Below are 144,179 nucleotides of genomic sequence, written 5' to 3' on the forward strand. Positions count from 1 at the left end.
AGCAACAGATCAGGACATCCGGACCCTCCTCCAGGCACTACCGACATGAGCGGACATCAAGGCTTTGATTCTATGGCTCGAGGAGACTAACCGCCATGATCTACTAGAGGTACGGGGGGAGGTTGGTAACCTGGTGGAACAGGTAGCTACAGGAGAAGTTGCGGTCACCTCACTAGAAAACAGGGTGCTGGCGTTGGAGCAGGAGAGAACCCAGCAACGAGAGGTGACTGCCGCTATGCAACTACAAGTGGAGGAGGTTGAGGACCGCAGTCGCCGCTCTAACGTGCGACTCCGGGGCATTCCTGAATCCGTAGGGACGGGAGATCTTGGTGAGGTGGTACTGGGGGTGCTTCGTACAGTGTTGGCTGACTTGAACCTGACTTTTGAACTGGACCGTGTCCATAGAATCCCGGGACCTGTCTCAACTGACCCATTGAGACCAAGGGATGTGATCTGTCGGTTCCATAGCTATACTCAGAAGGAACTAGTATTACGTCGTGCATGGGAACATGGAACAGTAGACTTAGAAGGAGCCCAGGTGATCTTGTTGCCAGATCTCTCCAGGGCCACGTTGAAACGCAGAGCCCTGCTGCGTCCCTTACTGGATCTTGCTAAACAACGTGGTTATTCTTATCGCTGGGGATATCCTCTGGTGGTGACTTTCAGGAAGGAGTCGTCTACATTTACACTGCGGGCTCCAACTGACCACCCAGCCTTGTTTAATTTCTTAGGTGAGGAACCGATCCCGATCCCGGATTGGTCCCTTGTACAACGGGTCATCATCTAGTCGCCACCAGCAATTAGGAGGACGACGACGTTCTGCACCAGGTGAACCACCGCATGAATAACCCAGGGGTAGGTCGTGGTCCCCCCCCCACGACGGTCCCCCTCCACGACGGCTACTTGTATAGGACACTAGAGAGATATTCCCGACGGAAGATGGATAGGTACTCTGTTATTGGGGTAATGGTATTCTTCATCACTTTGGGGGGGGATAATTTTGGGGAGGTTGTGGGGTTGTGGGGTAAGATGTATAGGATAGGTTATGTGAGAGACTGTGAGAGATTCGCCTCCCTAGTCCCTAGTCCCATTTACTTACCCCGCTTAGACTTAGACTGCTACCCTATGGGTCCCATTGATCCTATGACTTTGCCCGCTGGGATGGGGGCTTATGAGAAGGAACAGGATGAACCCACGAACGTATTAAGCCTTCTACAGGACTTTATGGAGGAGCCTAATTTCCAATTAGTTTAAATGTTTAAACGTTTCTTTTTTGGTTCCTGAACATTCTTGAGGACTTATGGTGATGTTGTGATGATGGGTATGGGATAGTGGATTTGGTAATAAGGATATAGACGTTTTTTTTTTTTTTTTTTTTGTGAGAATATATGAAGGGACTTGGGTACTTGATTGAAGGGTTGAAGGGTAGGGGTGGTGTGGTATTTAGAGGAGACCGGGAGTTGAGTGGAAGAAAGGTAGAGGTATTTCTGGTATGCCTTATGTATATGTTTTCCCCTTTTTTTTTTTTTGTTCTTACGGCCCCTACCCTGAACCCTCTCCCCTGCCCTATGCTCCCTCTTTTATCCCCGCTCATGCACAAACTTTTTTTTTTTTACACCCCGTTCTCTCCTTCCCTTCCCCGTTCTACCGTTCCTTCCTCCCTTTTTTTTTCTTTTTTTTAAATTTTTTTTTTTCTTTTTTTGTTATTTTTTTTTTTCTCTCTTCCTCCCGCTCTCTCTCTCTGGTTGTCCCTCATTATTATTGGCCTCCGGGAGCGAGTACAAGATTTAATGGTTAAAATTGGGGTAGAGAATATATAAGTAACCCAGGATACCGATGATTCGCTCGGGAGTTATATGCATGTTATATGCATGTATGTGGTATTAGGAGGAGGGGAGTTTTTTTTTTTTTTTCCCTGTTATGATCTCTGCGGACCTGACGGGTTCCCCTGTGCGTTCCCGGTTCCTGGGTGCGTCGGGGGACCCCCCCTGGGTTCTGCTGCGTAAAGAGGTGGATATTGCTGTGTTCTAAAGTTTTCTGATTGTTGGTACAAATACGTTGCCTAACGGTTATTTACTTTCATATCGATACTGGATATATTATCTTTTTTTTTTTTTTCTTTCTTTTTGCCGAGCTTAGGGGGCTTGAGATCCGGGGACTCCCTCTCCGGATTGCTTACCCACTTACCCATTTAGGACGGCGCTTTAAATCCAGCATAACGCTGGTAAGTGCTTTAGCATAATTGTGCTATATTAGTATAATATTTCTGGATTAGTAAATCCAGGATAATTTTTTCTTTTTTCCCCCTTTTTTCTCTCTCTCTTTTTTTTTTTTCTCTTATGTGTTGCTCTTTTGGGTTCTTCCGGGGACGCGATGGCAGGCTCTTTCAAAGTTATCTCTTTAAATGTCAAGGGATTGAATTCCCCTGAAAAAAGGCGAGTGCTCCAGCTCCAGCGGGAGCTGAGGACATCTCATATGGACGTAGCATTCCTTCAAGAAACTCATTTTAAAACTACTAGCCTCCCGATACTACGTTCGCGAGCTTTCACCCATGTTTATCACTCTACCAATTTATCGTCTAAAACTAAGGGGGTCTCCATCATGATTTCTAGTGGCCTCCCTTGGGTCATGCAGGATGTACTGGATGACCCTGAGGGGCGCTACTTGTTTATTAAGGGTAAAATAGGAGAACTTCTCTTCACCTTTGCCACAGTGTATGCCCCCAATGAACGTCAGGATGTGTTTCTTGGTACGATTCTACATAAACTACGTGATTTCCGTGAAGGTCAGATGATATTGGGAGGGGACTTTAATGTCCCCCTCTCTCCGTCAGTTGATACCTCTACTTCTTGTTCCTCGGTCTCCGTTGCGTTAAGAAAACGGATATCTAAATGTCTATTGGCTGATGAGTTAATGGACGTTTGGCGCTTACAGCATTCAGGGGAACGGGATTATTCCTTTTACTCTCCCCCTCATAGATCATATTCAAGGATAGACTTTTTCTTGATACCACATGATCAGCTGCACCTAGTGAGTGCCTCTTCCATTAGCCATATTACATGGTCCGACCATGATCCTACGAGCTTCCTGGGCAGTTTTCGCCCAGATCTACTTTTTGGCGCCTAAATGAGAGCCTCCTTCAGACGCCAGAAGTCCTGACGGATGCAACAAAGGAATTGGGCCTCTACTTTCAAGAAAATGATACACAGGATTGCGATCAAGGGATAATTTGGGAGGCTCACAAATCGGTGCTCCATGGAATACTTATTAAGCATGGGGCACGCATTAAGAGATTACGTAACGAGCAACTGACCAAACTTTATCAAGACTTGGCCCACGTGGAGGCGCAACATAAACATGCCCCTTCACGGGGTTTGGAGATTGAATTGGGGATGCTTCGCACCCAGATTACAGACTTACTTCATTACAAAGCAAAGGCAGCACTTCAATTTTGTCGTAAACTGACCTATGAGTCAGGAGACAAGTGTGGGAAATTATTGGCAAAATCGGTCAAGGAACTGAAATTAGCTTCCTTTATACCACAGATGATGACTGACAAGGGTCAAAGGGTCTCGACCCTGACACAAATAGCGGAAGTTTTCGGAAAATTTTATGCTAATCTTTATAATATACCAGACTCAGAAGTAAATCAAGCCGATACAGATAGCTATGTAGCTAGCGCTGGCTTAACGACTCTTTCATCAGAGTCAAGGGAATCTTTGGAAAACCAGATCACGTTAGAAGAAGTCCAAGCTGCAGTGGGTTCATTGAAGTTGGGTAAAGCTCCGGGCCCAGATGGATATACGGCGCAATACTATAAGATCTTTCTTCCTATTCTTGGCCTGCAGTTAGTGAACTTATTTAATGCTTTGAGCTCGAATGTGGATTTTCCATTAGATACTCCATTAGATTAGAGCCCATATTTCGTTGATCCCTAAGGAAGAAAAAGACCCAGGACTCTGCGGGAGCTATAGGCCTATCTCCCTACTCAATTTAGATTTGAAATTATTTTCTAAAATTTTGGCAACGCGAATGGCCCAACACATGCAGTCCCTTATCCATGCTGATCAGGTGGGTTTTATTCCCGCCAGAGAAGCCAGGGACAATACTATTAAAGTGCTTGCTTTGGTACATAAAGCAAAATTTACAAAGACTCCGTGTCTCCTTGTAAATACGGACGCTGAGAAAGCCTTTGATAGGGTTAATTGGAATTTTATGTTTTCGGTCCTTCATTATATAGGACTGGGAGACCGGATGCTGACATGGATTAGGAAGATATACTCACAACCTTCAGCTCAAGTTAAGGTGAATGGGGTGCTTACATCTCCGATATGCATAAGGAATGGGACTAGACAAGGTTGCCCGCTATCCCCTCTTTTGTTTGTACTGTCCCTGGAGCCTTTATTAGCTTCTATCCGTCGGAATTCAGACATTATGGGCCTCCATATGGGTACCACTGAATGTAAAATATCTGCTTATGCAGAGGATATGATGTTTTTACTCACAAACCCCAGAATTTCTTTGCCAAACTTACTATAAATTTTTTAAAGTCCGAAGCTATGGGGGTAGCTATCTCTCCGAATGTGTTGCAGGACTTGCAATCGGGTTTTCGGCTTAAATGGACAGACTCAGCTCTTAAATATCTAGGTACCTATATTCTGGCAGATATTGCGCATACGTTTAAGTTGAATTTTCCCATTCTTATAGTTAAGACTCGTAACCTGCTGCATAAATGGCACTCGGGCCTTCATTCTTGGTTCGGGAGATGTAACTTAATTAAAATGAGTATACTTCCTAAGTTTATATATCTTTTCCAAGCTTTTGCGATCCGGATCCCGGCTCCATTTTTCAAACAAATTCAAACTTTGATCACTCAATTTATATGGGCATACAAAAAACCCAGACTTAAGCGTTCCCAATTAACCCTATCTAAACAACAGGGGGGGTTGGCCTTACCGGACTTACGACGTTATTATCTGGCCTCCCATCTGGGGCGCATTTTAGACTGGAATCGTAACAACCTCACCAAGCTTTGGGTTCGACTAGAGCAATCCCAATCTGGTTTTCCCCTGAGAAGTGGCATTTGGTGCTATCAAGCACTACCGGCAGAGGTAAAATCACATCCTACTATCGGGGCGACACTGAAAATTGGTTACCTAATTGCTTCCCAGAATAAGCTTACATCTCTGACATCTCCTTTGTACCCTATATTAGGCCATCCACATTTTGAGCCGGGGAATTATTCCCAAGATTACAAAGGTCTCAGGGATTCAGCACTAGACCATGCATCGAAATTTGTCATCAATGGGCAGTGGCCATCTATGCCCTCCTTAACTGATCCGATGGGGCTATACCGTTTAACATTTTGGAGGGCGGCGCAACTACACCATTTTTTGCACTCTATTCCTAGCCCCCTAGCTTTCACTAGTCCTTTAACAGGATTTGAGGTATTATGTAGGAGTGAAGGACCCTTGGCTCATAGTCTCTCTCAGATTTATGCTCTCTTGAATAAGCCAGAGGACCACCTCCACTTGTCTTGTTTATTAAGATGGGAGAGAGACCTTGGCTGGGTTTTCTCCCCAACACAGAAACAACGTATTATCACCTTGACTTTTAAAACCTCGTTGTGTACTAGGATACAAGAGATGAACTTTAAAATTCTCACCAGGTGGTATTTGACCCCGTCGAAACTGCGTAAATGTTTTCCGTCTGCCTCCGACAGGTGTTGGAGATGCGGCGAAAATGAGGGTACGTTGCTCCACATTTTTTGGTCATGCCCTAGTTTGCTGGATTTTTGGAAGGAAGTTCGCCGTATAACACAAATGTTTACGGATTTTTCCATTCCGGAAGAGGCTGTTTTTTTCCTTCGGCACCACTCTCAGATTCCCATTAAGCAGTATAAAAAATCTATTTTGCGACATTTATTGAATGCGGCGAAATCCTGCATTCCCCTTTATTGGAAACAGAGCTCTCCTCCCTCTATTGCACATTGGATCAGGAAAATAGAGGATATAAAGAAAATGGAAGATTTGATCCTGACGGCTCAAAATAAACAAGAAACTTTTAAACAGACATGGGATCCCTGGAATGTCTTTTTACTCTCGCTGGAAGGACGTAGCCTACAGGTGTCTTAAGCTTAGCAGTTTCCCCTGTCTGATCCAGGTGTTATGTTTCGCCATCGCGCCCTGTTCGGCTCTGCCTAGTTCCATTCTGTCCCCTGGACTCTAAGGGTGCGGCAGGAAGAATACAATTAAAGAGCAGTCATTTGCCCTTAGTACACGATCATACCTATTATGCCCATTTTTTTTTTTTTTCTTTTCTTTTTCTTTTTTCTTTCCTCTTCTCTTTTATTATCCCTGTGAAAAGAGTGAAAATGGGAAAGACGGTCCCCCCCCCCCTGGAGAGGGGCAGTGCCAGGGGGGTTTGGTACTAGGGAGACCCCGGATCTTGGCATTATTCTTCCTTTTTTTTTTTTCTTTTTTTTTTCTCTTTTGATACCTCTTAAAGGTGGAAAGCCTGATTATTATTGTCTGTATATTCTTAATAAGGCTTACTTATCTGCCTTATGTTTTGTACTTACTTGCTTGTATCGTACCTTGGGGACTGTCTTCCCTTGTTTGGAGCTTAATAAAATTATATTTGAAAAAAAAAGTAACAGGGCCCCTTGCGGGCTCGCTTCGCTTGCCATGCTTGCTCGCCATGCTTCGGGCACAGCCTTGCTTCGCTCTGCAATTTTTTATTATAACTCTATGTCCACTTGGATGGTGGGGCTTGAACCTGGACTCATCTTCGGAGACTTTCGACGTCTCATTGTCTTCCGTACTGCGCAAGCGCAGTACAGGGCAGACACTATCCGACTGGGGACAGTATTCGACACAACACCGGCTCTAAGACTATTTTTTTTTCTATCTCAAATAAAAACTTTGTGTGCAATATATTTGACATTACAGAGTCCAGAACATATGCATTCCATTTGGATAAAACATTGCATCAAACTGACATACAACATGGTGTTAAATAACAGATTAGAACTGACTTCACTCAGAGGCCAGTTATAGATACAAATATTAAGTCAGAACTTTATACCTCTACTGTCCGGAGGTTCTAAGACTGTTTCAGCTTGGTGACTGGCAGTCGCAAGCCCGCGGCGCCCGTCTCACTGCCCTCTGTGACATCATCCACCACCACTTTGAAACTGAAGACAAAGCCAGGAGAGCGGCATGCTGCCTATACAAGACAGGAAAACCTCAATGGTGACATTGTGGAGCTTACTAATACCACGCCTGTAAAATATTTGTGCTATCTAAGCAACTTTGCCCACAACCCGGCACAATGGATACCCAGTTTCAGGATGCAACGCTGTCCAACATTCTGGGTCTTCCAACTCCATGGGAGACTGAACGTGGAGGGGCGGCACGGTAGGGGGGATATCCTTGCAGCAAACAAAGTACTTACCACTGCAATCCACAAGTGGCCTGGTGCAGACCAAAAAAAAAGAACACATCAGTGGAGGAGGGGCTGTCTTTTATTCAGCTAGGAAAAGGTGGTCATGTGGTGCCAGATGAGGTGTTAACTCATTGTGTGCTGACAAGAGGTATGGCCAGGAAAGATGTGCTACGCGTTTCGTGGATCAACATCTGCTTCTTCTGACACAGTGACCAGAAGGTCTCCTTAAAGACTTTCACCTTTTTTAAGATGTTACATGTTACACCCGTATTCAGGGTGTAACACTTAACATGTTATTGCTGCCTCTGCGCCCCCGGAGTCCCTGCTTTGACAGCAGGCTGGAGATCTTCCCATTCAAAAGAAGCAGCCATGCGGGGCTCTGCCCACCTGGCTGTGTCATTCATTCACAGAGTTCTGTGAATGGTAGAACAACAATTACCAACAGCCTTTGCGCTGTTGGCTTGTAGTTCTCAATGAACTGCCAGGGCGCTGTTGAGCGCTTTGGGTAGTTCATTGATGCTTCTTGTCAGTGTGTATCTGCCTGCTCGTATGAGATACGAGCAGACAGCTAACACTGACAGTCTGCAAGAGCCCTGCATTGCTCCCATGATTTGCTGATCGGGGGTGCAATGCTTTACAGGCATTCAATAAAATGAATAAATAAATGCACATTTTTTTACCTGCAAAAAGACATGCATTTATTATTTATTTAAAAGGTGAAACTATACACAAAAAGATCAAATAAAATAAGTGTACTCCCGTGCTACCAATAGCATATTGCTAAATATGATGTGTGGGTTACAAATCATAAACCAAATAAAATGGTGGAATCTGCTACTACCACCGAATAGTGTTCCCACAACTATAAATGCAACATTTGGTGCTGCGCTGCTAATATATTTACAATAAAGCTATTGTGAACAACATTTCTGTGTGTCATTCCCAACACAATAATATATATGACATATCTATATATACAGTATATATAGACATAAATAAGTTAATTGTCAATACAGTGCACATTGTGATTGTGTATATATTTTCATCTGTATCAAAAACTGAAGTCTGTGATATTAATTAGTTATCAAAAATACAGAAAGTGAAAATTTGGACTTTAACGGTAGCCACCTAGTTCAATCCCAAGTGTGAAAATGAAAGATTACTTGTATGTTTTTATAAAAATAGCAACATTTATTGAGACACCATGTTAAAATCGCATCTAAAATATACCAAACAAATATGCACAATACACCATTTGTAAATATACCCCCATCATAAAAGACCAGATACACATTAAAAAATATGAACAGATCTATGAGGGTGGCCCACCACCACTCTGTTTGATGTTGTATTAATAGGTAGATAACATAATCCACCATTTGTGGGGCCAGGCGTTGCAGTCAGTGTATTGTTTCCAATAGAAATCACTAGATGTTTCGCTAGAGGCTTCTTCAGGCGTACCTATTGATACTGGGAGATATATTATCATTAATACACACATTGGTGGAGTTTTATAATATGCATGTGCATAAACATAAACAATATAAATGTTGTAGTTTTAATAGTCTGACAATCTATGTCTTTACATCTCCAAGAACACAAAAATATTCCTCTTATAAATCAATACTCACTTCTATGTCACTTAAATATGGGAGCCATAGATTGTCTGGTCCACACCAGACAAGGCAGGGGGGCCATATGCATCCAACTCAAAATGGGAAGGAGGAGGGAACCAGGTTTCAGTTCAAAATGGCTGTGTCACTAAGGCTTGGTCTATATCTGATAAATAAATGAAATAGTTCTATATAGATACATATAGATATACAAGATATAGGTGATACGGGTGATAGGTTAATAAAATAGGATCCCATGTAGTGGAAAAATGAATTAGTTATCCCCAGTCTCTCATAAAATTACATTACAGCATATGTCTTTCTCAATGATGTGACCCCCACACCAATAAATCTTATCCCTCTGTGCTTCAACAAAACTTCTCTGTGTTCCACTGGGCTCTCAGAACTCTCTCATAAATCATAGGTAAGCATATAGATATACTGTATATCTGCCACAGGTTTCTCCAATTGCTGGTCCTCCGACTCTTACAGTTCACTAGGGACTCACTAAGTACAGTATATTTTCCTGTGCTCCAGCGGTCCGGAGGGTAGGGTACATTTTAAGGCTCTCTCTTATATTCTTGCTTCGAGATTCACACTCTCTCTCAGTAGACTCAGGCTGAGTGTCTAAAGAGTCACATGACTAACACCTTTCTGCTACGGAGACATTGCAGTACCAAGTATTTCTCCGGTGTGCCAGGGACACATACAGTCATGTAGGTGACCTTCTTCCTGGTATCTTTTAGGAATGAGTAAACCAGCGCCACCTTCTGTCTTCACTGAGCATGCGCCCCTCTCCCACTGCTGTGTGAGCGAATGAGGAGAGAGAGACACTGGAGAGCGGCAGCTCTCATGTACATTGCTGGATCGAGATGGGGCTCAGGTAAGTATAAGGGGGCCTGGGGCTGCACCCAGGTTTTTTTACATTATTGCATAGAATGCATTGAGGTCTCTTGTTCATTCATTTTCAGTGCAGGCTGAAAAAAAAAAATAATTTATAAATATTTCAAAGTTAAATTGTAAAAAAAAAAAAAAAAAAACTGACAGCCCTCCCCCCCCCAAAAAAAGACATTAACCTCCCTGGCGGTATGATTATGTCAAATTTTAGGTGCTGAAAGCGGTACAATTATTTTGCATATTCTTAGAAATAATTAACTTAAATCCATCCAAACAAGAGTCTAATAGGCATCCCGGGTGTGATAAAATTTTAAATATGTAATCATAAATCATATATATCATATATATAATAATAATAATATAATAATAAAAATTATTCAATAATGTAATCAAATCAAAAACACTGAAATGTGCAGAGTTGCAGAATTGTCGCTGTCATTACTTTTAGTGTTTGATGACGAATTTCCCCACAAATTACTATCGCTCAATTCTGCGAGTGATTCTAATTTATTATCGCTGTTTTCTAGCTGGTATAGTATAATCACTTTTGATGTAAACAAACATTTTTTGGTTGCTATGGGCAATCTCCAGTTTCCTGGCATAAAGGACAGTATTTATAATATAAAACTGCATGCAGGACACTAGACAAACCACTAGGGACAAAGGTGATGTGTAATTATTTGATACAGTACTGTAATCTGTAAGATTACAGTATACTGTATGTATACTGTGTTTTTTACTTTTTCAATTTGGTGCCGAACTCCGTCCTCATGCGTCGCAACGCTTGCAGGTAATGGAGCTCGGCACTGTCACAGACTGAGCGAGACACGGTAGCTCGCTGATCACAGCGGGGAGACATCGCTGGATCCAGGGGACAAGGTAAGTAACCCCCTCCATGGATCCAGCGATGCAATCCAGAGTCTGGCTCGGGAATACCATTTATGGTAATGAAATCTTACCCCGAGCCAGACTTGGGAATACTGCCAGGGAGGCTACAAAAAGTATCAGTATCGGTGAATACTTGAAAAAAGTATTGGTACTTGTAGTCGGTCTTCAAAAAGTGGGAGCGGTACAACCCTAATTAGAACCAGTCCAGGATTTATATGGAGAAAAGGGACAGTTGCCTCGGGCCCCCCTGCCAGATGGGGCTCCAGACTTACTTTATAAAAAAATGAAATATATGTTCCTTCATGTCTTCAGCAGCATGTCCATTGAGGAAATTGTTGAGTTTGCAGCCTTTGCCAAGCTTTGGTCTTGTTTCACTCCATCTCCATCTGGTAGTTTTATTACATGATGAAGGGCTTGCTGATACCTTTGCAGATGTTAATGTATTTAAGCATGAATGATGTCACTAGTTTATTCAGGTAAAAGGTCATTCAGCAAATTGGTACTGATAAAACAATTATTTGAGAACCAGAATGATCCATAAAGTACTAAGTGCTCTGTGGCTACTGGCTGTCAAGAGCAGTGTCCTCAGGATGATACCCTTTTGATGAATTTTGCAGATGCTAAGTGCAGGAAAAATAATTTTTTTCTTAATATTGTAGTGTGATGCATGACTTGGCAGTTCCAATTATCTATGTAATATATTCTTACAGTTAATTAACTTGAGGGGTAAAAAATAAATCAGTGTCTTCTTCGGAACCTAACATTTTTTTTTGTCCTATTTGTCATATAATGAAATTTCTATGTTGAGGTCATCTGAACATGAAGTGCCCCGGGCTCCCCAAGGTGTAAATCTGGCACAGGTTAGAACTACTCGTTGTAAAAGGTTATTACCGTAGCAGTTCCTGGACACTAGCTTTGCACTGCTATGTTAGATCATGTTCAAATGTCAGTTTATGTGCTAACAAATGGGTGAAATACAAATGATGTCGTCAATCCCAGTCATGCTTACAGACAAAGACAGAGAAAAATATATTTAGATGTTGATCATAATCATTAGCTATGGAAACAATTCAGCAAATTGCAAGTTTATAAAAAAAATCTCATGTCTTTATCACACACGTTTTGTTTGGTAATGAGTGTGTCATCTTTTGCAGGTTTTGTCACATTCCTTGTAATTATAAACATACACGTCTGATATGAATAGAGTAGGTGGTTATTTTTAATTTGTGACGTACTTACGTGCTACGTTATCTTGGGAAGTTAAAGTAATTTATTAATTTTCTTTTGTTTTATAGTTATGTAATTCTTGCATCATTACTAAATCAGTATTAAGCAGTAGTAAAGCTAAAAAACACAAAAAAAAGCCCCCCTGCAAGTTAAGGGCATAATGCGTTTGTATGCATCACATACTAGTACATTATATCAGATTTACCTGTAAAAGGAATCCCTCCAGCAGCTGACAGGGCCATATTCACTTGGTCTTCTTCCTGTGCATGTGTGTGGGAGCAACAATTCTGGCACATCGCTCTGAATGGACGGCATGCAGCAGCGACGTCATAGGTGGCTACAAACGTTTAGGAGACATTCCTTTTACCTACAGGTATAGCGTAGCTACAGGTAAAAGTGACCAAGCGATGTTTAACTCCGCTTTAACCACTTGACCGCTGGGCACTTAAACCCCCTTCCTAACCAGACCAATTTTCAGCTTTTGGTGCTCTCACACTTTGAATGACAATTACTCAGTTATGTAACACTGTACCAAATGAAATGTTTGCCCTTTTTTTCACACAAATAGAGCTTCCTTTTTGTGGTATTTAATCACCGCTGTTTTTTTTATTTTTTGCGCTATAAATTATTGGCGAGTATTGGAGTATTGGCGAGTATTGTCAGAGTATTGGCAAGTTTCGGCAAGTATTGGCAAGTACTGGCAAGTATTGGCAAGTATTGCAGTGTTGCAAAGTATTGGCAGAGTATTACACAGTGTTGCAGAGTATTGGCAGAGTATTACACAGTGTTGCAGAGCATTGCACAATGTTGCACAGTATTGGCAGAATATTGCACAGTATTGTCACTGAGCAGTGCTGTAGGCACTAAACATCCAGCCCACAGTGCTGCTGCCATCTCTCCCCCTCTCACTGTACCGATCGGTACAGAGAGGGTAGGGAGGAACCGGCGTCCTGACGTGACACCGGTTTGTTTACATGTGATCGCTCCGTCATTTGAGGGAGCGATCACGTGGTAAACAGCCGTGATCAGCTGCCATTTACCGTGATCCATGATGCGCCAGGTCAGGTCACGGATGTTCCCGGGTGCGTGCCCCAGGGGGCGCGTGGGAGCAAGATTCTGGGAGGACGTCCACCCAGAATAAGCTGACCACGCTGTAGCCGTCTTTTGGCTATGGCCCAGTCGGCATGTGGTTAAACCCAAGAGCAAAGATTTATTATATTGCAGCTGACCAATACTTAGATGCAATGGGTGTATTAGTTTCCTACTTTTATCTGGTAATCCAGCCAGAAAGTCTGTTTTTCACAGCGCAAACTCTCCAGCAGAATGTATCAGTTTACATGGATGAGACAAACCACTTGCAGTAACACCAGCAGGAGTGATTAAAATTATCTGCTTTTTTTTATTCATGCAAAATCTTTATCCCAGGAAAAAAAACTGTTTGCTGTAACTGCTTATAAAGTGTGAGCTGGAGTTTGGCTTTAATTTGTTGTTGTTTCTTGTTGTGGTTATTAATCTGCTAAGGCCTCATGACTGCTGAGGCGCAATGGGCTTAGGTCCCAATTAATGTAACACCAAGGGATCAAATCCCCCACCACCCTTGCATTTTTCCCCATTAAATAAAACACTTACAACCATTAGGTTGGAAAGGGCAAGGCCACAGCTTTATTAAATTCCAATACATAACATGTGAACATATTTAACCAGTGCCAGTCACAGTCATACTGTGAGCACTTAACCAAAAAGAGGGAAGTGGGGCCTGTCCTTACCATAAGTGCTGGACAGACAGTCTACTTCCAATTTTCCATGAAGGGTATAGCTCATTACAGCAACTTTAACTGATGGCAAGGTCAAGAAAACCGCCAACCACCCGTCGGTTAATAACTGACAAGCGCCCCATCGCAGCCAGCACCTATTCCACACCTCGCTGGAGGCCAAGGTTGAATATGTCCAACCCAATGTCATTAAGGTGAACGCCATCCGGTTTTAACGGGCAAAGAAACAGGGTAGAAGGGGCCCCTGCAAGGGTACAAAACGACCCTTCTGCCCATGCCATAGCTGTTGGTTTTTGATTTGCGCAACAGAACCGTCATGCAGCGCTGAGAGAAGATAACGTCCTCCACCCGGACGAAGGGTCTCGAATGGGGGAAAAAACTAACGGACAGCAACAGGGAAAGGATACTGAAGGAAATAGGGAGGGAAACCAGACACCGGAAATAAATCGCACGCCTACAACCCGCAGGACCCAACGGATCGGGAATGCTGTTGTGATGTCCTTCCACCCCAGGAGCTGAAACCCGAAGGACACAGCAGACATGGCCAACAAAATTGTGGAACCAGCAGAACAATTTTGTAGTAAATAAACAAGGTAAGAAAATGAAGCCACGCATCTTTCCTGTGAAGACAAGATGGAAAAGACACTGTCCGACACCTGGACCCATTTGTCCCACACGTGACAGTATGACACCCACAACCGAGGGGACACGACACCCGAAGTGGTCTATAAACATCGGAAACAAGGTTCCACAAGTAGGGCAGCCAGCGGAGACCATCAAGGGAAGCCGGCGGGGCGAGGGCATGGAAATGATCAAACTGGGAACGAGGGAGAGCATCGTAAATATCATTAGCAGTTCCAGGGACATGCCTAGCTCTAAACAAAATGTTAAACTGAAGGCACTTTAAAACCAAAAATGCAGCAACGACATGACCGGAGGGGAACTGGCAGACTGTTGATGGACCACCTGCACCACAATCATGTTTTCGCATCAGAAAAAAAACAGCTGCTGATTGTGATCGCTCGGCCCACAGCTCAATGGTAACAATAATCAGAAAGAGCTCCAGCAGTGTGAGGTTGCGCAAAAGATCCATGCGGGCGGCCAACATTAAGCAGACCACTCCCCTTGGAAAAAGGGCACTGAAACCACAGGAGCCTGTCCCATCAGTGCATAGCTCCAGCTGTAAATTCAGTACCTCCTCCAGCAACCAACATGACTGGCCATTGTAGGACTGGAGAAAGGATAGCCACATCCCCAAGTCATCCTGCATGGTCTTGGTGATACAGATATAAGGGTGGGGGGCAGCCACCCCCTTTGTGGCCCACACCAGACATCTACAGAAAGCCACGGTGTCGATTGCATTAACCAAGAAGGTCAGAACTGTCACAGGGCCCTTGGTCTTGTCGGCTGACAGCGGGATGGCAAACTGCTTGCAGATGTCCTGAAAAAACAGACAGGAGCTGCTGGCACTCACCTCTGTCAGCTGGGTCCATGAAGGGGAATTCAAATAGTGTAACACGGACAGCAAACCAGCCGCCGGTCAACTAGCCATTCAAGGAGACTACTGAAGAGTTCAGAGAAATAACAAGAAATGGCACAGCCCATGGGAAGGCACAAGTCAAAAAGTAGCTACCCTGAAAGTAGCATCCCGGCAGATGGAAGCATTCCGGGTGGACCAGGAGAATGTCCTCCTTTGCCAGCAAGGCCGAAGGACCAGTTGTCCTGATCAAGTGGAGCGCCTTGTCAAATGAGGCATAGTGGCCCCTGGATTCCTCCTTGTACATGTCATCATTGACCGAGGAGCCAGAAGGATAGGACAAGTGGTGGATAAGGTGGAATTTTTCCTCAGCCCTTTTGGGGACCACACCAAGGGGAAGATCAAAACGAGCCCGCCATGCGCCCCAAGTCCAATTCCTTCTGGAGATTTTTTATTTTTTTGGCCCTCACAGACTCCAATTGAACAGCCATTTTTAAATTAGGTGCCATGGTCGGCACATCTGAAGGAGCAAAGGGGATCCAAAAGCCACGGTGTAAACCGTCCCTCAAGATCAAGGCTTCATTATGAAGGGGGTACCGGTCTAGCCAGGGAAGCATCTCTGAGACGATCACTGGGGTCCTCCAGTTTAGAAATGTGAGGTTTGGCCCCCGGCCAGGAAAGAGGTTGTTTTCCCTTTTGGAAGCACTGGCTGGCTGGGTGAGCGCCCCCCACAAAGTGAGCGCTCATGCTTAAAACGACACACGGTGTAGCACTTGCAGTGGCACTCATTGAACAGCCAGCATAGGCCTTTTTTGGAGGCAGCCGACGCTCTGGAGGGAGCGCCGGCTGGAGGCTGAACGGACGAAGGCCTGTGGGGGCACATAAGCAATAACCACAGACCGTCCTGGCAATTAAAGCAGAACTCCTTCCTTGATGCAATTTTTTGGCAAAACTGTGTGTCGTAGTGGAACCAACACTGGCCCCTGTATACTTTGTGGGCACCCCAAATGAGATCAAGATAGCAAAAAAGTGATGCAGCTAACTCCAGAAAACACTCGTAAAGCACTCCGGTGTAAACACAGAACCCATGCAGCCAGTTCCCAAATGTCCGTGGAAGTTACTTGGATTTTATTGCACTGTGCCGCCACATCAACCCGATGGGATTTGTCCATCGTCTCACGGTCGGGAGGGACTGGCGAGAAAATCCATACAATTGTGACACCAGATTTTATCCTTGAGGTCTTCCGACAGGGGCATGCCGGTAGGCGTAACTGCCCACAAAGCACCACCCGAGGAAGAGGTTGAACTACATGCCAGGCCTGACAAACCCATGCGAGACAGGATCGATTTTACGACCGTGACAATGTGTTCGTCTAGCGGACCCGATACGGCAGCGTCATCGGACCTACCCCAAATGAGTTGCGGGTATGCAGCTGAAGAAGAGGAACCAACAGCAGGTCCAGGAGGAACACCCGGTACACGGTGGTCCGTGGGAGGAGTCAGCAGGAGGCCGCAACGTCCATCGCCTTGAATTATGTTGATGGCTGGCAAGGTCGAAGGATGCTGGTGGAAGGATAGGTCCAGAGGGGGTGGTCCGGCCCCTGACCCTGAGGAGCCTGAGGGGCTGAGGATGGCTGCAGAGCAGCATCTGGAGAAGCCTTAGACCCCAGATGGAGGGATCGCAGCAGGCACAGCCCACATCCCCGCCATGGTGTGCGCATCTCCCGCCCTGCCAGGCGCAGGGAGATGGTGCTGCGCAGCAGGCAGGTGCAAGGTCGCATTGGCAGGCCCCTAATGGGAATCTCCCACCCGGCCGGGCACAGGGAGATGTGAGGAGGCAGGGGGCAGAGGCAGGAGATGAGAGGCATGTCCAGCAGTGCCACCCCCCACCCAGATGGGTGCAGGGGGATGTGGGAAGGCGGGGTCAGGGGCAGGGGGTGTGCGGCATGTGCAGCTCTAACATCCTCCACCCGGCCGGGTGCAAGGGGGTGCGGTTAGGTGGGGGTCAGCTGTGGTGGGTGAGTGGCATGCATATCTCTAACGTCCCCCATCCAGCCAGGTGGAGGGGGACACGTTAAGGCGGGGGTTAACTGCAGGGGGTGGGGGGTATGTGCATCCCTACCATCCCCCACCCAGCTGGGTGTAGGGGGATGTGGATGTACAGTGGACCTGGCAGAGGAAGAGTGGAGTATATCCACATTTGAATCTCCCGCCCTTCTGGGCGCAGGGAGAGATGCTGGCTGTGACACGCCAAAAGATCCAAGTAGCGTGGAGAAAGGGTGAGGATGTGCAACCCGTGCAGCAGCTCCGGGGCTGGCGTGCCCACCAGCTGGTGCCACGGGATGATCTCTGCTCACACCCCCGATCCGCCAAGCGCCGGCTGAGCGGGGGGGGAGACCAGGGACAGTGGTAACAGGCACCCGCCAGCGGTGTTCAGCGCCACAGTTACCACCTGCGTGGACGAGCGGGCACCAGCGGTCGGTGGACAGTCCGAGGAGCCCAACGGACTGCTGGGGGACTCTAGGGCTCCGGGAGCGGGCCGGGGCGAGAGGAGTCCCGGCTCGAGCTGAGTACAGATGGCAGGGGGACCCACCGGGGAGGGCTCCGGCGGCGGGTGGGAACAGAGGGGGACGGAGGGAGGGAGAGCCGGCATCAGTTGCCACAGCAGTTCCCAGGAGGCAAAGGGGGGGTGGAAGGGGAATAGGAAGGCCTTGAAAGACTGGGGCTCAGATGAGAAGGAGGGTGCCCTCACAGGTGGCAGTGGAGGGTGGCTGAGGAGGGGACATCTCAGGGTTAAGGGGGGAGAAAAGCCATTCCGCCTGACCTTGGAGAGCCAGCTCATGGACTCTGGCCAACAGAATGTCAGTGTCCATGGCATAGGTGCAAGGGTTCACATCAGCTCTTCCAAAGACTCTTCCGAAAGACCCAGAATTCCCTGGGGCACACGATTTCCTGAGCTCAGGCCCTTCCCATCCCATGTCCCAACCAATTGTTCCCGTTTTCATGTACCTAGTCAGCCCCCCATCAGTCAAGGCTCTCTTTCCCTAGGTAAGAGCTCAAGAGGACATTTATAAATTAATTTAGACTCATGTGACATGGCATGTAATTGCCATCATCCCTTCATTTATGTATTAATTCAGTACCTCAAAAAAGGTGGGAATTTAAAGGCAATATCAACAAAGAAATAAATAGTTTATATATAAAAAAGAGAAATATTTATTGATAGAAAAAAAATATATAAAATCAATAACCAAATATGATTGTGTAATTGTACAAGCAGTTTGAACAATGAGATGTACAAGATATACAGCAACAAAGAGCGGCCTTTCCAACGCGTTTCAAATAGTGCATACAATTTCTTCTTCAGGGAAGCCACCCTCTGAACAATTGTTTATGTTTATATTACACAGTATACAATAGACCATAACAACACTGGATTACTCACATATCAACCCTCTGGTTCAGGGCTAAGGTATTCTCCACCAAACAACCTAATTAGGGTCACCCATTAACAATCACTGCACAAAGAGCCCAAGAGTCAAAAAGACTCAACGATCGATTTGTACCAAAGCTTCATTAAATCCGTTTCCAGACCCATATGTTAATACAAAACTGGGCCAACAACAACCAGGAAAAGGGGACCTATAGCAAAAAAAAAATCAACAGAACAATCAAAAAAATAAATCTATAAAAAAAAAAAAAAAATGTAATTAAATTACTTACAAAGATATTAAAGTATTAAGAAAAATTTGTAAGCCACCGAGTCCTCCACAACATCCATGATATTGATATCCTATATCGACCAGGTCCTTCTCAATTACCAATATATCACCCTAATCCCAGAGACAGGTAGGAAGCTAACACCTTCTTGGCTCCTAGCGTTTGCCTTAAATAGCCCAACTCAGGATAACTGGCGCCAAAATATGCCCAATCAGTGGTACCCCACAGGGAAAGGTGGGAGGAGCATAGGGCAGAGCATCCACATAAGGAAAAAGAGGATAAATGGTCAATGGCCAAATCGATCCTTTCGAGCCAACTACAGCTGGTGACAGACTCACCATATACCACCAACGGAGCCTGGGTGCCAGACGCTTACGCGGCTGGACCAGCGTCATCCAAACAAGACGGGATGAGCTGCGGCGTGATCACCTAGGTGATGGCGTCACCGCCCCCCCCCCCACGCGAAACCCCAGCAACGACATTCAGACCCGGAACCGGAAATGACGACCTGGTGAAAACATCATGCCGGTGTTCTGCCTAATAGAGTCCGCCTATCAAATGCTGTCCGCTCCGTACTGCGCATGCGCAGTACGGAGCAGACGAAGCTTCGGAAAAACTCCGAAGCTGAACGGCGCCTGCGCCGTGAGTGGAGGAGGTAGCCCCACTATCCAAGCGGACATAGGGTTGAGAATTTTAGAGGGCCCCTCGCGGGCGAGCTTCGCTCGCCACGCTTCGGGCTCGGCCTCTCTGCGCTCGGCTCTTTTTTATTCTAACTCTATGTCCACTTGGATAGTGGGGATAGAACCTGGACTCACGGCGCAGGCGCCGTTTATCCTCGGCAATTTTCGGAATCTGTGTCCCTGTGTACTGCGCATGCGCAGTACGCAGCGGACACCATCTGATGGAGGACACTATTTTACAAGACACCGGACGAGGGTAAAAGATAGCGGCATCATCACCAAGGAGACGCCGCCGCTCTCCTCACCGCCCAAGCTCGAAGGGGCCAATGGGATCCGGATAGGGGGAGTAACCAAGGTAATGATATAACCACAAAGGTCAGGCCATGACCACACACAATAACAACAAAAAACAAAAACACAAGGTGGATAGCACCCCCAATTAGGGACAGTGCCACCACCCATATGCAGACCAAACCTGCACCCCGGGAGCCAATAGCCACCCACAGTGCAGAAGAGGCCACCACTTAAAGCTTGGACACCACCAGGTACAATAACCTTGTAAAAGGGGCCCAATACTCCCTAACCCCCTCTTCCCCTGTGAACCAATGGGGGTGGAAGGACAACAGGCCAAACTGGGGATATAAACAAGCATCCCACGGAGGGCCGGCCCATTAAAGCCGCCGAAGGGGAGAGATAGACTAAGCGAGCCCAAGAGGGGACCGCACCCCTAAAAACTCAAATGGAGTGCAGTTCCAGATGTTCATCAGCAACGCATCCGGGGTCAAATATATCTTTTGAACCCCAGAATATAAGGTAAATCCTGGTTGGGAATTCCAGATAGCATATCTGCAGGATAAGGGTAACAGTATCATCACAAACAACTCCAGAGCATGCCCCTCTGGTGTGATGTGTATACTCCAAGGCAGGAAACTCAAACCAAACCACCCAACACAGGAAAAAACCTAGGATGAACCAAGAGTGACAACATCAAATGTTGTCCCTCAGGCGCAGCCCACACAACAAGGGAGAAAGAACATCCCCCTCCCCCCAAAACATACATGTGAGCTTACCTTTGCCGGGAGTGCAGTGATAACAGACCCAAATTATAGGCCAAGGCTCGGGGAACCAGTACCCTGATAATTACCAAAAAGAGGGAAAACATGTCAGCATAACATCCAATGTTGTTTACAAATGAATTGTGACTACCTAGCTGCTCCATCCCCATGCAGCTAGATATGTCACATCTTTGTTGCTGTATATCCTGTACCTCTCATTGTTCAAACTGCTTGTACAATTACACAATCATATTGGGTTATTGATTTTATATATTTTTTTTTGTATCAATAAATATTTCTCTTTTTTTATATATAAACTATTTTTTTCTTTGTTGATATTGCCTTTAAAATCCCACCTTTTTTTTGAGGTACTGAATTAATACAGAGCTCAAGAGGACTTCATGTACACTGCTGCTGGTAAACGGACGTTCAGAGGCAGTTGGATGCTTTTTTCAAATAAAATATAAAGAGTTATGTGAGCCTCCACTAATCCAAATGCCTTAATTATCAAAAATCAGCTGCATGCCTTATATATCATGCAAATGTGGATAAATATATATGCTGCGCTTTCCAAAGTCATACACTATACCAGTGTAAAAAGAAACATATAAAAAACCTCCAATACTGAAAAAAAAAAACATCTTTCCTAACATTGGAAAGTGACAATAGTGCAATAAATTAATACATATATTAAAAATAAATATAAATATTACACATATATTAAAAATAAAACATGTGTATATAAAAGCATAAACAATGATGATAATAGATATAAAGTGCTACTGTGCAAAGAGGTGCAATTCCCACTTTTATGATCCTGTATAGATTCCAAGATTTTAAAGGTGCCCTATTTTTTTTACAGTACAAAACTTAAAAATTATAGCAAATGATGAAAAAAACACTAAAACAATATTTAAAAACTTGTAATTATCATTATACAGGATTTATATAGTGCCAACAGTTGACGTAGTGCTTTACATTGTAATTGCTTGCAATACTTCATAGACCATTTATATACCCCTAATGAGCCCATGATTCAATCCAATACACCACTAGCATTGCTGTTAGCCAAAGTAGAATTGGAATTTGACCTATATGTTGTTAGATTTGAACCAGATGAACTCTGGTCCTCGCATGCAATTTCCTCACATATGCTTATTATGGGATCCATAGTAAAAGCACAGAAATTGAGGTAGATACAAGCACACTGCTGCTCTCTCAGATGCTGCTACTCACTCTGATCTCATAGAATGGCTGAAATAGTGAAATAATACAGTTTTTTTTGTGCTTTGGCAGGGTCTTATGATGTTACCTGAAATAAATGCTCCTAGACGTGAACGCGGCAAAAAGCCACTAAGCGAGGCATGCAGGCGCAGCTAAATGGACGTTTTTAGACGCCAGTTTCAAGTAAAAAAAAATCATCAGAAGAGGTTGCCTCAGCATCCTGTGTACATTAGGCCTACTGTTTAGATCACGAGGTGAAAACAGAGGGGAAAAAGCCAAAGAAAACTGATGTAGCCACCACATCTAATGATTGGTAAGCTGCAATATATAAAATTTTTGGTTTTGGGTTTAATGCCGATTTAAGATAAAATAGAATATATGCAAAGTAATGTATATTTTCCCCAAAATATGGAGTGTATTTCCATGTATGTATTTACCTAAGTTTGGAGTCACATGTCAGCCATAGGATTAGTTACATAGTTTATAAAGTAAAAAAAAAAAAAAAAAAAAAAAAAGTCCATCCAGTTCAACCTTAGAGTCCTTTCACACGGGTGTTCTGTATGTCCATTTTTCCTCCATCTGTTGGCAGATGATCATCCGCTGATATACACCTCCGTTAAGTTCAGTTTTTTTGAGACGGAAGAACCCAGGAATTCAGTTTTTTTGTTCAATTCAGTCACTTTGTTTTTTTTTTTTGTCAGCGGACATGAAAACCGATGTAAAAATTGACATTCGTATCCATTTTTGATTTTTTGTTGTAAAAAAATCCCAAAGTGACTGAACTGAATTGAAAAACTGAATGCCCGTGTGAAGGGACCCTAACGCTATGTAAGTGTATATGATTTGTTTTCTCTAACAAATAACCAAAGGCCTTTCTCTTTTTCTGCTCTAACAGTAAAGAAACCCTTCACACAGACTGTACGCAAATTTGAAGGGGTTACACCAGGATGATGCCTACAGCTGCAGGCATCACCCTGGTACTGTTTTTTTGAGCAGGCAGCTGGTTCTTTAGTGATAACTGTGTTTTTTTGTTTTTTGCTAAATAAACAAAAAAAGATTGTCAATTTTGAAAAAAAAATGTGTTTTTCTTAATTTCTGTTAAAAGATTTTGAAAATAAATAACCTTTATTCATGAATTTAGGTCTAAATGTATTCTGCTACATTACCTTGGTCCGCAGTGCATTCTGAGAGGACTTCATATGACATGTGTAGAGACAATATTGGGTATATTTTGTGATCTGAGCATCGCAGTACAGAAGTATCATTAAAGTGGGGTACCCCCTAAAAAAAAAAAAAAAAATTAAAAGTCAGCAGCTACAAATACTGCAGCTGCTGACTTTTAATAATCAGACACTTACCTGTCCCAGGGTCCAGCGATGCGGGGGCCCCCTCGTTCCCCGCTCCGCCTGCGGTGCCGTCATTCGTACTGTGGGCATCCGGCTGTGGCCGATACGCCGCGCAGTCATCTGGGACACGTGACAGGTCCCAGGTGGCTGTGCGGCGAGAGGGGAAGTGATGTCACCAGCCCGAGCAAGGAAGAAGGCAGACTACGAGGGACCCCATAGCAACAGGTATTTAGAGGTGAGTAAAAAAAATTTTTTTCAAATTATTTTTTTATTTTTTTTTAAAGAATTTTAAACATTTTTTTATTTTTTGGTGGCAACATCACTTTAACCACTTGACCTTTGGGCACTTACACCCCCTTAAGAAACAGACCAATTTTCAGCTTTTGGTGCTCTCACATTTTGAATGTCAATTACTTAATTTTTATCCTTTTTTTCACACAAATAGAGCTTTCTTTTGGTGGTATTTAATCACCGCTGGGTTTTAATTTTTTTGTGCTATAAAAGAAAAAAGACTGAAAATTCTGTAAAAAATGAATTTTTCTTTGTTTCTGTTATAAAATTTTGCAAATTAGTAATTTTTCTTCATAAATTTTGGCCAAAATTTATACTACTACATATCTTTGGTAAAAATAAGTACAAATCAGTGTATATTATTTGGTCTTTGTGAAAGTTATAGTCCACAAACTATTGTGCCAATATCTGAAAATTGATCACACCTGAAGTACTGACCGATCTCATTTCTTTAGACCCTAACATGCCCTAACATGCCAGAAAAGTACAAATAACCCCCAAATGACCCCTTTTTGGAAAGAAGACATTCCAAGGTATTTAGTAAGAGGCATGGTGAGTTTTTTGAAGTTGTAATTTTTTTCCCACAATTCTTTCGAAGATCAAGATTTTTTTTAATTTTTTTTTTTCAGGTTATTTCTCACACACAGCATATGCATACCACAAATTACACCCCAAAACACATTCTTCTATTACTCCCGAGTATGCTGACATTTCTCTCCTACATGTAAAAATCATCATTTATTTGCTAGAAAATTACATAGAACCCCAAAACATTATATATGTTTTTTTTTTTTTAGCAAAGACCCTAGAGGGAAGGAATTCGGTGTCGGACCCATCACTTCCGGTTTACGGCCGAAACCGGAAGTCCGCGTCTGCTGCATACTCTGCTGTTATTTTAAATGTAAGTGTGGATTTTACTGTTGTTTTCAATAAAATAGCGAAGTTACTACACATGAGAGCCCTCTGTGTTTTTCCACTCTTTATGGCCTGGATATCCTGGAGCTATTGGGAGGGCATGTAATATATATCCTCACAGTGAAAATTTAATCAGCGGTGAAGCAGTGTGAACGAAAGAGAAGCCAGCAGTTACCCCTTTACACAGTGCCTGTATACCAGATATTGGAGGTGAGAGGCTGGGGGAAATAGGTGGTGCACCCATTAAGCACTGAAGTTTGCAGTGATTTGTCACTTGTGGGAATCGCCTTTTCACATTTTTTGCATGAACTTTATTTATTAATTTTGCAATGGCATCAGTCATTAATGCACTTTAATTATGGACTACCACGTGTGTATATCGAATGTTTAAATATTTATTTTTTCACGATATTTCACTATTGTTTTTTTATATTTTTATATTTTTCATATGGATATTCTATTATGTTTGTTTGCATTTGGATTGTCTATGTGGATTGTCTAGGTGTCTGAATATTTCTCCACGGACTTTTATTCACTATTTTTGCACATTTATTGCATACACGTATATTTTTTGGAATTTTTGAAATTGATTCATTTCCTATTGTATTTATATTTAGTGGACAATATTTGATTCACATTTATTTTGAGATCATTATACACTGATTTAATTTAGCATTTTTTTGGTAGCGCCGCATTTTTATTAATTTATATAAATAAAACCCCACATCTCACCTCTAGGCTGGGAAGCCTGAAATAAAAAGAATAAAAAAAAGATCCTGGCTTTGATCGTAGCGGTGAGTCATTAGAAGCATCGGAGGGCGGCGGGAGGGGGGATGTCCCCTCTCGCCTCCCGTAAGAATGATCAAGCAGCGGAACAGCTGCTATAATCATTCTTATGGTGTAGGGAATCACTGGTTGAAAAAGCTGATATCTGAATGATGCCTGTATTTGCAGGCATCTTTCAGATATCCCCACACAAACTCAAGGATGTCATATGACGGCCAGCGGGGGCGGGAAGTGGTTAAAATGCTTTTTTTTTTAAACACAAAGTTGTCCATTTATACAATATTTCTAACACATAGCATGTACATACCAAAAATGACCCTCCGAAACAGGGCTTGATCAAGCCCCTGTGTAAGACCTTTAGAGTCGAAACGTGCGTCGGGCAGATTTCTTGTACCCCACATTGCTTTTACTATTGTTTTACCATTGTTCGTGATCAATTTTTATGGATATTTTTTGGTGTGTCATTTTATTTATGACATATTGCAATAAACCTATGAGTGTTTTTTGACCTGCACCATTTGGAGCCCCTCAGTTCCTTTTTTATATCTCAATCTGAGCATTGAAGGACAACAAGTGAACTGGTCCCAGATACGGCCATCTTGGAGTATTTACTCCTTGGAGCCTGCGGATACAGTCGAGGACCTTTCCCTAAGGATCCATCTAACCACTGCTCCCACACGGCATTAGATCGTGGTTACAACCCTTTATGACCCACTGTCATATGACATGTGTGTCCAACTATACAGGTAAGAGTATCCACCTTTTTTCTTGACTGGTCGATGTTGATGTGACTTCAGACAACTAGTCCTAGCCTCCGTTGTTGGCATCTCTTTGTGTTTGGCATTATCCTACAGGAACATTCACCTGCACATTTGGGCTTATGCGGACTATTTCCAATATAGGACACACTGGAGTTAATTTTTTCAATGTGAACCAAGTCCTTCACTTTGTCCACTTTTTTCATATATTGTTTTGCACTTTTATGTAAATTTTATCACATTGTGCATTGCTGTTTTATGTGCTGTATAACACTTGTATTTACACTTGTGTACATAATGTTTAGCTCTACACTAATCCTTTATCATTTTGTCTAGCTTTGTTTGCTTGAGTGTTAGCTACTCTGCTTTGTTAAATAGTAGCGCAGTGTTTTCTCTCTTTTCATCTCAGAGTGTGGCCTACCTGCCCCATTTTTAGCAGCTCTGTTGGGGGCTTTGAAATATCAGGGATCTATACAGACTCCTGAGCTCTCACTTTTGAGGCAGAAAAAGGATATAGAGGACACCGTGCTCAATCGTTATCTATGCACCCTCAAATGCCCAGAATCCCTTTTCCTCCTGAAGCATTTGAATGACAACGGGAAGGAGAGGAGGAGTAGCTGGCATTCAGCTGCTCAAAAGGGGATCGGTTCCAGTACATGCCACCCTTGCTCCAATAACCTGCCTGTGATAACACAAAGACATCCCCATTTACCATGTTTCTTTATTGACTACCCTAAATTATTTCTTTATTGACTACTCTAATGCAACCATGCGTAAGTTTTAGGTTTTTATAGTTAATATAGAGTCCCTCCATCACATCAAAGTCTACCCATCACCACAGAGTCCCCTCATCACTGAGTGCTCTAATTACATCAGAGTCCCCCAATCACAGGGTCTCCCATCTCAAAGGCCCCAATCACACAGCCCCACAATTATTAATTATCCCCAATCACACAGTCCCCCCATCACAGTCCCTCCAAATCACAAGGCCTCTTCATCAGAGCCCAGCCTTTGGGTTCCAGCAGTGAGGCAGAGGGTGGGAAGTGGAGCAGGCATAGAAGAGGTGGGCTTCCATCCTCTCCTGAATGCTGGAGGTCACCCTGCATGCCATCTGTCCTGGATCAAAGTCATACGTTGCCATGATGCGGGCAGGTCAGCGGCTTATACCATAGCAACCAATGGCACTGTGCATCCTAACTATCCATGCTTGTTATTGTGCTGGTGGCCAGCCCGTCTGCACTGCATAGTTATTTATGATGCTCCTCCAGGGCAGACTGGGTCCTGTGCTTACTATACCCTAAGGCAGGGGTAGGGAACCTATGGCTCGCGAGCCAGATGTGGCTCTTTTGATGGCTGCATCTGTCTCTCACCTCTCAATCCGCGGATTGCGTGGTGTGCCGATCCGTGGATTGAGCCCATAGGAAAGGGCGCAGCTTCGGCCTAGCTCTGGAGCTGCAGCCATCTTGGTACACCCGGCGGTGTCCTAGGTGAGCGGCACGCTGATGTCATCATCACCCGCCTCAACTGCTCATGGATCTGCCTGCCTGTGTAGTGGTAAGTAATCAGACAATCATAGGGGAGATGTGGATATTACATTGGGGGAGATGACGTGGATATTACAGTTATAATTGAAATTAGCCGATTAATCAATTTAAAAAAATAGTTTTAAACATATTGTATGGCTCTCGTGGAATTACATTTTAAAATATGTGGCATTCATGGCTCTCTCAGCCAAAAAGGTTCCCTACCCCTGACCTAAGGGAACCCAAACATAATCTTTGTGTTATAAGTAGGTATACAGATACCAAATTTTCCCATAGAGTCTGTATTTTCTGATTACTGAAAAGATTATTTGTACCTCAACTGGATTAGAGATTGTTGTTAATGGCAAAAAGTACTGTGTAATGTGCTTTGTAATATTTTCATTTAGAAAAAAACATGTGGAAGAACCACACCTTTATATGAATAGGCAATTACATACATGTCATACTTAGGACTTGAAGGGTTATGTACTACCATTGTTATAAGACTGTGTGTACTGACTTAAATTCTAAATATGCATTATAACCAATTACCTATCAATCCTGCCTTGACAAGGTGATCTCCAGTCTAATCATTGTTGGCATGGCGGTGTTTAATGAAATGCTAATGGCATGGCATGGAGCTACTAATTTTGGTCAGTTTCTACTTTAACGTTGTTTTTTCTCGAGCAGTTCAGGACATTAACGCATATAGACTGAAGGGAAAATTGTATTGTCCATAATTTATAGGCATCTGTAATCACACACATTCAGTGGTCCCAACATATGAATCCTCGTTGTTAGACGTGGATACTAAGTTAGTACCAACCATATATAGCCCACTCTTTCATTGGTCAAGCTCTATAGAAGTGATGCAAGAATTGTACATAAAGTCCAGCAACTAGGGATGCTAAATAAGAGAACAGAGAAAGAGCAGCTCAGCAATAATACTTGGCTGGGAGGATTATCATATGTTTATTTAAATAATGAGGTATTTCTAAAATGCTTTTGATAAACATCAGCGTAACCTGTTCAATCACATTTGCAAATGACCCATTTAAAACAAAGATGATAAATGTATTAATTAATGATACACTATGCTATGGGTTCTTCACAAATTAACTATGCAGTTTCCGTTGCTACATCAAACGTGACTATGATTGCCAGGAATCATGCACCGTCACAGGATATGTATGGAAAGAATTAATAATATTAGAAGAAATGAGAGATAGATTTGTGAGAACAAGTTGACATAAGTTGATAAATTTAGAAAAAGCATTAAGAATTTCTTATTGCTGCCATTATACCAGACTAGTGAACCATTTTGTATAACATAACAGCCTGTGCATAAGCACTACACTAGAAGGCTATAAAAGGCCCAGGGGGTAATATAGGTGAAATTCATGTGAAAACGAAAAATAAGGGAATGCCATACAATCATCTCAAGAGTTTAAACTTTTTGTTGATAATTGTGACAACGGGAAAAGGTAAATAGTACAGCAGTTTAGGCAAACCAGTAATGTAAAATGAGCCACCATTGATGACCTTCTTCTGACTGTCATCCCTTATTGTTAAATTGCATATGACAACAGGATGACAAAAGACAGCCAATGCTTTTTAGGGGTCAAAAATCTCTCTCATCAGGACTTGGGCATCCAAGGAAAACAGAGTCTATTGGACCCAAATCAAAGACTCCTGGATACAACTCTCTGACAAGAGAAAGAAAGAATTGATGTACACCTGCCTCTATGTTTAACCACTTCAATACCGGGCACTTAAACACCTTCCTGCCCAGACCAATTTTGAGCTTTCAGCGCTGTCGCACTTTGAATGACAATTGCGCGGTCATGCTACACTGTACCCAAATAAAATTTTTATCATTTTTTTCCCACAAACAGAGCTTTCTTTTGGTGGTATTTGATCACCTCTACGGTTTTTATTTTTTGCGCTACAAATAAAAAAATACCGAAAATTTTGAAAAAATAAATGTTTTTTTTTGTTTCAGTTTCAAAACTTTGTAAATAAGTACGTTTTCTCCTTCACTGATGGGCACTGATGGGGCTACACTGATGGGCACTGATAAGGCGGCACTGATGGGCACCAATGATGTGGCACCAATGAAGTGGCACTGATGAGGTGGCATTGATGGACACTGGTATGTGGCACTGATGGGCGACACGGATGGGTGACACGGATGGGCGACACGGATGGGCGACACGGATGGGCGACACGGATGGACACTGATAGGTGGCACAAATTGGCACTGATAGCTGGCACGGATTGGCATGGATGGGCGGCACAGATGGGCATGGATAGGCGGCACAGATGGGCATGGATAGGCGGCACAGATGGGCATAGGTGGGCACTGATAGGCGGCACAGGTGGGCACTCATAGGCGGCACAGGTGGGCACTCATAGGCGGCATTGGTGTTATACTGTACTAATGGATGCCAAACAGTGCCAAACAATAATGCATGCCAATCAGTGATGCCCATTGTGGGCACTGATTGGCATCCATTATGGGCACTGATTGGCATCCATTGTGCTGACTGGCATCCCTGGTGGTCTAGGGAGGATTACCTTTTCCCTGGTGGTCTGGTGGCGTCCCTGGTGGTCCAGTGTGGGCATCCTCGGGGGGGCTGTGCTGATAATCGATCAGCACAGACCCCCCTGTCAGAGGAGCAGCCGATCGGCTCTCCTCTACTCGCGTCTGACAGACGCGAGTGAGGAAAAGCCGATCACCGGCTCTTCCCATTTACACTGTGATCAGCCGTGATTGGACACGGCTGATCACGTGGTAAAGAGTCGCCGTCGGAGACTCTTTACCGAGATCGTAGTTGCCGGGTGTCAGACTGACACCCCACAACAACGATCGCCGCGATGCGCGCCCCCATGGGCGCGCAGCGGCTCATAATCCTGATCACGTCATATGACGTCCGATCAGGATTATGAAACCACTTTGCCACCGTCAATTTGTAATAGGGCGGGCGGCAAGTGGTTAACCACTTGCTTACTGGGCACTTAAACCCCCCTCATGCCCAGACCAATTTTCAGCTTTCAGCGCTGATGCACTTTGAATGACAATTGCGTGGCCATACAACACTGTACCCAAATGAAATTTTTATCATTTTTTCCCCACAAATAGAGCTTTCTTTTGGTGGTATTTAATTACAGCTGGGAGTTTTATTTTTTGCTAAACATACAAAAAAAAAAATCATGTTTAATAGTTTGTTATAAAATTTTGCAAACAGGTAATTTTTCTCCTTCATTGAAGTGCGCAGATGAGGCGGCACTGATAGGCTGCACTGGTGGGCACTGATAGGCTGCATTGGTGGGCACTGATAGGCATAGTTAAGGCGGCACTAATAGGCACAGATAAGGCGGCACCGATGGGCACAGATAAGGCGGCACTGATGGGCAAAGATGGGCACAGATAAGATGGCACGGATGGGTGGCACAGATGGGTGGCACGGATGGGTGGCACTAAGGGGCACTGATAGGTACCACTGATAGATGGGACTGATGGGCACTGATAGGTGGCACTGATAGATGGCTCTGATAGGTGGCACTGCTGGGCACTGATGGGCGGCACTGCTGGGCACTGATGGGCACTGGTAGATGACACTGATGGGCACAGATATGTGGCACTTTGTTGAGGCAGATTGTGGGCACTGCTGGGTGGCACTGTGGGCACTGCTGGGTGGCACTGCTGGGTGGCACTGTGGGCACTGCTGGGTGGCACTATGGGCACTGCTGGGTGGCACTGGCAGGGGGCAGGTGGGCACTGGCAGGGGGCAGGTGGGCACTGGCAGGGCTGGCCGTGATCGGGACTGATGTCCCGATCACGGCCGCCAGTGATCGGCTCTTTTTTTTTCTCCTCGCGCTGTCAGCGCAAGGAGGAATAATAGCCGATTACCGGCTCCGTTGTATCACATGATCAGCTGTCATTGGCTGACAGCTGATCACGTGATAAGGGGTCGGGATCGACCCCTTCCTCGGATCGGTGATCAGGCGAGTCTCATAGACTCGCCAATCACAGAGCGCGCCGCGCGTGCCCCTCAGGGGGAGCGCAGGCCGCTCGTGCACGGGACGACGTCAATAGACGTAGTCCCGGCAAAGGAGATCCGCGCTGTAGCCGTCATTCGGCTATAGCGCGGGTCTCAAGTGGTTAAGGATGCTTTCACACTGTGGTATCAGAGGTAAAGCGCTGCTATTTTTAGTGGTGATTTACCATAGATTTTGCTGAGGTTTTCAGCTGCTAGCGGGGCACTTTTAACCCCCGCTAGAGGCCAAAAAAGGGTTAAAACCACCCACAAAGCACCACTGCTGTGGCACTTTGCCGGTGGTTCCGCAGCACTCCCCATTCATTTCAACAGGCAGGAGTGGTGGAGGAACCGTGTATACACCGCTCCAAAAATGCTGCTTGCACAAGTTTTTTTTAATGTCCTGCCAGGGCATCGGAATCAGTGTGAAAGCACTCAGGCTTTCACACTGAGACTGCAGGGGAGACATTTTTCAGGTGCTATTTTTAAACCAAAAGCGCCTGAAAAATGTCTGAATATGTCAGTATTTTTGAATGTCAAAGCAGTACATTGTATTGCATTGTATTGCATGGAAATTTGTTGTTTTATATTGTAGACCTGTAACTCTTATGCCCCATACACACGATTGGAATATCCGGCGGACTTGGTCCGGAGGAGCAGAGTCCGGCGGGCAATCCGCCCGTGTGTGGGCTCCGGCTGACTTTTTCTTCCCAAAAGTCCAGCGGACTTAGAAAGAAGTCTTGACTCAAAATTGTCTGCTGGACTCGGCAGTCCGGCGGACAATCCGCCCATCTGTGTGCTAGTCCACCGGACTTTTGAAATGAATGGACTTGCCCACACACCGAGTAAAGTCAGTTCATTTTGAACGTAGCTCCAGGTAGACGTTTTTTTGGCATAGGGGTTCCCCTTTAAATCCATACCAGGTGACGGGGCTAGCGAGCTGTCAATCTCGCCGATGGAGGTGGCAACATTGACTTCCTTAGCTAGTTCTGTCTACCTGGAGCCACGTTCAAAATGAACGGACTTTACTCCGTGTGTGGGCAAGTCTGTTCATTTCAAAAGTCCGGCGGATTGTCCGCCAGACCTAGTCCGCCGGAAAAGTCCAGTCGTGTGTGGGCGTTCGTGGGCAATTCCGCTTGTTTGGAAAGTCCGGCGGACCTCTACTGCAAAGTCCTGTGGGTTGTACGCCGGACAGTCTGATCGTGTGTACGTGGCATTAGGGATAACTCACTTAAATCTATCCAAATAAGAGTCTAGTAGACATCCCGGGTAATATAATAATACATTTTATTCAATAATGTAATCAAACCAAAACACTGAAATTTGTCCAAACAAGGGTGCAATATTACTAGTCACTGTAATACTAGACACTGCACATTGGTTTAGTAAACATCTCGTGTATGAAACATTTTGAAACATGGGACTGCACAAAGTCCGACGTCACAATCAGGACAATGGAACCTGGTTTCTTTTCTGATTTTCCTTCCACTGTCATCTCGCTTCGAGCAACAAAACACGCACCTCCTTGTAAGTGCTGACTTTTTCTTGGTTGGTGGGATGTAGTGTATAAAGTGATGACCAGTCAGGCGTTCCGGGTTGACAACGCCAAAGATACATTCTGCAACTTTCCAAATTAAGTCAGAATAAATCACAGGTTTATCACTCTTTTCTATGAGCAGAATGTAGGCATTCCACAACTATTGCTCAAGAAGATACCTGAAGATCTTCTTGCAGTACTTCTTTTGCTGTTTCCGCTTTGCTGGGTAGAATGTCATTGCTTGGTCAGCTCTGTTCACACCTCCCATGGTGTTATTGTAGTCTATCACTACTTGTGGCTTCATGATTTCTTTCCCACCTTTCGTGCATACCATAACAGTGGAGGTATTATGAACTGTACTCAATAGGCACACATCTTTCTTGTCACGTCATTGCAGTGCCATCATTTTGCCTTTCTGCCAGGAAACCATTTCTCCAGTCTTCAGCTTCTTATTGCCAAAGATTGGCGGCATGTCGTGGCGGTTAGCCCTAATGGTTACGTAGCCATCTGTTTTGTTTTGCACAAGAAACTCATAAAGTTCAGGAGACGTATAAAAGTTACGCGATAGTCCTGATTTAGCAATGGCTCAATGAGTGAAAAAACAGCAGATGCTGCCATTCCATAGTTGCTGTATTTTGGATTGAATTTTGTTTCTTTTCCAGTGTATTTGACTGAATTCCAAATGTAGCCAGTTGACGATTTGCACAGCATGTAGGATTTTACGCCAAATCATGCTCTCTTTGATGCAATGTATTGTACCCAACTGAGCCTTTCCTTGTAGGCCATTAGACTTTCATCTATGCTGATATCTCTTTGTGGCACATATGTCCATTGGAAATTCTTTGGAATCATTTGAGATACTTCTCAATTTTTCTTTAGTTTTGGTGCAGGATGAGTAGTTCCAAATTCTTCATTGTTTTCGAAGTGTAAATATGTCATGATCAGGAAAAATCTGTACTCTGACATGACCATGTTAAAGAATGGAGTGGCAAGTAATTTTATTAGTTGTCCCATACCACTTCTGCAGGGGTTTCCCCACCATTCCCTGAAGTATTATTAAGCCCAGAAATTTCCAAATGTCATCTTTGGTCACTGGTTCCCACTTTCTGCTTCTTGGAAACGTCCGATGCGTAGTAGCTAATTGTTGTTCTTTGTACCGGTTTGTCTCAGTAACTATTTTTTCAATAACCTTTTATTTATTTGTTTTTAAGGTTGAACTGGATGGACTTGTGTCTTTTTTCAACCTGACTAACTATGTAACCTCATCAGTCAGAAAATATTAGTATGTCAAGGGGTTGTCGTGTTCAATGTCTACTTTCATACCACATGCTCCAGTAAATGGGAATCTTGGGGGCACTGCCTGATCCGTACCACAGTCAATAGAGCACCAAGTTTGCAAATCACTGAGCTCAGTCGCAGAATCGTCGCTGTGGTCACTTTCAGTGTATGATGATGAATTTCCTTACAAATCACTATCACTCAATTCTGCAAGTGATTCTAATTCACTATTGGTGTCTTACAGCTGGTTTAAAACCCGCTTTTGACTTAAAGGGATGATTTTTGGATGCCATGGACATTCTCAAGTTTCCAGGCAGAAAGAATGGTAAAGGTGCAGGCAGAGCACTGGACAAACCACTAGGGACAAAACTGAGGTGAAATGGTTTGATACAATGTATTGTGTGTATGTTATGAACTTTTTGAATTTCCCACCTGGTTCCACCTTTTTGTTGTGGCGCTCCCAGGGAAGCGAACCTGAAAAACGAATGCTGGGATCCACCAGAGGCCACAGCGGGAGGACATTGGGGGATCGTAGGGTCAAGGTAATTAACAGTACAGGAATACTACAGTGTAATCCCGATTGTGGCTAGGTGTTACCGCTTTTGGTACTGAAAATGAACCACAAGCCACACTCGGGATTACCGCCAGGGAGGTAAAGGGGTTCAAGCTCAATACAAATGTTTCTGAGGGCTAACATTTCTAGTATTGATGTTAAAATGTTAATGGTTAATGATATGTAGGCTACCTCACCTGGTCCTTCGGAGCCAGGTGTCACCGTCGTCATTTCCGGTCGTGGCCGAGACCGGAAGTACCCACTGTTTACAGCGCTAGAAATTCTGCCTAACTGTAAGTGATTGTATGGATTAATAAAAGTATTTTTTATGCATACTACACATTGGAGCCCCTTCTATTCTCTCCCCTAATATTGGTATATGGCTATAATATTGAATGGCTTATGTTGATTTATGATGAGCTGAACTGCGAGAAGTGGATGAGAGAATAACAGCCAGTATACATACAGCACCATATGGCCTTCAGTGGCCGCTATTAGAGGTGAGAGGCTGGGAGAAATAAGGGGCGCACCCCGGATCCCATTGAGCACAGAGCATCGGTGGATTTGCACTGTTTGAAATGGATTGTATCACATTTTTTTTAACTTTCTTATGAAGATTTATTATTTTATCATGAGACTTGATATATAATTTGTTCGATGGTCACATTACTAAATTAGTTAATCAGCGTGGAACACAGATACACTTTGGAAAGTATCTGGCACCTTATTAGCATATTGCACTTTATTGAGCTGTTTTCTTGCACATTATTTTGGTACATGTTTGCACTCTTTTAAGCTGTTTTGCACATGTTTGCACATTTATCACTTTTTGCACTTTATTAATAACGTCATGTACTGTATCTTATTTGATTATTAATGTTATCATTATGTAGCGGCCATAACCCTCGATAGGGCGGCCTTGACTTTTGGGCTTACCAGTTATCTCCGCTTGGCTTGTTCTTCCACGTCTAGGGGTTCCCAGGGTTAGTACCCAACAACTTTGGACGCTGCCACCATAAAAGTCCTTTAGAAAGGTTTTTATTTGCAGGGCTAACATCCAACAAACACAGTCTTATATGGAAACAGAGGGCAAGGGTGAATAAACTCAGGCACCTTGAACTGCTAATCACCAGAGAGTCTCTAATACAACCCAGAGAGTAGCCACTCGCAGCTGGGCGCTTCAAGGCTGAACAAATATCTAGCCAGAGATTATGGCAGTCATCACTTTGATCAAGAATTTACAAAGTCTTTGACCTTGAATAAAGCTTGCAACCGAATATGAACAGGAACCCTTTCCTCAGTACCTGGAACGTTCTCTGTCTCCTTGGCAGTACTGGAAAAGCGTGAATTCGTTAGTGTCCTTGACAACCCAGCAACCAGGCACTTCTTGGGGTGCCAGCTTGTTGGCCCTCCTCCGAAGAGTCCTGTCCCGATCACTTACATGGGCTGTGTGCCCCTCTAAGTTGAGAGCGCACCCGGACGCCTTGAATCCTCCTTCAGTTGCGCCTCGGACCAACCGGTTCTGAGACTCGGGAACAGATGGATCCTTACCCCAGACCATGCAGGACTAATGGGGCTAGTCACACCGACCATGTAGTGGGGCGGCACACGCTCCTGTGACCAGGACCCCTTGCGGGGCTCCCCCGGTCCAGCTCCAGGAACAGGCAGCTATGGCCTCACGAACGAACCTTGAACACGTGACTTCAACATCTTAAAAACCCTTCCCCAGACTCCTCAGCGGGGCCAGACGCACCCACTGATTGGCTCCGCGGAACGCTGATACCTAAAACGTCCAACCAGGCCTAGTTCTGGGCCTGTCATATGCACCTAACTGTACACATGACCAGGCAGAACTCTAACACAGCCCAGTCAAACTGATGCCAAAGTTAAACCTACACAATCAGCCCTCAGAACCCCGTTACTGTTCTGAGGAAAAAAATTTATTTGTACATGGCAGACACCTTGTCCAAAGTGTCACCGCTACAATTATATAATTTTCCACTTATTTAAAGGATTACTAGAGGTGAGGTAGCGCTACATATCATTAACCATTATTCTTAAAACTGTGCAGAGATCACTTTTATATGCTGGCAGCTTCCTGACAATTTTTAGATATTGACTTTTTTTAGGTAGTAAACATTTGGTTGTGCGCACTAGTACTTTTTATATTTTTGATGTTAAAATGTTAAAATTAGAAGCATTTTCCCAGTAGATTTAAGGCTTTGAAAAAATGTATTATTTTCAGGGGGACATAAATGCCCCCCCCCCCAAATGTCAAAATACTTGTGACTTTATTCTGACCTTTATGATCTGAATACTTGTTCTACATTAATATTGTAATATGGTCAGAATAACAGTCAGAAGGAGGTCAGCAATGGTGGCTCAGACATTTTTCATGTCTGGTTTGCTTAAACTGCTATACTATTTACATTGTCAATACCTGGTAATGACTCTTCACAATGTCCTGTTGTTTTATCAGTCATTGAGTTTTAAGTCTGCCCTTTTCTTGCCTGTCTCTCTGGTGATCAATACCTGTCAGTATTTTAGAGAGCCTCCTCCCTTTAAGCTTTTCTTGCTCATTGTAGTGTCATCTGCACTACCTGCCTGTATTCCAGTGACCTCTGCGATGATTCTGACATATAACCACACACATAGTTTGGACTTGATGGACTTTTTTCTTTTTTCAACCTCACCTACTATGTAACTATGATTCCTAGTTTGGGTGTAAGCCTTCTGACATTGATCCCTGGGTGTACATCTTTGGGCCTGAGCAGGGCTGTATTACCATTCCTTATTGTCCAATGCTTAGCGGGTAGCATTGGCTTCAAAATGTACAACTTTGACAATGTTTTTTTTTCTATTTAGTTTTCCTCTTCTGGTCACTTTTGGACATTTGCGACTAAACAAACTATATGATAAAGTTTAAGTTGGTAATGTTGACTTCAGAAGGCTCACTATAGTTCACAAAAATATGAAAACACATCTATTTTAACCTGGATGTTGGCTAGTACAATTAAATCAAAATTTGCAAATATAAAGGAAACCTTACTGATGGAAAGTCAACCTTGCCAGTAACCTTATCTTGCCACCTTTGTTTCCTTGTCCATTACCCCAGTGCCAGAAAGTTCGAACTTTCCAGCTCAGAAGCAGCAATCTCCTATTGGACAATACAATTACTATCTGTAAAAGAATTTGGAAAAATATTAACAAAACCTTGATTTAAAATGCACCAGAACTCAAAAAGTGATTAGTTGCTATGTTATAGGGAACATCAGTAAATGTCAATCGTACCAAATCCGTACCCTAAAAATTATCTTTCTTAAAGAGGAGTTTCCATAAAATAAAATAAAAAATAAAAGTCAGCAGCTACAAATACTGCATCTGCTGACTTTTATTAATCGGACACTTACCTGTTCCAGGGTCCAGCAATGTGGGGGAATGAAGCTCCGCTCGTCCCCCCCTCTATTCGGCGGCGTCGGCATTGCAACTGTGGGCACCTGGCTGTGGCTTCACAGCCGGGCACCCACTGCACATGCGCGAGCAGCGCAGCACTCCATGATTGGCCGCACAGTCATCTGGGACCTGTCACGTGTCCCAGATGACTGACAGGAGGGAAGGGGCAGAGCTGAGCCCTTCCTGTGCCGAGGTGAAGTGATGTCACCAGCCCAGGCACTGAAGGAGGCAGACGACGAGGGACCCCCTAGCAACAGGCATTTAGAGGTGAGTTAAAAATAAATTTTCAATTTTTTTTTTTTTTTTAGGAATTTTCATGATTTTTGTTTTTTTCCTGTGGAACAGCACTTTAAGGTTTGATTAGTAATGGGGAAAATGTCAGCATGAAGGAGCCTACAGGCAATTCTGATGATTAGTCTATTACTTATTCTGGTAAACCTTCCACAATTCAGGTCCTCTTCAAATGGGATAACACAAATTAATTTAAATTTAACACGTGATGAGACACCAGATTGTGAACTATTAGTAACATAACAAAAGCAGAAAAAAGGCTAGACTTTTATGGTTCCCAACAACTTGTTACTACATCATTTTAGGTGTGGTAACCAGTATATCAGCCTGTGTATATACTATAATAATGGTGTAAAACAATAGGAATCAACAAAACTAAAGATAATAGAGGCTGTAAATTAAACTGAAATCGGTGATATACAAATATATTTCCTGGCCCCATTGAAATTCAAGGGTTTGGGAAGAGAGAACCTCATGAAATTCACTCATGTAAGAATAATCATGGGAAAAAGGTGTCTCCACTGGAGCTGTATCACCAATCCTCGTTTCCACAACAACCCAACATTTTAAAAATCCAATTGTCACAGAAACAAAAAAACGTAAAACATTTTTTTTACATTTAAAAAATGTCCCTGTTCCAAATTACATACAAATTCAACTTAAGAACAAACCTTCAGAACCTGTCTTGTTTTTAACCTGGGGACTGTCTGCACAGAGTAACAAATATACAAGTTTTTATGAAAATTTGCTATAAAAGGTATAAAGGTTTAAACTTCAGTGTTATAAAAGAAGAGTTCTAATTTAAAGAAAAATGATCTCAGTGATGGAGCTGCTGAGAACTTTAAACGTGACCTATAATTAATTTATATTTTGATTGCTGTAGCTGATTGATAAGCCAGTATGCAGATTAGAGGCTATTCTTACACTCTAGCTTACATTATGACTTTGCCCATACTGCTTGAGTGGATCTTTTCCCATCCCTTGCATAATCATGGCTGACAACTGAAGGATTCATGAGGCCTGAGTGCCAAGAACATACAATATACTGTGATACGGCGAAACAAAAAACAGAAACTGTGACAGAATAGGTGGCCACAAACACATACATACACACACACACACACACGTGCCAGAACATTGTGCAATAAGCAAAGAGAGTGAACACATACAGTACACCAGCCAGCATTTAAATATTGGTAACTCTTTAAATATTGTTTTTAGCTTTTAAAAAATATGCAAAAATTAAAAGTGGTTGTACCAGACCTCTAACACTTTAAAAAATGAAATGACTGCATTCTGGTGTAAAGAGTTTTGATCTGCCATTTATGTCTCTGCATCTTGTAGGTTTAGTTGTGTAAAAGTGATACCTATTTACCACCCATCATTCTACAACTGACTACAGCTTAATCTGTCAGTTAGCGCTGAATACGTTCATTATGCCTGCACAAAATAGTGTGATTCAGTGAAACCTTCTGAACCTATTATTAAATCCCAAAACTCATAAATCGAATGCTGCGTACACACGGTCGGATTTTCCGATGGAAAATCTTCGATAGGAGCTTTTTGTCGGACATTCCGACTGTGTGTAGGCTCCATCGAACACTTTCCATCGGAATTTCCGTCTCACAAGATTTGAGATCTGGAGCTCAAATTTTCCAACAACAAAATCCGTTCTCGTAAATTTAGGTCGCGTGTACTCAATTCCGGCACACAAAGTTCTACGCATGCTCAGAATTAAGTACGAGATGGAAGCGCTTGGTCTGGTAAAACTACCATTTGTATTGGAGATAGCACATTCATCGCGCTGCAAATTTTGAACTCTTTTAATGCAGCGCATTCTCTTCTTCTTTAGAATGCTAGAATAATAAAGTTGTTTTGCTGCTCATATTCACACACTGATTTCTTTATTATTTCTCGTGATCTCATGAATAATGTTTTTTTTTTTTTTCATCAGATTTCCATAATAATGTTTAGAATTTTTGGTTAGATTTTTTTTTTTTTTATCCAGGTCTTCTATTTTTTTTTTTCAATAGTGATCTCCATAATTTTTTCTTTCGTTTTCTGTCAAGTTACCACAACATCATGATTATCTTTTATTTTTTTTAACCTCAAGGAGGTTGGTTTGTGTTGGTGTCCCTTGTTAATTTGACATTTTTATATTTTTGAAATGTACCTGCCTACTCACAGACTTTCCTTTTTGAAGTAAAACACATGGGCAAGTATTTCTGGAAAATAACTAGCCATCTATTCTGGGTTATAACAAAATAGAGGAAGGCAACGCTGGAGAAACTGGGGAAATTTGCGAAGCACACGTCAAATATTTTACAGTCAAAATTGGTGGCCTGAGGAGTCCTTATAATAGTGAGCACAATCCGGTCCAGGACTACAAGAGATCAGGAACAGCAGCAGATGACATATCTGTCCCCAGGGTGTGGTCATACAACAGCCTGCATCTTTTGCCAGACCAGACTGAGCCCAGGCCATCACTCTCTTGTCTTCCTTCCACACTTCCTTCCTGTGGCTCTGGTGTTGTAGTTGTGGCAGGGGGTGAAGGAGGAGGACCATGGTTGAACTCACAAACGTGGCTTTGGCTTGTGAGTTTGCCCCTCAACCCCCTATTTATGGCTTGTAAGATAATTTCCACACAGAAGAGGCATTGGCCCTCCTGCATTTTGCAGATTGTAGGCACAGTCCTCTTGAAGACTGGGGGGTGGGGGGTTTGAGGGCCGCAGTAGCCTTCAGAAATAGGCCAAGTGCTGCCTCCTCCAGGTTACTTCTCTTCCTGGGACTTTTTTGTAGAAGGCGAAGGGGAGAGCCCTGGGATTTGGGCAGGCTACTGGGCCCGGCCACCTCCTGGCTGACACTTACCCCCGCCATCTCCTGGCTTCCACTTTCTACAGCCTCCTCCTGGCTGAGACTTTCCTGTGTATGAAAAAGGGACGTAGTTTTAGTTTTTGACATATTGACATTAGGCATGGGATCAGGAGGGAAATCCACATTTTGACTGTCAATTTGTGTGCATCTTCAAAATGTGTCTTTCACAGGGGTGACATCACTCCATTTGATGAAGGGAATATCAACACAGTTTGGGCATACTAATGTCTGATATTGCCTTCCCTTTGTCAAAGTTGAACTTTCCTGAGTTGTATATTGTTTTATGGTTTTAAACATGCCTGTTTGAACACAAAAAGGCTATTTGTAATGTACAAAAAAAAAGTTCTTACTAAAATATGTTGGTTGTTTTCCAAAACCATTTTCTAACACACATGTGAATGTGCACAGAGTAAAAAGTTTTCTCCTCAACAATGCGTGGCTTCTTCTTTCAATGCTCAATATAATTATTTGGACTAAGTTGGTGTTTACACTGAAATGAGAGTTATTAATTACTAAAGGCAAATCCACTTTGCACTACAGTGTAGTTTCAAGTGCAGTTTTGCAGTGCACTAGAAGTGCAAAGTGAACTTTCCTTTAGTAAATTAATCCTACAGTGCATAATAATTTGAAACAATCATGCCATTTTCGTGACTCACCAAAATTCATTCATGGTGCTGAAAATTATATACATTTTTATCATTAATGCATTGCATACTGTACATTAACAACAAAAACATGGTGTGTGTGTAGCAGACCCACAACATAATAATCGTTTGCTGAAGAAGAGATTGTCACCTCATGTATCAAATAAATTACATTTGCCCTATTGACAAAAAAGAAAAGCCCAATGGAGAACCTAGGAGACAGCTAAAAGAAACCCATGCAGTAAATCAAAGGAAATCTTTCAGTTTAAGTAAAAAAATTAGTTTAAAAAATGTTTCTTAAACAGTTTCTGGCACATTAATGGCCCCCCTACCCGCAAAGTAATCCAGATATTTTTGCCAGCTTCAAGCGCCTTAAGGGTTTCTTCTTGAATTCAGGCCCAACTGAGGCAACATAGTTCATTGAATTTCTCCTTAAAAATTTGTGTAAAATGCAGCATGCAAGAATTATATGGTTAAGTTTATATTCCGCCATGTTGATTGGCTTAAGGAATAGGCGGAACCGGCTGGCCATTATCCCGAAAGCATTCTCCACCACTCTTCTGGCTCTGGCCAGATGGTAGTTATAAACCCTCTCATCCGGAGTGAGGGTCCTCATGGCTTCAAAACGGTCGGCTGGTCAGAACGAACTAACAGAAAGCACTGAAAAACAGAAAGGCCAGAGATGAAAATCAGAAATGAGCAGACAAGAACGCACTGAGAATCAAATACGTAATATAAATACGAACCCACAAGCACAAACTGAAGAGCAATAACAATTGGAAAAGCATGAGGCTGAAAAGCGCGAATCATCTGCCACCAAACTTCTACTAACACGAGATTAGCAAAAGGTGCCCAAAGGGTGGCGCACTTGGTATTGAACTTCCTCTTTCTAGTGCCGTCGTACTTGTTGTACGTCACCGCGTTCTTGACATTCAGAATTTGCGACATTTTGTGACCGTGTGTATGCAAGACAAGTTTGAGCCAACATCCGTCGGAAAAAATCCCATGGATTTTGTTGTCGGAATGTGCAATCATGTGTGCAATCATAAGTCTGCTTACAAGCTTACTAGTTTTTGGAAAATAAATAATACTTTATTTTTTTTTTATTATTTTTTTTCATAGGGTTATTCTTGTGCCCATGTACACAATGCAGCCTATTATACAGTATATGGTCAGAATGGTTAATTTATGTTTTTTTCCACCTACAGATAAAAGCTTGTTAAAAAAGTTTGGCGTTTTTATTCAATAGTGTACCACTTTAAGGTTTCATCAATTTCTTATATTCCATTGAAATTTGCTACCTTAATTGTGAAAATATTTTGCAGGATATGTATAGCACTATAACTGTAGCATACATTTCACTTCTATTTCCACCCTCCTGGTTTCACTTTTTAGTTTTGTGGGGTTCTAGGTTGCTGGTTGGTTCTGTTCAGATTTTCTGTAAACTGTCAAGGCACAAAATTATGATCTTCACTCAATTCACAAATTCTTTATAGATAGTGATGACAGAGGCAAATCTTTAATTAGGTAAATTAGGAGGTCACCTAAGGCCTCGCACTCACAGGGGCCTAAGGTGGGCCAATTTGCCTGTGCTCAATCACTAATGTGTGCCAATGGCACTGTCACTCCCACTGGGACTCTGCATCTTGTAGACGTGTGGGCAGCCATAGTGCACACCGGGCCATGTCCATGTGGGGCCCTAAAGCAGCTGAAGTAGCTGAGCTGCTCCTTCAGCGTGCACTGCTCACCTGGCCTCTCTGTGGCTAGCCAGCCACCTATTCAGTTCAGCAGTTAAGGCCCAGGCAGCGGAAACTATCCAGTTGCCCCATGACTTTGAAGGGGAAGGAGCTCCAATGGATCCCATCACCTGCTGCAACCTGGCCAACCGCTAGGAGAGAAAGTGAGTGCCCGTGTAATAGGAGCAGCGGGGCAGCTGCATATAGAGGAATTGATTTTTCCATATTCCTCCTGCTGCAGCTGAATGCCCACTTTTCCTCCTGCAGGCTTTCAGAGGCTGCAGGAGGAATATGGAAATATCAATTCCTCTACATGCAGCTGCCCCGCCGGTCCTCCTATCCAACTTCTTTTGCTACCCCCCAGCGCTCTCTGGCTCCCCATGTGTTCCCTGGCCCCTCCCAGTTCTCCCTACCCCCAGTTCTCTCCATTCCCTGTGCTCTCTGCCCAACCCCCCACGCTGTCTGGTTCCCCCCAGTGCTCTCCACCACACTTCCCTTCTCTCCACCCCACTGTGCTCTCCAGCCTCCCCAGTGCTCTTAGGCTCCCACGTGCTCTCCAGCCCCTGTGCTCCCTGGCTCCCCCATGCTCTCCACCCCACTGTGCTTTCCAGTCCCCCCCACTGCTCTCCAACTCCCCACAGTACCTCTCCAGCTCCCCCCAGTGCTTTTCAGCTTCCCTCAGTGCTCTCCTGCTCCCATCGTGCTCCGTGGCCCCTCCCAGTTCCCCTTGGCCCCCCAGTGCTTTCTGTCTACTGTAATTTATACCCTCCCAAGCTCCCTGACCCCCTCAGTTCTCCCTGCCCTAGTGCTCTCCACCACATCCCCATGCTCTCCACCCCATTGTGCTGTCCAGTCTCCCCCACTGCTCTCCAGCTCCTCCCTTCACTGCCCTCCAGCTCCCCACCAATGCTCTCCAGCTCCCCCAGTACTCTCTAGTTCCCCCCAGTGCCCTTTGGCTCCCCCAGTGCTCTCTCTGTCCCCCACCCCTCTGTGCTCTTTTTCCCCCCAGTACTCTCTGGCCCCTGTGCTCTCAACCCCCCCCCCCCTCTCTGCCTCCTCTAGTTTTTCCTGCCCCCTAGTGCTCTCCAACTCCTCCAGTGCTCTCCGCCCCCGTGCTCTACACTCCTCCAGTGCTCTCATCACCGCGTGCTCTCGCTCACCTCTCCACGATGCTGCTCTCTGCCTCACTCCCATGCTCTTTGCCACCCCTGTGCTCATTCCCGGTCCATATCACCCCCCCCCCTCCTCGCAGCTCTGCTAGGTCCCCCCCTTTCTCCCGCTGGCTGAGGCGGAAGGCTGTCCGAATGGAGAGCAGGGAAGGGACAAGTATCATGGGCTGCTCAGTATAAACTGCCCGAGCCTATTTTTTGTCCCTGTCCAGGCCCGGTGGAGAAGGTGAGCACCGAGGGCAGCAAGGATCGATAGCCCTGGAGGGAGAAGAGCTCTGAAGACCTCCCAGGACTGGAGGACAGGCTGACTGGGGCCAGAAAACGAGGACAGGTGGACAGGGACCACTCCATCTCACAGCAAACAGATCCTCTGGAAGGAGCAGAACACTACTCATTGAAAATACATTATACTTTTCCTTAACTGCATTTAAATGCTAAAGTGTTATATGTGCATATAAAAGAAAGCAAAATATAAAAATGCACTTTTTTCTCAATGGTTAAATAAAGAACAAAAGGCCAAACAGTGTAGAAAGGGTCAGTACAATTTTTTGAAAATCATTCAAATTTTAAAATACATTTTTTGTTTGACAATAGTTTGTTCCTACATTGATAAATTTTCGTTCCCTAGATCTAATACTGTATTATATTTTGCTATTAACATTTCCTTTGATACATTGAGGTCAGTTAGATGTGGTTTAGGGATTTTATTTTTCTTAACACTAAACCCAAATTGGAAAAGAAATATTAAATACATGTCATCTTAATACTTTATAAAAGCAGCGTAGTTCAGTACATCCCAATATATATTTTTATATTCTTCTCTGCTCCAACTAGAGGAGACTAAATGTTATTATTTGGCCTCAAGACCAAACGATATGTCTGGCAGAAATCCAATACAGCTCACCATCCAAATAACAGTGTTCCTATGGGGGCGATTCTCTGCAGCAAGGACTGGAGCACTTGTCAGGATAGAAGAAAAATAGATTGGGCAAAATACCATCAAATTCTTGAGGAAAATCTGCTGCCCTTTGCCAGAAAGTTGTCAATGGGAAGAAGGTTTACCTTCCAACATGACAATGAACCAAAGCAAACAGCAAAAATGACCAGTGGTTGGAGGAGAGAAAGGTGAATGTCTTTGCATGGCTTAGTCAGAGCCCAGACTTAAACCCCCAGTGGAAATACTGACACAAGGGGGGTAATTCTTTTTACAACTTGTAAGTGATTATGTTTTAGTTTTTTTTTTTTTTTTTTTTCTGACATTTTGGTGCTATATCTTTTACTTACATAGATGTTATAAGTTGCACTAGTAAATACAGATGGATAAGACAAAAACTGTGTCTGTCTTCATTTCAGGCTGCACAGCAACAAAATGTGATTATTTTAAAGGGGAGTGATTATTTTCTATACCCACTGTACCTGCACTGCTTGTACTGCTGCCCAGGACAGTATTCTGGATCAAGGTGTTGTTATAGGATGGAGCTTTAGTGACGCCTCAAGCAGAACTTTTCTCTCCCAGTCAAAATGAACTATTTTAAATCCTTATGCTGTTGGAATTAGTAAATAGATGGGAAGGTATATCATTGATTTTGTTTTAACCTTTTTTTGTGTTCTTTTTTTGTTTGCATTCCTTTAGTCGCTTCCTGGTTTCTGACCTAGGCTAAAATGTTCACCTATATACCATGAGTTTTCCTGGACATTTTTTTCTCTTCATCTCGAAGCGGGAAGGAGGGGCTTTCTCATATTATGCCGCGTACACACGACCGGACTTTTCGAGGGACTAGGTCCGACGGACTTTCGGCGGAGTTCTGACGGAGTTCTGACGGACTTTCCGAATGAATGGACTTGGCCACACACAATCACACCAAATTCCGACGGATCCAAACGTGATGACGATAACTATTGGCCAGTAGCCAATAGTTACCCTCGTGTCGGTTTTTGTCCCTCGGACTAGCATACACACGAGCGGATTTCTCGGTAGGAACTGGGTCCGGCAGCATTCCGGCGGAAAATTTTGAAACATGTTCCATTTCTAAAGTCTGTCGGATTTTTGCAAATCAAAAGTCCGCTGCAGCCCACACACGATCGAATGGTCCGCCGGAATCGTTCCGTCTGACCTTTGATGTCGAAAAGTCCGGTCGTGTGTACGTGGCATAAGCACACCCTCTTGTCTGGATGCCTGATCTAAGAGTAGATGGATTCTAGAAAGTAGATGCTACATGAATCATCTGACCTTACTCAAAGTGGTTTCTCAACAAAATAAAGCATGGAGACATGGATCAATCGGTAAGTTTGCTTTGAACACAAAAGAATAATTAAATAGTGTTTTCAGTTTGCCATGCTCAAATACAGTTTAGTCCCACTTTAAATTGTTTATATAGACCTATACCTATAAAAGTTTTGTCCTACATCTCAAAAGCCATGCACTCAGTTATGCTGGAAAGGGCAAGAAGAGATACAGGTGCATCTCAACAAATTAGAATATCATAATTTATTTCAGTAATTCAATAAAAAGTGAAAACTCATATAGTATATAGATTCATTACACACAGCGTAATATATTTCAAGCATTTTTTTCTTTTAATTTTGATAATTATGGCTTACATCTAGTGAAAACCCAAAATTCGGTATCTCAGAAAAATAGAATACTACATAAGACCAATAAAAAAAAGGATTTTTAATACAGAAATGTTGGCTTACTGAAAAATATGTCCTTGCACAGTATAGTGTGCACTCAATACTTGGTCGGGGCTCCTTTTGCATGAATTACTGCATCAAGGCAGTGTGGCATGGAGGTGATCAGCCTGTGGCACTGCTGAGGTGTTATGGAAGCCTAGATTGCTTTGATAGCGGTCTTCCGCTTCTCTGCATTGTTGGGTCTGGTGCCTCTTATCTTCCTCTTGACAATACCCCACAGATTTTCTATGGGGTTTAGGTCAGTTGAGTTTGCTGGCCAATCAAGCACAGTGATACCATCATCATTAAGCCAGGTATTGGTACTTTTGGAAGTGTGGGCAGGTGGCAAGTCCTGCAGAATGAAGAATGGAGAATGAAATCAGCATCTATATAAAGCTGGTCAGCAGAGGGAAGCATGACGTGCTCTAGAATTTCCTGGTAGAGGGCTGCGCTGACTTTGGACTTGACAAAACACAGCAGACCAACACCAGCAGATGACACGGCTCCCCATATCATCACTGACTATGGAAATTTCACATTGGACCACATGCAACTTAGATTCTCTGCCTCTCCACTCTTCCTTCAGACTCTGCGACCTCGATTACCAAATTAAATGCAAAATGTACTTTCATCCAAATAGAGGACTTTGGACCACTGAGCAGCAGTCTAGTCCTTTTTCTCCTTAGCCCAGGAAAGATGCTTCTGAGGTTGCCTTTGGTTCAGGAGTGGCTTAACACAAGAAAAGCCACATTTGTAGATCATATCCTGGATAAGTCTGTGTGGGGTTGCTCTTGAAGCAGTGACACCAGCTGTAGTCCACTCCTCGTGAATTTTGCCCAAATTCTTGAATGGCCTTTGCTGCACAATCCTCTTAAGACTGTACTTATCCCTGTTTCTTGTGCACCTTTTTATACCACACTTTTTTACTTCCACTCAACCTTCTATTAATATCCTTGGATACAGCACTCTTTGAACAGACAGCTTCTTTAGCAATGACCGTCTTCTGGACAACTGTCAAGTCAACAGTCTTCTCCATGATTGTGTAACCCAGAGGTCCCTAAGCCCTGGGCTGTGGCCTGTTTGCAGCCAGGTTACAGAGGCTGCACTGTCTGATGTGCAGCAACAATGGCGGGGGAGCAGAGAAATTACATCATCTCTCACCACCCGCCCCCATCACCACTGTTCCACCCAAGGCTGCTATACTGCTGGAGGTGAGGTGGGGAGCAGAGAGATGAGATCATCTATCACCGCCCGCCTGCATCACCGACAATGCGCATCTGGTGGCAGACGATGTGACAAGTGACAATCCACATCTGGTAGCAGGCAACGTGGCAAGTGACAAACCGCATCTGGTGGCAGGCGATGGCAAGTGACAAACTGCATCTGGTGGCAGGCAATGTGGCAAGTGAGAATCCATATCTGGTCGCAGGTGACGTGGCAAGTGACAATTCATATCTGGTGGCAGGCGTCATGGCGAGTGACAAACCGCATCTGGTGACAGGCGATGGCAAGTGACAAACTGCATCTGGTGGCAGGCAATGTGGCAAGTGAGAATCCATATCTGGTCACAGGTGACGTGGCAAGTGAAAATCCGCATCTGGTGGCAGGCGACATGGCAAGTGACAAACCGCATCAGGTGGCAGGTGAATTGGCAAGTGACAATCCACATCTGGTGGCAGGCATCATGGCGAGTGACAAACCGTATCTGGTGACAGGTGAATTGACAAGTGACAATCCACATCTGGTGGCAGGCGACGTGGCAAGTGAGACTCTGCATCTGGTGGCAGATTCTGCATTATGGTAAGTGTAACTATTTCATTTTCATTCTATTTCATTTAATTAATAATGTAATAATAGAAATAATGCACTTCCATCATCCTGACACATATCAGCCATGGGGTCGTGATGATTGAAGCGCTAACACCAGCCATTTGCATGACAAATTGCCTGTAAAAAGCTACATAACCCCAAAAGGCCTTGGCACAATTCTATTCCATAACGCCGGCCCCCGGTGACAAAAAGGTTGGGGACCATTGGTGTAACCTACTGAACCAAACTGAGAGACCATTTAAAGGCTCAGGAAACCTTTACAGGTGTTTTGAGTTAATTACTGATTAGACTGTGACACCATGAATCTACAATATTACATTTTTTTCACAATATCTACTACTGAGATACTGAATTTTGGGTTTTCACTAGCTGTAAGCCATAATCATCAAAATTAAAATAAAGAAATGCTTTAAATATATCACTCTGTGGGGGTTATTTACTAAAGGAAAATATACTTCGCACTGCAAATGCACTGGAATATGCACTTGGAATTAATTTTTATTATTATTATTATATATTCTTTTACTAGTAATGGCAGCGATCTGCGATTTTTATCGGGACTGCGACATTTGGCGGACACATTGGACACGTTTGACACATTTTTGGGGCCATTTGCATTTATACAGCGATCAGTGCTTTAAAAATGCACTGATTACTGTAAAAATTTCACTGGCAGGGAAAGGGTAAACACTAGGAGGTGATCAAGGGGTTAACTGTGTTCCCTGTGTGTATTTCTAACTGTAGCGGGAGGGGACTGACCTAGAAGAAATGGCAGATCATAATTCCTAGCTATTAGGAACGCATGATCTGTCTCTCCTCACAGAGCAGAACAGGGATTTGTGTGTTTACCGTTGGCCACGAGCATCGGCAGCCCCGCAGTAGCGAGAGCCTTGCACATGCCTGCTATCCCGCTTAAAGGAGCCGACGTATAGCTATGACGGCTTGCGGGATCATGCCGACCTGTCGCTGTATAATGACGGCGGCTGGTCGGCAAGCGGTTAAAATAACATTAACTCTACCCTTTTTCTAGAAAAATAATCCATACACATCTATTACTTAATGGCCCTGTAGTCTATCATTTATTAAATCAATTGTTATTGTGTTTTTATGCCACCTTCAAATTTCCTACAGTATATGAGTTCCTGAACCTCTCTTGAAATGAGCAGTGAACATTAATTGCGGTCACATGCACTGCTGTATGTAGACTACAAATACCATAGTCTATAGTTCATCTCGGGAGTGAGGGTGGATACATTCCTACATAAAGTGGCACTATGGAGAATGAATGTAGCCACCCTCTAACAGGAAGTCACATTGCAGCAGTAAAAAAAGAACAAAAAAAAAAGAAAGAAAGAAAGGCACATTTTGAGTTTAGATTACATAAATGGAAAAAAAAAAGTTCAAACCAGAGTTTAGTATCGCTTTAATCCATCTTTGACGTATCTGGCTTGCTGCGTTTGTTTACACTGTGTTGTAGCTAGCATCAAATTATGTTAATGTATGTCGATTTTAATGCTATGCATTCTTTTTATAATGTGATCATTCATGACTCCTCACTACTGTATGAGCTATTAACCCAGCCCTACCACTTTTTCTCCAAGCCAAACCTGAACATTTTAGAGGTGCATAGCCATTTTTTTGTTCAGTATACACTATAGCAGCCATTCTCAACCAGGGTTCCATGGAACCCTGAGGTTCCTCCAGAGGTTGCTAGGGGTTCCGTGAGCTGTGGCTAATGATGAGCCACCTTTTTGATGGTGCCTACAGAGTTCAAGGTTCAGCATCACTTAGCAAAGCCATCAGCGTGACACAAAATATATTTTTAGCTGTCTTTAAGGTTGGCATTCTGAGCACCATTTTAATGGGAACATTCTTCCTATTGACCACCAGTATAAGGGGCATTGTTCTATTGACCCCTGATTAATTGGTTTTTAGTAAGGGTTCTTGGAGACCTGCAATTTATTTTTGGGGTTTCTCTAGGGTTTAAAGGTTGAGAAAGCCTGCACTATAGGATTGTAACAGACTTAGGACACCTTTGGGCACTCCAAAGAGAATAGCAATATGGTGCACATAGTGCCCCCTCACCCTCCTGTCAACCACTGTTCTAGAGCCACATTCTTGTCTAAACAATGTGTCCGGTTTTCCAGGCAGACTGAAACCCAGACACATGATTTAAAACCTCTGGCAACCCTAGACAAGGGGTTCCTGCACCTATTCTCTGAAAAAAAATCCCAGATAAGCTGGACATCACTGAAGTAGACACTGCTACTCCAGTGATCTCCACTTGGTTATGGGTTTGGCATCAGATGGCGCCCTGCTGTATTGTGAACACAGAAGGTCGGCTGCTCAGCATGGGCTAGGGTTGCCACCTTTTCTTCAAGCCAAACATGAACACTTTCCTGGCAAACGCCATTTTTTTTAGCATACACTATAGACAATAGGATTGTAAAAGACCTTGAAGCAGGAGTATACGGAGTAATGAGATGTACACCAACAGACTTTGAGGGATGGTAAAGATGGGACGGCCTGTATGCATTTATGCCAGTCAGCTGCTTTTTTTTTTCGAATAAAAATTCTTTATGGTATTGGAATGGATTTTTATGTGTGAGATCTGCTTTCACTGTCTGTGATGTTTAGTGTGGCAGTTGCCCCATAGATAGATGCTGAAACTCTGTATTACATTCTGATCTGGGGGGTCAAAATTATGGGGGAGCTGCTCTCTTTAGGTGTGAGACATAGAAGAATAATTTATACATTTTAAATTTTTTTTACATGAACGGACCCAAATTATTGCACAGTTGGTGTTCACTTTTTTTAGGTATATGTATATAGGGAATTTATTAGAAATTAATTGTATGAATTATAAGATGTTCACATCAATGAAGGATAATAAATTACATACTCGGATATATAAATATTTTTAGTTAATTACAAGCATACACACACAGTCTCAAATGCATACAGATACTGAGATATATACATATGCTCAATTACATACAGTACATGCGCACACACATATACACATGCGTGTTGCCACCTGTCCGGCATTCACCCAGACAGTCCGGTTTTTACATCCTCTGTCTGGGTTTCTGGCTGCCTGACACCTGGAAACCCTCAAAAATTGAAGAATTTTTGAGGGTTTCCAGGTTTCAGGCACCCAGAAACCCGGACAGAGGATGTAGAAACCGGAATGTCTGGGTGAATCCTGGATAGGTGGCAACAAACGTGTATATGTGTGTGCGCAAAAATTCTTCCAAAGTAATGGAACACATCACTACAGCAATACCAAAAAATAGGGATATTCAGGGGATAAACATTAAGGGAAAAGAATATAAAAGGGCAGTATATGTGGATGATTTGTTAATACATATCACCAATCCATTAACAATACCAAACTTTATACAGGAATTTAAACGGCTTGGAAGAGTAAGTAACTTGAAGGTGAACTATGATAAGTCCGAAATGTTAAATGTATTATTAACAAATAAGGTTCAGATACTCCTTCAAAAGGATTTTCCTTTTAAATGGCAAAAAGAAGCAATTAAGTATTTGGGGATATATATTTCAAATGATTTAAATAAACTGCAGAAATTGAATTATTCCTTAATAATTCGAAAAATTATAGAATCAATTCAAAAATATAAAAAAAAAATTATTCTTGGATAAGAAGAATCAACGTAGTGAAAATGGATATTCCAGGCCATACCCTTAATCCCTTCTAAAAAACCAATGGCACAATTACGTAAAGCCATAGGATGCTTTATTTGGGCTCAGAAAACACCACAAATAGAAAGGGAAATCCTAACTAGAACAAAAAAGAATGGAGGCCTTGCCCTTCCAGATTTTTCAAAATATTTACAGGCTGCATCTTTGATAAAAATAATAGATTGGTTTCATAATATAAAAAGTAATCAATGGATAACTATAGAGGAACACATAGGTTTACAGCTCAAATCTCTCCTATGGAATAAACCACAGCTTCAACCTGAAAAAAGGATTTACCCTGATGGGTTTACTTCCTCTTTGATTCCCTGCAAAGGTAAAGCATAATGGCATCGCATAGTAGTCCATTATGTGTCACTTACCTGACACAGGAGCCAGCGAAGTTACCAATGTCCCCTGTAGTTCCGAGCATCCATCTTCTTGGTGGGTCTCGCTGCTCCGGCGCTGCGATTCGTCTGAGCCGCTATGACGTCACTCCCGCGCATGCACACGGGAGCCGACACTCGCGGCATATCGCCGCGATCTGTGGCCTGCCCAGTGCGCCTGTGCGCCGCTGTCTACGGCGCATGCACCGTTGACAGCGGTATCTGTCTTCGAGTAAATATCACCTAAACTGTATAGGTTTAGGAGATAATTATTGGACCTACAGGTAAGCCTTAATCTAGGGTTTACAACCACTTTAACAATCTTTATGTCAGCAGCTTTAAAAATAAGGGCTAAAATATTTAAAAAGGGAGAACTCTCTACAATGATCGGGCCAATGACCCTGTTGTTCTCCAACCCTGATTTTCCACCAACAATGGGGGCTACTAAATTTATTAACCACTTCCCGACCGGCGCACGCCGATGTACGTCGGCAGAATGGCACGGGCGGGTAAATGAGCGTACCTGTACGTCCCTTTAAATTTGCCGCCCTGCCATCGCGAGCTCGCCGCCGCCGGCCGGGACCCCCGTGAGTCCAGTCGCGGGTCCCGCGGACTCGATCGCGTGGGCATACCCGTGATCGTCTCATGGGGTGGCTGAACTGGGAGATGCCATTTGTAAACAGCATCTCCCAGTTCTGCTTAGCAACAAGTGATGCTGATCTCTGCTCCATATGGTTCAGATCAGTGTTCACTAAAAGAAAGCCCAGCCCCCAACAGTTAGTAACACGCCCCTAGGAACACTTAACCCCTACACTGCCACGCACTGGTTAACCCCTTCACTGCCAGTGTCATTTACACAGGAATCACTGCATTTGTATAGCAGTGATTGCTGTATAAATGACAATGGTCCCAAAAATGTGTCAAAAATGTCCGATGTGTCTGCCATGATGTCGCAGTCACAATAAAAATCGCTGATCGCCACCATTACTAGTATAAAAAACAATAATGAATAAAAATACCATAAAACTATCCCCTATTTTATAAACGCTGTAACTTTTGCGCAAACCAATCAGTAATCGCTTATTGCGATTTTTTTTACCAAAAATATGTAGAAGAATACGTATTGGCCTAAAAAAAATAATTTTTTTTAATGTATTTTTGGGGATATTTATTATAACAAAAAGTAAAAAATAATGCATTTTTTTCAAAATTGTCGCTCTATTTTTGTTTATAGTGTAAAAAATAAAAACCGCAGCGGTGATCAAATACCACCAAAAGAAAGCTCTATTTGTGGGAAAAAAAGGACGTCACTTTTGTTTGGGAACCACGTCGCATGACCGCGTAATTGTCAGTTAAAGCAACACAGTGCCGAATCGCAAAAAGTGGTCTGGTCTTAAGCCAGCAAAATGGTCCGGGGCTGAAAGTGGTTAAATGGAACAAAACGGAAAATACGAGAATAGTCCAGACCCTACTAGATGGCAGACTTCAACAACTGTCTGATATGGGGCCTGAACACAAAAATAAATGGATACAACATCACCAACTAAACACCTATATAGAATCAAAGACACAACCGTTTCCGATTAATAGATCATTAACCAGTTTCGAACAATTGTTAGTAGAGGAGCAAAAATCTATTCAAAAACTGTCTACTGTATACAAATTCCTGCTTCCCTCTGGACCGCTAAATGATTTAGCATGTATGAGAAAATGGGAGAATGAAATAAAAAATCTGATTACAGTATTGGAATGGGATAAAGCATTCGCAGTAATGAAACATCAGTAGCGGTTAAACATCAAGAAAAAAACTATAAAATTATAATGAGATGATATTGGAATCCAGTGGCCCTAAATACAATAAATAAAAAGAACACAGAGACCTGTTGGAGATGTCTTAACCCCCCTGGCAGTATTCCCGAGCCTGGCTCGGGGTGAAAATTTTGTACCAAAAGCCCGAGCCAGGCTCAATACCGCATCGCTGAATGCAGGGAGAGGTTACTTACCTTGTCTCCTGGATCCAGCGATGTCCCCCCACTGTACGAGCGAGCCATCCTCCGCTCGATGTATCACTGAGCCGAGCTCTATTCCCTGCGAGCGTTGTGACGCACGGGGACGGAGAACGGAGCCAAATTCAAAAAGTAAACACACACATTACATACAGTATAATGTAATCTTACAGCTTACATTGCTGTATGTAATAATTTCACATCCCCTTTGTCCCTAGTGGTCTGTCCAGTGTACTGCATGCAGTTTTATAATATAAAAACTGTTCTTTATGCCTGGAAACTGGAGATTGTCCATAGCAACCAAAACTGTCCCTTTACATCAAAAATGATTTTAGACCAGCTAGAAAACAGCGATAATAAATTAGAATCGCTTGCAGAATTGAGCGACAGCGATTTGTGGGGAGATCCGTCAGCAAATACTGAAAAGTAATGACCGTGACAATTCTGCAACTGAGCAAATTTCTGTGTTTTTGATTTGATTACATTATTGAATCATTTTTATTATTGTTATATTATTATTTGGTATAATTATTTATAGTTATTTATTATATTATAATTTATGATTTAATTTTTCAAACTTTATCATACCCGGGATGCTAGACTCTGGTTTGGACAGATTTAAGTGAATTATTCCTAAGAATTACAGGACTACAATATAAAACGCCAAATTTCCATGCAAAATAATTGTACCTCTTTCAGCACCTAAAATCTGAAATAAGCATACCGCCAGGGAGGTTAAAGAAAGGGAAACGATGACACACATCTGGTATGGGTGTCATATGGTGAGGGATTTCTGGTACAAGATATTTGAAATATACCAGAAGATGTCAGGTACCAAAATACAACCAAGTGTAAATATTGCAATATTATCTATAATACCAGTATTAATAAAATCAATAAAAACAGATGTCCTTTACCATAAGACAACAGCCGCCAGAACATAATGTACAGTTAGACCCCTTTCACACTGGGGCGCTTTGCAGGCACTACAGTGCTAAAAATAGCGCCTGCAAAACGCCCTGAAAGAGCCTCTCCTCACACTCCAGTGTGGAGCCCCCGAGGGCTTTCACACTGAAGCGGTGCACTGACAGGACAGTAAAAAAAAGTCCTGCATCTTTGGAGCGGTGAAGCAGCGGTGTGTATACCGCTTCTTCACCGCTCCTGCCCATTGAAATGAATGGGGCAGCACGGCTATACCGATGGCAAAGTTCCGCTGCAGCAGTGCTTTGCGTGGCTTTAACCCTTTCTTGGCCGCTAGCAGGGGGCTAAAACAGCCCTGTTAGCAGCCGAATTCTCTCTCTCTCTCTCTCTCTCTCTCTCTCTCTCTCATATCTGTGGAGTGTGGAGAAAGCTTTTGCCCCCTTCCTGATTTTAAATTTCTTTGCATATTTGTCTCTCCCCCCCCCCTATTTAAAGTGGTTGTAAACCCCTACAGACCACTTTGACCTACATGTAAGCCTAGAATAAGGCTTACCTGCTGTCTACGGCGCTGCTAACAGCTATACACCGCTAGTGTCGGCTCCTGTGCGCATGCACGGGAGTGATGTGACAGTACCCGGAAAGAAGATGGATGCTCCGTGGAAGAGGAGACAGCAGTGACATGGCTGGCTCCTGTGTCAAGTAAGTGACACATAATGGGCTACTATGCGATGCATAGTAGCCCATTATGCTTTACCTTTGCAGGGAAACAAAGAGTAAGTAAACCCATGGGGACTTGATTCACATGCTGTGGCGCTGCCCCAAGCTACGCCTATACTGGACAGGGGTCCTGAATGCCATTAACAAAGCCTTTTCAGTCTCCATCCCCACTGACTCCAAACCGTGCCTGCTGGAGGACCATTGCAAGGGCCCTGTTTCAGGCACTCCTGCTCATCCTTCGTAGATGGAAGGCGAATGAGTGGTTGGGGGGTTACTGGGTTGTTAAATTACAAAAGGTAACACACCAGTTCACACTGATGGTCCATAGCTAGAGCAGCTGGCCTTGAGGATTACAGGCTACATTAATAACAATTGCAAATATAATGTCCTAAATAGTGGTGTAAAGATGCTAATACTTGATGTATGTTTCCTAAGTGTACGTAACATAATTGATCCGGGGAAAATCCGATTGCCTCTCGGGGGATCAGGAAGGAATTTTTTCCCCTGCTTTAGCAAATTGGATCATGCTCTGCTGGGTTTTTTTTTTTGCCTTCCTCTGGATCAACTGTGGGTATAGAATTGGGTATATGGGCTGGTATGATATTTATTATATATATATATATATATATATATATATATATATATATTTTTTTTTTTTTTTGGTTGAACTGGATGGACTGGATGGACTAACTATGTAACTATGTAACTATGTGCACTGTGGTTTGGTGGAGTTTTTCAATAAAACCTTTTTCCTGAGAAAAAAACTAAATATATCCCACCTTTGTATATCTAATATTCATACCATAATTAAAGTGTAAAAAAGGTAAACACATTTCCTTAAAAAATCACGTTGTTAAAGCTAAACTCCAGGCATAAAAACTTTTATCTAAAATATATTCTTCTACTGACTGGAATGATACCAGCTGATTGGAGAAAAGCCAATGTAGCACCAATATTTAAAAAAGGGTGATAATACATACCTGGGAATTACAGACCAGTTAGTCTAACATCAATAGTATGCAAGCTCTTGGAGGGGATGATAAGGGTCTATATACAAGATTTTAGTAATGAAAACTATCATTAGCAGTAATCAGCGTGGATTCAATCTATTAACCTTCTATGAGGAGGTGAGCTGCCATCTAGATAAAGGAAGGCCCGTAAATGTGGTGTATCTGGATTTTGCAAAAGCATTTGACACAGTTCCCCATAAACGTTTACTGTACAAAATAACGTCCATTGGCATGGATCATAGGGTGAGTACATGGATTGAAAACTGGCTACAAGGGCGAGTTCAGAGGGTGGTGATAAATGGGGAATACTCAGAATGGTCGGGGGTGGGAAGTGGGGTCCCCCAGGGTTCTGTGCTGGGGCCAATCCTGTTTAATTTGTTCATAAACGACCTGGAGGATGGGATAAACAATTCAATCTCTGTATTTGCAGACAACACTAAGCTAAGCAGGGCAATAACTTCTCCGCAGGATGTGGAAACCTTGCAAGATCTGAACAAATTATTGGGGTGGGCAACTACATGGCAAATGAGGTTTAATGTATAAAATGTAAAATAATGCATTTGGGTGCCAAAAATATGAATGCAATTCACTCACTAGGGGGTGAACCTCTGCAGGAATCTAGGATGGAAAATGACCTGGGGGTCCTAGTAGATGATAGGCTCAGCAATAGCCTGCAATACCAAGCTGCTGCTAACAAAGCAAACAGAATGTTGGCATGCATGAAAAAGAGGATTAAAGTGATAATTCTCCCACTCTACAAGACTCTGGTCCGGCCGCACCTGCAATATGCTGTCCAGTTCTGGGCACCAGTCTTCAGCAAGGATGTACTGGAAATGGAGCGAATACAAAGAAGGGCAACAAAGCTACAAAAGTGTCTAGAGGATATTAGTTATGAGGAAAGGTTGCGAGCACTGAACTTATTCTCTCTGGAGAAGAGACGCTTGAGAGGGGATATGATTTCAATGTACAAATACCGTACTGGTGACCCCACAATAGTGATAATGCTTTTTTTGCGGAAGAGAGTTTAATAAGACACCTTAAACTGCGTAGAGGGTTCTTTACTGTAAGAGAAGCAAGAATGTGGAATTCCTTTTCACAGGCAGTAGTTTCAGCGGGGGAGCATCGATAGATTTCAAAAACGATTAGATAAGCACCTGAACGACCGCAACATACAGGGATATACAATGTAATACTGACATATAATCACACACATAGGTTGGACTTGTGTCTTTTTTCAACCTCACCTACTGTGTAACAGCAACAAGGTATATCAGAACATTTTGTATGCACCAAATGCTTTTGAAAATCTGATTAAAGCAGCAGTCACATCACTACATGTAGCATATACTAAAAGCAGAGCTGTGGGAGGGACCCAACAGGCCAATCCAGTACAGTCTGCCCATAGAAGACTACAAGAAGAGGAAAAAGCAGTGACTGGTCTTTATTACAGGAAACACCTGCACAAAAACAAAGTTTCCTGCTGAATGTACAAACCTGGAAGAAATACACAAAACGATTCAAGGTTATAAGTAAAAATGTACATGCCTTTTGTATTTAGACAATATTTTCCTATCCCAGGTTTTAACTTTAATAAAATATTTTGAAAAAAAACATTGTACACTTTTATTTAAAAGGGTTATAAAGCCTAAACATTTTTTTACCTTAATGCATTTCTTGCATTAAAGTAAAAAATGTTAAGACATCAGTATCGCCCCCTCATCGCCTCATGCTTAACTGGACCCTAATTCTATCCAGCGCTATGCCTGTCTGCAGTGGCTCTCTTCCCTCGGCCTTCTGGTCTCATAGGTTTTTTTGAGGCAGCAGGAGCCATTGATTGAGGGAACGGGGGTGGGGCCGAGCCCCACTGTCTGTGTCTCTGGACGCAGGCAATGGTGCTTGGAGTAAGCCTGCTTGAGTGCCCCCATAGGAAGCGGTTTCCTGAGGGGGCACTCACTGGAGCGGAGGAGCCAGGAGTGCTGGTGGGGGACCATAGAAGAGGAGGTCCAGGGTCGCTCAGTGCAATCCCGTTGCACAGAGTGGGTAAGTATGAACATGTTTGTTATTAAAATAAAAATTGCATTTACAATTACTTTGAAGTACCCTGGGAATCAATAATCTTATCAATGGTCACAGATACTGTACATAAAATATTCTGTGTGCTATCGATGCAAAACTCTTGAAGGTTCTTTTTTATCAACAGGATCTAATACATATGATAATATCACTGATCCATTAATGTCCATCAATCATTATCTTGATTGAAAGTGCACACTCTAGTCTTTAGCTTGTGATCCACATTTAAATAGATTTGCTTATAATACTTAAGGTTATTTTACAGTGATTTCCCTCTCAAATTGTTAGCTTTGAGGGATAAGAACAAGATCAAACCATGACACCGGAATATTTTTATCTTTGATATTGTCAAGATAAGTATTCTGTGACTGTTTTTAAAGTGATTAAAAAGGAAAAATATATCTATACTTACATGCTCTGTGCAATTCTTCTGAACCTCCTCTTGTTGGGTCCCACAACGGCCTTCTTGGCCTCTCCTCGTCCCATGGGGGCACTTTGCGTACTCGCTCCTAAGCCCTGCTGCTACATCCATTGACACAGACAGCAGGAGTCGGCCCCTCCCCCTGCTTCCTCGTCACTGGATTTGATTGACAGCAGCGGGAGCAAATGGCTCCCGGTACCCCAGCAAAGCCAGTGAAACATGAAAGTGAGAGAAGAGCTGCAGAAAGCGCTGGATCGAACGATGGCTCAGATAAGTAAAAAGGGTGGCTCAGGGGCCAAAAAAGTTTGTTACCTTCATAGTTTCATAGTTTCATAGTTTCATAGTTAGTAAGGTTGAATAAAGACACCAGTCCATCCAGTTCAACCTGAGTGAGTGTCTACAACTGTCCCCATCCCTGTACATTGCACACTCACAGTCCCTACCCTCAAGGAGCCCACAATCCTAGGTCCCCATTCATAAACTAGGGCCAATTTTGGATAGAAGCCAATTAACCTACCTGCATGGCTTTGCCTTAATGCAAGGAATCTACTAAATTAAAAAATGTTTAGGCTTTAGAACCACTTTTAGACCCCTTTCACACTGGAAGCGTTTTTAAAGCGCTCTAGCGCAAAAAATTAGCGCCTGCAAAGCGCCTGAAAAATGCCTCATCTGCAGTCCCAGTGTGAAATCCCCGAGTGCTTTCACACTGGAGTGCTGCGATGGCAGGACATTAAAAAAAAGTCCTGCAAGCAGCATCTTTGGGGCGCTTGAGGAGCGGTGTATACACCACTTCTTAAGCGTCCCTGTCCATTGAAATCAATGGGCAGCGCTGCCGAAGCGCCTGCAAAGCACCTCGGCAGCAGTGCTTTGCGGGCGATTTTAACCCTTCATTCGGCCATTAGCATGGGTTAAAAGTGCCCTGCTAGCGGCTGAAAAGTGCCTTTTAAAACTATGGTAAAGCACTGCTAAAACTAGCAGCGCTTTGCCGTGTTCTGGAAATTTTATTTTACATTCCAGTTTTTTTGTTTTTTTTTAATAAGTAGAAATAATAATATTACTCCTATTGCTAGCACTCTTTAACAAAGCAGTACTAAATTACTAGGTAGCTGCTCCAGATATAAATAAACCTCCCCTATGTTTAGATGTAAATTGGGTTATGAACATATTGTCAAATCATAGATACATGTATCAGATCAGTGCTCACCTTTCAATATTAGGTGCTAACAGGTACCAAGCTCTGGCTCCCAGTGCTTATCATAAACAATCAAAATAAAACCTAATCCTCTACCGCCCACCAAGCTTATTTGTACTAGGACAGCACACAACCACACCAGAATCCTAATTTTCTAAGGTGTTTCACCAAGCCTATTGATCTAGTTATAGGGATTAACACAGGTGTGCGCAGCCTATTGCATGTGTGTGTGTATGTATATTCCATCTACTTCAACCAAAAAAAAATAAAAAAATGATACAATCCCATATACACAATCCTATACCCACAGTTGATCCAGAGGAAGGCTAAAAACTCCAGCAAAGCATGATCCAATTTGCTATAGCAGGGGGAAAAATTCCTTCCTGGTCACCCAAGAGGCAATCGGATTTTCCCTGGATCAACTTTACCTATAAATGTTAGCATCCAGTTATATTATGTACATTTAGGAAAGAATCCAGGGCTTTTTTAAAGCAATCTACTGAGTTTGCCAGAACCACCTCTGGAGGGAGTCTATTCCATGCCCCTTATCAATTTGGTTGCCCTTCTCTGCACTTTCTCCAGTTCCCCGATATCCTATTTGAGAACTGATGCCCAAAACTGAACTGCATATTCCAGATGAAGTCTTACTAATGATTTGTACAGGGACAAAATTAAACTCTATCTCTGGAGTCCAGACCTCTCTTAATACAAGAAAGGACTTATGATCTACCAAAATCCCTAGATCCTTCTCCACTATGTATTCCCCTAGTTGTACTCCCATAGTATGTGTGATGCATACATATTCTTAGCCCCAATGTGCATAACTTTACATTTATCAACATTAAACCTTATTTGCCACTTGGTTGCCAAATTAGTGCATTGAGGTTGGCTTGCAATGTGGAGACATCCTGTAAGGACATTATTCTACTGCAGTGTTTCTCAACCTTTTTAGCTTGGAGGAACCCCTGGCAAAATTGGATCTCGAGGAACCCCTGAAATAATGTTCACATCTACAGCTCACAGAACATTGGTATGATCAGCGAGCTGTTGATAACAAAAAATATTTGTAGAAATAGCATTAAATAAAAGAATAGATAATAAAAGGTACCTATTTAATGTGAAACTTGTGCTTTGCCTATCTCTGCCTGTGTCTGTGCAATCCTCCTGCCAGCTGTCTGACTGACAGTCAGATCGCCGCGGAACCCCTGGGGACCTCTCTTCCGCGGAACCCAGGTTGAAGAACCACTGTTCTACTGTATAGCTTAGTGTCACCTGCAAAGACAGAAATTCTACTTTTTTAATCCCCAACACTGAACCTTGGGGTACATCACTTATAACCTTAGACCATTCAGAGTAATGCCGCGTACACACAATCAAACAAGCGGGTGGAAAAGTCCGGCAAACTCAAGTCCGCCGGACAATCCCCCCGTGTGTAGCCTCCGGCATACTTTTTTGACCCGAAAGTACGGCGAACTTAGAATGTAGTTTTACACTCCAATCTTCCCGCCGGACTCGCATTTCGGCGGACAATCCGGCCGTGTGTGTGCCAGTCCGCTGTACTTTTGAAATGAACGGACTTTTCCCGCCCGGAGAAAAGTCCGCTCATTTCGAGCGGGTCTCCAGGTAGGCGAGGCCCGCGAAGGAGACGTCGCTGGCCCCGCCGCCTGGTATGGACTTAAAGGGGAACCCCAACGCCAAAAAAAAATCGGCGTGGGGGTCCCCCCAAAGTCCACAACAGACCCTTGTCCGAGCACGCTACCCGGCCGGCCAGGAAAGGAGGGGCGAACGAGCGCTCCCCCCCTCCTGAGCCATACCAGGCCAGCGCCCCCCCCCCTCCTGAGCCATACCCCGACAACCCTGGCCGTTGGTTGTCGGGGTCTGTGGGTGGGGGCTTATCGGAATCCGGGAGCCCCCTTTAATAAGGGGGCCCCCGGATACTGGACCCCCACCCTATGTGAATGAGTATGGGGTACAATGTACCCCTACCCATTCACCTGTAAAATAAATGACAAAAAAAACACAACACACAAGATAAAATAATTTATTGCACAGCTCCGGGGGTCTTCCGTCTTCGGGGGTCTTCTCGCCGGACTCCTCTGCTATCTTCTTGTAGCTCTTTTACTAGCGGAGGAGCCCGGCATTCTTCTTCGTCGCCGCGGCCTCTTCTTCCGACTTCGGGGGTCTTGTCCCCCTCTTCGGTTCTTCTGCCGGGCCACCGCGCCTTCTTATAGCTCTTTTACAGGCGGTGGCCCGGTCTTCTGTCGCCGCCGCTGCCGCCTTCCGTTCTTCTTCTTCTTCTTCTTCTCCTGGAGATGTTGACTCGACGTTCTCTCCGGCCGCAATGCCAGGGACGCGCTGCGCTGCCACTTATATAGGGACAAGGGACGGTGTCACATGGGTTGATGTCACATGGGTTGGTGTCACATGGTGACCCCGTCCCCTTACGATGTCACAGTCCCGGAGGATGCTGGGACTGTCGCCATGTGACATCAACCCATGTGACCAACCCATGTGACATCAACCCATGTGACACCGCCCCTTGTCCCTATATAAGTGGCAGCGCAGCACGTCCCTGGCATTGCGGCCGGAGAGAACGTCGAGTCAACATCTCCAGGAGAAGAAGAAGAAAGGAAGGCGGCAGCGGCGGCGACAGAAGACCGGGCCACCGCCTGTAAAAGAGCTATAAGAAGGCGTGGTGGCCCGGCAGAAGAACCGAAGAGGGGGACAAGACCCCCAAAGTCGGAAGAAGAGGCCGCGGCGATGAAGAAGAATGCCGGGCTCCTCCGCTAGTAAAAGAGCTACAAGAAGACAGCGGATGAGTCCGGCGAGAAGACCCCCGAAGACGGAAGACCCCCGGAGCTGTGCAATAAATGATTTTATCTTGTGTGTTGTGTTTTTTTTTGTACTTTATTTTACAGGTGAATGGGTAGGGGTACATTGTACCCCATACTCATTCACATAGGGTGGGGGGCTGGTATCCGGGGGCCCCCTTATTAAAGGGGGCTCCTGGATTCCGATAAGCCCCCCGCCCGCAGACCCCGACAACCAACGGCCAGGGTTGTCGGGAAGAGGCCCTTGTCCTCATCAACATCAGCGTGGGGGTTCCCCCAGGTCCACATCAGACCCTTGTCCAAGCACGCTACCCGGCCAGTCAGGAAAGGGGGGGGACGAGCGAGCACCCCCCCCTCCTGAGCTGTACCAGGCCGCATGTCCTCAACATGGGGGGTGCCTTGGGGAAGGGGGGGCCTCTTCCCGACAACCCTGGCCGTTGGTTGTCGGGGTCTGCGGGCGGGGGGCTTATCGGAATCCGGGGGCCCCCTTATTAAAGGCCCCACCCTATGTGAATGAGTATGGGGTACAATGTACCCCTACCCATTCACCTGTGAAAAAAAGTACAAAAAGAACACAACACAGGGTAAAAATAGTTTATTGCACAGCTCCAGGGGTCTTCCGTCTTCGGGGGTCTTCTCGCTGGACTCCTTCTCGCTATCTTCTGCTAGCTCTTTTGCTAGCGGAGGAGCCCGGCTTTCTTCCTCGCCGTCGACCTCTTCTTCCGACTTTGGGGGTCTTGTCCCCTTCTTCTGGGGTCTTGTCCCCCTCTTCGGTTCTTCACCGCGCCTTCTTATAGCTCTTTTACAGGCGGTGGCCCGGTCTTCTGTCATCACCGCCGCCTTCTGGCCTTCTGTTCTTCTCTTCTTCTCTTCAGATGTTGACTCGTCGCATGCTTCGCTCACAATGGCTCCGACATGATGCGCGGCGACTTATATAGGGACATCACCGGATGATGTCCCCGCCCATTATGGTGTCACAGTCCCAGAGGATCCTTTGTATACACAGAGCTGAAGAAAGTATTTAATAAATGTGCTTTCTCTTTGTCCCCAGTCACCCACTCTAGATTATTTTGTAAAGGGCCTACATGCTCAGACCTGACATTTTTACTATTAATATATTTGAAGATTTTTTTGTAATTTGTCCTACTATCTTTTGCAATCTGTCGTTAATTTTGAATTTTTGCGCCCTTTCCTTCTACATACTCTGTTATATTCTTTGTAACATTTAGACTATGGTGGCGTTCCTTCATTTTTTTACATTTTTTAAAAGCTCTTTTTTTTATTATTAATACCCCTTTTAACTTTGGCCGTGAGCCACGTAGGTTTTATTTTAAACTTATTGCCCATGGGAATATGCTTTTCAGTGAGTTCGCATACAGTTTTTTTAAAGAATTCCCACATATGTTCTGTGTCCATTGATGTCAATATTCCCTCCCAGTCTACTGTATATAGGGCAGTAGAGCAATGGACGCTGTCAGTAGGGCAGAGGTTAGTGTCAGTAGTTTATTTTTTTACTTCCTTTTTTTAGGAGCCCCATTGGGGGGCTTTGGTTAAATATCAGGGGTCTAAACAAAGCCCTGATGTCTCACTTTTGAGGCAGAGAAAGGGACTGAGGACAGATATTCCCCAGTCCCCTTCTCTGCAGCCAAGCAGCAGGGGTAATCTGTGCAGCACAGCATGATTAGGGTGTGCCCAGGAACATCAGGCACATCCTGTGTGCACGTCTTTGGGTATTAATGTGATGCAGCCTCACCATTTACATGACAGCCACAGGAAGCACATGGAAAACATTTCCTGTGTTGAGTGTCTGCTTAAGACCCAGTAAGTAAAGGCATTTACCTTCCCATCTCCAGATTATTGAGATGACGTTTCTGCTGCATCCATTGTTAACAGGAGTAGGACATTAAGCACATAGCCATGTACAGTACCATTTAATAAGAACTAAAGCCCTGCTTTAACAAATCTCTAGAAGTTACAGTTTAATTGGCAGAAGAGACATGCAAAGTCATATGTGGTGTTAGATAAGCAGCATGGTTTTCAGGGACAGCGCCCACTGACTGTGTTCTTTGGCAACATATTTTGGCTGTGGAAATGCATTTTATTTAATTTTTTACAGCTTACTTTGCTTACAGACACAGCAGCAACCTAATCTATTATTTGATTTATATCGCCTTCCAAAAAAGGCTTTTTGGGTATCTTTTCTCCATAAAGTTTTTCTGCAGGATCTAGAGAAGGTTATGCAGGTTTCCTACTGTCCTGGGCACTCAGATAAGCCAGAACAGAAAGAGATAAAGTGAGGAAGAAAGAGAGAAAGGGAAAATGAAAAAAGTGGGGCCATGTGGATCACCTCACCTCCTTAGATGCAAGGACTGTCTTCCTTAATTATACCCTTCAATTCATCAGAGGATCTGAAAAGTAACCCGTCGGAACAATGTTATGGTGTACTTTGATAATCTGTCTCGTTTTATGTGTATTGTTTCCACCATTTCCTCTCCCCTTTTGAGTCAGCAAAGCCATGTGTTTGGATCACCAATGAACGGGAACACACTGTCAGGAAGTGTTATTGCTTGGATCGCCTGCTGGTGTCACTGTTTCTTTCACCATCAAAGGTTGCAGTTCTGGTGGTCACCAGCGGGTGTCTCCAAGCAAATGGACATTCTAGTGATCTAGCTGCACCTGATGTGGAATTGCTTGGAAGTATATAAGCCTGCCCTTCACTGAGGCTCATTGCTTCAGAATTTCTTCCTGCAAGCCTTATCCCTGCCAGATCTGATCCGTTGCCAGAAACCTGTTCCTGATTTGCTTCCTGCCCTGGACTCTGTTTCCTGTACCTGGTTCCTGAGACTTGTCCCCTGATTCCTGCCTTGGCTCCCCTTGCTTCTGCTTCCTCCACCTGGCCTCCTGTTCCCCTTGTCTCTCATCCCTGCCTTGTTATATATGTGTTCCCTTTCCATGTGTATATATAGTTAGTTAGGTTAGGGTTTTGGGGTTGCTGTGTATTATTTGCATTCTTGCTTGTTCATGGTTTGCTGTGTTTGGTTTGCACGTGTGTCTTTATCCTTTAATAAATATATATATTTTCACTTGCCTTTTGAGCCTGATTCCTTTAGTGCAGCCCATTGATCTGTTTACTCTGTGCTGGGTGCCTCTGTTAAGCATCCCTCCCATGACACACACACTCTTGTCACGTTTTATCATGTACATAGCTAGAGACTTCAAGTACTGCTGACTGGCAAAAGTTGTGTTGTGAGGAATGTATTGCAGAGGTGTAAAGTCCAGGGTGTAGCTAGAGACCACAATGTCGGCTTGAAGAGGAAAAAAAACTCACACAGGCACTTGTGCTCCTCCACTTTCATTCACTGCCCTGCCACTATACAGGGGTGCTGCCATATTATGAAAGTTAGGGAATACTTTGGATGCCTGCACACCTGTGGGCTTTTTTATTTATCAAAGAACAAGTAACTATATATAAAATCCCATTGGGGGTGGAAAGGTATTGATACATTCTGCACTGTACTAATATTTAGTTATAACCTGCACGGCACCCCTCCTTTTAAGATGGTGGTTTGTGAACAACAATTGCAAGTAGATCGCTTAGGAATAAATGTCTCTGTGGAGAGCCAGAGTGACACAAGCTCTTGAATGGCATTTATTGTCATGCATAATGAGGCTTAGTTCATCGATGGATATAAAGTACCTAATCTGTAACTAGACCCATAAGGGCATTGGGTTCATCTGAGAATTGACCTGGGTTTGTGCTCATGTCAGAGTTGAGTTGATGTGAGAGGTCACTATGGTTGTGGAATCATCCACTGCTAAAGAAATGTCCTATCTACATATTAGACAATTGCCAACAATCAGCTAAAAAGGCTCTAGACATGCCTATCTTTGAACACTATAAACAAACTGTTTGTAAAAGCTGCACCATAAGGCCATAGGACCTGCAATCTCTGCTCCTTAAATAAAAAAATGGAAGAGACATTGTACCCATAATAATAAAAGGATTTGAAGAAAATCATTTAAATGACTTTCCAGAGGGAATCACACATCTTGTTGTGGATATTCTACCACATTCTTGCGCTAATAAGGGCCCTTCCATCTAATGATATAATGTACCATTTGATCCCATGCTCCTCCCTGGTTCCCCATTCCCCAGTAAACAGACATTACCACATTCTTACTTCCTCATCTCAGCATCACTCAGCATCCCTCCCTGAGCCGTGCCTCTGCTTTTATTTACATGTCAACAGAAAGTCACAAACTTGAGGGTGTGCCTCCAACAGCCAAACGCCTCCTACAAAGTTTGTGACCTCACAGGAAATTACCAAATAAGGACATGACTAATGCAAGATATAGACATCAACACAGGACATTACCAAATACAGACATGACACAGAATTAATTTATACAATAACCAGTGAACGATGACTACAATTCCACTGATAGGAATCCTTATACTACAGTTCCTTGTGGATGGGAGGCTATCTGCAAGTGTACGTCATGGCACCCCAAATATGTTGATCAGGCATACAGGGGTGACAAGAGCGCACATCCACTAAAACGGATAATGTGTTTGCAGGGTGAACAAATCCCCCCCAGATGATCGTTTTGTGCATTGCACAGGGGCCCTTCGCTGGCGGACATGTCCTCACTCCGCAAACAACAGGAAGTTTCCCACCACCTAACAGGTCTCAACCAGCGTCAGTCTGCCCCAGTAAGCTCTTTAGAGCCGGCTGGGGGAGAACGAATACTGGGGGACTCTTATGACAATACATATTAAAATACATCTACTACATCTTCATAAAATTTTCCACAACAATCTTTAAACAAAATCCATTGTGAAAGCTTCAAGTGTTGTTGATTCAGCTGGACGTTGTCTAAACAGTCAGCAAGGTTGTCCAAAGTTTTTTTTTTAAGACCACTACCCGAGAAAAACAAACTTGTTTCACTAAGAAGTTTATATCTGTCTATTTTTAAAAGTATATGATAAAAAGGTGTCCTACATACATATATATCATTATCAGACATTTCAGGATAAATAATTCTGCTCTACAGTGACCCTTGGTGGTTAAAAGAAGCAGTGGTAATTCAAACAAAAGAATTTCCAGGAAGGTAAATTATTAGCTACCTCAACCAATGGAAATTAATCCCCACATTAGAGGCTAGGGTTATGACATTTTTTATGAGTTCATTGTTCAGAGTGGTATTTAAGACCACTGACCATTATCCAAAGGACACACGGAGACACACACACTTCATCCATTAACTTCATACATTCCTTAAACTCAACATACTCATAACCCCACCCACATTCACAAAGATTCATTGATGCCTTATACTCTAAAAACTTTGAGGATGCAAGACGCAGCTCCTCCTTAAGAAAACATCATCATGGAAACAGCTGCCATCTTAGGAGACTCTGGTAACCATCTACCATGTATTCAATTGTTTTTTTTTTTGAAGATATTGATTATTGATTTTGATTATATAGTTAGATAACTATTTCCCTCGAGATGATAACCAATTCCTAGATTTTTCTCTAAGCTTCCTTTTTACATTACACTTTTTGTAGTTTTTCTTTCTGTTAACATAGCAGACATCTATTCTATTTCACACTGTTGAGCCCTTACTTACCAGCAGTAAAGTAACGGTTGAATTCCTGAAATACAGATGTTCTGTCTAATCATCATATATATACGGTTGCTGACAATACAGGGAAGTTTTATAATTTCTGTGTCATTTAAAAAGTACAACACTCCCATTAGCGGGTGTTTCAATTAATTTTCTTATATTTTATGTAACATTTATTTCTGTCAAACAATACATATAACTATTTTGTATGAATACATGTCTGGTGATTGATTGATCCTGTATCTTAAAAATATTATTGTTTAAAAATTACTCTTTCACATTTATCGTGCAGGAAAACTATTCTCATAAGCACAACAGATCTATGGAGGTGCCAGTTACCCAGTCTTGATGCTTGGCAGATCCAATAATATTTTGTAGGTCAGGACCACTTAGGCCATCCTGGCTTTTGGATGAGGTCAAAGGCTGTAGCTTTATTCTTTAAGGAAGATGGCTACTGGTGCTTCATTTCATCAAATTATGAGCATATTCACACTTAAAATTTGAATGCTAGAATGAGTATTTTAAGGAGAAATATTTTTTTCCTTAGTAGCTGATTTACATCTATGCAGTTTAAAAATATTTTAGCTAAAAACTATAGGGGTATATTCAAAACTATATGTGCACAGTAGCACTTTCACCTAGCAGTAAGAAGGGTCGCTGGTTCAAATCCAAACCACGACACTACCTGCTTGGAGTTTGCATGTTCTCCCTGTGCCTGCGTGGGTTTCCTCCCACACTCCAAAGACATGCTGGTAGGTTAATTGGATCCTGTCTAAATTGTCCCTAGTATGTATGAATGTGAGTTAGGGACCTTAGATTGTAAGCTCCTTGAGGGTAGGGACTGTTGTGAATTTACAATGTCTATGTAAAGCGCTGCGTAAATTGATGGCGCTATATAAGTAACTGAAATAAAATAAATAAATAAATATGTGTGTATTGCCACTGATGCAGCAACATGCACAGATAGGTGTAAAAAGGCACTTATGCCTGTGTTATTGCTGCTGCCAAACTGTGATGACACTGGCATTATATCTATTTCCTGGCAACATAATGATGGGTATTTCTGTCCCCTTACTGTCCCCCTACCTTCCCCTTGCAAAAGGAAGAACTACATTATAAATAAATTAAACACTTATTCTTTTTTTTATTTATTTTTTGTCCGCATGGAGATAGCATGCAACTAAAATGCATAGCAATAGGGATTGGATTTTAGAATTAATTTTGCTTTATTTGTGCCTTTACATTTCTTTCAAGTTCTCTCAGCTCTTCTCCCTTATGTCCCATTTCACAGGTGCTAAAGGTATCCCTCATAGCCACACTTTTACTGACTCTTTTACAGATTTACTTTTCTTTTCCTGCTACCTGACTTCCAAGCCATAGTTGCAGTAGGTGCAGTGATGCCTTAATGAGGTCATTGTGCCTGCTGACCCACAATAAGCTAGAGTCCAGTCATGTGACGGAATTAGAAAATGATTCAAATGAACCTATCCACTTACAGACCAGCCGCCTTTGTTATTGATGTAGAATACCATAGTTATAGCAACAGATAGCTGCCATAACCATGGTAGCTACTTAAACGGCAGGTGGTCCACTTTCAGATAAAAGTGGTCTCTGTGGCGGATTCACAGTAAGATCATTTTTATCGGTGGCGGGAGAGGTGCCCTAACTCCGGTCATCTCCGCCGCTTACTGGAGCTGGAGACAATCCGATCTTATCCCCTCACAGGCCTGAGTGAGCGAAAGATGCCCCTTACTGGGCTCCATAACATTGGATGACAGAAGCCACATCAAACTTCAGTCACTTCCACCCAATGGTCTTTAAGGGGATATTTTTTTTTAAATACATTTATTTATTGCATTTAAGTGTAAATGTTGTATCTGAGGTTTTTTTGACCCTGGATCTCACATTAAAGAGGTCCTGTCATGCTTTTTTTCTATTGGGGATGTTTAAAAGGACAGTGTACAAAAAAAAAAGAAGCAAAATAAACAATAAAAAATAATAATAATAAAAAAAAAATTTAAATCGCCCTGTCCAGCCAAGCTTGTGCACAGAAGCGAACGCATATGTAAGTCGTGCCCACATATAAAAACGGTGTTCAAACCACACATGTTAGGTATCACCGTGATCGTAAAGTGAGAGCAATAATTCTAGCACTGGCCCTCCTCTCAAAACTGGTAACCTGTAGACATTTTTAAACGTTGCCAATGGAGATTTTTAAGTGCCAAAATTTGTCGCCATTCCACGAGCGGGCGCAAATTCAAGCATGACATGTTAGGTATCAATTTACTCGGTGTAACATTATCTTTCACAATATAGAAAAAAATTGGGCTAACTTTACTGTTGTCTTATTTTTTCCAAAAAATGCTGTGCAAATATGGCGTGACATAAAGTATTGCAATGATAACCATTTTATTCTCTAGGGTGTCTAAAAATAAATATATAATGTTTGGGGGCTCTAAGTAATTTTCTAGCAAGAAATTTTTTTTTTTTATTGTAAACAAGTTTGAAAAATAGACCCGGTCCTTAAGTGGCTATACAACTATTTTTTCTTTTTTTCAAGAATAGCTTTTTGTAACAGCCATAAACAAGCATTAAAAAGGTCTGATCTGGTTCCTGACTGAAATAAAGCCAAACAGTGGACATGTTCGGTTAGTTTCCGAAAATTCGTGCATTCATAAGCATCCGAAATACGAATTTCTATGCTTCCAAATTGTATACAAAATATGAAATCTCAACGAATTTCAGATCCAAATTCCGTTACAACGAAAACGTGACTGGTGTTTTGTTGACCAATTAGAGGTTTTCTTCTGCTGCTGAGTGAGGTTTTGGAAAATTACCTTTTTTAATATGGGAGTGGGAGACCGGTACTGGTAGTTGATGGGAGATTCAGAATTGGACAAAATAAGAATGTTCGTTAATATTGTTTTATTATTGTCATAATAATTACGATTATTCGTTATGATGAAGTTAAAAACTCAGGAAGTCAGCACAGCACAGGGATGGTGGGAGCTCCTCATAAGGAGCACAGCAGGGGTACAAACCCAAGAAGTCAGTACAGGGATGGTGGGAGCCCCTCATAGTGAGCACAGCAGGGGTACAATCCCAGGAAGTCAGCACAGCACAGGAATGGTGGGAGCCCCTCATATTGAGCAAAGCAGGGGTACAAACCCAGGAAGTCAGCACAGCACAGGGATGGTGTAAGCCCCTCATAATGAGCACAGCAGGGGTACAAACCCAAGAAGTCAGTACAGGGATGGTGGGAGCCCCTCATAATGAGCACAGCAGGGGTACAATCCCAGGAAGTCAGCACAGCACAGGAATGGTGGGAGCCCCTCATAATGAGCACAGCAGGGGTACAAACCCAAGAAGTCAGTACAGGGATGGTTGGAGCCCCTCATAATGAGCACAGCAGGGGTACAATCCCAGGAAGTCAGCACAGCACAGGGATGATGGGAGCCCCTCATAATGAGCATAATGAGTTGACGACTGCCATATTGAGAAAGGTATTGTGTAAACCATGCCCCTTCCTCTTTAGGCTCCACCTTTTCCTCTTACAGCTCCACCTCTTCCTTTCTGTACATTAAAGGTGGGTATCAAGTGCCTACTTGTAAGCTCCTTGAGGGCAGGGACCAATGTGAATGTACAATGCAGGCCTCAGAATTTCAAGTCCTGAGCCACTAGCCAGGCCTTAAGAGTTACTCACCACCACTTGCCCCACCCGACCCCTACCCTGCCCCGCCCCTAAATGCGCTCTTGTAAAGTATCTCATGAGATGACACTGTAAGGCCCCTTTCACTCGGGGTCGATCCATTTTGACTGACTCCACTAGCTTAGCGGGATTGCTCCGTTGATCCCTGCTGAGCATGCGGATGACAGGTCGGTCTCCGCTCACTTTGCTGAGACGGACCTGTCAGAGCCCCGCTCTCTTCTATGGGAAGATTGGATGTCACCTGCTGTGGTAAAACATGGTGTCACCCCCCCTCCCTCAGTCCCTAGGATCAGTAATGCATAATGGCCGACAGGTCCTCTTACCAGACCCAGCGAAACAGCATCAGTGATCCCTCCGGCTATATGTTCGCTCACCCTGTTAGTGTGGCGCTGGGCAGTGTGGCATTCTCTCTGGTGGCACTCTGCAGTGTGGAGCTCTCTCTGGTGGTGCTGGGCAGTGTGAAGCTCTCTCTGGTGGTACTGGGCAGCATGTCGCTCTCTCTGGGGGTACTGGGCATAGTGGGTCTCTGGTGGCACTGGGAAGAGTGGTGCCCTCTGTTGCTCTCTCTGGTGGTGCTGGTTGGTGTGGCACTCTCATGTAGTGCTGGACAGCGTGGCATTCTCTCTGGTGGTGCTGGCAGTGTGGAGATCTCTCTGGTGGCGCTGTGCAGCGTGGCGCCCTCTCTGGTGGCGCTGGGCAGCATGGCGCACTCTCTGGCTTTCCCCAGCACAGTCCTTTCTTTTTCTTGTCCCCTGTAACTGGCTGCTACAGTGTGGCACTCCCTCAGCTTGTTCCTGGGATATCTTTCTCTCTTTCCCCACCAGAGTGCATGCTGCAGAGTGTAGCTGGTTCTCTTTGGAGAACAATGGGGCCACCAATCTTCTGGCACTACATGTCCCATGATGCTCCCCTAGTCTCTTTTTATTGGTCTCTGCTTTGGCAAATGGGGAGGGGGAAAAAATGAGTAGGAAGCTGGGTGATGAATCTAAAAACAGCCCTCTCTCTTATCGTGCGGACAGGAAAAGGGGGGCGAGAGGGGGAAACCTTTAGACAGCCCGCAGCTCGCCTCTCCCCTATCACAGTGCCGCTGCTGAGTTCTCCTGAGAAGCAGTGTGCTGTCACCAATTCACTGATGGTGGGCTCAACAGCACCCGCCACTACAACTGCTTCCACCGCGATAGCATTGCCACTGCCATGGCGTTCCCACCTCCTCCTCTGGACACAGACAGACCCCGCCACCGAGGAGGAGTTGCAATATGTAAGGTTACCAGTGGGGGAGGGTAGGAGGAGCATTAGGGTCTGCCTCTTCCCGTTTAATGGCCAGGCACCAGCCGCTCAATGGGGGCACTAGTCCCCTCCCACCTTGCCAAGTGCGGGAGGCAGCCGTGTGAGGCGGGACGCAAGAGGATGGGTTGGTGGGGGGCTTTTTTTGTGCAGGTAGTGGCTTTTTTGTCGCCCCCTGCAAAGTGCAGCCCTAGGCCAGGGCCTTGTCGGCCTAGGGCAAGAGACAGCACTCACTGATCAGTTTGCTTGTATGAAAGCAAACAAAATGCCAAAATATGAAAAATGACTGTTGGCAAGTCAGCACTAATACCACACAAATAAAAGAGCATACTGTATGCAGAAACAGAGATTAGACAAGGCAATGGCAGCTTTAAAGATGCTAAATTTTATAAGCCAGGGAAAGATTTACACAGGTACTGGAAGCTTACTTAATACTTTTTTTTAAAAGTTGTAGTACCCTTCTAGATAGATGCTAGGGTTGGGTAGATTTAGTTCTGGCTCACTGTGTGCAGTGGGGTTTTATGTTTGTTGTTAGGTAAATTTATTTTGTCTCACTATAATCAGTGTGTATGCAATTATTGTGTAACGTAAATTTATTTGTGCTCACCGCAATCAGTGCAACTGCATGTGATTAGTTAGGTCTGCTCAGTAATTCAGCTGCTCCTGGTTTCATTGCGTCCCCCGTTTTCCAGAAAACAGTAGAATTCTCTGGAACATAGGTGTGGAGTAATGCAAATAGCAGTATGAATATTTGTACAGCCCTGGCCAATCCAAGGGAAAGTGGCCCTGAAGAATGCTGGGGTCTGTATAATCTGAGATACAGGGTTTTTTCCTTCAGGAGAGGAACACAGCCTGGAGTAGGATTGCCACCTGTCCGCTTTTGACCCAGTCTGGTTTTTGGCACATGTACCCGGGTTTCAGCCCACCTGAAACCCGGACACATATAGAAACAGTTAAACCGCCCTGTGACCAGTGGCCCCATCTAGAGCGGCGCATCCTGATTCCCATGCCCGCCGCCATCAATGTTACACTGTCACATACTGCCTGTGCAAGAGAATGCCCTGTGATTGGCTGATTGGGTCATGTGCAGGGGGCAGACATTAGGGTCTGTAATTGGCCCGGTGGAGCTGGTGACTGCTCACATGTGGAGGCGATGCGGGGCTGGACTGTGGGTGATCACAGCTGCCCTGAGTCCCGCCTCCCTGCATGGCACGCGCTGTGTGTCTCCTGACTGAGGTCTCTGTCATCTGCCCTTCCACCCGCCTGTCTGACTGTCTCTCTGTCAGCCTCACCCTGTAAGTCATCCCCTCTGTCAGCCCCCCTCTGTCAGCCCCCTCATCAGCCCCCCTCTGTAAGCAACACCCTCTGTCAGCACCCTGCCTTGGTCAGCACCCCCTCTCTGTCAGCCCACCACTCCTGTTAGCCCACACCCTGTCAGACTACCCCGTCTGTCACCTCCCCCCTCTCTGTCAGCCCACCCCCTCTGTCAGCGCCCCCTCTCTGTCAGTACAACCCCCTGCCAGCACCCTTGTCTGCTCACCGCCTCTCTGTCAGCCCACCCCCTCTCTGTCAATCCATCCCCTCTGTAAGCCCACCCCTGTCAGCGACCCCTCTCTGTCAGCCCCCCAGCCCAACCCCTTCTGTCAGCTCACCTCCTCTCTGTCAGCCCCCTCCTCTCAGCCCACCCCCTCTGTCGGCACCCCCTTTCTGTCAGCCCACCCCCTTTCTGTCAGCATCCGCCCTTTTTTAGCCCCCTCTGTAAACAACCTCCTTCTGGCAGAAACCCGCTCTGTCAGCCCATCCATGCTCTGTTAGCACCCCCTCTCTGTCAGCCCCCTGCCCCTGTCAGCCCATACCCTGTCAGCCCACCCCTTGTCTGTCTTGTCTGTCACCTCTCCCTCTCTGTCAGCCCACCCCCTCTGTCAGCGCCCCCTCTCTGTTAGCACATTGCCCCTGTCAGCCCCCCATCATCCCACCCCCTCTGTCGATCCACCCCCTCTCTGATAGCCACCCCCTCATCAGCGACCCCTGTCAGCCCCCCAGCCCAACCCCCTCTGTCAGCCCATCCCCTCTCTGTCACCCCCCTCTCAGCCCACCCCTCTGTCAGCCCACCCCTTCTCTCTCCTGCCTCCTCCCCCCTTCTCTCACCCCTTTACCTCGTCTCTCACCTCCCTCCCCCCACCTCTTTTCCCACCTCAGGGGGTGGGGGCCCCATGATTCCTAACAGCGGCCCTGTGAGTGAGTGTACCAGTTCAGTTGTGTCTTGCCGACACACTGGGCACAGTGATGAAGCATCTGCCTCTACTTTGCCTTCTCCCCAAGCCCCCCCCCCCACACACAATGGAAGGAAGGACGGAAAATGGCAGTGCAGAAGAGCAGCTTCGCTCCACCCCCCAAAATCTGGCTCCCACACTTCCTGGCTCTAAACGGCTCTCGGTAAGGCAGTCTTATGGAGGTCTTAAGTGGCAAGGGACACTGATGGGGGGGTTTCCCTGATCTAATTGAGATGTCTGAGGGGGGTTGTTGATATAAGTGTACTCTGAGCTAATGTAGAGGGGGTGCTGACTGCTGGTGACCCATTATATCAGCAGTCAGCACCCCCCTTAGAGACCACCCATTAGATCAGCACCCCCCCCCCCCCCCCTGAGACCTCTACTAAATAAGGGGAACTCACCTTATTTCAGCAGCCACATTAGATCAGTGTGTCCTTATATTACCCCCTGTCCTTAGAGAAACCCATTATATCGTAGTCCCCTTATATCAGCACCCACCTTAGAGACTGATGGTTTGTCTTTAATAGGATCGGATATAGGGGACTCTGATCTAATAAAAATAAAAAAAAACACCTAAAATAAAAATAAAACACATTGAAAAAACTATGCAAAAATAAATTAAAATGCAGTGCAACCTCCCCCCATAATTATATTAATTTAAATTTGAAAAAAGAATTGTGAATGATGATGGAAACCGCAAAGGATAATCCAAGTATTAATACACTCCAACCTTATTTGAACATATACTGTGTAATTGACATATACATATGTACAGACTACTATGTGAGATCTTAGGCCGCGTACACACGCGGGGACTGTTCGCCCAACTTTGTCCGTCAAACAGTTTCGGCAAACAGTCCGCTCAAAATTAGCATGGACGGACATGGCCACACACGACGGACGAACAGTTTGCTGAAACCGTGCGCGATGATGTGAACGGCACGTACGACGGGACGAAAAATACGACGTCCTATACACTGCATTATAACTTTCGGCGTGAAAATCCTTTCTGAGCATGCGCGGAACTTTGTTTGACGAACAAGCCTACACACGAGCGGACTGTTCGCTGAAACAAGGTTTCAGCGGACAGTTTTTCGGAAATTCCGAAAAACCTTGTCCGTCAAACTGTCCGCTGAAAGCCCACACACGAGCGGACTGTCCGCCCAAACACTGTTCAGCGGACAAAGTTGGGCGAACAGTCCGCCCGTGTGTACACGGCCTTAGAGACATTTGGGCTGCTGACAAACTCTGGTGCTAGAGAGTCAGCTGTGTGTTTGCCTAAAGGGGACATTGGCAAGTGTCCTGAAGAGTTCAGTCTGTCTAGTTCTTTTTGAAGGGACTCTATGTATGAATAATGTGTAAATCCATTCCATAATGTTTTGTGCCAATATCCAACATATGTAACTCAAAAGGAAATTGGATATTAGCACATTTTGGAATGGATTGAATGTTTACATCATTATTTATACAATATTATATGTGTATGGGGATTGCACAGTATATGTTTAAATAAGATTATTTTCACATATGAATTTAATTATAGGGGGTGGTTGCGCTGCATTTTTTACATTTATATTTTTTTGGGTCTCTAAGGGGAGCACTGATATAAGGGGACTCTGATCTAATGGGGGTCCTCTATGGGGGGACCCTAAATTATGGGGGGTAACACTGATCCCTTTATTATGAAGGGGGGGTGACACTGACCCTTCTGTTATGGGGGGTAACCCTAACCAATAAAGTGTCCTGCATTATTTCTCTCCTTATTGCACCCAAAGGTGTCCCAGGTCTTTACAGTCCTATTGTGTATACTACAAAAAAAAAATTCCATGCACCTTTAAAGTGTTCGGGGTTGGCTTGAAGAAAAGGTGGAAACCCTAGCCTGAAGGGTTTGCTGCTCTCTGGGCAGCACTGCCAATTGCTTGCTTTTCATGAGATCTCAGGTGGCCGACCTGAGGGCCTGGATGCTGAAGCTACAGAGAGCTTTACTGAGGGGCTGTCATCTAAAGATCTAGTGTGGTATCACAGGAGAAGTTGTCACATGGATGTTAGAAAGAGGAAACCAGATTTCCAAGGACATTTGTGAGTACAGACTACTATGTGAGATCTTAGAGACATTTGGGCTGCTGACAAACTCTGGTGCTAGAGAGTCAGCTGTGTGTTTGCCTAAAGGGGACATTAGCAAGTGTCCTGAAGAGTTCAGTCTGTCTAGTTCTTTTTGAAGGGACTCTGCTCTTGTTGCTCTAAAGAAGAAGCTTGGGTGCTTTAAATGCTTCTACTACAAAGCCAAGTCCATAGTTTATTTTTTGCAAGGACTTCTGCTTCAGCTCTACAGAAGGATGTTTACTGTCCTCATCTTGTAGATAGTTCTTTTTGGAGTATCCCACTTAAATTCCCTCAACCCTATCCAGGTTATCCCAAAAATCACAACACAGAAAAGAACACCCCAATACTTGTTATTGGCCAAAGAGTGACTGTATCATGTGCCTGGCTGCAGAGAAATTACTGGAAAATGGAATCCGGGCAATTTCCAGTAGCTCCTTCGGGGGTAGCACTACAAAGTTATCAAAGTCTAAATTGACAACTTCTTGTACAGAAGCAGTTTCAATGGCCTATCCAACCAGTCTGGGAAAGTGGGGGCAAGGCTTTGTCTTCCCACATTTGGATGAAGAATATTCAGGATGCCTAAAAAAACACTCTCAAGGGTCATCAGTGCAATTTCAAGTCAACTTTAAATCTGACACATATTACAAATCATCTTCCACATTCCCGCCACCAATTTAAGTTGTTGTACCATTATTTTCAAACACTTTGGCCCTACCAGGACTACCAGGACCACAAACTGGACTATCCAGCTTGTATCTTACAATCAACAATACAAGGATTCCTACTCCCCCATACTTCTGGTTAGACATGTGAAATTCGGTTTTGTCCAAATGTAAATTCTGAGAAATTGTTTTGTTATTCGGTGATTCGGATATATCTGAATTTGGAAATCATTAGAAAATGAATAAACAAAACCAAATTAAACATATGAAACTAAACTAATTCTGAAACGAATCAACAAAACTAAATTAGTAACATAACGAATCTATCCAAAACAAAACATTTTTTTTCGGGGGCCTTGTTCATTACAGTCAACAATTCAGTAGACTTCAGGAGGAGATCTGAACCATTATATAGAGGGGTATAATAGCACTTCTCTGCTGGCGTCCCACTGCACACTAAAGTTGATTGGGACCTTGTCAGCAACTATACCAATGGTAGAATGGCAACATTGGAATAACAAAAAAATAGTATTGGGTGCACCAGAAAAAAAATACACTTGTAAATAATATAATAAAACTTTATTCAATTAAAGCAAACACAGGCCTAGAACATTACATCTCACATATCACAAGGCAATGGCAAAAGGCCAGAAAAGCTTTCTGTCATATAGATTGCATTCTACAAAACACTCCCACTACACCTAAAATGAGAGCAGGGGAGGGGTAAATAATGCTTGGATGTGATAAGTGGCATCCAACTTTCAGGGGGAGAGGAAGTCCTCTCAAAGTGCTTGTAGACTTATGATCTTCTTCAGGGACAACCCAAAGGATCTTGGTAGGAAAAATAGGGAAAAATTAACACAAACCAGAATTTGTATAATACCAAAAAAAAAAAAAAAAAAGAATTAAGATAACTACTACTTACAACACCCAAAAAAGCAACCGAAAACATCAAACATATGTAAGGATGTGGCCTGTAATTACTTGTTAAAAACGATTATTCATTATATTGCATGCATGCTCAACTTGATGGGGGCAAGGAGAGAGCTAAAAGAAGGGTTCAAATAACTCACACTGGGTTCCGAGATGTGCTGTAATGTATACAAAATGTCATGTAAAAGAAATAAAAAAAAAATTGTAATAGAGACTATGAAAAAATTACTAAAATCAATCAACCAAAACAAAAATGAAAGAAACAAAAAAGAAAAACAGCACCAAAATAACAAAAACCAACCAAAAACAAACAAAAACAAAACAAAAAACAAAAATCAGGTGGCCAATCTGGCAGCATGGCCCACCATCACCCTCCAGGAGAACTTTCCCTCCCCCTGAAATGCTGCTGCGGTTGAACACCCCCTGTAGTGGAGAAAGTGGACTGCACCTGCTTAAAAACTAGCAAAGCCTAACTAGAGAGTGGACAGTGTCAGGAGGGTAGTGGATGGTGTGTGGACAGTATCAGTAGGACAGTGGACGGAGTCTGTTGGGCAGTGGATGATTCCAGTCAGTAGTGCAGCGAACAGTGTCAGAAGAGCAGTGGATGTGTCAGTAGGGCAGTGGATAGTGTCAGTAGGACAGTGGATAGTGTCAGTAGGGCAGTGGACGGAGTCAGTAGAGCAGTGAATGGTGTCTTTAGAGCAGAGGTCGGTGTCAGTAGGGCAGTGGATGGTGTCAGTAGGGCAGTGGAGGGAGTCAGAGTAGTGGACAGAGTCAGTAGTGCAGTGGACAGAGTCAGTAGAGCAGTGAACGGTGTCATTAGGGCAAAGGTTGGTGTCATTTGGGCAGTGGATGATGTCAGTAGTTTTTTTTTGTATTATATTTTACCAATTTTTTTTTTTACAATATTATTTTTTATTATTCGTTTTACAATTTTTATGAGCCCCGTTGGGGGGCTTTGGCAAAACATTGGGAGTCTAAACAGACCCCTGATGCCTCATGTTTAACACAGAGAAAGTGTGCTCGGAGCGGGGAAACAGAGAAAGTGTGCTCGGAGCGGGGAAAAGAGCTCTGGTGGGCACGGAAGCGTGTACCCATTGTACATTATATACTACTGAAATACAGTGGATTATAGGATTTTACAAGCATTTTAACTTCGTTCACACTGGGGATTCCTGACAGGCAGGGAGGCAGAGGGGAAGAGAAGACAGTACATTAAATGGTAAGCCCTACCCTGAAAATAAGCCCTACTGTGTCTTTTGTTGCCAAAATTAATATATTTTAATTATAAATATATGAATTATTTTGGGGGAAACACGGTAATGCCCTATGTCATACATTGGTGGCAATGGGGGTTTTATACACTGACTGTCAGCTTGTCTTGACTGCCCACCCCCCCCCCCCCCCCGATAAGCTAACTGTCGGCAAAAGCCCAAAGCCCACTACGTTTCCCGAGCTCCACTATTCAACCTATGGGTCCGGGCCTAGGACTGATATGACAGGTCTTGCCAGATAGAGGGGAGGGAGGCCAACGAATGCCTATTTGCTGATTTCTTCTAGCTAGCGGTCCCCTATGTTAATGCAGTAAAGTGAAAAAAAAGTGGAAAAAATAAAAGGTACTCCTGAGAACTCAAACTCCCCCAAACAGATTTTGAGCCAATCCTGTGCCAACATGTATGTATTTAAATTCAGGGGCACCTATGTATGAAAATGATTGCGCTACATATTACTGTGCACACCAGAGTGAGAGCAGTAATTCTAGTGTGATTATTTATGGTTAAAGTGAATGTAAACTCTCCCCTATACCTAGTGAAGTGAACGGCCTCAGATAATACACAGATATTAAACAAATCTCCCTACATATGTTTTACTTGTATATCTGCTGTGCTCTAAACCTTTCTTCCTGTTCCACCACTAGGTGTGGAGTCTGAGCCTACACTGTGTGACAGCTGATTGGAGGAAAGGCACCCCCTCCCTCCACATAGGCAGAGGAATGAGGAAACATGCAGAGCTGTGCTGTGAATAGACCAGCTCTCTGCTAATCTATCTCTATGCACCAACCCCAAAACAAAGTTTCGGCAGATTTTATTTCCTGTGTAGCAGAGCTTGTCAGAAGTTATCATGCCGATAACAGATGAACAGAGCAGCAAAAAGACACAGGACTTTGGAGAGAGCTAAGTAAGCAGTGCACCACAGATATATGTGCCTAGGTCAGATTTCATGAATAGGGTTTACATCCACTTTAACTCTAAACTGATAACCTGTAATGGCTTTTAAAGCACCTCTTATGACATGTTTTAAGGGTCATTTTCATGGGAATACACAAGGTTTTCACATGTTGGGTATTTATTTATTCACTGCAACCTCATCTAAATTTAAAAAATGGATAATATATTGCATTTGTGTGCACTAAAATTAATGTCAGCGTAGTTTTCACTGACTTTCTAATCAGTACTAATTAGTGCTTAATAAACTGTTGTCATGTGACAATAAAAATTGGAGTTACCACCATTTTATTCTCTGAGAACTGAGCGATTACACTGACCACTTAGCTCCCAGTCTACTGCAAGTGGAGAGCAGTGACTGTCAGTCACCAGTCTTTCCTCTGATCCTCTGAAAGGGTGCAGGCACTGCTGGTTTTGGCTCTCAGACTCACACTGAAAGGCAGAGCCACCTGTCAGTCAGTGGGGAGGGTCCTGACACCTTTTTGAGCCCGCTGTAGCTCTACCCCATCAACTTATAGCGAGCAATAGCCCACTATCAACTGATTCGGGTCACAGCGGAACAAAAGTAAATATACTCATATTTCAGAAATAACACTAGTTTATCTGTATTACATGGCATAGCTACAGTCCAACTTTACATTTTTTAATAACTACTTAAGGACCACCTACCGCAGATATACTGTGGCAGGGCGGCTTTATTAAGTGAAACTACATATCTGTTATTTCGTGCAATAGACAGCGGGGCGTGTGTGCTGATTGGCCAGAGGGGGAGCCAATTGTTCCCCAGAGAGACAGAATGGCAAACAATGGAAAACAAGGCAGATCGCCATTCTGTCGGGGGAGAACACAGTGATCTTGTGTTTCTGCTAAGCAGGAACACAGATCTCTGTGTTCACCCAGTCAGTCCATCCTCCACACAGTTAGCAAGCACCCCTAGGGACACAATTAACCCTTTGATCACCCCTGGTGTTAACCCCTTCCCTGCCAGTGTCATTTGTGCAATTAGCTGTTGTACATGCGGTCGGACATTCAGACGGATTTTGTCCGAAACTGGTGTTGCATACACACGGCCGGACAAAGTTGTCGGAAAATCAGATAGTTCGGAACGTGATGACGTTATTTAGTTACGACTGCACTACGTTCAAGCTAGTAGCCAATAGCTTTGGTCTAGGAATTTGATCTGAGTATGCTCGGCAAGACATTTGTCCGATTGGAATTCTCTACAAACGATCGGACAACGTCCGATCGGATCATGGCGTCGGAAAATTTTTATATCCAGCTCTCAAACACGGTCGGATTATCCAACAACACGGTCCGATCGGACATTTTTCGTCAGAATGTCTGACTGTGTGTACAAGGGCTAACAGTGCATATTTTTGGTACTGATCACTCTAATAATGTCAATGGTTCCCTTAAAAGTGTCAAAAGTGTCAGTTAGGTCTCCGATTTGTCTGCCGCGATTTCACAATCCCGCTAAAAATCGCTGAATGCCGCCATTACTAGAAAAAATAAATAAATGAAAATGCCATAAAAATATCTCAGTTTGTAGACACTATAACATTTGCGCAAACCAATCAATATACACTTGGGATTTTTTTTGAATATATATTGGCTTAAATTGATAAAGAAATTATATTTTTTTTCATTTTTTTTATTGAATATGCTTTATAGCCGAAAGTAAAAGTAAAAAATATAATTTTTTTTTAAAATTGTCATTTTTTTTTATTTATAGCACAAAAAAAAAAAACACAGAGGTGATCAAATACGACTAAAAGAAAAAATTCAAGCCATGCTCTTTAGTTTCAGCACAGGAAGAGAACCAATACTTTGATTATGGAGATAAATGATATAGGCTTACAATGCATGTTTACAAGAAGAGATGATTCAGAAGCTGAGTCTGACTAACCTTGCTTGTAAAATAAAAAGACTTGACGAACAAGTTCACGAGCAGAAGGCTGGGATATAAATATTAGAAGTCAGAAACTTTATTGGGAACTCCCACAGGAAGAGCTGCTGTACTTGTAAACACTGGTATGATTAGTCAAAGACATCGACATGTGATATCTGAATGAGTGAAGGGTGAACATGTTCACTATACGAACTTCCATTGTTTAGTTTTAAAAAGAAGGGTGTTTCCACGTAGTATGGTAAATTATATTAGTTAAAGGTGAAGTATGAAAACATAAAATGGGGTCAGCCCTAAAGAAAAGAAATGGGCAGCTTGCAATAGGTAATTATACATTACCCATCAAACCAACAAAGAAAATATTGCAGCGCCTCCAAAATAGACTATTACAAATGTAAAGCATGTGCTATCAACAAAGCATCCACAATATTCAAAAATGATAATCAAAAATAAATCAGCGTCCCTTCTCAGTGTCCTCCAGTGTTGCCTGTGTCCCCGGGTGACCGATTCTGACAGAACACATGCAGACAAATTGTAGAGGTGGGGGGCGGTGCTGCTGGCCGCTGCTGAACCCGCCAGGAGGGATGCATGGACGCACATGCAGGAGTTTGTTCAGATGTGTGGAGGGAGGTGAGCTGCCAGCTTTTTGGGAGAACTTGGGACTTGAGGAAGGGACTTAGGATGGGGGAGGGGCGGTTAGAGCAATGTCTGCAGCAAGGTGGGAGGCCAGTTCTGCTGCTGTACTGCTAACTTCAGTTGCTCTATGCATGCCACTGCAAGGTGGCCTCTGCAGTGATGGAGCAATAAATTAGGGCTCATTCACACTATATACCACTTTTTTACCATCTGCACCCCTCTCATGTCATACTACCCACCACCATACACTCCACACCCCTCTCATGTAATACTACCCACCACTATAAACTCTGCACCCCTCTCATGTCATACTACCAACCGCCATACACTCCGCACCCCTCATGTACATACTACCCACCGCCATACACTCCACACCCCTCTCATGTAATACTACCCACCACCATACACTCTGCACCCCTCTCATGCCATACTACCCACCACCATACAATCTGCACTCCTCTTGTGTACATACTAACCACCGCCATACACCTCACACTCCTCTCATGTACATACTACCCACCGCCATACACTACGCACACTACCTACCGCCATACACTCTGCACCCATCTCATGTACATACTACCCACCACCATACACCACCCACTCCTCTCATATACATACTACCCACCACCATACACTCCGCACCCCTCTCATGTACATACTACTTGCCATCATATCCTCCACTTTCTTCACCTACTCATGTTTATCGCCATTGTACAGTGCCATCATAATAGCATTATGGGCAAAGTAATGAACAGGAGCCCCTACTAGGGAGATGGTGACCTGTGACTAGGGATGAGCCGAACACCCCCTGGTTCAGTTCACACCAGAACTTTTGAACGAACCGAAAATTCGTGGGAACTTTAGAACCCCATTGAAGTCTATGGGACTCGAACATTCAAAATAAAAAGTGCTAATGTTAATGGCTAATATGCAAGATATTGTCCTAAACAGGGGTTAGGGACCTGGCTCCTGCCCCAGGGGACATGGGTCAATGCCAAAAATGTTTTTAAATATGGCCGTTTTTTCGGGAGCACTGATTTTAATGATGATTAAAGTGAAAAAAAATGTGAAATATTCCTTTAAATATCAAGCCTGGGGGGTGTCTATAGTATGCCTGTGAAGTGGCACGTGTTTCCCATGTTTAGAACAGTCCCTGCACAAAATTACATTTAACAGAAAAAAAGTCATTTAAAACTGCTTGCGGTTTTAATGTAATATCTGGTTTCGGTGTCCTATCATATACTGTACCCCATCGGATAGTGTCCGCTGTGTACTGCGCATGTGCGGTACACAGCACACACAGATTCCGAAAATAGCCAAGAATGAATGGCACCTGCGCCGTGAGTCCAGGTTCTATCTCCACCATCCAAGTGGACATAGAGTTGGAATAGAAAAGAGCCGAGCCCGAAGCGTGGCGAGAGAAGTGAGCCCGCGAGGGGCCCTCAAATTTTCCCAACCCTATGTCCGCTGGAATGGTGGGGCTACCACCTTCACTCACGGCGCAGGCGCCGTTCATCTTCGGAGATTTTCCGAAGCTTCGTCTATACTATATGATGGCAGGACACTATCTGCCAGAACACTGGCAACATGGGTGAAAATCATTGAGAAAAATGGCATAGGTAGCCCCCCTGCCCATTACCAGCCCCTTTGGGTCATGTGCGGATATTAAGGGGAACCCCATACCCATATTAAAAAAAGGAAAGGCGTGGGGCCCCCAGACCATATATACTCAGAACAGGAGTATACAGGCAGTGCAAACAAGGGACTTTGTGGGTGTGTTGTGTTAAGTAGAATCTGTTTGTAATTTTGAACTTGTACATTTTTAAAGTGTAGCTCCAGTCAAAAAATCTATTTTTAAGCTTTTTGGAAAACATAGGGAAGGGTTATCACCCCTGTATAATTTGTTTTGCCGTCCGTCTTTTTTCATCTCACTTCCTGTTGTCTCCTTCCGTTTGCAAGTAGGAGACGTTTGTAAGTTGGATGTTTCAAAGAAGGGGCCTGCCCTATATGCTCTGCAGAAATGTGCGCCTAAAGCCGCGTACACACTTAGCCGTCTGTCCGACGTACTTAGTCTGGCGGACTTCCCGCCAGACTGTCCGTCGGACTTTCCGAACGGGCTACTTGCCCACACACGGCACTTTTTCAGCGGACTAATACAGCGTACTAAGTCCGCCGTACTATCCGCCCTACTTTTGAAATGAACGGACTCGCCCACACACGCGGAGGAAAGTCCGCTCATTTCGAGCGGGTCTCCAGGTAGACGGGGCCCGCGAAGGAGACGTCGCTGGCCCCGCCACCTGGTATGGACTTAAAGGGGAACCCCAACGCCGAAAAAAATTCGGTGTGGGGGTTCCCCCCAAGTCCACAACAGACCCTTGTCCGAGCACGCTACCCGGCCGGCCAGGAAAGGGGGGCGAGCGAGCGCCCCCCCCCCTCCTGAGCCGTACCAGGCCGCATGCCCTCAACTTGGGGGGTGCCTTGGGGAAGGGGGGGCCGTGCGGCCCCCCCACCCCAAAGCACCTTGTCCCCATGTTGATGAGGACAAGGGCCTCTTCCCGACAACCCTGGCCGTTGGTTGTCGGGGTCTGCGGGCGGGGGGCTTATCGGAATCCAGGAGCCCCCTTTAATAAGGGGGCCCCCGGATACCGGCCCCCCACCCTATGTGAATGAATATGGGGTACAATGTACCCCTACCCATTCACCTGTAAAATAGAAGTACAAAAAAAACACAACACACGAGATAAAATACTTTATTGCACAGCTCCGGGGGTCTTCCGTCTTCGGGGGTCTTCTCGCCGGACTCCTCCGCTATCTTCTTGTAGCTCTTTTGCTAGCGGAGGAGTCCGGCTTTCTTCCTCGCCGCCGGCCTCTTCTTCCTATTTCGGGGGTCTTGTCCCCCCTCTTCGGTTCTTCTGCCGGGCCACTGCGCCTTCTTCTAGCTCTTTTACAGGCGGTGGCCCGGTCTTCTGTCGCCGCCGCCGCCGCCTTCCGTTCTTCTGTTCTTCTTCTTCTTCAGATGTTGCCTCGCCGAGTCCTCCGCTCACAATGACAGGAAACGGGCACGCGGCGACTTATATAGGGACAAGGGGCAGGGCCCCCTTACGATGTCACAGTCCTGGAGGATGCTGGGACTGTCGCCATGTGACATCAACCCATGTGACATGAACCCATGTGATATCCACCGAAGACCCCGCCCCTTGTCCCTATATAAGTCGCCGCGTGCCCGTTCCCTGTCATTGTGAGCGGAGGACTCGGCGAGGCAACATCTGAAGAAGAAGAAGAACAGAAGAACGGAAGGCGGCGGCGGCGACAGAAGACCGGGCCACCGCCTGTAAAAGAGCTAGAAGAAGGCGCGGTGACCCGGCAGAAGAACCGAAGAGGAGGGACAAGACCCCCGAAGTCGGAAGAAGAGGCCGGCGGCGAGGAAGAAAGCCGGACTCCTCCGCTAGCAAAAGAGCTACAAGAAGATAGCAGAGGAGTCCAGCAAGAGGACCCCCGAAGACGGAAGACCCCCGGAGCTGTGCAATAAAGTATTTTATCTCGTGTGTTGTGTTTTTTTTGTACTTTTATTTTACAGGTGAATGGGTAGGGGTGCATTGTACCCCATACTCATTCACATAGGGTGGGGGGCCGGTATCTGATAAGCCCCCCGCCCACAGACCCCGACAACCAATGGCCAGGGTTGTCGGGAAGAGGCCCTTGTCCTCATCAACATGGGGACAAGGTGCTTTTGGGGTGGGGGGGCCGCGCGGCCCCCCCCCTCCCCAAGGCACCCCCCATGTTGAGGGCACGCGGCCTGGTACGGCTCAGGAGGGGCTCACTCGCCCCCCCTTTCCTGGCTGGCTGGGTAGCGTGCTCGGACAAGGGTCTGTTGTGGACTTGGGGGGGACCCCACGTCGATTTTTTTCGGTGTTGGGGTTCCCCTTTAAGTCCATACCAGGCGGCGGGGCCAGCGACGTCTGCTTCGCGGGCCCCGCCTACCTGGAGACCCGCTCGAAATGAGCGGACTTTTCTCCGGGCGGGAAAAGTCCGCTCATTTAAAAAGTACGGAGGACTGGCACACACACGGCCGGATTGTCCGCCGAAATGCGAGTCCGGCGGGAAGATTGGAGTGCAACACGGCATTCTAAGTCCGCCGTACTTTCGGGTCAAAAAAGTATGCCGGAGGCTACACACGGGGGGATTGTCCGGCGGACTTGAGTTTGCCGAACTTTTCCACCCGCTTGTTTGATCGTGTGTACGCGGCATAAGGTGTTGGTGTTGCCACAACACTGTAAGCCCTCAAAGTGACTCTTGGTAGGCGCTGGAGAGCCCTGCTGTGAACAATTATATCAAGAATTGTAATTACATGCCATTGTTGAACAGTGGTAGAAAAATTGGGCCTTTGGTGGTTGTGGTGGTGGTAGTGGTGCTGCTGCCACAACACTGTAAGTCCTCACAGTTACTCTCGGTGGGCACAGAAATGGGCCCTGCTGTGAAATATTATATCAAGAATTGTAATTACATGCCCCTGTTAAAAAGGGGCTGAAAAATTGGGCCTTAGGCACTGCTTGCTGGTGCCACAACGCTGCAACCTCTCCCAGATACTCTAGTTGGAGTGTAGGAATGAGCCCTGCTGCAAAGCATTGCATCAAAAATTGTATTACTTGCCCCTGTTAAACAGGGGATGAAAAATTGGGCCTATACACTGCAACCTCTCCCATATAATCTAGTTGGAGTGCAGGAATGAGCCCTGCTGCAAAGCATTGCATCAAAAATTGTAATTACACGCCCCTGTTAAACAGGGGTGAAAAATTGGACCTTAGGCACTGGTGCTGGTGCCACGACGCTGCAACCTCTCCCATATACTCTATTTGTAGTGCAGGAATGAGTCCTGCTACAAAGCATTGCATCAAAAATTGTAATTACACACTCCTGTTAAACAGGGGTGAAAAATTGGGCTGGTGGCACTGTTGCCACGACACTGCAACCTCTCCCATATACTCTATTTGTAGTACAGGAATGAGCTCTGCTGCAAAGCATTGCATCAAAAATTTTAATTACACGCCCATGTAAAACAGGGGCTGAAAAATTGGGCTGGTGGCATCACCCAGAACCTAAAATGTTCTTCCAAGATATCAGCGGAGGAGGAAGAGGATAGACAGTCAACATAACAGGACAGTCACATAGTATCAGCATAGGCAGTCTTGAAGGGATGTGATATTTCAAAAAAAATTATTCGGTTACATCAGCTTCAGGTGCTTGGTAGCTGGTGGTGATCCAAGACTGATTCATCTTTATGAAGGTCAGTCGATCAACCAAGTCGGTGGACAGGCGCACCCTTTGATCGGTTACAAAGCCATCAGCAGCACTGAAAGTGCGTTCCAAAAGAACGCTGGATGCAGGACAGGCCAGTAGCTCAAATGCATACTGTGCAAGCTCTGGCTAGGGATCCATCCTCAAGACCCAGTAAGCCAGAGGTTTTTCGATGGGAAAGGTGTCCAAGTCTGACCTTGCCCCTAGGTATTCCTGCACCATGTAAATCAGACGCTGGTGATGGTTGCTGGAACCGATCATACCTTGGGGCTGCGGACTAAAAAAAATTCTGAACGCATTGGTCAGACGGCCACCTTCTCCACCACTCCTCCTGACCGATGCCTCAGCAACACGTTGTCCAGGACCAGGAGTTTGTAACCTCCCAGTCTCTGGGAACGCATTGCACAGACCTTTCTGCAAGGCCTTCCGGAGATGTCTCATCCTCTGCTCCCTCTGCGACCGCAAGATAAAGTCCGCAACCTTACCCTTGTACCGTGGATCAAGGAGAGTGGCCAGCCAGTAATGGTCCCTCTCCTTGATCTAAAGAATAGGAGGATCTTTCCACAGGCTTTGCAGGATCATGGAGGCCATGCAGCATAGGTTAGCTGAGGCATTCAGTCCGGAGTCCTCTGGGTCACTAAGGACAACATGATCCGCAGCTACCTCCTCCCAGCCACGTACAAGTCCACGGATTTCTTGGGACTGTAAATCATCCCTACAAGACTGCTGCTGCTGATTCTGAGTGCCAGGCTCCACCTCCATGCTGACACAATCATCCTCCTCCTCCTCCTCGTCCTCTTCCTGTGTGATGGGTGGGACAGCAGGAACACTGTCTGGATAAAGGGGGCCTTGAGAGGCAAGGAAGTCCTCCAATTCCTGCCTCTGTTCTGCCTCAAGTGCCCTGTCCATTATTCCACACAGCGCATGCTCCAACAGGTGGACAAGAGGTACAGTGTCACTGATGCATGCACTGTCACTGCTCACCATCCTTGTGGCCTCCTCAAACGGGGATAGGACAGTGCATGCATCCCTGATCATGCCCCACTGGCGTGGTGAGAAAAAACCGAGCTCCCCTGACCCTGTACTGGTGCCGTAGTCGCACAGGCACTCATTAATGGCCCTCTGCTGCGTGTGCAGCCGCTGCAGCATGGCCAATGTTGAGTCCCCTTCTTTGTATTCTCTCGTTTTAGTATTTGAACACCCAATGTTCTAAAGGAGGGCTGCAAGACGTAGTGACTACACCATTTCAAACTGTTTATATCACATTTAAAGACCAAGAAACCAGAGCGCAGGAGAATTTGCTGTTTTCCACCTGGTGGGCATGTCACATATAAGGCGGTTCTTGGGCAGGTTCAACTCCTTTTGGAGCTCAGCCAGCCGAGCACAGGCATTAAATGATCTGCGGAAATCCACACAGACTTTCCTGGCCTGCTTCAGGACATCCTGTAAGCCTGGGTACCTGCCCAAGAACCGCTGCACCACCAGGTTAAGGACGTGAGCCACACAGGGCACATGAGTCAGTTGTCCCTGTCAGAGGGCGGAGAGGAGGTTGGTACCATTGTCGCAAACCACCAATCCTGGCTTAAGCTGGCGTGTCAAAATATCTGCCCCAGTGTGGCTTCTGTCCCCCAAACAAACCAGCGCAAGCACGGCATGGCATCGTTTTGCCTGCGTACTTGCGTAGCCCCTTGAACGCCTACGGAGCACCGCTGCTTCCGAGGACAGAGCACTGGAAGAGGCCATGGAGGAAGAAGAAGAGGAGGGGGTGGAGGAGAGAGGTGTGTCACAACCAGTAGTAGCATTTTGGAGGTGTGGTGGCGGAACAATCTCCAACACTACTGCACCTTGTACTGCATCCTTCCCAGCTGCCAGAAGAGTGACCCAATGGGCCGTGAAAGACAGGCAACGTCCCTGTCCATGCATGCTGGACCATGAGTCAGCAGTAATATGCACCTTACTGCTGACCGCCCTGTCCAACGAGGCAAGGACATTGCCTTCCACATGAGAGCCGGAATCGCCTTCCGTGAGAAAAAGTGGCGTTTGGGGACCTGCCACTGAGGAACCGCACATTGCACAAACTCACGGAAGGGGGCCGAGTCTACCAACTGAAAAGGTAGCAGTTGAAGTGCTAGCAATTTAGCCAAGCTAGCATTTAACCGCTGGGCATATGGATAGCTGGGAGTGAACTTCTTTCTACGATCCAGCAGCTGGGGCAGGGAAATTTGCCTGCTACAATCGGACATGGGTGTACTGCTAGCAGATTGCCCGGAAGCACTTGGCTGTGACATACCTAATTCTACACCTTCATTCCTGTCAGAGCAGGTTTCAGAGAGGACTGAAGGTCTAGTGGGGTTGGAGATGCCAGCTGATGAGGAGCAAGGAGAGGTCCACTTTGTTCTTTGGTGTGGGTCTTTAAGGTAAGTTTGCCAACAAGCTGCATGGCAGGTCAACATATGTCTGGTCAAGCATGTGGTGCCCAAGCGACTGATGTTTTGGCCATGCGAGATACGCTTGCACTCGTCTCAAAAAAGGCCCACACCAAAGAACTTTTAGAATAACGCACAGAGGCAGCGCCCTGCACAGGCAGAGCTCTGCGGTGTGAATCATCCTGCCTCGTTGGAGTAGTGCCTCCTCCTCCTCTCTCCTACCAGGCACCCACGTGGAGTCAGTGCCCTCACCATCCCCTACCTCTTCATCACTGGAGAAAACCTGGCAGTATGCTGCAGCTTGTGGAACATGACTGCTAGATTGCGGTCCTTCTTGAGCACCCCCTGTCCCTGCGCTCATGCTACTGCCTTCCTCTAGCTGAGTATCATCATCAGAGCCTACAAAACACTGGGCATCCTCCTGGAGCATGTACCCGACACTGTGCTCAAACAGTTCGGGAGACTCCTCAGGAGGACGTGGTGGGTCTAGGGAAGGAGTCACTGATGATGACATTGAGACAAGGGAAGAGGATGCATTGGCAGCTGCTTTGCCTGGGTGAGAGAGGATGAGGAGGATGAAGAGGGCTTGGATATCCTGCCTGTGGCCAATCATGGCTCTCCTCGCTGCTGGCGCTGTGATTGGGGTCACAGTGCATGCTTGACCAATCATGAGCCAGCAATGCACTGCAATGGTGCAGTGCATTGTGGGCCGTGAGCGCCACACGAATTTGGCACGAACGGCCCACAGAGTTCTGGCTTCGCCGAACGGGTGAACAGCTGGTGTTCGAGTCGACCAAGCGTTTGACTCGAACACCAAGCTCATCCCTACCTGTGACATACACAGCACACAGCAGAAAAAAGTCTTGAAGTTTTGAAATTCGAATTTCAAAAGATGGTCATATTCTTTCTATCTCATTCTATTTTTTATAGAAAATAATTTATGCGCGCCGAACACACAGTCAATATGTTGTTAAAGTGGTTGTAAACCCTTACAACACACTTTGACCTACAGGTAAGCCTAGATTAAGGCTTACCTGTAGGTCCAAGAAATATCTCCTATACGGTTTAGGAGATATTTGCCCGAAGACAGGCACCGCTGTCTACGGCGCATGCGACGTAGACAGCGGCGCGCAGGCGCATGCAGGCGCACTGAGCGTGGCATTCTCAACGAATGACAGCGGCGGAGCTGCGAGACCCACCAAGAAGATGGATGCGCCGGACTACAGGGGACAGCGGTGACTTCGCTGGCTCCTGTGTCAGGTAAGTGACACATAATGGACTACTATGCGATGCATAGTAGTCCATTATGCTTTACCTTTGCAGGGAATGAAAGAGGAAGTAAACTCATCAGGGTTTACTTCCTCTTTAAGAATCAGTGGCAGGAAGCTGGCTGCTGCGTCCATAATGGTTGAGTCAGTAGCTGTCAGCAGGCTTCTCTGTTGAAAGAAAAAAAAATGTGTTAAAAAAAAAGAAAAAAAGGGTGTGCCCCCCCCAAAAAAAATCCTACTAGACCCTTATTTGAGCATTATCAGAATCTGGAATCATCACCAAACGTTGCATGCTGAGTCGGTGATGTCACAAGGAGGCAGTGCCTGTGGTTAGCATACATTGATGGCAGAGAGTTTATCTTTCTTTCTTTCTTTCTTTTGGGTGTGGCGGTGGCTGCGTGATTGACGATGGATCTACATCGGGGGGGATTTTTTTTCTGTTCTTTTATTTTCTGTTCTATTCTTTTCTATTCTATTCAAATTCAACCAGCTTTTAAACTAGGCAATGGGGGGAGGGTCCAGAGGTAGAGATAGTTAGCACGGAACAAATTCCAGAGGGTATTATTGGGGGTATTAGTGGTAGGTTGTCTGAAGCACCTCAACTCGAGGTACATACAGTAACAAGTCCTATTTGCATCCTCAGAACACCCAATAAGGATATGGTATGCAACCAGTCGAAACTAGGTGGCATGTTCCCCAATGCCAGGAGTCTGGCGGGCAAGATGGGAGAACTAGAACTACTGTTGTACGAGGAGGATTTTGATTTTGTAGGAAATTCAGAGACTTGATTCAACAGCTCTGATGATTGGCTGACAACCATTCAAGGGTATTCCCTATATCACAGGGATAGAGAGGGTAAAAAAGGGGGAGGGGTATGCCTGTATATCAAAAATGATGCGAATGTGAGAGACAACATCACTAATGGAGCAAGGAAGGAGGTGGAATCGTTATGGGTAGAGCTACAAAGGGAGGAAACTAAGGGGAAAGTAATGCTATAGGCACCCTAACCAAAGGTAGGAGGCAGAGGCGGACCTCCTATCACAATTTGGATTAGCAACAAGGAGGGGAAGTCTCATTATAATGGGGGATTTTAATTATCGAGACATAGACTGGGTGTAAGGAACCGCACATTCATAAGGTTCGCCAGTTCCTAAATGTCTTGCAGGACAATTTCATGGGTCAGATGGTAAACGCACCAACTCGAAACAAAACGTTACTGGACCTACTGATTACCAACAATATAGACCTTATCACGGATGTGAAAATACGGGGCAATTTAGGAAACAGCGATCAAAGGTCAATTGGTTTCTGTATAAATCACACAAATAGAGAAAATGAGAGGAATACAAAATACACTGTATTTCAAAAGAGCCAACTTCCCTAAACTACAATCCTTGCTAGAAGATACTAAATGGGATAAAATCTTAGGAACAAAGAGCACAGAGGAAAATGGGTATGCTTTAAGAGCATATTAAATAAGTGTATTAGCCAGTGCATCCAAATGGGAAATACATTTGAAAGAGCTAATACAAGTCCTGGGTGGCTTAAGTCCAATGTAAGAATGCATATAAAAGCAAAGGAGAAGTCCTTCAAAAAAATATAAGGCTGAGGGATCATCATCAGCATTCCAACGTTACAAAGAATGCAACAAGAAATGTAAGGGTGCAATCAGGGCGGCTAAGATAGAACACGAAAGGCACATAGCGGAGGAGAGTAAAAAAAAATCCTAAGAAATTCTTTAAGCACATAAATAATAAGAAAGGGAGGTCAGATTATATTGGTCCCATAAAGAATGATGAAGGAAATCTGGTTACTAAGGATGGAGAGATGACGAAGGTATTGAATTTATTCTTCTCCTCAGTCTTCACAAGGGAATCAGGGGGCTTCAGTAACCAAAACTGCAATGTTTATCCTCAGAACACATCAAAGGAAGCACCCTCATGGCTAACAGAGGACAGAATTAGAAATAGGCTTGAAAAACTTAACATTAATAAGTCACTGGGACAAGATGGCTTGCACCCGAGGCTCCTTAAGGAACTCAGTCAAGTAATTGCCAGACCATTATGCCTAATTTTTACAAACAGTCTACCGACTGGAATGGTACAAGCTAATTGGAGAAAAGCCAATGTAGCACCAATATTTAAAAAAGAGCCTAGATACATCCCTGGGAATTACAGACCAGTTGGCCTAACATCAATTGTATGCAAGCTCTGGGAGGGGATGATAAGGGACTATATACAAGAGTTTAGTAATGACAATGGTATCATTAGCAGTAATCAGCATGGATCCATAAAGAATTGTTCTTGCCAATCTATTAACCTTTTATGAGAAGGTGAGCTGCCATCTAGATAAAGGAAGGCCCGTAGACATTGTGTATCTGGATTTTGCAAAAGCATTTGATACAGTTCCCCATAAACATTTACTGTACAAAGTAAGGTCCGTTGGCATGGACCATAGGGTGAGTACATGGATTGAAAACTGGCTATGGGAGCAAGTTCAGAGGGTAGTGATAAATGGGGAGTACTCGGAATCAGGGCCGGTACTAGGGGTGGGAGGGAAGGGCAGCTGCCCTGGGCTTAATGATTTAGTTGGAGAAACCACACCCAGCACAGAATGTTCTGTTGAGTGCCGAATCTAACAGGGTAGGCAGAGAACGGCTTTGTTCCTGCATGTATTCTAGATCGTAGCACAACACCTGCCCCCTGCCTGCACAGTGCACTGTACAAGTCCCTGAGTGACAGTAGAATGAAGTGGGGGGGCGCATGAGGTTGTCAAAGCATATGAATGCTTTCCTATGATTCCACATAAATATAGCTTTCCTGCTCCTCTGCTTGCCTGGACAGTGGCTTCTCCTTCCCCTCTCCATTAATTTCTATCACTCCTACCTTCAGATTGTCCCAATGTCCGCCCCTCACCCCCTGTTTTTCTCCTCCCTACTCTGGGCAATGTGGAGGTGACCCCTCCCCTCCTGTGCCCTCTCCCTTGGGTCCCCTCCTTTCCAGGGAGGCCTGCAGTGGATGGACTAGGAGGGAAGTAATGGAGGGCCGGGCATGACGGGGATGTTTAAGGGAGCTAGAGGGTTAAGCCTCAGGGTGAATAGGCTGAGGGGGAGGAGCTGGTGGAGAATGTGAGGGATGGGGGAGGAGCCCTATAAAAGGTGGAGTGGGCGGAGCAAAGTTCAGTTCGACGGAGGGGACAGAGAGAGGAGGCAGTTTTTCCCACCCTCCCTCCCTATGTTTAGGTTGTTGGGGTATGCCGGTGTTGTTTCTGTTCTTCTTTTTCAGGTGGCGTTGATCGGATGTCATGACAGCTGTGCGGAAGGAATTGGACGTTGGCGGTGTGTGTCTGGTGGTCTTTGACGGTTGGCGGTAAATCAGAAGTCATCTGATATGCGGTGGGGGGCCCATTGCTAGGATGGGTCCATCCGGTGAACGTTGGATGGAATACCGTTATGGTTGTCACTGCGGAGGTTTTCTCTGAGCGGTCACAGTTGGAGGCCTGGAAAAGTTGGAAGTGGGTACCGCAGTGAGTTGTTTGGTTGGTAAAGTTATGGGTCACCATCAGAGATCACCAGACCGGGCATGTTAGCTATATGCTATTCGTTACCAGATGTGTGTTATGGTTATATGTATATGGTTATATTTATATTGTTTGGTTTTATATATATATATATATATATATATATATATATATATATATATATTTTTTTTTTTTTTTTTGATTGGAGTATTTGAGTATCGTAATAAAGGCTGTTATGGCCATTTTACTCCAAAGCAAGGTGTGGTCTCTTACTTTATGGGGTTAAAATGGGGTGGAGGTTGGAGTGGAATGGGTAACAGGTAAAAAAGGGACCTTTAGTCTACCCTGGTCAAGTCCTACTGTAAAGTGAGTGGTGTCTCTCTCCTATGTCTCTGTGCTGCTGAGGCTGCCACTACTCAGCTAACAGGTAACCTTCTTTCCGGCATGATATAACAGTTCTAGCTGTGAAGACAACTGTTCTTTCTGATTCTGTTTTTAGTAAGGACCTTTTAAGATGAGGTGCAGACATGTGGCTCCAGGGCCGGACTTACCATTGGGCTTGACTGGGCTCAAGCCCATGGGCCCCCCGCCCCAATAGGGGGGCCCCACCTGTTTATGTTTTAAACACCAGGCGTCCGCGCTATAGCCGAAAGATGGCTGCAGCGTGGACTCCAATTGCCGGGAGGCCGTCCCTGGACGTCCTCCTGTTTACTTCCCCAATGCACGCCACCATGGACGCGCATCTGGGAAGTTTTGTGTTGAGCGTGTCTCAGATCGTGCTAAATGGACAATCACAGCGGGCATTTAGCACTCGATCAGCGTGTCCAATGAGAGGTGATCTCATATGTAAACATATGAGATCATCTCTCATCGCAAGCTCTCCCTCCTCACACAAAGACAGCGTGTGAGGAGGGAGAGCGAACGGCTGCAGCGTCAAGGTAAAAAAAAAGAAAGGGAAAATAAAGTGCTCACAGTGCCACCTGTCCCCAGTGCCACCTGTCAGTGCCATCTGTCCCCAGTGCCACCTATCAGTGCCATCTGTCCCCAGTGCCACCTGTCAGTGCCATCTGTCCCCAGTGCCACGTATAAGTGTCATCTGTCATCAGTGCCATGTATAAGTGCCATCTGTCATCAGTGTCATGTGTCATCAGTACCACCTATTAGTGTCATCTGTCAGTGTCACATATTAGTGCCATCTGTCATCAGTGCCACGTATTAGTGTCATCTGTCATCAGTGTCACGCATAGGTGCCATCTGTCATCAGTGCCACGTATAAGTGCCATCTGTCATCAGTGCCGCGTATTAGTGCCATCTGTCATCAGTGTCATGTTTCATCAGTGCCACGTATTACTGCCATCTGTCATCAGTGCCACATCAGTGTCATGTGTCATCACTGCCACGTATTAGTGCCATCTGTCATCAGTGCCACATCAGTGTCATGTTTCATCAGTGCTATGTATTAGTGCCATCTGTCATCAGTGCCACATCAGTGTCATGTGTCATCAGTGCCACGTATCAGTGCCATCTGTCATCAGTGCCACATCAGTGTCATGTTTCATCAGTGCCACGTATTACTGCCATCTGTCATCAGTGCCACATCAGTGTCATGTTTCATCAGTGCCACGTATTAGTGCCATCTGTCATTAGTGCCACATCAGTGTCATGTGTCATCAGTGCCACGTATCAGTGCCATCTGTCATCAGTGCCACGTTACGTAATTTATGCTCCTAGAACACATGACGGTGCTCCCTGCATGTTGGGCCTCTCTATGTGGCCAGGCTGTGGAAAAGTCCCACACATGTGGTATCGTAATACTCAGGAGGAGTAGCAGAATGTGTTTTGGGGCGTCATTTGTGGTATACACATGCCATGTGAGAGAAATAACCTATTACAATGACAATTTTGTGAAAAAAAAATCTTAATTTTCAGATTAATTTAACATTTTTAATAGACTTCAGCAATTAACAAATTATGTAATTTTGTTTAGCTGTTTGTTCAGAATCGTGATCTCTATTTTTATTCTCAGTTTATCCTGAATTGTGTAGCTCTAATACATAGCTTGCGTATGTATCATTTTGTTCTGTTTAGTAAGTGATGTATAGAAGGTAGGGCCCGAAAGTGACTCAAGCCAAGGGGCCCCCACCACCCTAAGTCCTGCCCTGTGTGGCTCCCATGCAGGGCTATCTTTTCAGCATGGGGGTGAATGAGCATTGTGTGCATCCCTGTGCTAGCACCCCCTTCATTTCCACTGGGACATGAGGTTGCATGCACACAGCCTCTGTATTCGAATATGACATGCATGTTTGGGTCCAAATAGAAATGAATAGAACACTTGCAAAGGGATGTACACAGTGCACAAGAGAGCCCTGCATAGGACACACATGTCTGAATGGGCGTAAACAACTCATGTACATGAAAGCTTCGTGATTTCCCCAGCTCCCCAGGCATCAGAAACAGACAGGGATTTTACACAGGAGCTAGTAAGTTTGGCTATGAATGGAATTTCAGCTGGTTCACCAACTGGATGCGTTTCAATCCATCTATGGCCATTCTTGCTAAAGAGAAGTCAATCTAATATGATCAACTTCTCTCAAACCAGCTTGTTGACATTTTTTCCTTTGATCTGCAGTGCTAATCAATGCATAGTTGCCAACATTGTTAAAAAAAATGTGGGAGACTTTTTGGGCAGTAGGCTTGTTATAATTAAGGGGTGGGGCATGCATTTGTAGGCGTGCCATATGGGGAAAATAAAAATGTGGTACGCAAAGTGCACCACGGAGAAGAATGGGCATGGTTTATGTGGGGTAGTGGGTGTGGCTTAATGGGCGTGGCTCAAATAGGGTGTGGTTAGAGTCTGAGATGAAAGAGGGATGGAGGGGGAAAGGGGGGGAGGATGAAGGGACAGCAGCCCCAGATCCTACACAACAATTGAAATATGTGTATTCTAGAAAGTTTAACAATCATCAGATAAAGATACTCCAAACACCTGGTGTTAGCACTTCAATCCTTGCATCAGGTGTCCCCAGCAGAGTATGTCCTTGCATCAGGTGTCCCCAGCAAAGTCTGTCCTTGCATCAGGTGTCCCCAGCAGAGTCTCTCCTTGCATCAGGTGTCCCCAGAAGAGTCCGTCCTTGCATCAGGTGCCCCAAACAGAATCCGTCCTTGCAACAGGTACCTCCAGCAGAGTCTGTCCTTGCATCAGATGCCCCCAGCAGAGTCCGTCCTTGCATCAGGTGCCCCCAGCAGAGTCCGTCCTTGCATCAGGTGCCCCCAGCAGAGTCCGTCCTTGCATCAGGTGCCCCCAGCAGAGTCCGTCCTTGCATTAGGTGCCCCCAGCAGAGTCCATCCTTGCATCTGGTGCCCCCAGCACAGTTTCTCCTTGCATCAGGTGCCCCAGCAGAGTCAGTCCTTATACCAGTGTTGCCAGCCTCAGTCTTTACATCAGTGTCCCTGGCAGAGCCATAGTTACCCCCTGTACATAGTTACCCCTTTCCCCCTAGTTACCCCCCTGTACATAGTTACCCCCCTGTTTCCCCTGACACATTGTCTAAAGCAAAAAAAGAAAAACTAATAGATCCCTGCATGTACACAAACCACCCTCTCCCCTCTGTGCTATTGTACTCTGACAGCAGGACTCCTCCACTGATCAGAATACAATGATCTGATCAAAAGAGGATTTCCAGCAGGACCATTTGACAGAAGCCAAGGTCAGCTTCAGCTAGTTCTTGAGCTCCATTTACAATCTTCAGAAATCACCCTTGGGCAGCTATTATTGCTATTAATCCTTATTGGCTGTAAACCAAGCCATCATCAAAGCAATCGAATTGGCTGTGTGTATGTGTGTAATACTGGTGCACCCCGCACCATTACATATGTTTTGGTGTGCTGCACATGCTTCAACTAGCTCCGCCCCCTGCTTGGGAGGGGGGGGGGGCGCATTTTGACATCTTCACCCTGGGCACTGAATTACCTTGTCCCACCACTGCTCGGAATGGTCCGGGTGGGTAGTGGGGTTCCCCAGGGTTCTGTCCTGGGACCAATCCTATTTAATTTGTTCATAATTGATCTGCAGGATGGGATAAACAGCCCAATCTCTGTATTTGTGGACGATACTAAGCTAAGTAGGGAAATAACTTCTTCGCAGAATGTGGAAACCTTGCAAGATGATCTGAACAAATTAATGGGGTGGGCAACTACATGGCACATGAGGTTTAATGTAGAAAAATGTAAAATAATGCATTTGGGGGGCAAAAATAGGAATGCAATCTACTCACTAGGAGGAGAACCTCTGGGGGAATCTAGGATGGAAAAGGACCTGGGGGTCCTAGTAGATGATAAGCTCAGCAATGGCATGCAATGTCAAGCTACTGCAAGCAAAGCCCAACAGAATATTGGCATGCATTAAAAAGGGGATTAACTCAAGAGATAAAACGATAATTCTCCCGCTCTACAAGACTCTGGTCCTGCCGCACCTGGAGTATACTGTCCAGTTCTGGGCACCAGTTCTCAGGAAGGATGTACTGGAACTGGAGAGAGTCCAGAGAAGGGCAACAAAAATAAAGGGACTGGAGGACATTAGTTATGAGGGAAGGTTACAAGCACTGAACTTATTCTCTCTGGAGAAGAGATGCTTGAGAGGGCATATGATTTCAATATACAAATACCGTACTAGTGACTACACAATAGGGATAAAACTTTTTAGCAAAAGTGAATTTAATAAGACACGTGACCATCCACTAAAATTAGAAGAAAAGTGGTTTAACCTTAAACTGTGTAGATGGTTCTTTACTGTAAGAGCAGTAAGGATTTAGCAGGGAGCATTGATAAGTTCAAAAAACTATTAGATAAGCACCTGAACGACCACAACATACAGGGATATACAATATAATACTGACATATAATCACACACATAGGTTGGACTTGATGGACTTTTGGAAGATGGTGGTATTCTTTTTATTCTATTCTATTGTTATTTTCAATTTTAGTCAATTTTTTTTATTCTATTCTATTCTATTCTATTCTGGTCTTTTCTATTAAAATTTTAATTTATTCTATTTGAAATTAGAATTTCAGAAGGTTATATTCCATATATTTTTATTATATTATATTCTTTTTTTATTCTATTCTTTTCTATTCACATTCAAATGTATTCTATTTTAAATTTAAGTTTCAGAAGACAGTATTTTCTATTTTATTCGGTTCTATTTTTTATTCTATTCTATTCCTTTATTTTCTATTCTATTTTATTATATTATGTTCTATTCTATTTTGTTCTGTTTTACTCTATTCTTTTTTATTTTATTATATTATTTTCTATTCTATTCCTATATTTTCTATTCTACTTTATTCTCTTCAGATATTTGAATTCGATTTGAAAACTATTTAAATTCAAATGTAAAAACTGATCAAATTCGAAAACTATTCGCATTCGATTTGAAAACTATTCCAATTCGGTTCGAAAACTATTTAAATTTCATCCGCAATTCTGTTTAGTTATTTCAGATTTGTTTAAATTCGTTGCTCTTGTAATGCGGAAATTCAGATAATGAAAAATTTGTCCGAATTTCATTTCTTAAACAAAACGAACCACACATGTCTAGCTAATAGCAGGGGACCAAATATAGTATAATATATTTATTAAAATGTATAGATTCCACATAAAAACGTAAAAAGCTTCATCCAAATGGCAGTAAAACGATTGTCATGACAAACAGAACAATGAACTTACAAAGAGAGCCGCCAGTTGCAAGCAAGGAAGTGGCGGCGAGGTATCAGCGTGTAGCTCCTGCCCCAATGTATTTCACGAGAATGCACGTCTTCAAGTTGTCATGACAGTTGTATTACTGGCATTTAGATAAAGCCTTGGACGCTGAGAACGTTTTCTTTGGTTCACAGAACACAAAAATAAACATTTAGAAGAAGCAACAAAATAGCAGCAAAACAAGTTTCATACCTTGTACAAATCAGAAATGTTCAGGGGCTTCACAGATACACCTATACATCGCGGTATACAATAACATATGTAGAAAGCCACAATGTACACAGCATACAATTTCTTTATACAGAGAGAGAATACAGAGATATAGGATAATGGACACAAGCAACTCTCGCAGGTAGTAAGTTTAACCACTTGCTTACTGGGCACTTAAACACCCTTCCTGACCAGACCAATTTTCAGCTTTTGGTGCTCTCACACTTTGAATGACAATTACTCAGTCATGCAACACTGTACCCAAATGAATTTTGTGTCCTTTTTTTCCCACAAATAGAGCTTTCTTTTGGTGGTATTTGATCACCTCTGGGGTTTTTATTTTTTGCGCTATAAAAGAAAAAAGACCGAAAATTTTGAAAAAAATGCATATTTCTTTGTTTCTGTGATAAGATTTTGCAAATTATAATTTTTTTTTTCATAAATTTTGGCCACAATTTATACTGCTACATATCTTTGGTAAAAATAACCCAAATTAGTGGATATTATTTGGTCTTTGTGAAAGTTAGAGAGTCTACAAGCTGTGGTGCGAATCGCACAAAATTGATCACACCTGATGTACTGGTGGCCTATCTCATTTCTTGCGACCCGAACAAGTCAGGAAAGTACAAATACCCCCCAAATGACCCCTTTTTTGAAAGTAGACATTCCAAGGTATTTACTAAGATGCATGGTGAGGTTTTTGATGTTGTCATCTTTTTCCCACAATTCTTTGCAAAATGAAGATTTTTTTTTTTTTCTCACAAAGTTTTCAATGTAATAGGTTATTTCTCTCACATGGCATGTGTATACCACAAATGACACCCCAAAATACGTTCTGCTACTCCTTCTGAGTATTACGATACCAAATGTGTGAGACTTTTACACAGCCTGGCCACATACAGAGGCCCAATATTGAAATAGCACCATCAGGCGTTCTAGGAGCATAAATTACACATTTCATTTCTCAACCACCTATTACATTTTTGAAGGCCCTGGAGCACCAGAACAATGGAAATGCCCACAAAGTGACCCCATTTTGGAAAGCTAACACCCCAACGTATAATCTATGAGGCATAATGAGTCGTTTGAATGGTTCATTTTTTTTACAGAAGTTTTGGGAAAATGTGGAAAAAAAATGAAAACACATTTTTTTTACGCAAAGTTGTCCATTTATAAGATATTTCCAACACATAGCATGTACATAGCAAAAATGACACCCCAAAATACGTTCTACTACTCCTCCTGAGTATAACGATACCAAATGTGTGAGACTTTTACACAGCCTGACCACATACAGAGGCCCAATATTGAAATAGCACCATCAGGCGTTCTAGGAGCATAAATTACACATCTTATTTCTCAACCACCTATTACATTTTTGAAGGCCCTGGAGCACCAGGACAATGGAAATGCCCACAAAGTGACCCCATGTGGCACTGACGACACGTGGCACTGACAGATGGCACTGGAGGCAGATGGCACTGGAGGCAGATGGGGCTGACAGATGGGGCTGGCAGATCGGGCTGGCAGATGGGGCTGGGGCTGGCACTGGGGCTGGCACTGGCAGATGGCACTGGCAGATGGTGCTGGCTATTTGCTCTGGCTAATTGCTCTGGCAAATGGGGCTGGCAGATGGCACTGCGGCTGGCAGATGGCACTGGCGCTGGCAGGTGGCGCTGGCAGGTGGCACTGGCACTGGCAGGTGGCACTGGCAGGTGGCACTGGCACGTGGCACTGGCGGCACTGGGGCTGGCGGCACTGGGGCTGACGGATGGCACTGGCGCTGGCAGGTGGCACTGGCGCTGGCAGGTGGCACTGGCAGGTGGCAGGTGGCACTAGCAAGTGGCACTGGCGGCACTGGCACTGGCAGCACTGGTGGTGGCAGGTGGCACTGGCAGGTGGTACTGGCGGCACTGGCACTGGGGCTGACGGATGGCACTGGCCCTGGCTGACGGCACTGGGGCTGACAGATGGCACTGGCAGGTGGCACTGGCAGGTGGCACTGGTGCTGGCAGGTGGCACTGGCAGGTGGCACTGGGGCTGACGGCACTGGCGGCACTGGGGCTGACGGCACTGACGGCACTGGGGCTGACGGGCGGCACTGGGGCTGACGGGCGGCACTGGCGCTGGCAGGTGGCACTGGCGCTGGCGGCACTGGGGCTGACGGCAGGCACTAGCGCTGGCGCTGGCAGGTGGCACTGGCGGCACTGGCACTACTGGCAGATGGCACTGGGCTGACAGATGGCACTGGGCTGACACTGGCACTGGGGCTGACACTGGCACTGGGGCTGACACTGGCACTGGGGCTGACACACAGATCGCTCTCCCTCCTCACATGCTGTCTCTGTGTGAGGAGGGAGAGACACGGCAATGGGAGATGATCTCATATGTTTACATATGAGATCATCTCCCATTGGCAGCTGCGATCGCGCTGTGAACGGCCGCTTTGATTGGCCGTTCACGGCGATCTGTATTTGCCTGTCTCCGGGAGACACGGCGAATACAATACTTCCGCGATGCGCGCCCCCGGCGGCGCGCATTGCGGAAGTAAACACCAGGCCGTCCAGGGACGGCCAGGCGAAGGAACCCGCCCGCTCTAAGGCCGTCATTCGGCTATAGGGCGGGCGGGAGGAGGTAAACAAATTAGACATGAATTCAATGAGACAAATCTAGAGAGGAAATGGAATAGCAGGCCGGTAAAGGGAATGATAGCCAAGGGGACCACATTTTTTGGTATTTCTTTGGACCGCCTCTATGTTGACATGTTTTTTTTTTCTCTCTCCAAAATGGCATTGACTGCATTGTGCCATTGTAAAAAGGTGGGAGGACCAGCACTGTGCAATGAGCTTGCTAGCAAGAACCAGAAAACGCACAATAGCAGATTGTATGATGGTGGAAGATGGTGGAAGATGGTGGTACTACATCCTCAGACATAATGCTCAGGAGGGCAAGCCTAGGGTCAAATAGAAATTCAAGGGAACAAAGGTCTGGGATAGTTTTAACGACAGCTTACCAATATTGATATAGTTTAGGACACCCCCAGAGCATATGGATTAATGTACCCTTAGCACTAGAGCACCTGGGGCAACAAGGTGAGTCAGTCCTGTCCCAGCAGAACCGTTTTTGAGGAGTATAGTATACCCTGTGTAAAATAAAGAGATGTGTCAGTTTTTAGGAAAGAAAAATAGATACAGCAGGTATGGCTTTCTGCATTGCTGTGTATAGTGTTGGGGGATCGGTCTGGGCCGAGCAAAAGTTTAACCTGAACTTCACCCTTTCGGGTGTTTTCCAAAAACCTACATTTTCTGTGTGTGTTAAGGAGTGGGGAAGCAGACTGCCGCGTCCTTAACAACAGATGAGTCATCAGCTGTTAGCAGGCTTCCCTGCCCAGTCTTTACCAGGCCCTTTGGGTCTGGTATGGATTTTAAAGGGGGAACCCATTGCAAAATCAAAATCAAAACGGCATGGGATCCCTCCCAAAATCCATACCAGACCCTTATCTGAGCATGCAGCCTGGCAGGCCAGGAAAGGGGGGGCGAGCGAGCATCACTTACAAATGTGCAAAATCGGTCGGTGATCAATCGGTACACAGCAAATTCAAGGGCAGTATCAGCAAAGACATGGTGGTGGGTGCAATTATTGCCAATATATGTTCCCCCGCCAAGACAATTCATTTACCTAATGGTGTCCATTTTAACGCACAGACACTATGCAAATTGCAAAACGATCAGTGTGTGGTATATCTCCGGCTCTTTTTATGTGGGTAAAACCATTCAATAGTTTTGAAAAAGAGCATATCGGCACATCTTGAGCATGAAATCGAAGGATCCTGATCTTCCATGGGGGCGCCATGTTACACACGTGTTGCACATAATGGCAGATTTCCATATATACATACATATATATGAACTTTAAAAACCAAGTGTTTCATCTGCTATGGATATCAACCTTAGCAATACTCCCCCTTTTTGCTTTTAGCAGCACCTATATGGACAGTATATATTTATATGCTATGGTCCCATTTGGTGCATCAATATATACATTTTTCTTTGTATATATGTCACAATAACATTTTTAAAAGCTCTGGTATATCTAGATATATACTCTCCTCCATACATTTATCTTTTTCTTCTTGGGGTTTAGGAAGGAATTTTTTTCCCCTGCTATAGAAAATTGGATCATGTTTTGCTGGGGTTTTCGCCTTCCTCTAGATCAACTGTGGGTATAGGATTGTGTATATGAGATTGTATTTTTTTTTCTTTTTGGTTGAACTGGAGGGACTTGTGTCTTTTTTCAACCTGACTAACTATGTAACTATGTAACTTACCTTTGAAGCCTTTTATGGGTTGGTCTGGTATCCACCCTCTTGGCAGGATATATTTATTATTGTAATATAATTTTCTGTTTACAATTCTAAAAAATTATTAAATTTTTAATTTTGTGGACACCGTCAGTAGCATCCACTTCTGAAAACATGAATGAAGAGAGATGACGTCTTCGGAAGGGTGAAATGCGTTGGAAATTATTATGATGGTACGTCATCACGCATGCCTGTCGACTGTCATTTGGAGTCTGGTGCGGCCAGTATAGCTTGCTAGTTTGGATGTTTTTATTTCCGCGATATGTGTTTTTTTTTATTGTTGCCCATGAATTAATTGTTGGTTTGTGTGCTATCAATGCTAGTGCTAATGCACCTTTTTTTATTAATCTTTTAATAAATTTAATTTTATGTCTTACACTATGGCCATGCACTTTTTTTTTTTATCTCCTGACATAGTAGCAACACAGGAGGAGTAATGCTGATGGGAGACGTGTCTGGAGGATCCTGCTTAAAGGAATTTAACAAGCGTTTTTGACCATTCATTCCAATGGTCCACATTATCTGGTGAGAGGCTCCTTAAAGCGGTGTCACTTGGTGGTGGATGAACAGGAAGTTGGAATGTGGATTACAATCCATTTATATATACAATTTTTCAGATTTCTTGGGCTTTTGTATATTTCATATTTTTGTATATTTCGTATACATATGGTATCTCACAAAAGTGAGTACACCCCTCACAATTTTGTAAATATTTTATTATATATTTTCATTGGCAATACTGAAGAAATGACACTTTGCTACAATGTAAAGTAGTGAGTGTACAGCTTGTATAACAGTGTATATTTGCTGCTCCCTCAAAATAACTCAATACACATCCATTAATGTCTAAACCGCTGGCAACAAAAGTGAGTACACCCCTAAGTTAAAATGTTCAAATTGGGCCTGCTGACTTCTGCCTCAAGGGACTACGCTATATCTCCCCCTCACAAAGGGTAGTAACCTTTGGTGCCGATCTAGGCCTGTAACAATTATGAACTCTCTTTATTAGGTCCAGGGTCAAAGACTCAAGAAGTTGCTTATTTGATTTGCATTTAGTGTTTGTGTTGTCCCTGGGGCTGTGGCAGCAGGTGGCTAAAGGGAGTAGAGTAGACTTACTTGAACTTGGTCATTCTCCTAGCCTTTTCGGACCTGCCGACATAAACACCAAATTGCTTGAACTCCACTGCTAAAATACAACTAAGGGATTTCAGTTGACTATCCATTTAACTGTGTGTGTAAATTCTGTATAGAATGTAGCCAGGAAGGAGCAAGGAATGGAGAGGTAACAGGTGCAACTAAGAGCCCCAGCATCTAAACAGTGCAAACGAGTTTACAGCACCACAAAAGAACCAGTTCCAGTCCTTTCCTCTAAATGCACATTGTATTTCTAATGCAAAAATAGCATATTGGGGTGGACATCACCCTTCCCTTATGTAACTGGTGTACAGTGTTGTACAGTGTTGTGTCTTCGCCTCACTTACTGCTGACCCCTGAACTCCGCCATACTTACCACTGACCCCTGAACTCTGCATACCTTACTACTGACCCTGAACTCTGCCCTATTTTTCAAAAAAACGGCTCAGGTGAAAAATTGATGTAAACTGACAAACAGTTCATCTTTCCATAAAAAAATGGCTCCAGAACTCAAGTGGTTAAGGACGCTAGCTGGCAGATGTAAAAATGAATGAGAAACTGATGTAAATTTTATATATTCTTTCTTTGAAAAAATGTGACTGAACTGATGAAACGAACGGTCTGGAGGTTGGAAGGGAGCCTTACCACAAAGGATCAATGGAACTGTAGGGTTTCCCCACAGACTGCAAAGGATTCTTCGAGCAGTGAACATGATAAATTAATTTCCTACCTACAATGACTATTAATGATGATTTCCTTTTTTTTACTACAGGTACTTTATACAGCACCAACAATTTGTTCAACACTTTACATATATATATATATATATATTGTACATTCACATCAGTCCCTGCCCTAAAGGAGCTTACAATCTAAGGTTCCCAACTCACATTCATATGTACACATACTAGGGCCAATTTAGACAGGAGCAAGTGAACCTACCAGCATTTCTTTGGAGTGTGAGGGGAAACCCGCACAGGCACAGGGAGAACATGCAAACTCCAGGCAGGTAGTATTGTGGTTGAGATTCAAACCAACCACCCTAGTGCTGCCAGGCAGAATTTTTAACCACTTAGCCACTATATATACTGTTTACATTTGACTTTTATTCTAGGGGGTACCTTCAGACTGATCACCATTGCAAACATGCTGCAGCTGTCCCCTGTTGGCTCTACACTGAGATTTGAGTGATCAAAGACTGCTGATTGCTCACTTCTCAATCATTGGCTCTCTGCTCTGTCCCTCATTGGAGCTCTGGGCTTTGGAGGGAATGGGAGCTGCTTGCTCAGGCTCTCAGCATGTCCCTGCAGAGCCTGGACTAGCTCTCTTTTGTCAGCCCACAGCGAGCTTTAGCCCTCTGTCGGCTGAATCTGGGTCACAGGAGTGCACAACTAAGTGCACTTTTGTGACCCACAGAAGAAGTATGACCAAAAGAGCTTTGGCCATGCCTCTTTAAGCCAAAACATTTTGTTCCAGTTTTGATATGATAGGGTTAGATCCTCTTTATAGATGTTACTGCTCTTGGTGTCCTCACTTGCCAAAGGGGTAAAAATTGATGGAAAATCCCAAAAATTTACAGTTGTCATCAGAATTGGAGAACAGGGGAAATCTTCAGAGGAAACCTTCGGGCGGCACAGTGGTGTAGTGGTTAGCACTCTCACCTAGCAGTAAAAAGGGTCGCTGGTTCAAATCCCAACCATGACACTACCTGCCTGGAGTTTGCATGTTCTCCCTGTGCTTGCGTGGGTTTCCTCCGGGTACTCCGGTTTCCTGCCACAATCCAAAGACATGCAGGTAGGTTGATTGGCTTCTGTCCAGGATTGGCCCTAGTATATGGATGGGGACCTTGTATTGTGGGCTCCTTGAGGGTAGGGACCGATTTGAGTGTTCAGTGTGCATGGATAGGGGCAATGCAATTGTGGACACTCACTCAGGTTGAACTGGATGGACTGGTGTCTTTATTCAACCTTACAAACTATGAAACTATGAAACTATGAAACCTGTTCTGGGCTTTTTCCTACTCTTTCATTCAATACTTCAAAAATAGTTGTGGTTGGTAATCTACTTTAAAAACATTCCATGCATACATTGCAAAACAAGCCGGCCTACTGTGTTAAATAATCACTGTCTGTTCAGTCCCTATTTTACCAGCAAAATGGCAAATACATGTACATATTGCACACTGAGACACTTTCATATTCTGCACAATTCAAGGAAAAGTGAGAGTGTGCTTACTCCCATTGTCAGTAACCCTGCACTTGATGCAGCTTGCACTGGAATCCAAAATGCCACCTGTGTCTTAGGCTAGGGAGTTACCTGTGCCCTCTCATTTGCTGGAGGTTAGATGCTTGAGATGGGAGAGCCCTTCCAGGGCCCTAGATACATTTTTTTTTCCTGGGTGGGGTTCAGGTATTTAAAATTTAAATATCTCATTAGCAATAAACAAGAAACTTATAATCGCAGAGTCCACACTAGTAAAAAGTCTCTATGAAATTGCAGCAGCGCTATAACTTTTTTTCAAATAAACTGTGTTCAGAAAGAGGTGATCCAATACGGCATATGACAGTCTCTTTGTGATATAAGTAGCTTCCACCACCATTCACCAGGTGGGGTAAATCAATCCCCTTTTGGGGATACACTCACCAGACCACAATGAGTCAATGCACTTTGAATGCATAAGCTTGGACACACCACTCTCCAGAAATCCCCCTCCGTCCACTAGATGTCATTAATCTCTCTCAGGGCTCCAAACGATATATAAAAAAACAACAAAATCCACATAGTGTGATCCCGTTTAAAAGATTTTATTTATATCGCCCTGTAGGGAAGTGGCTAGACCAATTAGGGCCTGGAGAGGTTCACTTCACCCGCAAACAATCTGTCCATTTCCATCGATCAGTTTATAACATGCAACAGCACTCATATGCATTAAGGTGCCCATGTGGTCTGATTTATTTTGGACGAACAAAAAGAATGCTTCGAGTATGAATATCAGAGCATATTCATAATATCAAAATTGGTTTTAGATACCATAATGTCTCATTACATTTTAAACAAAAACATTGAATGGATGCCTCTGGTTTGGAGTTCTGGGGTGTGGAGCAGATTCAGCCACATTGGAGAAAGCTTGGGCATTCAAAGTGCATTGACTCATTGTGGTCTGGTGAGTGTATCCCCAAAAGGGGATTGATTTACCCCACGTGGTGAATGGTGGTGGAAGCTACTTATATCACAAAGAGACTGTCATATGCTGTATTGGATCACCTCTTTCTGAACACAGTTTATTTGAAAAAAAGTTATAGCGCTGCTGCAATTTCATAGAGACGTTTTACTAGTGTGGACTCTTCTTGTTTATTGCTAATGAGATATTGTGATTTTTTTAAGTGGCAGCTGTAATTTTTATTTATTTTTGAATTTTCATAAAGCGCGGAGGGGTGTATAGAAGTGGTAGGGATTATTTGCATCCTATATTTATATTGGAAGTTATAGTACTCCGCAGCTATGGATGTTCTTAAATTTTTGAGTAATCAAGAAATCGATATAGATACACTCTTCACTTATTATGTCCCATCCGTCACTGAAGTAAATTAGAATGGAGCTATGTTAGCACTGGAAAATGCTTTTGAAAAACAAGTACGAACCTGGTGGTATATTTGCACCTTAGAATATTACATTAAAGAAAAAATTATAATCAGGAGCCTGAGGTGGGATATTGCCCCGCAAGATGGCCTTGAAGATCCTGGATCTAGCCAGGAATGGCTGGATTTTTTTAACGGGGTGGGTTTTAAGTTGCAGGAGCTAGTTCTCCAACCCAAAAGATGTAGAATGGCCAACATTGAATTAAAAATAAAAGAATTACAGCGTGAATTAGACCCCATTAAAGATTCCCAACAGATCATAGATTTTAACATCAGAACTAATAAGAAATTGGAAAAGATAGACAAGGACACCCAAAAAAAGAAATTTACAAAGTTTCATAGGGATTTGAATGATTTTAAAAATAATTATATGTATTCCTGGCAACAACAAACTTCAAAGGAAGAATATAATGAACAGATGAGGCCTTTGACTCCTCAACATGAGCCCATTAAAACATCACTTCAGAGTATAGACAAACCACCATTATATGAGAATGTTGAAACTATTCATATCACTCAGCCCCAGTCAAAAGGGGAAGAGGTAAGATTAGGGTTGGCATAGGGTCCAACAAAAGAAGAAGGGAATCAGAGTAGATGGTATTTTTAATCTGGCAGGCACAGAGTTGACTGATAAAGAATTGAACATATTGAATTTAGACCTTAAATGTGGTTTAAAAAAACCTATTAACAAATTTAATATCTTCATAGACATACATAAATTTGTCCGAAAATTAAATATTAACAAATATTTTTTGTGGAGCACACCCAGAGTAGGGGCTCCAGTACGGTATGAAAATGGAGTGGTGAACAGTGGCTTGAAAAACAAATCCCTTTTCAACCCGCCAAACAACCCGAATCATCACATTGAAGTATTTAAGGGTTTGGTGCTGAAAGATTTAGAATCTATTAAACCAAAAAAGGAGATCAGCACGAGGTACATCACTGAAGGGATTAAATAATTGGAGGAGAGGAAAGACATTGTCATTTGTCCAGCTGAGAAAGGGGGTGGGGTTGTGATTTTGTCAAAAGATTTCTATCATAGTCAAATTATGAGTATGCTTTCTGATACAGCAACCTATAGAAAATTAGCAAGAGATCCCACTGCAACATACAGAGACCAATTAGAAAAACTGATAAATATGGGGGCCAAAACTGGGGTGCGTCTGCTCTATCCGCCAAATCAACCTTTTGCAAAATGTGATCAGTATCATATAAGATGAGTGTACTTGCATATAGTTATGATAAATTTAAATATAAATTTAAATAGGGCAATGTGTGTTATAAGGAGTGGGCTATCTATGTATAGATTCTGAAGGGATTAGGATAATGGGATTTTTCTAATAAGGTGCAATTTTACGCACAGGTTGTTTATCTATATACTGTATGTATTTTATATTTTATTTTATTTTATATTTTTGGGGGGTTTTGTATAGTGTTCAGATTATGATTATCTTATATGTATAATTGTAATATTGTATTCGATCATATATATATGTAATGGAGGGTTTTTTTTATATATATTTTTATATAAACTTTTCATATATATTTCTTTATATTTATTATTTATAACTGAATTTTTTGGAATATAGAAATGTATATGTCCATACATAGGGTAAAAATCCCAGGGGAAGCGGGCTTGGTTATTATTGCTATTATCGATCATTGTATGGGGTATATCCTGCTCCTATAAGCGCAATACCGGTCCTGTGTGGGGCTGATGATTTAATGACAATTAAGCAAATGGTAATCCGTTGGTTCCGTGACCATTACCCGCTTACCCAAATAATCCAGCATAACCAATTTGTTTTGGGAGGACATCGATCGATATGTTGTTTACATTCGTTCAGTACAATTTTTCAGTGCTTTGTTACATACTGAATAGTAGGCGGACGTGTATTGGCTACTCGTTCTGTCTGTTATTGGTGAAACGCGCCTGGTTGGCTGAGATGGCCATGGAGCGCATATAAAAACAAACTTCCGGTAGGTGAAGTCACGCCCTCAGACGAAGTCGGATATGACGAAATGCGTCAGGGTCGTGACCCACCGGAAGTGACGCCTGCACCTCATGCATTGATCCAGCTAACCGGACACTTAGGACACTTCCTGTGTTGTCGCATGGACGGTGATATCTATGGTTCCAGGGAATAGATCCCTTCACAAGGCACAGTGCACTTTTTCATATTACATGCTCTATAATTAATGTTTTTTGGTACGCATATTTTAAAAGGGGATAATGGGCGATATAAATAAAATCTTTTAAACGGGATCACACTATGTGGATTTTGTTGTTTTTTATATATCGTTTGGAGCCCTGAGAGAGATTAATCCTGACATCTAGTGGACGGAGGGGGATTTCTGGAGAGTGGTGTGTCCAAGCTTGGGCATTCAAAGTGCATTGACTCATTGTGGTCTGGTGAGTGTATCCCCAAAAGGGGATTGATTCACCTCCATGGTGAATGGTGGTGGAAGCTACTTATATCACAAAGAGACTGTCATATGACGTATTGGATCACCACTTTCTGAAAACAGTTTATTTGAAAAAAGTTATAGTGCTGCTGCAATTTCAAAGAGACTTTTTACTAGTGTGGACTCTGCGATTATAAGTTTCTTGTTTATTGCTAATGAGATATTGTGATTTTTTTTTAAGTGGCAGCTGTAATTTTTATTTATTTTTGAATTTTCATAAAGCGCAGAGGGGTGTATAGAAGTGGTAGGGATTATTTGCATCCTATATTTATATTTAAAATTTAAAGGCATCATTTAGACTTTTATGTTGGGGGAGGTACGGTAAAAACGTGACAGCAGTGGGGCCATGAGACTTTGCAACGCAGGTCAAAAATTATCCCCATTCAACTGAATAGAATGCAATGCATGCAGTTGTGGTGTGGTAGTGTACTCATTAAAAAAGCAAGCTCCTCCTAAGCTCCCTAGTTTTTATTTTCCTTCAGCCCACTGGGTTGAACTAAAAAAAACTTACCGTGTGAACCAGGCTTTAGATCTCATTCATATGTTCTAAATGGCCATGGAATGGTAAATATACCATAAATACCTACAACCTGGATCCCAGATGTTCCTATTTCTGTCAGCTGTACAGGCGGTGCAAACAAGACAGGGCCTGTGAAGGTTAAGTAGAATCTGTTTGTCATTTTGAACTGGTACATTTTTAAAGTGTAGCTCCAGTCAAAAAATCTATTTTTAAGCTTTTTGGAAAACAAAAGGGAAGGGTTATCACCCGTGTAACATTTTTTTTTATCACCCCTGTAACATAGGGAAGGGTTATCACCCCTCTAACACCTCTTCAGAAGATTTCACCTCCCTTTCTGTCCCAATGACAAATGTTTTTTGAAAATTTGGGGTTTTTAGTAAAACAAGGATTGTGATAAAGCATCAGTGGAGAGGAGACACGTTTTTCCCATATCAACTCTTAGCCCTTGTACACACGGTCGGACATTCCGACAACAAAATCTGTTGGATTTTGTCCAACGGATTTTGTCTGAAACTGGTGTTGCATACACACGGTCGGACAAATTAGTCGGAAAATCCAATTGTTCGTAACGTGATGACGTTATTTAGTTACGACGGGAGTACGTTCAGGCTAGTAGCCAATAGCTTTGGTCTAGGAATTTGATCTGAGCATGCATGGCACTTTGTCCGATCGGAATTCTCTACAAACGATCGGACAAAGTTTTATAGCCCAGCTCTAAAACTTTGTCGGTCGGATATTCCGATGGAGACAGTCTGATGGAGCCCACACACGGTCGGATTATCTCCGACAACATGGTCTGATCGGACATTTTCCATCCATGTGTACAAGGTCTAACAGGAGAGAATTTCCCTTCCTAGGGGTAGATTTCAAATTTCAAAAAAAATTGTTGGTTAAATCTTGGTTGGTTGGTTAAATCAGCATCAGGTGCTTGGTAACTGGTGGTGATCCAAGACTGAGTAATTTTTATGAAGGTCAGTCGATCAACCGAGTCAGTGGACAGGCGCACCGTGATTGTTACAAAGCCTCCAACAGCCCTGAATGTGCGTTCTGAAAGAACGCTGGATGCAGGACAGGCCAGTAGCTCAATTGCATACTGTGCAAGCTCTGGCCAGTGATCCATCCTCAAGACCCAGTAACCCAGAGGATTTTCGGTGGGAAAGGTGTCCAAGTCTGGCCTTGCATCTAGGTATTCCTGCACCATGTAAATCAGACACTGGCGATGGTTGCTGGAACCGATTATACCTTGGGGATGATAAAAAATTGTCTGAACGCATCGGTCAGATGGACACCTTCTCCACCGCTCCTTTTGTGACTGACCGAAGCCTCAGCAACATGTTGTCCAGGACCAGGAATTTGTAACCTCCCAGTCTCTGGGAACGCATTGCACAGACCTTTCTGTAAGGCCTCCCAAAGATGTTTCATCCTCTGCGATGGCAAGATAAGGTCCGCAACCTTACTCTTGTAACGAGGATCAAGGAGGGTTTCCAGACAGTAATGATCCCTCTCCTTGATCCGACGAATACGAGGATCCTTCCGCAGGCTTTGCGGATCAGGGAGGCCATGCAGCATAGGTTAGCTGAGGCATTCGGTCCGGAGTCCTCTGGGTCACTAGGACAATATGATCCACAGCCACCTCCTCCCAGCTACGTACAAGTCCATGGGTTTCTCGGGACTGTAAATGATCCCTAAAAGACTTCTGCTGATGCTGAGTGCCAGGCTCCACCTCCATGCTGACACAATCCTCCTCCTCCTCCTCTTCCTGTGTGATCAGCGGGCCAGAAGGAACACTGTCTGGATAAAGGGGGCCTTGCGAGGTAAGGAAGTCCTCCTCTTTCTGCCTCTGTTCTGCCTCAAGTGCCCTGTCCATTATTCCACGCAGCGTGTGCTCCAACAGGGGGACAAGAGGGACAGTGTCACTGATGCATGCATTGTCATTGCTCACCATCCTCGTGGCCTCCTCAAATGGTGACAGGACAGTGCATGCATCCCTGATCATGGCCCACTGGCGTGGGGGAAAAAAAAGAGCTCCCCTGACCCTGTCCTGGTGCCATAGTCGCACAGGTACTCATTGATGGCCCTCTGCTGCGTGTGCAGCTGCTGCAGCATGGCCAACATTAAGTTCCACCTGGTGGGCATGTCACAGATTAGGCTTTTGGAGGTCAGCCAGCTGAGCACTGGCATTATACAACTGGCGGAAATGCACACAGACTTTCCTGGCCTGCCTCAGGACATCTTGCAAGCCCGGGTACCTGTCCAAGAACCACTGCAACACCAAGTTAAGGACGTGAGCCACACAGGGCACATGGGTCAGTTGTCCCTGTCATAGGGCGGAGAGGAGGTTGGTGCCATTGTCTCAAACTACCATTCCTGGCTTAAGCTGGCATGGCGTCAACCACCTCTCAGCCTGCCCCTGCAGAGCAGACAGAATCTCTGCCCCAGTGTGGCTCCTGTCCCCCAAGCACACCAGCGCAAGCACGGCATGGCATCTTTTTGTCTGCGTACTTGCATAGCCCCTTGAATGCCTACAGAGCACCGCTGGTTCTGAGGACAAAGCACAGGAAGAGGCCATGGATGAAGAAGAATAGGAGGGGATGGAGGAGAGAGGTGTTTCAGAAGCACCAGTAGTAGCATTTTAGAGGCGTGGTGGTGGAACAACCTCCAACACTACTGCACCTTGTCCTGCATCCTTCCCAGCTGCCAGAGGAGTCACTCAATGCGCCATGAAAGATAGGTAACGTCACTGTCCATGCCTTCTGTACCATGAGTCAACGGTAATATGCACCTTACCACTGACCGCCCTGTCCAGCGAGACCAAGACATTGCCTTCCACATGCCGGTAAAGAGCCAGAATCGCCTTGCATGCGAAAAAGTGGCGTTTCGGAACCTGCCACTGAGGAACCGCACATTCCACAAACTCACGGAAGGGGGCAGAGTCTACCAACTAAAAGGGCAGCAGTTGAAGTGCTATCAATTTAGCCAAGCTAGCGTTCAACTGCTAGGCATGTGGATGGCTGGGAGTGAACTTCTTTTGACGGTGCAGCAGCTGAGGCAGGGAAATTTGCCTGGTACAATCGGACGTCGGTGTACCGATAGCAGATTGCCCGTAAGTACTTGGCTGTGACACACCTAATTCTACACCTGCATTCCTCTCAGTGTAGGTTTCAGAGAGGACTGAAGGTATAGTGTGGTTGGAGATCCCAGCTGATGAGGAGCAAGGAAAGGTCCACTTTGTTCTTTGGTGTGGGTCTTTTATGTACGCTTGCCAACGAACTGCAAAGCAGGTCGACATATGTCTGGTCAAGCATGTGGTGCATAGCTTTATGTGTACACTGTGCAGGTGGCACAATACACTGACTGTAATTGCTGCATCTGCCTGCAGATAGGATCAGCAGAACACCAGCAATTGGGGTAGCTTTATGTGCACACTGTGCAGATGACACAATACACTGACTGTAATTACTGCAGCTGCCTGCCTGTGGTATAGGATCAGAAGAACACCAGCAATTGGGGTAGCTTTAGGTGCACACTGCAGATGGCACAATTCACCAACTGTAATTGCTACAGCTGCCTGCGGATAGGATCAGCGGAACACCAGCAATTGGGGTAGATTTAGGTGCACACTGTGCAGGTGGCACAATACACCAACTGTAATTGCTGCAACGGCCTGCCTGTGGTATAGGATCAGCAGAACACCAACCATTGGGGTAGCTTTAGGTGTACACTGTGCAGGTGGCACAATACACTGACTGTAATTGCTGCAGCTGCCTGCCTTTGGTATAGGAGCAGCAGAACACCAGTAATTGTGGTAGCTTTAGGTGTACACTGTGCAGATGGCACAATACACAGACTGTAATTGCTACAGCTGCCTGTGGATAGGATCAGCAGAACACCAGCAATTGGGGTAGCTTTAGGTATACACTGTGCAGATGGCAAAATACCCTGACTGTATTTGCAACAGCTTCAAATGAAATAAAATCACACTGTCTCTCCATCTATCTCTCTCTGCCTCTGTGATTGGCCAAGCATGCGGGTCATAGAGAATGCTTGGCCAATCATCAGCCAGCAATGCACTGCGATGCCGCAGTGAATTATGGACCGCGACACGCCAAATTCAGGCGCGAACAGCCTATAATGTTTGGAATTTGCCGAACGGACGAACAGGAGATGTTCGAGTCGAACATGGGTTAGACTCGAACACGAAGCTCATCCCTAGTGGTGGGCCTGTATAAGTGATCATCCAGTTTTCCTTTTGCGAGGAAACATTATTGGGAATTCTGCATTTATTACCCTGGAACTTAACTGTGAGACCATTGTTTGCAAGTATAGCGATACCCTCACTTAAGAGGGCCGCAAGTTTGGTTTGGGCCCTGAGCACAGCTCCGCCAACCCCCCTGGCAATCTGCTCTACCCACTCTGGCACGGTTAGTATCTAGCAATACACATTAAATCGCTTATACTCTAAATATGTGTGTGTGCGTGGGTGGATAACTCAAGCTCATAGACAATCTTTGAAAGTATATACTGACTTTACTTGTTGTTTTTATAAAAGGAATAACATGAATCAGACATTTGGATTGCAACACATAAGCAGGTCCCTGCAGTAACCAGTAATAAAGATAAACAGAGTAATCAGCATAATAAAGTATTGCTATGCAACTCTAACGCTGCCCTTTTTCAGCTACTTCCCCGCATGGGTAAACTAACACCCAGCACTATCTACCTATGCAGTCAGGCCTGACTGATCTAGATGGAAGTCCAGTGAAACAATATTCGCTAGCAATCTTTCGGTGGTGCACTTGAAGAACAACTTTGTAATCCAAACAAATAATAAAGATAAAGTATCTGTCTTTAAACAGCTCTCACCACCCGGACAGGTCCAAGTCCGTTTTCTCTGCTACAGATTCGTCTAGGAACAGGAATCCACCAACCTCCAAGTCTTCAATCCTTCTTGTGTACTGCAGCAAGGATGAGAAAATGTCTCTCAGGTGCAGCTAGGCTGGCAAAGGGCTCTTTGGAAAAGAGCACAAGGCCCAGGCTTCAGGCCTTGTGCCTCCAGCAGTTCAGCACAAACCTCCTCTTGCTAGGAGAGGGGGGGGGGTGTCCAAAGAGAAAGAACTAGGCCTCTCCCCCTCCTTATATGCCCTCCCCCATGAGTCTCTGGGGTATAACTCCAAACATCCTGGGAACCAGCGGGGTTCTGGGAACAGTAGTTTTATAGTCCTTAAAGAGACCCCGCTACACACTCCCCCCACTTAAACTCTTTGGTCCCCAAAGATAAACTTTTAACACATATCCTGTACCAATTTTGAGTGCTGGGTATGATGTTGGTACAGGGAATTTCCACCAGAACTCAGAGGTGGGATTCCCTGTCCCAAAGGTCACACTGGCATGAGTGGCCTGCCTAACTGTGCCAGAGAGTGAGCTGGGGTTGCCCTCCACCAAATGGTCGGTGGAGGGATTAGAGCGTTCAGCACTTCTTCTAGCAGTCACAACAGAGTCCTCAGAGCTCTCCCCCATTTGAGAGTAGGTTAGCTTCTTGGGGGGTCTCACAACTCGGCGAGCTCTCTGTTCTCTTGGGACTTCAGGCTCTGGTGCCACAGGCTCTACTTCAGGAACACACTCTGACAGCATCACTGGTTCTGGAACATCGGTCCTTTCCTCTTCTGAGTAAATGCTAGGGATATCTTCCCAGCCTTCAGGCACACCACTAAATGGAATGAACTCTGTAGCTTCTGGGTTCAGTGTCCCATCCTGTGTATCCTCAGTAGGTGGGAGATCTATGGCAGAATTTCCTGGAGTTGATGAATGCCACAGCCACTCAAGCTCTCCTCTTCCACCTTCACCTCGTTGGGAATCTTGTCCATCTCTAACCCGGGAGGTCTGAGACCGAGTGCTAGGTCCCGGGGTATCCAGAATGGAAACAGATTCTGGTGGATTTCTCACTGGAGGTATTCTGACTGCTTCAGTAAGCGGGAGCAAATGATTCCTGTGCCAAGTCTTCAAGGGCCCCACTTTCCCCTCTGGTTTTAACTTATACACAGGCAATCCAGTTAGCTTTCTGCAAATGACATAGGGCTCCGATCTCCATCTATCAGCAAGCTTGTGCTTCCCAGGGATCACCAGGTTGCGTAGCAGTACACGGTCCCCAGGCTACAGGTCTTGCACTCGAACCTTCAGATCGAAGTTCCTCTTGTTGCGGGCTCCCCTTTGGTCCGAGGCCGCCTGAGCTCGTTCATGGGCCACTTTCAAATTGTGTCTAAGTCGGTCCACATATCCCTTGTGGGAGGTAGCAGAGGCATGGTCTAGGGAAATGCCAAAGGCCAGATCCACCGGCAATCTTGCTTCTCTCCCAAACATGAGCCGGTAGGGGGAGTAACCCGTCATATCACTTGTGGTGCAGTTGTAAGCGTGCACCAAAGCTGATATGTGTTGGCTCCAGTGTTGCTTCTTCTCTGTCTCTAGAGTTCCAAGCATGTTCAGTAAGGTCCGATTAAACCTCTCAGGTTGGGCATCTCCTTGTGGATGATAAGGTGTAGTCCTGGTCTTCTCTACTCCCAATGAGTCCAGTAGGTTCCGGATCAGACGACTCTCAAAGTCCCTTCCTTGGTCTGAGTGGATTCTCTGGGGTAATCCATAGTGGACAAAGTATTTTTCCATGAGCACCTTGGCCACAGTGGAGGCCTTTTGGTCTTTGGTGGGGAAAGCCTGGGCATAACGGGTGAAATGATCGGTTACCACCAGAACATTTCCCAATCCACTCAAATCGCGTTCGAGGCAGAGAAAGTCAATGCACACCAGATCCATTGGACCCTGACTCTGTAGGTGGCCCATTGGGGCAGCTTGATGGGGTAGAGTCTTCCTCTGGATGCATCGTGCACAAGAACGGCAATATTCCTCCACTTCTGCCCTCATACAGGGCCAATAGAACCGGCTTCTGACAAGCTGGAAAGTTCTCTCCGCCCCTAGATGGCCATGCTGGTCATGTAAGGCAATTAGTACCGTCTCTCGGTGCTTCTCTGGGAGAAACAACTGACACTTATCTTCTGAGTTATCAGAGGGGCCCCTTCGGTAGACCACTCCCTGATGTACTTGTAGCTTATCCAACTCTTTCCTCAGCAGGCGAGCCTCCTTGGAAGGGTGATGTCGAAGTCCCTCTGGATTCTCGTTCTCCAAAGCTTCAAGGACCAATCTCCCCATGGGGTCTTCCAATTGGTCATAGCTCAGCTCCTTTCTGGACAGTTTTAGCAGGAGTTCCTCTGCTAGATGAGTTACCCCACAGTAGGGTTGAGGGACTCCCACTGTGGTGACTCCTATCTCCTCTGCTCTGGAGCCTCCTCTTGCTTGAAACTCAGCACCCTGACAGAGTGCTCGCACTCCTTCCGGTGCTACCTGGGTCCAGTCTTCCCAGTCATTGACCATGACATGAGATCTTCGGGACAGGGCATCTGCATCCCTATTTCCAGCCCCTGGTCTGTACTTTAGACTGAAGTTGAATCCGGATAATGCAGCCAACCATCTGTGTCCGGTTGCATCTAACTTTGCAGTAGTGAAGAGGTAGGTCAGAGGATTGTTATCTGTCTTTACGGTTAACTCCGCCCCATAGAGATAGTCCTTCAGTTTGTCTACTACTGCCCATTTGAGGGCCAAGAACTCCAATTTATGAGTGGGGTAGTTCTTCTCCGAGGGAGTCAGGCTCCGGCTCACATAGGCCACTGGTCGTAGCTGCTCTTCATACACTTGATAGAGCACTCCGCCTAGGCCCTCATGACTGGCTTTGACATGTAGCTCATATGGTCTGGTGGGGTCGGCATAGGCCAGGACTGGGGCCGTGGTAAGGCTCCTCTTCAAGGTTCGGAAAGCCTCTTCACACCTTGGGTTCCACTGATCTTGAACCGACTCACCGGCCCTCCTAGGTCCCAAGCCATCCTCTTCTCCTTCAGTCTTGAGCAATTTGTTTAGTGGCTTGGCAATCCGGGCAAACCCATCCACAAATCTTCTATAATAGGGGCAGAACCCCAAGAAAGATCTGAGCTCTGTGACTGTTGTCGGTCTTGGCCAAGAGGTAACTGCCTCCAACTTCTCAGGGTCTGTAGCCACTCCCTTTTCAGACACTATGTGTCCCAGATAGTTCACAGAGGATTGGTAAAACCGGCACTTCTCGGGAGAAAGCTTGAGTCCCTCTTCGCTGAGTCTTCTCAACACCCTTTCCAACCTGGCCTCATGTTCTTCCAAAGTCTTCCCGAAGACAATGACATCGTCCAAGTACACAAGGACTTCTATGAGGTTCATGTCTCCAACGGTCTTCTCCATGAGGCATTGAAAGGTAGCAGGGGCTCCAGACAGGCCCTGAGGCATTCTGTTGAATTCGAAGAATCCCACTGGGGTTATGAAAGCTGTCTTCTCTCGGTCTTCCTGGTGCATGGGGATTTGGTAGTACTCACTCTTGAGGTCCATTACACTGAACCACTTGGCACCAGCCAAACTCTGTAGGGCATCCTCTATTCTCGGTGTGGTATACTGGTCAGGGATGGTCCTCCTGTTGAGAGTCCTGTAGTCAATACAAAGCCTCAACGACCCATTCTTTTTCCTGACTACCACTATGGGGGAGGCATAGGGACTTCTAGACTCCCGAATCACACCAGTCTTCTTCAACTCTGCAAGCTGCTCCCTCAGATCCTCCAGGTCAGCTAGAGGGACCCGCCTAACCCTTTCCCTGAAGGGTTTGTCTTCTTGGAGGCGGATTCGGTGGGTGGCACTCCTGGCACATCCCACATCAAACTCATCCTTTGAGAAAATCCTCTCCCATCTAGTCAGCTGGGCCTTGGCTCTCTCCTTCCAGGCTCCAGGTAGGTCCGGGTTCTCCATGGAAAGTTTCTCCCAAACATCTCCTCCTTCACCCGTTCCTTTTACTTCTGACCAGCTGACTGGGGCCGCAGGACTCACCTGCCCCAACAGCATCCTGGCAGGGATCTCTATGGGTCTCTCCGTAGGGTTTCTCACACTCACTGGGACTCTTCCTCGAGCCTTCTTCAGGGCCTTGATTGGAATCACTTCCGGTATCACTTCCAGGCCTGAGTGGTCCTCCCTTGGATCGGATTCCAGCATGACAAAGGGGCCAGGCTGCTCCCAGGTAAGCTTCACCGTCGCCCTGAGGCAGGCTACCTCTCCGGGCTGCAGCACCACTCCTTCTCTCCCAAGTCTCCACACCTTCCCTATCCCCTCTCCTGGGGTCTTCTGCTCTAGGACCAACCGTTGGTAGGCTGTCTTCAGCATGGGATGGATATTGGGATCTTGATGGTTTCCCGTCTTCACTAGGGGGGTCAGAAGTCTTCGCACCAGATCCGTATTGGTCCCTATGATGAGGGACATCTTGCTGGGCCCGGGCGGTCTAGGACACACAACTGCCAGGGTGTCAAACACCTCTGTTTTCCCCCCCACAGATGGATCGAAGGTCAGCTTTATGGGCAGGTAACCATCGTAGGGGAAACTCTGAGCTCCCAGGCCCCATATCTCCAGCTCTTCTATCTTCTGTATAGGCAAATGGCTCAAGTGCCTATCATAGAAGTCTCTGTACAACAAAGTCACTTGAGCTCCAGTGTCCAGGAGGGCCTTCGTGTAGACTCCTTCCACCTGGATGGAGACAGTGGGGGACGGGCCGACCAATTCTTCTGGCTAGGGCCGGGTTGAGGCCACCTTCTTCTGGGGACCCGTCTTCATCCAGTTGGTTTTAGACTTTATTCTTTTTCGAGCCTGGTATGCATTGACCCTCCCCACAGTAATGGGAGTACAAACCCGCTGAGGGATGTTATTGTCTCTTATTTGTAGACATTCCTTCTGAGGGGTCTGGTTTTCTCTCTCTCTCTTCCTTCTATTCAGTTTGGAGTTCACTGAAAGGCATGGGCACCCGGTTGACTCCCTCACCGGGGCCCTCTGAAGTTTCCCGCCGGCTGGCGGTTATCTATCTTCTTCTTCTTGGGACTGGAACATCTACTGGCGAAGTGGCCACTGCCCCCGCAGTTGTAGCATAGCATCTCTTCTCGGTCTCGAGTGGGGTTCGGTGTTGGTGTATCTGGAAACAACTCCCTCCTAGGACTTGATTTCTCGGCTCCCCCTTGACCTTTCGCCATCATAGCAGTCAACATCTCCATCAACTGGGACATCTGTAACTTCAAAGTGTCCACCTCCTTATCTCTAGCGGGAGTCATGGCCGGTGTAACTATTGCTACTGGTTGTTTGATGGGCTCAGTGAGATGTTCTTCCCTTTTTTCTTCCAGTAGGGCCTCTTCCTCTCTAATCATTCAGATGAGGTCAGTGTACTCCAGATTCTTCCCATCCAGTCGGGCACGCAGTGTCCATGCAATAGGATCCATGGGTTGAGCTCCCCTCAGTACCTGTTGAGCACGGGCCTCATCTACTTTTCCTGGGCTGATCCCCTTCTTTAGGATCATCCTATGCAGGATTTTATATAAACGTCCCATGTAGTCTGATAGTTTTTCACCTTTCTTCTGGTAGCAATGCTCTAACTGATAAGCAAGCTCAGAGATTTTCTCTGTCCCACCAAACACATTCTGTAATACATCTAGGTACTCCTGCGCATTACAGTCTGTCCTGCTCATCTTCAGGTTGCGTACGGCCTCTAGAGCAGGCCCCTTTAGACTTTCCACAATCCTCTGCTTCTTTCTGCGCTCTGGAACTTCCCATTCCTCTAGTGCCTGTGTTGCACTATCTAACCACTCTTCAAATCCCTCTTCTTCCGAAGGTACAGGTTTCCTCCCTGAAAACATCCGGAGTTTTCTGTACCCCGACATCGGGTAATCTGTGGGATCCTTCTTGCACTGGGCCACAATCTCCTCCAGGACAGCACACAGTTCTGCGCTAAGGGTGGCCGGTGCTGATCTGAGACTCTCGGGTGAGGTACGGGCCGCAGCCTGCGGTGATCCCGTTGGCGATGGCTCCTCCTTTGTTGCGTGCGCCAACCTATAGGATCTGTTGTCTTGTGTCCCTACACAGTTTCGCTTGCAAGCCTCCGGCATCCCATCCCAGTATTCCACTAGCGCGTACTGATATGAGATGTCTGGGTCTGATTTTATCTCCATCACCCATGGTTCATGGTCTGGGGACACTGACTTCATTAACTCCTCTACGGTCTCAGTCGACCATTTCTCCCCTGGGAGGCTAATAACCACTGACTGCCTTGGGTCGGCCTTAGCCGCTTCACACCACGCTCTGACTCCCTGTGGGTCCATGCCGGTACCTCTGGCGTGTTCACCGCTGTCTCAGAAATCCCGGATTTACGAGCCCCCACGTATAGCGATACCCTCACTTAAGAGGGCCGCAAGTTTGGTTTGGGCCCTGAGCACAGCTCCGCCAACCCCCCCGGCAATCTGCTCTACCCACTCTGGCACAGTTAGTATCTAGCAATACACATTAAATCGCTTATACTCTAAATATGTGTGTGTGCGTGGGAGGATAACTCAAGCTCATAGACAATCTTTGAAAGTATATACTGACTTTACTTGTTGTTTTTATAAAAGGAATAACATGAATCAAACATTTGGATTGCAACACATAAGCAGGTCCCTGCAGTAACCAGTAATAAAGATAAACAGAGTAATCAGCATAATAAAGTATTGCTATGCAACTCTAACGCTGCCCTTTTTCAGCTACTTCCCCGCATGGGTAAACTAACACCCAGCACTATCTACCTATGCAGTCAGGCCTGACTGATCTAGATGGAAGTCCAGTGAAACAATATTCGCTAGCAATCTTTCGGTGGTGCACTTGAAGAACAACTTTGTAATCCAAACAAATAATAAAGATAAAGTATCTGTCTTTAAACAGCTCTCACCACCCGGACAGGTCCAAGTCCGTTTTCTCTGCCACAGATTCGTCTAGGAAGAGAAATCCACCAACCTCCAAGTCTTCAATCCTTCTTGTGTACTGCAGCAAGGATGAGAAAATGTCTCTCAGGTGCAGCTAGGCTGGCAAAGGGCTCTTTGGAAAAGAGCACAAGGCCCAGGCTTCAGGCCTTGTGCCTCCAGCAGTTCAGCACAAACCTCCTCTTGCTAGGAGAGGGGGGGTGTCCAAAGAGAAAGAACTAGGCCTCTCCCCCTCCTTATATGCCCTCCCCCATGAGTCTCTGGGGCATAACTCCAAACATCCTGGGAACCAGCGGGGTTCTGGGAACAGTAGTTTTATAGTCCTTAAAGAGACCCCGCTACACAAGACTTTTCACTGATAGAAGGCTGCCTTCTAGACATGTGCAGAGTAAAATATTTTGTTTCGGAATTTCGTTTTCGTCCGAAAAATTTATTTATTTAGTTACTCCCGAAATTCGTTTTTATTTATTTAGTTTTTCGTTCAAAAATTGCATTCGTCCGAAAATCCACATGAATTACGGTCGAATCTGTCTTTGAAGGCTTATGGTGTTTGTCGAATGTATAAAGAAGATTCGACGGAGCTAGTATATAGCATACTTCGTGTGAACTTTATAACCCTATTAAAGTCTATGGGACTCCAACGTTCAAAAATCGAAAGTACTAATTTTAAAGGCTAATATGCAAGTTACTGTCCTAAAAAGTGTTTGGGGACCCGGGTCCTGCCCCAGGGGACATGTATCAATGCAAAAAAAAGTTTTTTAAAAACTGCAGTTTTTTCGGGAGCAGTGATTTTATTAATGATTAAAGTGAAACAATAAAAGTGTAATATTCCTTTAAATTTCGTAGGGGGGGGTGTCTATAGTATGCCTGTGAAGGGTCGCATGTTTCTGGTGCTTAGAACTGTCCCTGCACAAAGTGTCATTTATGCAGCAAAAAAAGTCCTTTAAAATCACTCGCAGCTATTGTGAATTGTCGGCTCCGTAATACAGAGAACACTCATTGAATGTCATTGATAAAAAAATTAATGAAATAAATAAATAAATAAAGCGTAGGGGTCCCCCAAATTCAATTACCAGGCCCTCCAGGTCTGGTATGGATATTAAGGGGAACCCTGCGTCAAATGTAAAAAAAATTTGACGTGGGGTTCCCCCTAAATATCCATACCAGACCCTTTATCCGAGCACGCAACCTGGCAGGCCGCAGGAAAAGAGGGGGGACGAGAGAGCGCCCCCCCTCCCTCCTGAACCGTAGCAGGCCACATGCCCTCAACATTGGGAGGATGCCTTGGGGGTCTGTGACCCCTCAAAGCACCTTTCCCCATGTTGATGAGGACAAGGGCCTCATCCTCACAACCATGGCCGGTGGTTTTGGGAGTCTGCAGGGGGCTTATCAGAATCAAGGAAGCCCCCTTTAACAAGGGGACCCCCAGATCCTGCCCCCCCCCTGTTTGAAATGGTAAGGGGGTACAAAAGTACCCCTACCATTTCACAAAGAAAGTGTAAAAAATAGTTAAATAAGACAAACACACTTTTGAAAAATTTGTTTATTAAAAATAAAAAAAAGATTCCAGAGGTGGTAATCCACTCTTGCTATCCAGCGACGGACGATCATCTCTCCGGGGTCCATCGGTGGCTGATCTGAATCAGCGCAGCGAATCCATCCATCTTCTGTCTCCACTGAGGAGACACTGCGGGATCCCCCCGGCGTCATGATGTTTGTTATATGCCACCCGTCACCTGACCCCGCCCCCTCTGATGCAAGGAGAAACCCGGGTTTCCCCGTGACATATGGGTGACCCCGCACCCCTCTGATGTAACACAAGCAGGTTTCCGTTACATCAGAGGGGGCGGGGTCACCCATACGTCACGGGGAAACCCGGGTTTCCCCTTGCGTCAGAGGGGGCGGGGTCAGGTGACGGGTGGCCCCGCCCTCCGCATATAACAAACGTCAGGCCGCCGGAATCCCCGCAGTGTCTCCTCAGTGGAGTCAGAAGATGGATGGATTCGCAGCGCTGATTAAAATCAGCCATCGCTGGACCCCGGGGAGATGATCGTCCGTCGCTGGATAGCAAGAGTGGATTACCACCGCTGGAATCTTTTTTTTATTTTTTTTTATTTCTAATAAAGGAATTTTTCAAAAGTGTGTTTGTCTTATTTAACTATTTTTTACACTTTCTTTGTGAAATGGTAGGGGTACTTTTGTACCCCCTTACCATTTCAAACAGGGGGGGCCGGGATCTGGGGGTCCCCTTGTTAAAGGGGGCTTCCAGATTCTGATAAGCCCCCCGCCCACAGACCCCCACAACCACCGCCACGGTTGTGGGGATGAGGCCCTTGTCCTCATCAACATGGGGACAAGGTGCTTTGAGGGGTCACAGAACCCCAAAGCATCCTCCCAATGTTGAGGGCATGTGGCCTGGTACGTTCAGGAGGGAGGGGGGGGCGCTCTGCATAAATGACACTTTGTGCAGGGACAGTTCTAAGCACCAGAAACATGCGCCCCTTCACAGGCATACTATAGACACCCCCCCCCCCCCACGAAATTTAAAGGAATATTACACTTTTATTGTTTCACATTAATCATTATTAAAATCACTGCTCTCGAAAAAACTGCAGTTTTTAAAACATTTTTTTTGCATTGATACATGTCCCCTGGGGCAAGACACGGGTCCCCAAACACTTTTTAGGACAGTAACTTGCAGAATCTTTTCTCTCTGTAAAATCTTTTTTTCTCTGTCGAATATTTTCTCTATATAATCTTGGACTAATAGAGGTAAGGTTAGGTACATTCGACCACAGGTTCTATAGACACAGATTGTTATTGTGAGTCACGTCGAATCTCCTATTCTATATCGAACTGATGTAACAACTAAAACAAAAATAAAGCATTTAATTATGTCGGATCTTTCGTTTTTCGGATTCTGTGCTTTCGTTATCGTTTGTCAAAACGAAAACGAAAATAGCTGAAATTCGGACGAAAATGCATTCGGACGAAAATGAATGCACATGTCTACTGCCTTCTAGTTCTGGAACATAGAGCACTTTCTTTACAAGAATACTCCGCTTGCTTTGTGGTGTAATGCAGTTCTGGAAGCCCTGGCCTTTACCATCTGATGTGATGCTTTTACCGTTTGCTAGGAAAACTTTGTCTTTTTCACTGTAATCAATGTTTGTGAAGAAGGTCGCATTGCTAGTCATGTGGCTTGTCGCACCTGAATCTGAATCCCTCACTCCAGAGAGGAGGGCCAGAGGCAGAAGAGTCACAAAGAATGCCTTTGGGATAATGACCAGCCGGTTCTGCCTGTTTCTGACAGCCATACATGGTCATAATGGACATAATCTTATGCTGCTGCATATTACACAACTTTTTACGTACAAATTCACACAATTATCTTGCCTCATTTGGGCCTGAGGCCAGACTTACTTCCAATCCTCTTAAGGCCTGGATACTGGCCGTCCTGGCTTGGCACCCCAAAGCACCTGTGAAGTTGTGGAGAAAAATGTTAATTATTTTACGGGTGGGGGGGGGGGGGCATTGCAATGCCAGACAATCTAAGTTTTAATAATAAAAAAAATGATCTGATAAAAATTTGAAATTTCTTTATTGCTTATGTTTCTTTTTGGCTGTCTCCTAGGTTCTCCTAGTGCACTTTTAGTGCCAAATGGATTTTCCTTTAGTAAATAAGCCCCATTGTCACTGTAAACACAAAATTACTTACAAAACTGGTATTGAGCATTGAAAGAAGCCACACATTGTTGATTCTCAAAAATTGTACTCTGTGCACATTCACATGTGTATTAGAAATCTTTTTAGAAAAAATGTGTTTTTTTTTTCTCCATTTTTTTTTTTTTAGAAACAAGCATGTTGTAAAACATAACATACATAACTCTGGAAATTACAAAGTTCAACGTATAAAAACTGAAGGCAATATCAGACATTATAGTGTCAAAAATGTCTTGATATTGCCTTCATCAGATTGGGTGATGTCACCCCTGTAAAAGCCAAATTTTGAAGATACCCATTTGGACTCCCAATTTGTGTGCATTTCCCTCCTGATCCCATGCCTAATGTCAACATGTGCTATCTCCCATCATAGGAGATCAATGGATGTGTTTTGGGGGTGCAAACCCTTCCTCTTACCTACTACAGTAACAAGGAAGGAGTTGCACCCACAAAACGCGTACATTGAGATCACCTGATGGCAGATAGCACATGTTGATACACCGTGTGCATCTTCAAAAATTTGGCTTTTAAAATGTACAAACAAAAATTGGGTTTAGTCCAACAAATGGGTAAATGGATGCGATTTGAAACCACTTTATATTTTCCCCAACACATCAATCAGGTTCTTCATTTGTTGTTCCATGACATTCAGTTTCTTCCTTATAATGTCTATTTTGCCATTCCACAGCATGATGTTGTGGATGAGTCTTTGTGTGCTGTGAAAGGTTCAGCTTGCTGTTCAACAACCAGCACATCACCTAAAAACATGTATTATAAATATGCAGGCATTCATAGATTACCTGAAGCTGGGGTGTCAGACACTCACCTGTTTGGGTGACAATCTCTGTCACTTCCTCCACCTGTCCTTCCTCCAGATCCTCAGGGGGTCTTGGGCTGATTTCCCCTTCTTGGGGATGTGAGGGGTCCCTGGTGTCCTCTGAGTGGTGTCCTCCGAGTCTTTTCTCCCCTATGAGAATGAAACAAAAGGTATATGTGCTCTGATGTCCCACACTAGTGCTCCTGAGTGTCCTCCCCTTACATTCCACTAAATCAAGTTTGCAATTCATTCTAGTTTCAAAGACACCTAGACAACAATGTCCTGAACTTCTTTTAATACAAATTAGCATGACCAAATGTAGTCAACCCTGTATCAGCTAAAAACATTGTATTTAGTTGACAAACAAACAATGTTTCCTACGAAGGATTACTGTGCCCACGAACATGAAAGCAGCCATTTAAAACTGTACAACAGTAAAGAAAAGCACATGGAGCAGCATGCAAGTTAATAATCATAATTGGAACTAAGGATGAGCCGAACACCCCCCTGTTCGGTTCGCACCAGAACCTGCGAACAGACCTAAACTTTGTGTGAACTTTAGAACCCTATTAAAGTCTATGGGACTCGAACGTTCAAAATCTAAAGTGCTAATTTTAAAGGCTAATATGCAAGTTATTGTCCTAAAAAGCATTTGGGTACCTGGGTCCTGCCCCAGGGGACATGTATCAATGCAAAAATAGTTTTAAAAACGGCCGTGTTTTCGGGAGCAGTGATTTTAATAATGCTTAAAGTGAAACAATAAAAGTGTATTATTCCTTTAAATTTCTTACCTGGGGGGTGTCTATAGTATGCCTGTAAAGGGGCGGATTTTTCCCGTGCTTAGAACTGTCCCTGCACAAAGTGTAATTTCTGCAGGAAAAAAGTCATTTAAAATCACTTGCAGCTATAATGAATTGTCGGCTCCCCGTAATACAGAGAACAGTCATTGAAAGTCATTGATAAAAAAAAGCGTGGGGTTTCCCCAAATTCAATTACCAGGCCCTTCAGGTCTGGTATGGATATTAAGGGGAACTCTGCGTCAAATAAAAAAAAATGATGCGGGCTTCCCCCCAAATATCCATACCAAACCCGTCAGGGAAACCTGCGTTACATCAGAGGGGGGCGGGGTCACCCACACATCATTGGGGAAGCCAGGCTTTCCTCATATAAGAAATGTCAGGCTGCAGGGATCCCTGCAGTGTCTCAGCCAGTGGAGACAGAAGATGGATGCGCTGTGCTGGAGGGAGAGATCACCCGTCACTGGACCCCGGAGAGATGATCATCCGTCGCTGGATAGCAAGAGTGGATTACCACCATTGGAATCTTTTTTACATTTTTTTATTTTTAATAAAGGACTTTTGCAATGGTGTGTGTGTCTTTTTTAACATTCTTTTCTTTGTGAAATGGTAGGGGTACTTTTGTACCCCCTTACCATTTTTTCAAACAGGGGGGCCGGGATCTGGGGGTCCCCTTGTTAAAGGGGGCTTCCAGATTCTGATAAGCCCCCCGCCCGCAGACCCCCACAACCACCGGCCAGGGTTGTGGGGATGCGGCCCTTGTCTTCATCAACATGGGGACAAGGTGCTTTGAGGGGTCACAGACCCCCAAAGCATCCTCCCAATGTTGAGGGCATGTGGCCTGGTACGGTTCAGGGGGAGGGGCGCTCTCTTGTCCCTCCCCCTCTTTTCCTACAGCCTGCCAGGTTGCGTGCTCGGATAAAGGGTCTGGTATGGATTTTTAAGGGGAACTCCACGCCATTTTTTTTTATTTGGCGTGGAGTTCCCCTTAAAATCCATACCAGACCTGAAGGGCCTGGTAATTGAATTTGGGGGAACCCCACGCTTTTTTTTTTTTTATCAATGACTTTCAATGACTGTTCTCTGTATTACGGGGAACCGACAATTCATTATAGTTGCGAGTGATTTTAAATTTCCTGCAGAAATTACACTTTGTGCAGGGACAGTTCTAAGCACGGGAAACATGCGCCCCTTCACAGGCATACTATAGACACCCCCCAGGTACGAAATTTAAAGGAATATTACACTTTTATTGTTTCACTTTAAGCATTATTAAAATCACTGCTCCCGAAAAAACGTCCATTTTTAAAACTTTTTTTTGCATTGATACATGTCCCCTGAGGCAGGACCCAGGTCCCCAAACACTTTTTAGGACAATAACTTGCATATTATTCTTTAAAATTAGCACTTTTGATTTCTCCCATAGACTTGTACAGGGTGTTCCACGGCTTTTCGAATTTGCTGTGAACACCCCAAATTGTTCCCTGTTCGCCAAACAGGCGAACAGGCAATGTTCGAGTCGAACTCGAAGCTCACCCCTAATAGGAACACACAACAAGTAATTACTTTTTTAAGCACTTTTTTATCCTTCTGTACTGATCCTGCTCCCTTCAATTTAGGTCTGACCAGTGTTTTCTTAATTGCTCCTTTGAACGTCGTATCCCGAATTTCTGCCACAGACTCTTCACCACTTTCATCATGGTTTTGGCCTTCCACAATTTGGGGTTTGGGTATGGCCCATTCTTTCCATCATAGTCGGCCCTCTTCGAAATGTCAACCATCTCCTCAAAGGCCATATTGGAGGCCTTAAATCTCCTCCTCCGGGATTGGGTAGTTTTGGGTTGTTTCGGGCTTGGGGCTTTCCTCTCCCTCATTAGTGGAATTACCACACACCTGCTCTTTATCCTCCATGTTGCTCCTACTGCGTGCTGAAGAGAGAAGGGGCGGGGAATCTCCAAGAAAGAACATCAAGGGCGGGTGACATGGATGGAGTTTCACGCATGCGCAGTCTATATCAAACTAAGGCCGCGTACACACGCGCGGACTGTTTGCCCAACCTTGTTCGTCAAACAGTTTCGGCAAACAGTCCGCTCAAAATTTGCATGAGCGGACTTGCCCACACACGAGCGGACTGTTTGACGAACAAGGTTGGGCAAACAGTTCGCTCAACTTTTGAAATGAACGGACTCGCCCACGTAAGGAGGAGGCAAATCCGCCCATTTCGAGCGCGTGTACAGGTAGGCGGGGCCCGCGAAGGAGACGTCGCGGGCTCCGCCGCCTGGAATGGGCTTAAAGGGGAACCCCAACGCCGAAAAAAAATCGGCGTGGGGGTTCCCCCAAAGTCCGCACCAGACCCTTGTCCGAGCACGCTACCCGGCCGGCCAGGAAAGGGGGGCGAGCGAGCGCGCCCCCCCTCCTGAGCCGTACCAGGCCGCGTGCCCTCAACATGGGGGGTGCCTTGGGGAAGGGGGGGGCCGCGCGGCCCCCCCACCCCAAAGCACCTTGTCCCCATGTTGATGAGGACAAGGGCCTCTTCCCGACAACCCTGGCCGTTGGTTGTCGGGGTCTGCGGGCGGGGGGCTTATCGGAATCCGGGAGCCCCCTTTAAGAAGGGGGCCCCCGGATACCGGCCCCCCACCCTATGTGAATGAGTATGGGGTACAATGTACCCCTACCCATTCACCTGTGGAAAAAATGTACAAAAAAAAACACAACACAGGGAAAAAATATTTTATTGCACAGCTCCGGGGGTCTTCCGTCTTCGGGGGTCTTCTCGCCGGACTCCTCCGCTATCTGTGTGTAGCTCTTTTACTAGCGGAGGAGTCCGGCTTTCTTCCTCCCCGCCGCCGGCCTCTTCTCCCGACTTCGGGGGTCTTGTCCCCCTCTTCGGTTCTTCTGCCGGGCCACCGCGCCTTCTTGTAGCTCTTTTACAGGCGGTGGCCCGGTCTTCTGTCGCCGCTGTCGTCGCCGCCGCCGCCGCCTTCCGTTCTTGTTCTTCTTCTTGTTCTTCTTCTTCTTCTCCTGGAGATGTTGACTCGACGATCTCTCCGGCCGGAATGCCAGAGCCGCGCTGTGCGGTGACTTATATAGTGACAATGGGGCGGTGTCACATGGTATATGTCACATGGGTTGGTCACATGGGTTGATGTCACATGGGGACTATGACATCGTAAGGGGGCGGGGTCACCATGTGACCAACCCATGTGACATATACCATGTGACACCGCCCCATTGTCACTATATAAGTCACCGCACAGCGCGGCTCTGGCATTCCGGCCGGAGAGATCGTCGAGTCAACATCTCCAGGAGAAGAAGAAGAAGAAGAACAAGAAGAAGAACAAGAACGGAAGGCGGCGGCGACGACAGCGGCGACAGAAGACCGGGCCACCGCCTGTAAAAGAGCTACAAGAAGGCGCGGTGGCCCGGCAGAAGAACCGAAGAGGGGGACAAGACCCCCGAAGTCGGGAGAAGAGGCCGGCGGCGGGGAGGAAGAAAGCCGGACTCCTCCGCTAGTAAAAGAGCTACACACAGATAGCGGAGGAGTCCGGCGAGAAGACCCCCGAAGACGGAAGACCCCCCGGAGCTGTGCAATAAAATATTTTTTCCCTGTGTTGTGTTTTTTTTTGTACATTTTTTCCACAGGTGAATGGGTAGGGGTACATTGTACCCCATACTCATTCACATAGGGTGGGGGGCCGGTATCCGGGGGCCCCCTTCTTAAAGGGGGCTCCCGGATTCCGATAAGCCCGCAGACCCCGACAACCAACGGCCAGGGTTGTCGGGAAGAGGCCCTTGTCCTCATCAACATGGGGACAAGGTGCTTTGGGGTGGGGGGGCCGCGCGGCCCCCCCTTCCCCAAGGCACCCCCCATGTTGAGGGCACGCGGCCTGGTACGGCTCAGGAGGGGGGGCGCGCTCGCTCGCCCCCCTTTCCTGGCCGGCCGGGTAGCGTGCTCGGACAAGGGTCTGGTGTGGACTTTGGGGGAACCCCCACGCCGATTTTTTTCGGCGTTGGGGTTCCCCTTTAAGCCCATTCCAGGCGGCGGAGCCCGCGACGTCTCCTTCGCGGGCCCCGCCTACCTGTACACGCGCTCGAAATGGGCGGACTTTCCGAGCGGGAACAGTCCGCTCATTTCGAAAGTACAGCGGACAAGCCCACACACGGGCGGACTGTTCGCTCATACACAGTTTCAGCGGACAGTTTTTCGGAATTTCCGAAAGACTTTGTCCGTCCAACTGTCCGCTGAAACTGTCCGCTGAAAGCCCACACACGAGCGGACTGTCCGCCCAAACACTGTTCAGCGGACAAGGTTGGGCGAACAGTCCGCCCGTGTGTACGCGGCCTCACACGTATGTGTCATACGTACAATCTGTGTGTGGAGGAAGGACGAACGGAAGTGGCGAGCGTCCTAAACAAAGGTAAAATTGGAATTTGGCCCATCACAGTGGCCTATACTGCTTCAAGATTGAGGCCTACATTGGGATATGATAATGAGAGTTTACGCTGACATCCACCACCAGAGCCACAGCCTTCAAGGAAGGCTGCAGGGCAGGCGCAGAGAAGGCTGCAGGGAAGGCTGCAGGGAAGCGTGGAGGGAAGGCAAGAAAGTTATGGCCTAGGTTCAGTCTGGTCTGACAGAAGACGCAGGCTGTGGTAGTACCACAGCCTGGGGACAGATATGTCATCTGCTGCTGGTCCTGATCTCTGTGATTCCTGGACCAGCTTGTGCTCCCTATTATATGGACTCCTCAAGCTTCCAATTTTCTTTTCCACAGACTTGATTTGTGCCCTGGGGGCCAAAAGGCTTTGCAAATTCCAAAAGTTTCTCCAGTGTTGACTTCCTCTGTATTTTGTCACACAGAATAATTATTTTATTTTCAGAAAATACTTTCCTATGTGTTTTTCTTCAAATAGGACAGTTTGTTTGTGAGTAGGCAGGTACATTTCAAATTAACAAGGGACACGAACCTCCTTGAGGTTAATAAAAAATACAAGATAATAATGTTATTTTGGTAACTCGACACACAAAAATAAAATTATATGGAGATCACTAGAAAAGAATTAAGTAATCCTAAAAAAAAATTCTTGATGAAATAAAGGAAAATTTATTGTCAAATACTTACCGTAATTTTCCTTTCCTGATGGACTCCATGGCAGCCTACGTGTGGGTTGACCCCGCCTCCACTCCAATGCTATAGGACCCCATTTAAATAAAAGAGCACTCACCACTCCACACGGTGTTCCGTAACTAGCCTCCTCATAAGACTTATGGGTGGGAACTCCGTCTGCCATGGAGTCCATCAGGAAAGGAAAATTACGGTAAGTATTTGACAATAAATTTTCCTTTTTCCCTGACAGACTCCATGGCAGCCTACGTGTGGGAAATAACTAGCCGACCACACGGGTGGGTATGCTTTAAACAGAAAACATATAATTTGCTTTATCAACCGATAAAATCTTTAAACCAAAATTTACAGAGGATAGAGAAGCAGGCTCAACACAGTAATGTGACATGAACGTATTAATAGAAGACCAAGAGGCCGCCTTGCAGATTGTGTCAGGAGCCACATGCCGAGCCGCTGCCCATGAGGCTGCCATTCCCCTGGTAGAGTGAGCCGTCACCGCCTCTGGAGGAGCCAAGCCCTTCGCCCTATATGCCCGTTGTATAGTTCCTACAATCCAGCTGGCCAGCGTCTTAGTTGAAGCTTTCTTGCCCTTGTTGCTACCTGAAGGTAGGATAAAGAGATGCTCCGAGCGTCTGAAGGGGGAAGTGATAAGAAGATATTCTTTCAAGGCTTCTCCAACATCCAAAGGGTGAACGTCATTAGAATCTGAAGTCCTAAAAGTAGGCAAGATGATTTCCTGGTTCTGGTGAAACACAGAAGTAACCTTTGGATTAGATCCCAACATGGGAATAAGGACTACTCGGTCCGGAAAGAACGTCAAAAAAGCCCAAGGATCCAATTTCCGAAACCCTTTTGGCTGAGGTGACTGCAACTAAGAAAACAACTTTTGCTGAGAAATCCTTAATAGAGAGCGGGGATGGCCCCGTCATACTTAGACTGGAGATTGAGTACAGGACCAGAGGAAGATCCCACTTGGGGAATCTAGGCTTTCTTTGGGGTTTGAGTCTTGAAGCTCCCCGGAAGAACTGACGAATCAGTGGATGCACTGCCCAAGATGTACCTGAGAAAGCCGATAGAGCCGACACCTGCACCCTGAGGGAGCTTACCGATAAAGGAAGATCAAGGCCGGACTGCAAGAAGCTAAGAATGTCCTGTACTCCTGGATGTTCAAAAGGTCTATTCGAAGAAGAGCAGAACTTAACAAATTTGTCCCAGATTCTGCCATACACTTTGTTTGTACTTGATCTCCTTGCACTCATCAGAGTGGAAATCTCACTTGATGCACAACCAATAGATTCCAGCCTCTTCCTCTCAAGAACCAGACCATCAGTCTCAGAACTGCTGGGCAAGGGTGCAGAACTGTACCCTGAGAAAGAAGGTCCGGCCTGAGAGGGAGAGGTATGGGATCTCGAACACTGAGTTGGACCAGGAGGGGAAACCAAGGCCTGTTGGGCCAATAGGGAGCTATCATCACAACTTCTACTGCTTCCACTCGGAATCTGAGGATCATGGGAAGTGGAGGGAAAGCATATGCCCTCCTGAACCTCCACTGGTCCGTCAGAGCGTCTGTCCCGCAGGCCTGACTGCAACGACTTCGCGTGTAAAATTTCTTTATTTTGAAATTGCAGGGAGAGGCAAAAAGATCCACTTCTGGACTGACCCCTAATGACAGGATCCACTTGAAGGTTTGAACATGAAGAGACCATTCATTGTTGTCCAGTAGAGACCGGGATAGAAAATCCGCCTGAGAGTTCTGAACTCCACAAAGACCGCTGAGATGTTCATCAGGTTTTTCTGTGCCCATGATAGGATGGGTTCGACCTTCCGTAGAAGAGTAGAGCTCCGAGTACCCCCCTACCTTTTCACGTAGGACACTGCTGTGGTGTTGTCCATCCGTAATAACACTGACTTCCCCTTCAGAAGGTGAGAGAATTGCTGAGGAGCACACCAGGCTGCCCGAAGTTCCAGGACATTCGACCCTGGTAAGGGGAGATGAGCGTCCCACTTGCCTTGTGCAAGATTTGATCCGTAGAGAGCCCCCCAACCAGTCCCACTGGCGTCGGTCGTGACCGTGACCCAGGAGATGGGGATGATGGAATGACAGTTCAGCAGATTCTTGCGCTGTAGCCACCAAAAGAGGTTCTCTCTCGTGGTTGAGGTTATACGAATACTCTGATTTTTGTCCCCTGACTTCCACTGCTTGAGAAAACCTGCTTGGAAGGGGTGAAGCCTCCACAAAGCCCATTTCACCATCGGGGCTGTCGAGACCATCGTACCAATGATCTTGAGACACTGAGAAGCTTTTAGGTGCTGAGTGTATAGGGCCTGAGAGACTCTTTCTCGTATTGTCGGTATTTTTTCGTCCGGGAGAGAGATAGTACTCTGCAGAGTGTCGAATTGGGCTCCTAGATATATTAGCCGTTGGACCGGCTCTAGATGACTTTTTGCCAGATTTAGAAGCCACCCGAAGCTGGACAGAGAAGAGATTACTTGTTTCCTGGAGCTTCAGCAGTTGTTCTCTGCTTTGGGACAGAACCAGCAGGTCGTCCAGGTAATGGTACAGTCGAATACCTTTTAACCTGATAAAGGCCACTACAGCCAGGAGAACCTTTGAAAAAACTCGGGGAGAGGTCGTCAACCCGAAGGGGAGGCAAATAAATTGGAGATGGTCTTGACCTACGTGAAATCTTAGGAATTTTTGAAAATCCTTTTCTACCAGGACATGGAAATAGGCGTCCTTTAAGTCGATCGAAATCAACCAGTCTCCCGTCTGTACGGCTTGTTGAATGGTCGAAAGAGTTTCCATCTTGAATTTCCAATACTCTATGTATTTGTTTAGATAGGTGAGATCTATCACTGGGCGCCAGGAACCGTTTTTCTTTCGAACCAGGAAAAGAGGAGAATAAACTCCTTGAAACCACTCTTCCTTTGGCACCTGAATTACCGCTCCTTGAGCCTTTTAGCAGATCCACATAAGAAGACAGTACTTGACTTTGTTCCTCCGAGCGAGGGAGGAAGGTGGGCACGAATCTGGGAGGAGGGGAGCTGGAGAAGGTCCATCTGTGGCCCACCGAGACCGTTCTGACTACCCAGTAATCTGAGATCGAGGCCACCCAAACGTGCCGAAAGAGGGATAGCCGAGCCCCCACCCAACCTGTCTGGGCGGGCGCAACCTCAGAAAGCCTGCTCGCGGCCACTGGATGACTGGTTCTTTCTGGGCTTACGAAAGGAAGTCTGACCTCTGTACCAATTCCTTCTGAAGTCCCGACCCGGTTTGTAGGAACGTGCGTCCCTTGTCCGCTCTGGGCTGCGTTTTTTATACTGTGGTCTCTTCCGACCTAAAAGTCTTCTGTCCTGGGGAAGGAAGCCAGACTTGCCACCTGTAGCACGTGTAATGGCGTCATCTAACTTGTTACCAAATAACGTAGAGCCCTCGAAGGGGATCTTACACCACGCCTGCTTAGAAACTGGGTCCGCTAGCCAGGGATGTAAACACAAGGCCCGCTTAGCCGTAACCGAAGACAGCATCACGCGTGCCAACAGACGGATTAGATCAATGGACGCCTCCCCAGAAAGACTGCCGCCAGCTTCAGTTCTGCTGCTGCTGAATTCTTAGCCAGATCCTCGGAAACGCCCTTAAGGAAGGATTCTACATTTTCAGACCAAGCTTCCATGGCCTTAGACATAGCTGCTAGTGCCAGGGCAGGTTTGCAGGCCATCCCAGCCAGACCATAAATCTTCATAAGGTCTTGGTCAATTTTCCTCTCCAGGCCGTCCTTAAAGGGGCACTGAATCCTCCAATGGGAGGGTAACGTGTTTGGCCAAACGCATCAAAGCCGCATCCACAAGGGGGGCATTTTCCAGATGCTTTACATCTTCTAATTTGAAGGGATACAACCTGGAAGTTTTATTAGTCATAGAGGACTTCCTGTCCACTTTACTCCACTCTTCCTCAAAAATATCTTTGAGTTCAGTAAGAAAAGGAAAGTTTGGACGTTCCTTCCCCAGCTGTTTGAAGAATTTCTTCTGCTTGGCTGGAGGAGTAGATGAGTCTTCCCACTTAAGGGCTTCCTTAACTGCCTTAATCAGAGGGGAGACCATAGAAAAGTCGAAACCCCCGATATCTTCCTCACCTAGGAACTCGTCTTCCGAAGTCGCATCAGATGCTGCATAAAGCTGGGAAGTGCCCGGATCATCACGGGCCTCATCAGCCTGAGGGCCAGACAAGGAAGTAGATTGACTCAGCGTGTGAGAGGTGTCCATGTCTCTCAGAGACTGCTGCACCACACGTTTCACCAGGGATTCCATACGCTGGCTTTCTGATTCTTTTTCTCCAACCGCCTGGGCATAGCATTGATTACACAGCGATTTGCCATCCGGGACTCGAGTCCCACATCCCCAGCAGGCTCTGCGATCAGAGCGACTATCATGGCGGTGAGAGCGGTGTCTGGAGGAGGAATGTGAACTTCTCCTCTGATGATGAGATCCATGCGGGGATTCCCTTCTGGATCTAGACGAATGGTGATGTGGCCTGGCAAGGTCTTTATCCTGAGGATCCAACCTGAAAGGGCTAACACAAGACAGGAAAGGGGGAAAAAATGGCATCAAAAAGAAAACGCAAACAAATGCGACTGTTAATTCCACCCCTCTCCTTATCAGCACATACCTAGTGCGTAAGGGCTGGCCACTTAAAGGCGGTGATTTGTCCATAATTTTAGGACGAAGAGGGTCACGATACAAGATAGTCTGCAAAGAAAAGATGAGGTCCCAACGGAAAGCACATAAATATATCTCACTTAATAATATTTAGAAATAATTCATTAAATATATATTATATATTTTTTCTTTTTTTTTTTTTTAAACAAGATTACCAAATTAAAACTCTCTTTTTTTTTTTTTTTTTTTTTTTTTTTAAATACA

Source organism: Lithobates pipiens, unplaced genomic scaffold (genome assembly GCF_037356315.1).
Source record: "Lithobates pipiens isolate NorthernLeopardFrog02 unplaced genomic scaffold, aLitPip1_a1.2 Scaffold_10, whole genome shotgun sequence".
In the NCBI taxonomy this organism is placed as follows: Eukaryota; Metazoa; Chordata; class Amphibia; order Anura; family Ranidae; genus Lithobates; species Lithobates pipiens.